This window comes from Canis aureus, chromosome 8, assembly GCF_053574225.1.
Source record: "Canis aureus isolate CA01 chromosome 8, VMU_Caureus_v.1.0, whole genome shotgun sequence".
NCBI lineage: Eukaryota > Metazoa > Chordata > Mammalia > Carnivora > Canidae > Canis > Canis aureus.
In genome coordinates, this window is record NC_135618.1 from 55119632 (window position 1) to 55263810 (window position 144179).

Here is a 144179-nt window from a genome sequence, read left to right on the forward strand (position 1 = left end):
ACTCATAACGAACAAGCATTTCAACAGAGAGGTGAAGAACGCAATTAGACTTTTAAACTACATTTGATGGTGGCGATCTTTGGTGCCCCCAAGTGGTCATAAGTAATGTGACATCTTCAACAGGGAGTCCTGTCCTGAGGGGAAATAAAAGACTGCCAGAAAAATTTTATCAGAACACGGTGGTTAAAAAAGAGGTTATCTGGGGGCAAGAGAGAGACCAGAAAAGAATGGCTCCTTCATTAGAACAGAGCCAGACTGTGAGTTCCTGCCCAGCCCCATGGCCTAGGACACATTACCGCTTGGAGAAAGTGGGAATAATAATCCCTGATTGTGAAAATTAAAGCATCGTTGTATTGTGATATCTTTAAAATTTTACATATAGAGTATCTGTCTATATTCTTCTGTAACTTGTTTTTTTTCACTTAACACTGTGGCTTTAAAGCATTTTGTAGAGATAAGTGTGGTACACAGATAATTTCTGCTTAATTTCCAAGGCTAGTCAACACCAAAAAGATACAGGTTGGCAAGGGGAGAAAGAGGAATATGGCTTAAAGAGGGCATCATGTAATAAATTTATTATATTTTGTTACATTTTCCACTTTTCTCTTAATTCCAACTGTATACTATATAATCAACTGCTGTTCCAGAAATAAAACGTTTTAAACATAAAAATATAAATTTTGCTTCTTAAAAGTGCATACACCTTGAATAATAAAACATACAAATAAATAACAGAAATCAGTGACATATCTCATGCACTTGTTCTAAAATAATTTAAAATGTATGATACACTTTTCTTCCAGCCTCAAGGAAAGATATCTGCATTCCGTACTACTGTACAACTAAAGAAGAAAATTATACAGAAATCACTATGAATGGTGCATGAACAATACCAAAGTATTTTGTGTACAGTGACAGGACATGCAGCTTTTAAGACAACTACAGAAATTCCAGTGTAAAACTAAAGAGTTTGCTAAAGAAACTATTTTTATAATGGGGCTTGAATTTGATTTTAACCAGTGGTGAGAGGCACAATTGGTGAGCAAACCGATAGGGAACACAAATACATGTTTGAAAGGCCTACAAAGATAATGTGAGCTTCAGAAAACATAGGAACTGCCTTCCCATTTGGTACTATACCGTGCCACTTAGAATAGCACCTAGGCAACTTCACACCTCATTTTCACCACAATAGGCCACTCTGCTTCAAGGAGGATTTCCAACTTGGATTTTTACTTAGATTTCATTCCTTGAAATGTTGAAAATACCAGGTAAATTGTTTCTTTTTTTTTTTTTGTAGGCAGCATAATGCTCAACAGGATGAAACCACCTGAGAAGCACAGCAGACTACTTTGAAGATGTTTAAAGTGCATTCAGCTCACCACAGATTAAAACTAAATTTCATTTGCCTCCATAGGTAACATACACTGCCAAATTTTTGGATATTATTTTTTTTTTAATTACTTGAAAAAACAGAGGGTTACCAAAACAAAGACTCCCAAATAAAATGCTTCACATTTGTTTTTAAACTAAAAGTCAACTCCTAAAACGACACTGTGGATAAGTAGAGAATGAGCTAACTAGGAAATTAGGTGGCAGCCTCGAGTTTGCTATTGTAATTACTATGGAGACATTCTATCAAAATCAGGAACAGGTTTTCCAAGGCCATGAAGGTTTTACTTCAGCATTTTCTAACTCAGAGTGACTTCCCAACTCCCCTGTGGGTCTGGCCCTGTGGTGGTAGCCAGAAAAAAGGCTCTGTGAAGGATGCACACCCTACAGGGGACTCTTGACTGCTCCAGCAAACTGAAGAGCACCAGATCCCACGAGACTGGCAAGTGTTCCAAGCACCCAAATAGGGCCTCAAATCAGAAAGGCTCCCTTATTTCAAACAGAATATTAGTATCAGTAGTTCTCAATCTTTTACTTCCTCTCCAATGAAACAGGAGTCTGAGTCACTCCTGAGTGCTTCACATGGCAGTGATTCTCACCATAGGGACAGTGTAGCACAGTGGCTCTCAATTCTGACTGAAATTAGAAACCCCCAAGAGCTTTAAAATATATGGCAATTCCTGGGACCTGCCCCTACACTAATTAGATCAAAAGCTTGGGAGTGGGACCCAGGCATTTTTAAAAGTTCTCTAGATGATTCTAGTGAATGCTGAGTATCAGAATCTCAGACAAGTCATTCAGAAGAGGCCTAACAGAATCCTGTGGAGAGTATGTGTATGAGACTTGGAAAAGCCTCCTAAGCCTGCAGTGGATCTCCTTTCCCTCCAAAATTGGGAAATAACAGTTTTAAATGCATGTGAAATAGATCTATAACCTAATCCACTGTAGAATGCTACCATAAATTCCATGAGCTTAGTCTTAATTGTGACCAGTGATTGGGAAGCTCCAAAGCTTTCCAAAACACCTTTAAGTCTCTACAAAAGCATTTTAAAATTGTTAGCACTATTAGAAGCCACATTCTCTTCTTGTGACCACGATAGAACCCTAGAAGATATAAAAAATTAAAATCTATAAAAAATGGCAGGTTATTTTTAGAACAAAATACTTTAGGAAAGTCTTCAGGCTAAATACAGTATATAAACCCGTGTGTGTTCAACATATCCAATTCCACTCCTGCTTGCAAAATACTTATTTTACATACAATCTTGCCAACAATCAAAAAAAAAAAAAATCAGCAAAGAGAAACATGTGCAAAGCAAAACAAGAAAACACATTCATGCTTTTCGGTACTGATGATTAAGCCACATGTAAAAAATTACAAATTCAAAAATAGAGCTCCATAATCCAAGAATTGCCTTTTTAAAAATTTACATTTAGCGTATTTTTTATTAGTTGTTTGCATAGGTTGTAAGAACATGCTTTCTGGGTTAGACGGAGGCCATGCAAAATTATTTTCATTACTTGGGGGAAAAAATGACTGGTCATGCTCAAATTGCAGCTGCAAAACAAACACTATGAAAGTTGATTAAAAGGCAGTGTGAGGGATCCCTGGGTGGCGCAGCGGTTTGGCGCCTGCCTTTGGTCCAGGGCGCGATCCTGGAGACCCAGGATCGAATCCCACATCGGGCTCCTGGTGCATGGAGCCTGCTTCTCCCTCTGCCCGTGTATCTACCTCTCTCTCTTTCTCTCTGTGTGACTATCATAAATAAATAAAAAAATTAAAAAAAAAAAAAAGGCAGTGTGAAATACTAAGTGTTCATTTAAAGAAAGCATAGGATTTCCCTCCCAAAAATGTAGTGAAGTTTAACAATAATGTACCCTTTATGAAAGTAAAGATGACCAGTCTGCACAGTAACAGCTACTTTATGTTTATGATATAGGCACTGATTTGTCAGCAAATTTTGCTCTTACTTCCAAATAATACAAGTTCAACACACCTCACAGAATATGTTTTATTGAAACTGTGCTTATGATTTCTGTAACTATCTCAAAAATCCAACCCAGAAACACTAATTATCTTGACATTCAATAATTCTGATAACCTATGTAGGAAACAACAACTTTAGCTGTTGGGTAATTTGTCAGAATGAAATGTAACATCATATGTCAATCTATTTTTAAAAACACATTTATTTGAAATAAGTGAGCTCTGTTCACAGCTCTTCTCTGTTCCATTTTTCCTCAAGGCTGCCACTGCTGCTTCCTTTACATACTGTCCCTAGTTTTTTCCATGATAGTTTCTTTAGAGGGATGGCAATTTGTCCCCCGCCCCCCCATCCCCATATCTGTTTCATACAAACATGGATGACCAAATTCTAATGGAAAGTGACTTTGTAATGGATTTTCAACCCCTAAGTAGCAGAGACAGCTCAGTCTGAAAAAGTAGATGTAAGAGTAAAATGTCTCCAAAGATGAAGAAGGGCACTTTTGGTTTCCGGAACAGGAGAGACTTGCTCAAGAGGACCACAGGCCTTGGCCAGTTCACCAGAATCCACTTGCTCTCTTTGTTCGGGGGTCGGGGACCGTCACTCCATTTGGGGTATCACAAGCATCCCTTGGCTCATCAGCTGCGCTCCCAGGGCTCCTCGGCTACAGCAAATTCCTGATGCTTTCTGCTCGCCTTTACGAGCAAAGCAGGCCCTCAACGAACGTTTGCAGAATGAATGAATGAATCAATGAATGAATCAATGAATGAATCAATGAATGAGGAAAGAATGATTACAAGGGTTGAGGGCAGCCTCATATCAAATTACAATATTTTACCAGACCACAAATATTCCCACGTCCGTTTCTATTGGTCCAGCAAGGTATTCTTTTCAGTTAGGCTGCTTTTAGGATGGGAAACCATAAGGGCTGGGAGGTGATCTTGAGATGAAGTGAGCTTAACGGTTTCTTTGTGCTTCCACATTATATAAGGGATTACAGAGGCAAGGTGCAGGGCTGTCTGAAGGAATGACATAATCTCAGTGCACTGGATGTTCACAGGAAAATAAATCAAAAATAAAAAGTTTTTTAAAAGCAAAAAACAATACAGAACAGCACTACTGTCAGGGATTATTCTGTGCCTACCAGGAAATGACTGCTCTACTCAGACCCACCTAGTTGTCAACCAGAAACCCAGGCCCACCATCCTTAGCAGATAATTTTTAACCTCAAAGCATAGATATGCTCAATGTGCCAAACATCACTGGGAAAATAAAAAACAAAGCAAACACCAAGTCCCTACCAAACAACTAACTTGCCTACCAAACAACTGAATTGAACCAAGTAATAATTTTCCAATAAGATCTTCCACACCTCAAAGAGCATCTCCAAACTTTTGGGCAAATATCCTTTTCTGTGGCTTAAAGGTTGTACCTGTAGCTAGGGATGTAATTTTTATTATTTACCAAGCCCAGAAATGAAACAGCTTAAAGATGCCTAGACAATGCCACACTTCCTGATTTTTTTCATTTATATCCAAAAAAGGGGACTAAACTCCATAGACATATAGTTTACAGATGCTTAAATTTTATTTCTAGATCCCATGGAAAATTAAAGACATTTGGAGAATTGTTTTTTGCTTAAAACACTAGATATAATGGAAAATCCATTCCTGGAGGACTCGAGAATAAAAATATTTGCCACTATGAAAATTAAACTACAATCTACTAATGCTTAACTGATAGTAGCCCTAGAGAAAGGTGTTATTAAAATCCTTTTTGTAGTCAAACTCAATTCCAAGGCTATTGCAGAGCTTCAGATAGAGTTCACAGGATATTCACTTATTTCAAAGAAAGACAAGAAGCTCCAATCAGACAAACATTCGATTCCTGGTACTGACGATCCCATACTTGGTGTATCTTTTCCAGGAAATAAAAGTGACACTGAAAAACTAGCAGTGGCCAAACACTGATGGGGCTGTCAGTGTCCCCGCAGAGGCAGGAACAACACTGATGGCAACCGGTCTTACACAGTCACACTACAGCAGAGGAGAGGAATGCTGCTTTGGGAAACCAGACGCCTGTGCAGTGAATCAGGGACACCTAGTGAAGGGGTGAGTATAGGACCAAGCGCACAGGGCAACAGGCTCACGTTCAATGAACTTCATGGAGCACTATGGTAGCTTTCACAAGGCTGAGGAGCTAAGTCTTAAATATTGCAAGGGTCTAAAATTCTAGCTATCCTCAACATAAATGGCTTCCAGACTTGCAAGTTACCTGCTAATGCTCAAAATAGCAGCAAAATAAAGTTAGAAACCTATGGGAAATACTTCCCAAGAGGTACGGGGGGGGGGGGGGGGGGGGAGAGAAAAAAAAAGGCAGTGCAGAATTCATAACTATTCATGTGCATGTGTTCTAACTACTTCACACACAGCAATACTGAAAAGGAAGGTTATAAATGGATCTGTGCACCAAGAGTTCAGGAAGAATTGGAAGGCTTTAATTTTTTTTTTAAAAAGTTAATATTTAAAAGCATATAAACTTAGCATGCTATACTTCATGGCAAAGTGACAAATGCAATTCAAAGAGAATCAGGACCATGACTCTCGACATTTTAAAAAAATATAAAAATGGGGGAAAAAAAGGCTATAAATAGCCAGGATACCTCTAGAAAGCTTGAAAAACTACATATCTTGCTTATCTGTGAGATTCTGTGAGGTTCCCTTGTTTTCTAAACAAGAAATGTAATTTGCACTGACAATGCCAGATGGAACATGCCCCACTCCTACTTTTGAGTTCTGGTTAAGAGATGAAATCTTAAGCACAAAGAAAAAAATGACTTACTGAAAAGCAATCTACAACTTTGACTGACAGGCAGGCAGGATCAGAAGTGCACACGTAATACTGTGTCACACATTGCTTCAACACGCCATCAACTAACTGACTTTTGGCATTAGGCAACTTCTTTCTTCTCCAAGTTACAAGAAACACAGGCATGTGCACGCAAGGCAGCATGGAGCTTTCAGCTTCTAACACAGAAAAAGGCAACACCAGAGAAGGAAAATGGTACAGATTCATGCATCCAGTTCAGAATCCATTTTTTTCCAGGAATCTTTCAAATGTGTTAACTGCTCTACTGCATTTCAAAATCCCAAAGGCCTTAGTGTAGCAAATTTAGAAGAAAAACAAAATGAACTAGTGACTGGCTCTCTGGCTGTCCAAATGTGCCACCTCTTAGGACATATCCTAAGAATCAAGACAGCTTATGATACATACATCTGTGCAGACATGAAGGTATGAAAGACTTCTTTCCTACCTCTAGAAATTTCTATCTGTGGCAGTCAGAGAAATGACAGTCACCCCACAGGCCACCTCCTTCATTAACCCTTTTACTGATGCGCATCCACTCTAGACTAGCTGAGTATATACCTGAGAAACATTAGTGTTAAAATATTGCCCTTTACAGAGACTGGTAGATGGGGCCAAAGTGCAGAAAGCAAAGTCTTCTCTCGGTTTGTTGGTTTCACTGTTAGTGTCACAGTTTTTAGAGCTCCTGGTGCCACACGACAATCAGCTGTGAGGACAAATCCTGCTCAGATGAAACCCAAGTCAAATAACCCAATCCTTCTACAGCACACACTAATGACAGCTTAACTGGTTCACAGATTTCCAAACCCTAGTGTCCAACAAAAGTCATTAGAGTTCTCTAGAAAGAAGTATGTACAATTGCTAAAGGGACCGCCCAGGGTCTCATCTACATTATTCCAGTTAGCTTGTATCAATGCTTTGCCTATGGCTGTTATTTGGTTCAATGGCAGAATAAGGCGACGCTTTTAACAATCTGCAGTTGAATTCTACACACACATACACTCGCGCACGCACACACACGCACACCAGGCACATGACCCAAAACATACAAAACAAAAGCATAGAGGGCTTTGGTGGGAGGGAAAGGGTTCTAAATAAATAAACATCTTTACAGATAAAACACTTGGATTGCAGAAACATCACTGAGGTTTTTGAGAAGGCCGTGCAGAGGTTTGCATGCTAGAAGATAACTTTTTTGAGGATTTCTCAGCAGACTGCCTGCCACCAGGAGACGAGGGCACTCCAGAATCTAGCTGGGAAGACTTGGATTTACGAGCAGACAGCAGGGAATGTTTAGCAGAAGTAGGGTCCTTAGAGACAAATTGCTCTTTTCCAACTGTACTTGCATTTGGCTGCTGGGCACCTGGAGACTGGTAGCCTTTCTCTGCCTTGTCGTCCATGCCACTCTTACCAGCCAGCTTGACAGAGCTCCCAGCAACCTTCTTGGAGAGCAAGGTTGTTTTGCCAAGGTCAGTTGACCGCCGGGTTTCCTTCTGTCTCAAGGCTGACTTGAAGAAAGACAGCCCCTTGTCCTCCGACTTGCTGTCCCTCTTGAGACCAGCCTTCATGCTCGTGCTGGGGGAACGCAGGCTGGCCATGGAGGAGCTCCTGACATGCTTTCCATCCCCGCGGCCCTCCCCTGCCCTGGCCTGGCTCACCCGGGGGGAGTTGGGTTTAGAGCTAGAGGTAACGCTGGCTCTATCCGAAGCAAGGCTTTGCCTGGAGCCCTCTCTACTCAAGCTCCGGTCTGAAGTCCTGCTCTTCCCAGGAGGGAAGGGGCCCCTTGCAGCAGGGCCCGAAGCTTTTTTGGCAGATGTAGAGGAAGCGGTGTAGGTGAGGGAGGAAGAAGACTTTTGCCGCTGGGGCGAAGGAGATGACACGGAGTCCTGGGGTTTGGGGGAGGACTCCTTTCTGGACTGGCCAGGGGCAGGGGAGGAATGCCGTCCACTGGCCCTGGAAGAAGAATCTGCTTTGCTTCGGGAGCGGGAGGGCTTTACAGAAACTTTTACAGGAACAGGAGAAGAAGGGGATGTACTTGAAAGAGATGATTCCTGGCTTGCCAAGACTGGTCTCCCCTTCCGCAAGCTTCTATCTGGTTCAGAAGCGCCTTTGGAACTGGGGGATCTCTTGGCTGTGCTGTCTGGTTTCTTTGTGAGGGAGCCCGGGTGGCTTGTGGGTTTCACCTCTTTGACTGGAGAGCTGTCTACAGAATCACTCTGATCCACATAAGCAATCTGGTTATTGTTATCAAATGGATCGGAGATGGGGGGCACACGATCCCCTTGTGCTGAGTTTTTGCTCTGTGTGTCTACAACACTGGAGTTCAATTTGCGGGTGTCTGATTCATCTCTGAACACACCTTCCATGACAGCCAGAGGGGCCCGACCCACAGCCTTGTGCTCACGTCGGCTGTGACTATCACTTGGTTCCTGGTAACTGCTGGAAAGGTTCCGCAAGCTGCCAAAGCAGGAGATGGAGACTTTGTCATCCACTGCCTCCCCAATCTTCTCCAAGGTGGAGGCAGAGGTGTGGATCGGAGAGTCCCCTGAGAACCGGGAGGGAGAATTGGAGCGCATCTGCAGCTTAGCGGACAGGGACCAAGAAGGTCTAATGCAATTGTCATTAACGGCCAAGGGGCTGGTGACAGAAGATCTGGATGACAAGCTCTGACGCTGGACACTTCTCACGAATGGCCGAGTGGAGAAACCGCCTGAATGTAGCAGAGAAAATAGCATTAAGTTAAACTGAAAACATGTCCCAGCAACACCTTAAGATAACTGAAGAAGGGAGGAAGGCAAGCCTGGAATGACAGGAGCGTGACCTTCAGAGCCAGCACATCTGGAGTCAAGGAGCAGCCACATGACTTCAACTTTTCTGGACCCAGTTCCCCTATCTATAAAATAGGGACATTCTAACTCAGGGATCGGCAAACGGTCCCTTTACCTTCTTGCTGTACATCAGGAATTGAGAGACTTAAGGGCCCAGACAGTTAATACTCTAGGCTTCGTGGACCAACCACTCAACTCTGTCACTGCAGCATGAAGTGACACCACAGAAGACATACACAAACGGGTGTATGTGGTTGTGTTCTAATAAAACCTTATTTACAAATAAAGGTGGGGGCCAAATTTGGCCCATAGGCTGTCATTTGCTGACCCTTGCTCTAATTTACAGGGCTGCTCTAAGAACTAAATAAAGTCCTAAAAGTCCTGTGCCCACCTGGCACTTCACAGACGCTCAGTAAATGTGAGCTACTGATCTGGCTTCTTCAACTAAGAACCAGCAGGGCCCACGGAAGTCAAGTAGTGGGCTCGAGATTACACAAAATCAGAGGCAGAGTTAATACCAGAACCACAAACTCTTGTCCTTGACTCAATGCCACATACAGGTTGGCCTGTAATTACGGCCTATAACAGCAGACTGGTGGAAAGAACCAGAGATGATACACTCTTATCCTGAGTGATTTCAAACTTCTGAAGAAAAAGTTCATAATTAGAACTATACACTTCTATTTTGAGTAGCTTAAAACTTCCTTCCAAAGAAAATATTCTAAATTCAATTCCATACATACTTGGCCCTGTAGCTGTGGTATTTATAAAACTGTCCAGATAAGATCCTCAGAGACAGACTCTATTCTGTGGGCACCACCCAGTACCACTGTGATGATGATGCTTAAGAGGATCCTGATTTCACCAACTACTCTGTCTAAAAACAGACCAAGGGCAAACCAGCTTACTGTTAACACAACAGTGAATTCTAAATTTAAAGGCTGCATTGAGAAAAACCTCTACTTAAACAAGCAAAGATTCACTGGCCAGTTTTCCATAAAATGCCAGGAGCTTAGCAATTCCAGCTAAGTACTCTTGTTAACTTACAAATGCAGAGGCAAAAAGCCAGAAGCGAGAGCAGGCGTGGAGCTGCAAGGACACAGACCTCCAGGGCCAGGCGGCCCCTTCCAGGCTCCTGCTGTTTCCCTCCACTTCGAGTTCTTACAATCAACCGTCACCAGACGCAGATTACAGCAACTGACATGTTAGCCGCAGAAGGAGACTTGTTGGGAGATGAGTCACCGTCCTCGTTAGAGAAGCTGAGCTCACTCTCACCTACTCCCTGCCTCACTGCCTGGACTGCCTGATCCTTCCAGCACCACCTGGGGTTCCTGTCAGAACCATGGGTTCTGCTGCTATTACTCATGTGGTAAGGAAAGGTAAAAAACACAACAAAAACACAGTTCTATTTGTATCATATTTCCCAAGTTTTTGCCATGTGACAATCTTCAGAATTCTTAAAAACTATCTTTATGCAGAGGCAAGAGTTTTTGTTGTAGGTGCTTCTGTACTCAAAAGAACACGATACAAATTCCTCTAAAGGAAACCACGGTGGAAAGGGGAGACGAGTCAGGAAGCCCCAAAGCAGAGTGGAGTCAACACAGTGACTCCTCCTTGCCAGGTGGCCCTGAGCAAATCACCACCTTGCAGAGTCCCCTTACAGATTTTAGTGACTCTGAAAAGCACTTTCAAAGAAACGAATACACATTTTTGCACAGAGTTAAAGCCCCAGCCTCCACACTAGACCTTAGAAACGGAAAATAATGAAGTAGGAGAAAGTCTTCCTAGAGGTCACAGAGGAAAAGCGAATGACCCCGTTTATAGAAAATGGCACTTATGATTGTAATGCACAGCTACGCAGCTCTTTTACCTTCTCCTGCAGTCTTCTTGGGGCTTAGTTTCTAAGTACGAGGGACCCTGTGCCATGTCTGTGAGACACCATTTTGGAAATGTGTTACATAACCCATACCCACCATCATCTTCACTCCTCTCCCCGGCCATCTCCACCGACTCAGACAATGAGGCCAGGGAGGTGCGTCTGGAGGAAGCTGCGGAGGTCACACTGGCTTGCTTGCTCCCCGGGAGCCGGCTCACCCAATGTTCACACAAGGAGGAACTCGTGGAGCCTGTAGGAAAAGGAAGCAGGCACTGAGGTCAGGCCAGAATCCTGGGCCAGCTGCTTGGCACACACTCTCAGGAAAGTGCTGCTACCAAGCTGGGAGGTGGCCAATGTCAGTATAACTCACTCCTAGACCCCACGCTGTGCCTGCTTGAATATCCCATTCAGATGAGAAGGAGGGCAGACTCTCACACATGTTTATAGTAACAAAATCCAAGTATAGGCATGGACACTTCATAATGCAAAGTGCAAGTCTTAAAGTGATGACAACAGAATCATTCATACTAGTTGTACAAATATTTTTTAAGTACCTACTGCCGGGCACTGCTCTAAGCACACACAGGAAAAATTCTGACACAGAGCAAACAAAAGCAGCAGTGCTCCGTTATCTTCTTAGTCTCACTGCTTTGTGGAATCATTAAGTCATTTTCACAATATTAATATACAAAATACATGCACACACCCAGGCTATCTGCCAACCTGTAAGTCCATTCCAGGGATGCCCTGAAATATATTCTGGAGCAACAGAAAATGCTCTTGAAATGGAGAACACGACTCAAGTAGACCTCAAGAGGGTGCAGTTTCCAAGCATATCTCAGGCTCTGGAAAGCACTGGGGGAAAGCACAGAGCACTGGAGTGCTCACTGTCTTAACGGAGTGAGTGGCTATAGAAAGGCAGGTATACTGAGTGGGGCTTGACTCCAGCAGAGGGTCACTCTGCTTCAGCAGTGCTTCCTTTTCAGTAGCTTCAAACCCACTCCTCGCAAGCTTCTAGGGGATCCAGGGTAAATACTCTCTTATGTGATCCCACATTACCATATCCCTGTCCTCAGCCACAGTCTCTTAAATTCTGCATTAAGAAGCATGCATCGCCTTGTCTGGACTATCTGTGGCTACATCGAGACTAGACCCTATCCAGCTACCCAGCCCATCTAATAGGACTATAGCCTTCAACCCTTGTAACAAAACAGTCCGACTTCACAGGGGAAAAAAAAAAAAACATTTCTAATGGTGCCATACCTTTTCTAAAAGGCTCTAACATACACTGACCTAATCTGATGCACAGAATGGCCCCATAAGGCAGGTATTATTAGTACTCCAACATTATAGATGATTAAATATGTGGCTTGGATGGGCCGTGCTCCCAGATGATCCAACCAAAACATGGCAAAGCCAAGTTTCATTCCTTCTTGCTTTTAGAATAGCATGCTATACTGCTTTTTTTCATTCACTCATTCCACAAGCAAACATGGCAACCTCATTTTGAGACAGGCTCTCCCGGCTTCCATGGGAACTCTGCTGGTTTGTGGATTCCACTCCTATTTCCTTGACTGCAATCATTTTGGTTTCTAGATTAAATGCAAATATGAGAATTTATCTGATCAACCCAAAAGAGTAATGAGACCTTGTGGAGAAGTTCTCTGGACCATTAATTATAATCTTCTGTTCTAGAAAAAACTGCCAAAGAAGAAGTTGGTCTTACCTGCCACTGAGCTATTGGCTGACCATGATGGAATAGCTGTCCGCCTCTGGTAGAAAAGGATGTATGCTGTCTGTGTGCAAACCTCATCTTCTGATAGCTGTTGCACATCACTGTCATCAAAGCAGTACCAGAGGCCATCCACAGAGTTCTTACAGTACGCTGCCAAAAAAGAGTCTGTCATGAGGACCAGGGACGGTGGGCACCAGCCACTCCACTCTGTCCAAACCAGTGCTTTGGCTTATATAATTAATTCAAGAGCTTTTTAAGGTTGTACATAATAATGCACAAAGTGATTTAAAAAAAAAAATCCAAATGGCCTATCATGCTCAGGCAAAATTTTTTGAGAAATTCTAAACTATTCCAAATGGACAAAATTCTATTTAATCTTAGAAAACACAATATACTCATTTATTTAAACCAGTGGGTCTCAACCTGGGACAATTTTGCCCCTGTAGGGACATCTAGCAATGAATGGAGACATTTTTGATTGTCACACTAGAGGGTAGGGTGCTACTGGCATTGAGTGGGTAATCAAGGATGCTGCTAAACATTCTACAATGTGCAGGACAGTCCCCATGGCAAGAATTATCCAGCCAAGCTGTCAAGAGTGCTGAGGCTGGGAAACCCTGATTTAAGTATGTTGTCACATTTTAGCATTTATTAGAGATAGAAAATAGAACTAGAAATGATGATACTAATACTAAAAGCAGCTACTATTTGTTTAGCATATATTATGTGCCAAACCTCTCAGTTAATCCTATGAGATTTGCTCTACTATTATTCCCATTTTACAGAGGCTCAAAAAGATTAACCAGTTTCCCCAAAGTCAAGCAGCTGGTGAAGGGCAGGGCCCAGCTCAATTCAGGTGTATCTGGTCTCTGAGCTAACACTTAAACTACCCCACCCTGCTTCCCTGAAGGGTAGCACAAAAAATGCATCCATGAAAGTTCCCTGGCAAACTAACATTTGAGCTCATAAATGCATGCATGTTTCTCTTCAGTTCAAATTCTAAGCCCTGAGAAAGAAAGACCACTCAAGTACCAGCAAAAGCAGACAAGAACTCAGTGTTCCTGGAAACCACATGATCTTGTAAGGATATTTCAAAGGGTGTGATAAGCTTGATCCAGAGGGATACAATTCTTATCACACTTTCTAAAAATACCCATTTATTGGAGTAAGAATAAATGAGTGCTAGAATATTTAGCTGAACACTCCAGGGACAGGGCATATAGGGTTCTGAGAGGCACCCAGGCAAGGAGGGCTACACCAGATAGGTCCCCAAAAAGAGCAGAATAAGAATCTTTTGATCATGGGGAGGGAAATCACGTACAGCTATGGACCCCTAAGACCAGAAGGGGAGAGAAGCAGCAATAGAGGCACCTGATTAAACAGCAACTTGTCATTGGTGTCAGGCCAGGTGTGAAACAGAAATGACCCGGCTGGTGAGGTGGCTGCTATTCTGGAGTGGGACATCCCTAAAAGAAGGAGACAGAGCAGCCCAGCACTAGCATCAATCTATTCCTCTTCAGGGTGGTCTATTCTCAGTCACATCATGGCAACTAAGGCAGCACAGTAAATCATTAATGGTTTAACAGTGTTTTTACAAAATAATTCTATTTGCTTTTCTTCCTGGCAGTAGCTTCTCAAATGTTTTCTAGACAAGTGTTATTTAAATGGTGGTTCGCAGACTGGTCCTGGTCCACAGCAAGATAAGCACCCAAACTGAGATAAGCATTTAAAAACTTTTATAGCAATCTGACACTGTTATGATATTTTTACAAAGGTACTGACTCATTAAAAATTGGAAATTAGGGCAGCCCCGGTGGCACAGCGGTTTAGCGCCGCCTGCAGCCCGGGGTGTGATTCTGGAGACCCAGGATCGAGTCCCACGTCGGGCTCCCTGCATGGAGCCTGCTTCTCTCTCTGCCTGTGTCTCTGCCTCTCTTTCGCTCTCTCTGAATAAGTAAATAAACAAATCTTTAAAAAAAAAAAATTGGAAATTAAAAAAAAAAAAAATAGGCAGGCTCTTCATCATAGAAGTTTGAATTAGAATCCGTACACAAGTTAGCCATAGGGCAGCCCGGGTGGCGCAGCGGTTTAGCACTGCCTTAGGCCCAGGGTGTGATCCTGGAGACCTGGGATCGAGTCCCACGTCAGGTTCCCAGCATGGAGCCTGCTTCTCCCTCTGCCTGTGTCTCTGCCTTTCTCTCTCTCTCTGTGCCTCTCATGAGTAAATAAATAAAATCCTAAAAAAGATTAAAAAAAACAAAACAAAACCACAAGTTAGACATACACGTAACCATGTGATTAACAGCCTGAACTAGTGCAAAATAAAATTCCAAATGAAAACTTAAAAACTCATCTTTAATTCAACAAGTGAAGGCATTTAAAATGTTGTCTAAACTAAAACCCTACACTTTTATATATCAGAAAAGCAGTGGTATGGCCTAGGCATCAAAAAGGGGAAATAATGCAGACAGTGCCTAAGCTCTTCCTAGGGAATAACAGGTCCTGAATGGCAGGCCCAAGCACTTCTAGATCACCGGTGTAGTCACCAAGTTCATATAAAGTCACCTGCTGTAGGTCACAGAGCATGGATGAGGTGTCTAGCTTCTAGCCCATGCTCCTATCTCCAAACTACCTGTAGGTTTTCTGGCATTTTCCCAAGTCCATTCTATACAAAGAGTAACATGATAGGTTAGAATCCAGTACTGTCCTATTTTTCTCAATACTCTCTTGCTAGAAAGTGCATTATTTTCCCAAGAAACAATATCAAAGGAAGACACATTCTTTACCAAAGCTGAAGCTAGGTGAATACTACCCAGGCAAAGGTGCTACTATACCTGCTACCCAGTGAAATTAAACAATCTCTAAATCCTTTCCATCTGAAGAGTCTAAGAGTATATAATTCTATGACTCAGTATCCAAGAAAAGACATGACTGGTAATGCCACAAAGGCAAATATCCAATCAGATACATGACATTTATTATACAAGTGGGCCCCATAAAATATAAACACAAAATCTACAAGACATAAAGTCTTATCAGATTTTAAATTTGATTTAAACCAAAATATAGGGATCCCTGGGTGGCGCAGCAGTTTACCGCCTGCCTTTGGCCCGGTGCGCGATCCTGGAAACCTGGGATCGAATCCCACGTCAGGCTCCCGGTGCATGGAGCCTGCTTCTCTCTCTGCCTGTGTCTCTGCCTCTCTCTCTCACTGTGTGCCTATCATAAATAAATAAAAATTAAAAAAAAATAATAAATAAACCAAAATATAAAGTAAACTGTATCTAAAAGTTTAATTAACATTTAACTTTTGTCTTCTATGGACTTCAACTTCTCTCATTTTTCTCCCTGAGTGTGCTTCCCAGGGCAGGCAGAGGCAAAACAAACCATTCCAGTATGAGATAATACTTGGAATTGGTATAATTCCTCTCACAAATAACTGTTGCCTACAGCATCTAAGTACTGCAAGAACTAAAAGGGTTTCAAGAATAAAAGATTACTGTATGCAGTCATTGGTGGAGGGGTTCAGGAGCCCAACATGCTTCTTCAGCCTGCTGAGCGGGGGTTTTGGAGCTAGCTGCTAATGGAAGTGTCTCACAGAATTTGAAATACTAACTGGTGAAGCCCAACCTCCTCCACCTCCCCTGACCTTTATGAGTCAATGGCACCCTGAATTTTGTTGCGTGAAGCACTGAGTTCAGGAAGAAAGGAAGTCCCTGGAAGTACCTATGTGAAATGCGTTGAGTCTGAAGGAAGCAAAAATCCAAGTCCTGGCCACTCACCCATACAGATTGCCAAATTAACAGCAGTGCTCTGTGGACTCCCCCACACACATAAATGTCCAAGGAAGAGTCCCCACACCTGCCTGCTCCCCTGAGGTTCACACATGTCTTTAAGCCAGTAATTCCAGCTCTGAGACTCAGTCTCAAGGAAATACAAAACTGGAATATAAACTAAAAGATATGCATCAGTGTTACAGTTAAAGTTAAACACCAGGGCAGCCCGGGTGGCTCAGTGGTTTAGCGCCGCCTTCAGCCCAGGGCATGATCCCGGAGACTAAGGGATCGAGTCCCACATCAAGCTCCCTGCATGAAGCCTGCTTCTTCCTCTGCCTGTGTCTCTGCCTCTCTCTCTCTTTCTCTCTCTCCCCCTCCCTCTCTCTCTCTCTGTCTCTCTTGAATAAATAAAATCTTAAAAAAAAAAAAAAAAAAAGTTAAACACCAGAGACAATAGACATGTTCAACAATGGGGAACACCTATATAAAACTAGAGTTCCACCAACAGAATGTTCTGTGGTCATGAAAAACAGTGTTTATAAAAATTAAGCACCAACATCCAAATACTTCTATTATAATGGTAAGCATGAAGACTGGGATACAGGGAATGCATGGAGGACTTGCACTTCATTGCGCTTCTGATTCTGATACTTTTACTGTCTATCTCCCTGTCAGCCCATACAGTCCTGAAGTGCAAACAGCAGGTTACCATCCCCATGGCTTCTCCTGTGCCTCCGATACACTCTGACCATGCTCCCACAGGCCCTTCCTCTACTGCCCAAACACATTTCCACCACAGAACGTATTACACGTTACTGATCTTACATATTATCTGGTCCCCTACTTGAGTACACTCCTGGAAGACAGAGGTTGAGGCCTATTTGTTTCTGATGTGCCTCTGACAGCCCAGGGCAAGCTAAGTAGGACATGTTCCATGAATGTTCACCTAAATAGAACCTACCAGTACAATCATGACTGTGTAAATTAATGGCCAAAACTTCTAAAAAAAACACCAGAAGAAATGTTACCTACATACAATGGTATATTATTCAGCCTTAAAAAAAAAAAAAAAAGGAATTCTGACACATGCTAGAACATGGGTGAATCTTACAGACATGCTATGTGAACTAAGCCAGACACAAAAGGACAGATACTACATGGTTCCACTTATAGAAGATTCCAGGTGTAATCAGATTCGTAGAAACAGGAAGACTAGTGGTGACCAGGAGATTGGGGAGAAGAGGAGAAAAGGAAGTTGCTGTTTAATGTTTCAGTTTGGGAAGAAGAAAAACGTTCTGGAGAAGGATGGTGGTGAGGGCCTCAGAACAACATGAACGTACTTAATGCCATTGAACTCCACACTTCAAACTTGGTTCAAATGGTAAATTTTGGTATGTTTGTTAATCACAATGTTTTTTAAAAAGTTACCAATCATTATTTTTGAGTGATGAGCCTAAGGATGATGGTACTGTTCTCTCTCTCTTGTCTACAAATTTTAGATAATGAACATAATAACTTTTAAAAATGAAAAATAAATTTAGCCCTAAAACAAAGAGAAAACTCTTTGAAGTCACTTTAAAGACAGTATAAAACTGGTTCATATAATCACTCAAGGGAGAAGCTGGAATTTCAAGGAGGTAGAATGAAACCTCAAGAGTGGAGTGCAGGGGAGGTAACCAAAGTGAGCCCTCAATGGCCCAGACAGTGCTGTCTGCATGCACCCCTCCTCAGTCAGTTCAGACAGCTACTGGATGATCCAACTCAAGAAAAGAAGGAAGAATTTTCATTTTTTGTTCGTGGACAGAGATCCTGAGGATGAGAACTGCTCTCAAAGTTGGCACAGTGCCTACTAGAAGAGAAAGGGAGATTTTAAAGCAAAAATAACCCTGTCACAAGCAAAACATGTGTGAAGGAAGGGTCAGCATAGACACCCGGCCCCTCGCACTGCAGACCTGTGTAGTGCCCCCCTTGCATGGTGCCATGATGATTGCACACAGCATACAGGTCATAGACGTAGTCCTCAGGGTCCCTCCCGAGTCCATAGGGCCGTCTCCACGGAGACCAATGGGATGGCAAGCTCCAGCTGCTCTGACTTCTCTTAACCACATGAGGTGTCATGTCCAGGCCAGTCAAGGGGAACTTGACCATGTTCTGAAGTTTCATACGCCTGTCTCCTTCCTGTTGCAAGAAGAAAAACAAGTTCTGATGATATTTTCATGCAAGTGGATGGCAGATCAGTTGTGTGTGGAATGTGGACCCTATCAGCAAGAGTGGTTTTAGTTACCGATCTGAGGTTTCCCAAGATACATACAAAATAGGGAAACACATTAAAAGCTTTAACTATCTGGAGGAACAGGTTATAACAGCACTAAAAATAGAACAAGCAATGACCTACATGTAAGGGGTGATGAACTTCTTTCAGTCTCCTTATCTGATAGAGGAGTTTTAGGTTTTTGACATACAAAATTGTCAGTATCAGGCAGTTCATCCTAATACCTCTGTCACAGAGGCATGAAAAGTAATGGAGTAATCATGTATGTGAGAGATGAAGCACACTGCTGGCATAGAGTAGCCACTGGATAAGCACTGCACTCCTTTCCTCTCCATCTCTTCCAACAAGCATGTTAATGCTTAAACTGACTTAATATATTTATTTAGCTGATAATCTTGGGTAATCTGTATTTTCCATTAAGGCCACCGGGAAATCCTGAAATCCGTCAGCTCAATAGCTGTCTTCTGAATGCTTCCTGTGTCTGAGGAAGCTTTAAGAAATTAACCAGGCATGGATAAACACCCACCTCAAGAGCTGTGAATCTATTAAAAGAAGGAAAATGTTTATAAAAGAAAGGCAGGATGAGCCCTGGACTGTCATGAAGGTCAGACTAAAGAATCTGGACCTTACTTTGCAGTCAAGCGCTAAGGCTTGAGGGAGGGGACGTCATTAGGGCTGTGTAAGCAGTGTGCAGGGCATGACACTAAGGAAGGAGCAGCTTAGGTTAAGAAATCAAGTAGAAGACAATGCAACTGCAACCAGCTGGAAAGTATCACAAATCTGAAGTGGCACACTGGCAGCAATAATGAGGAGAAGGGGGCACACTCAGGAGGCACTGCAGAGGCACAACTGAACTGAAGAGATAATTGGCTATAGGGGAGGGTCCAGAGAGAAGTCAAAAGTGACTGCCTTCAAAAAAAAACAGAAAGCAAAGGAAGTTAGTGTGCGTGTGTCGAAGGGGCCAGAGAAGGCTGAAGGCAGGGCTCTGAACCTCACCAACTCTCTACCTGCAGATCCCAAGGGATGCATGCAGTTGGGATACTCCACCATTATAGGAGCCAGACCCCCAAACCTTTGAGTGAAAGCCCAGCCCTAGGGATCCTGGGCGTGTCATCCCAGATACCTCCACTTCATCAGCAAGTCCTAAACATCTGCTCAATCTATTCGGGTCTTATCTACTGCCACAGCTTCATACAAGCCATCAGCATCCTCCCTTGGATGGTTGCCATGGCTCCCTTCAGATCTCCCTAGCTTCATTTGTGCAGCCTCACATTTTCCATACAGCAGCCAGAATGGTCTCTTCAAATAAAAAATTTGGTCATGTTGCTTCTCTGCTTGTAATCCTTTATCAGAATCCCACTCTGCCCAAAAGGTTCTGCTTGGACAGCCAGTCCCTAAGCAGCCCTTCTACCTTAACTCACACCTTCCCCACCCTCCAGAAGTCTAGCCAAACTGGCCTGCTCAGTCTTTGGCACATGCTATCTCCTTGCACACATCGTTCCCTCTGCCACTGTGTACATGGCCCTGCGTCCAACTCACCTGGGAGATGCCCAATCCTAATCTTTCAGATACAAACCTAAAAGCCAGGCCTCAGACTTCTTAAACATTTACCTCCTATTTACCTCTCTTACAATGGGGTCTGCCCAGGACATTCCTAACTTTAGGGAATAGACAGCCTTTTTGGGAAAAACTGACTCAAGAGTAATACAACTCAAAGCAGATTTTCTTTGTATACATTTATGACTCATCTTCCCAACTACATGACAGCTCCTGGGGAGCAGGATGACACCCATTATTACTTTAGGTACAAAGAGAATTCTACCCACCCCCAGAAAGGAGCTCTACATTTGTATGTTTGTTTTTTTAAATCCCAAAGTACACTTAGCAAAATTTAAAGCATAACATTTGTAAATCTAAAACACAACATTTATAAATCTAAAGCAAGTCCTCAAGAACACAGTAAAATATCTGCAGGATGAACTAAAATGTTTAGAATTTAAAGGGTCACAGAATGTTCACATTTTGCTCTGGGTAAGATCAAAACATGTCCCCAAACACTGAGACAGATGTGTCTGTAACAACATGAACAGGACCACCAGACCAAAGAGGGACAGCCAAAGAATCCCTATGCAGTCCACTGGTAGGGGCGTAAGAAACTTGGTCATAGCTTTTCTTGCCATGACGGAGGGTTTACCTACCTGTCGAAATCTCTTTAGATGTATAATAAGCACATCAGGCAGAGTCCAGAGGCTTAACGTAATGCTCCCCTGCTGCAGCTGCTTACAGTGTGGGCAACGCCAGGCATCATCTGGGGCAAGCTGAAAACAAGGAGCATGAAATGACTTCCATTAAGCTCCACTTAAGGCAAGACTTTTTATAGGAGACCGCGGCACTCATTTCTTGCTCAGGGCATGGTACAACTCAGAATCTCTCTGGAAACCACATTTGATGGGGGAGTCAATGGAAAAACACAATCACAAGAGGCACTTGGCCAGAGCTGAATAAATTCTCCCTCAAAAAGGGATGACTAACAGGCCAATATTATACAGAAGATGTTCAATGTTACAGAAGAACCTCAAATTCCACAAACTCCTGAACTGAACCTGTTGCCTTTCCATCAATATACTTCCTCTTCCTCTTCTTCTATGTCCTACATTTGCAACCACCTCTGCCACCCACTAAAAGCAGCACCAGCGGCAGGAGCAGAGGGCGGGTATTGCAAACCCTCAAACCCTTCCCTCTTCCTCCTGCCCCACATCTACCCAAAGTAATTGTCTCTGCCATGTCTCACACCTGTCTCCTCTACTCCATTCCCACTAACATGGCCTTCACTCAAAGTCCTCACCCAGGCTCTTACCTGGACTTCTGCGAGTCTCCTAACTGATCTCTCTCTCTCCCAAGCACTGAACGACTCCAATCAATCCTCCCTACTCCTGCTATCAATAAGGTCTTTCTGAACATTAATCTGAGGCTTCAGGTCCACATGTCACCTCTTCAGGATGGGGACATATTCAGTTAGAGGTGCCCATGAGGCATGTCTGGTGAGAGATTTAAATCTCCTCTGGAGTTTAGAAGAGGTATCAGATCTGGGACCATGAACATGATGAAGTAAGGAAACCATGGTATGGATGACAATCAATGCCCACTGAGATGGAACAGACAGAAGTCAAGAACAGAATCTTGAGGAATGCCTCTTTCAAAAAGAAATACTAAAGCTGAGAAACCACCAGAGTCTGAGGATGCATAGTCAGAAAAACAGGCAAACCAGAAGCATTCCCTTTTATTCACACCAAGGAGAGACAATGGCAAGATCCTAGAGAGGTCAAATGCAGACGGAGCAAAGGCCACAGAAGCGAGCAAACCAGGGGCCACCGAGAATTTCAGAGAGCAGTGTCAGAAGTGCAAGTGAGATGGTGGGAAGGAAGGAGCTGAAACCCCTAAAGGGGAATGAGGCAGAAAGGAGGAGGAGAAAGGCAGGCATGGCTCATTGGAAAGGAAAGCAGAACTGAGGGGATTTTTTTTTCATACAGGGAGATCCAATCATGTTTGTAAGAAATATGGGGAGAAAAACAAGTTTGGGTGGGTGGAAATGACTCAGACACTTAGACTGGCAGGGACCTACACTGTTACCCTACACTGTTACGCTGCACCTCTGGGTGACATATTTATAGTCTCCCTATGTGGCCATGCAGCCCAAGGCTTGTGGTAAAGGGCCAGGTTGTTATTTGTTTTAATTTCCAATACAGATACTTTTATAAGATACAATGAGAATGTCCTGACAATGTCTAACAGCTATAGCAGTTTTTAAAACATCTCTCATTTCTGTATTATCACACTGTAAAGTGCTACAAAGAGCTCCTAGACCTGCAGACCATACTTGGAGCAACACTGGTCTAGCTAACTGCCTAGCAAACAAAAGGCGGCTGTCTCAGTAGGCAGCTATTTCGTTTTCAGAAGGTCTGTCAGAGTTCTTCCTCATATTAAGACAAATTCATTCTCCCTGTAATTTTCAATCCTTAAGTTCTGCTTTTTAGATAGAATTAAGTCCAATCCCTCATCCACAGACAGTCCTTAAAGTGCCTAAAAATAGCTATCAGATCTCTACTTAAGGCCTCCTCTGTCAATTCAGCATGTTATGGTTTCCAGATGCACCATCCCCTAGCCACTGTCTCATGCCCCGGTTTGTCAGTCTCTTAACCATGAACACTTAGGTAATGAAAAGAGCAGTGCTATCACCATCTGAATTCTGGACCTGTTTTAAAGCATCCTTAAGGCAGCAGCTGATAGTGGCTGACACATGACACTGCAGATCAATACTGAGCTTGCAGATAACTAAACTCAAAGTTAACCATCTTATGGTCTGCGGCTAAATCCCTAACTCCCTAAATCCCTCCTCCATACCTCTACTACCCAAGTAATACTCATTCATTCATTCTAATATGTACTTACTGAATGCTTTCTCTGTGCCAGGCACTGCTTATAGATGCTAGGGTTATTTTATAACCAGGACAGACTGTCACAACTCTCTCCCTTATCCCTGTGTTCCAGCCACATTGGCCTCACTCCTGTTTCTCAACCACAGTAGGTTCCTTCCTTGATTTACTTATTTATCCCCACTAGACTATAATCAGCCCAAAAGCAGAAACACTGCCTGGCTTGGTCCCTGTTATATCTGCAGTACCATGGGTAGCACCGAGCACATAGTATATACTCAGTGAACATTTACTGAATAAATGAATCCCTACTAAAATATATCTTGCCAGCTTGAACTCATCCTTCTAAATCAGTGAGATGTTTTGTGGAATACAAATATTGTCATCTAGTAGATCTGCTCAGTTTTAAGCTTTGTAACATTCTCAAACATCCCCTCCTCAACCAAAAAAAAAAGCCCAAAATAGGACAAGGTACCACACAGAGTCTGCCATCAACCTGTTTTAAAGTCAACTAACTATTTTATAATTAGGCCCCAAACTGGGAAAAAAAAAAAGATCTTATGAAAAACTATTATTAAAGGAACTAGCTATGAACAGCTTGGGGGAAAAGGACTCTATTAAAAGTATTTTCAAATATTTAAAGGGTAGACAAGTGGAAGACAATTAAGACTTGTACTCAAAAAAAAAAAAAAAAAAAAAAGACTAGTCCTCAAGAATCCTTAACGAACTCAGGAGAGAGAACACCTGTTGGTTGTAGTAGCCTCGGGCATATTTCACGAAGGGCAGCCTCAGTGACCATTAGAGATATCCAGAGATGAAATGGTGTGTCTCGAATAGAGACTAATGCCTCATAACTAAGGTATTCAAACAGTGGCTGGACAATCACCTATTTGGAATCTGATAGAAGAACTCAACCATTAGAAAAAAGGAGTTTTAAAGTCCCCTCCAACCCTGAAATTGCAGGGTTCACTACATACAAGTGTGCGCAGTAACAATTAGTGGTCAAAATTATGATCCTAAACATCAACTCAAGATTAGCTGAACACCCAGGTGCTCTAGTCAAGGCTGCTCAAGGTGTATGAACTTGGAAAGTTTTAAAAACTACACAGGCCTTGATCCCATCCACAAAGACTTATTCATCCATGTATCTGTCCATTCTTCCATTCAAATACTTACGGAGTCCCTACTATCTGCAAAGCACTGTGCTAAGTGGTCCAAACCATGCTGTCTGATAGAATTTTCTATGTATACCTGCACTGAGCACTCCAAATGTGACTAAAGCAGCTAAGGAACTGAACTTTTAATTTTAATTAATTTAATTAATTTAAGTTTAAATTTAAATAGGTCCTGGTACTTATGTTCTTAGTACCAAAAAATTAAGAATCACTACTCTGGTTACTAAGGCAAATGATTTAAAATCTCCAAATCGAAACAACAACAAAAAAAGTGTTGTTAAAAAGAAAAGAAAAAAATTACAAAGGTTTACTTCTAGAGCATTTCAATCAAGGTTTTCTAATAATCTAAATGACTTTATGTTAAAATCCTAAAAAGGACAGCACTTAGGTGCCCATTATGTGTGCAGAACTTACAGGAGTATAGTATGTCTGGGGACTTTTCTGGGGCATAATTTGCTTCTCTGGTATCATCCTACCACAGTTCCCTCCCTGCTACCCTCACCACCCAAGAAGTGCTGCCGGGCTCTTACCCGCTCCTCTTTGGTGTAGAGCTGGAAACACTGGGATAAAGTGCAAGTCTGAGGCTGATGATGACGCTCCCTCTGCAGACGGACACTTTCTGCATCAGGAATATACTCATCTTCAGTATTTACAAATAAGCTGCAATGGGGGGAAGGCAGGTATTCATCAGAGAATGTCTTGCAAAACTGACCCAAAAACTGCAGCTTTACAATGTGACTATAAATTTATAAACCAAAAAGAACCAATGTGTAATGACACCAACAGGTTATTCAGCTGGTCATGCAACTATTCTGTGTTCCAAAATATGCTTGAAAAGTTCCGTATCTGTAAAGTTATTTTCAAGAAATAACTTTATTATTTCTTTCATGGGCTTGGCCATGAACTGTTAATTCATAGATCCTTGTCCTTTGTATATAAGGGTATATGCATTTGGTGTAATTTACTAGAGTTAATAGGCCTACAATAAAAATCAAAGGGGTGCCTGGGTGGCTCAGTTGGTTAAGTATCCAACTCTTGATTTCAGTTTAGGTCATGATCTCAAGTCATGAGATCAAGCCCTCCACCCAGTGTGGAGCCTGCTTAAGATTCTCTCTCTCTCCCTCTCTCCCAGTTTCCTCTCTAAAAAAAAGTAATTGGCCCTGTACAAGGATAAATAAATAGCTCTGATAGCAGCAAACAAATGTTTTGAGGTGTTTGAGAGCCGGACAACAGAAAGTATAGGAAAGAAATAACCAGTTAAATAAAAGATTAGCAACTCATTTGGATACTTAAAGACAGATTTGTTTCAGCTAATCTGAAAGATCAAAGGGATGCTATTAAAATGATAATTAAAACAATGATTCTATAAGCACTAAATAAAAAAATACTCACAAGTCTTTTGTTTCCTTGTCCCATTCTACCACTAACTTCACATGTGCAGTGCCACCTGGTCCACAAGATTTTAATGCCCTAGAGGATGGAGAGGGAAGTGACATATTATGTTGTAAATAAATTTTACTTACATGATTACCTGCAATTTGATATCATAACAGGATTACTGAAAATCTTCATCATTGTTCCTCATCAGGAAAGGTTTCTGGAGAGACTGTAATGATCTCATATTTAGAATAACTAGGTTACAATTGGACAAAAAAATCCTTAAATTAAAATGTCCGGTATAGAAATAGATTAGAAAAAATCAGCCACATGTTATAAGGCTGTGCACAATCACTTTTAGATGTTCTTTATGACCTTTCCAACTTTTTGTCTCATTTCTCACCAACCCAAATAGAAACCGGATGATAGTTCCTCTGGGAACAAAGTCTGCTCCTGCATTTCTCCTCTCCTGTAAACCATGCCTGGCCCTTGGACTGTGCCCACGCCAATCTAAACTGACCTTCCTGTAAGGTTCCATCTCTGTCCTTTATAAAGCCCTCCCCCTAAGCTCCCTGTCTTATTGCCATCTTCTGAGAAACTCTTCAGCATTACTAGTGAATATTAATTACCCATCTAGAATTTGTTATGCTTTGCAGTATTCTGGATAACCTAATCTCTTAACTCTTGTCTCGGGTAGCCCTGGTGGCTCAGTGGTTTAGTGCTGTCTTCAGCCCAGGGCCTGATCCTGGAGACCCAGGATCGAGTCCCACATCAGACTCCCTCCATGGAGCCTGCTTCTCCCTCTGCCTGTGTTTCTGCCTCTCTCTCTGTGTCTCTCATGAATAAATAAATAAAATCTTAAAACAAAAAACAAAAAACTCATCTCTAAAACCAAACTTAAACTGCTTTCAAACAGAACCAGGTTATATGTGTATGTATGTATATATATATTTTGGAATCCTAAAATGAAGAAACTATAATATTTGTTACAAATTATAATAAAAACAATGTGAGCTTTTGTATTTATGTATCCATATATGTATTGTGTATATATACACACACATTTGTATTGTTTTATTAATACAGCAGGGTGTCAGAAGCATGTAGAAAGCACAGAGGTAGCAGAGTGAAGTGACTGTCTACTGAGGGACAGGAGGGACAGAATGATCAACAAATGACACCACATGTGCAAAGGCACACACAAAGCTGTGCCACACATTCCAACAATCCTCATGCTCTGATGCTGCTGAAGGTTTAGAGAAGAAGAGCGGGACCTGACAAATGGGAAGCAAGCAGGGTTCAAACTGTGTAGAGCTTCATAGACCGTGGAAGTCTGGGTTTTATCTTTTAGGCCACAGGTTACCATTTAAGATTTCCAGGAGGAAAGTTGCATGATGAGAACTCTACTTTGGAAAACTTCCATCTTGATTAAATATGGAAGTGTAATTTATCTGTAGTCCTGGGAAATGCATTAATTTGCTTTCCTGACAGGGGTACTCCAGGCTTTTCTGATTTTAAAAAAAAGATCGTAATATCATATTCAAATATGAATGAAAAGTAAAATAAGTACATCTAAACAAGCCTAAGGAGCCTACCACACTTAGGTGAAAATTATACCAGACATCACTAGAAAATACACAGGAGCATAAATAAAATTCTGGAAGGTGAGTTACTGATTTTTACCTTTCTACTGTTGGGTGGCACAGCGGCTGCTCCTCCTGGGGCAGCAAGTATGTTATCCCCACAACACTGACAACACGCAAACTGAATGGACACACCTGCAATCAAACAATAAAGGAAAATGTGGCTGAGTTTCTCTTCAAGGCCATGTGCGCCACAGTGGCTTTTCCAAAACAGATTAGAAGGACAGCAAATGGTTTTGCAAAACTTCTGATGTTCTGTTACGTTGCTGAGCCACTATTATACACTTTAAAGATGATTTACCTAAGTGCAACTCACATATCAAATATGTTATACAGGACAAGTAATATGCTGCTTTAGGCTGAACATTAACTTAATATAAGTCTTAAGTTATCTTAAGGATATCTTAATATAGTAATCCTAATTTTGAAAATACACAGCTAATCATGTGCTAATCTTTAACAATAAATATGTATTACAAAGAAATACCTAGCAGTTCAAGGAAATTCTTGCAATGGCCAGAAAATGAGGAATTAAGTCCTTAGTCTTGAAAATCTGAACACAGCTGATTTTATCAAACAGCTTTCCACCAGGGCTCCTCAACATCCCAAATCCATGCCTAGTCTTCTCTAAGCACAGGGGTCCAAAATTCAAATTTCATCACAGTGACTGTTCCTTCACTGGGTATGCACCCATGCTATGCTAGAGTGTCAAAACGCTTACCCACCTGAATGCAAACTGTGGGCCTCAAGAAATACTTCATCTTCTCCAAGATTTCCTTCTGCAGAAGGTCCCATGCTATTGTCTTCTCTAAGTGCAGAACAAAAGGCAGTCCAAACCTAACACAGATAAATATTGCAATCACCTTAAAAGTACGGCCATCCCTTTAATGCTGTAATTTTTTATTTATGATTTCTTAAAATGGAACAACTACATTATTGGGTTTAGGATGGTTCTCAAAATAGGAAATTTAATAGTTATTTTCATAAGTGGATGAAAAAGTCAGAAGAGAAGCTTAGATTGCTAAATGAAATTTAATAGTTCATGTGCTAAAATGGCGACTGGGGATACTACATAGCAAGAGGACAGGATCAATGAATACAGTGAGGAAAGAAGACAGAAGTGGACATAGTCTAGCAAACAGTATGGGTCTACAAAGAACGGGTTGGGTGCTAGAGGAATAGACAGGGCTGGAAGGTCTGACATGCAAGACAGCATTACCCTGGTAGTCTGACAAGGAAGGCACTGGCAAGCAAGTCACAGTAAAAGTCAGCTGCCAGCCTAGGGTAGAAGCCATGAGGCTCCTGCCTATGCTAGGCCCCCAGGAGTTAGAGAATCAGAGGCAGGGCCACAGTTCTCTGCTCTGGCTGTACACGAAGATTACCAAGGCAGCTTTAAAACACCAAGATGTCCAAGGGCACCTGGGCGGCTCAGTGGTTGAGTGCCTGCCTTTGGCTCAGGGCATGATCCCGGGGGCCCAGAATTGAGTCCCGCATTGGGTTCCCCACAGGAAGCCTGCTTCTCCCTCTGCTTATGTGTCTGCCTCTCTCTTTCTGTGTCTCTCATGAATAAATAAATACAATCTTAAAACAACAACAAAAACCATGACGCCCAAGTGCAGCCCTCCAAGATTCTGTTGTAATCACAGTGGTATGTGGCGGGAGCACTGAGATTTGCTGAGGAACCCCACCATCAGAAGTGGTTGTGATATGCAGCCAGGCTGTTCAGACCTACTCTTTGTGCCTTACATGTGTCCTACCCACTCTCCGTGCAGCCAACTCCCTCCCGCCCTGCCTCTAGGCTATCTCCCCTTCACCACATCAAGACCCTGCGGAGGGATTCTTCTCCAGGAAGCACCCTATTGATTTGTTCCTTGGGCTATCTGGGCCATGGTGCTATAAGTACCCTCTATCTTCCTGCCTCTACCAGTAGACAGAGTTATCTGATAGCAGGAACTGTGATTTATTTATCACAGTAACCCAAAGAGCCAATGCCTAGAAATCAATAAATGCTTAATGAATGAATGAACAAGCCAAGAGTTTGAAACCCTGACTCAGGCTGAAACAGGGGCTCTCAGACCAGGAGAGCTGTTTCTAACAGCCTCCGTACACACAACAGTCCTCCATACACGGCAGGTCTTCCACACGTAGCAGCCCTCCACATATAGTACTGTGATGTGAAAGAAATTACAAGTGTGTATAAATCAGCCACTCCTGTTTTTCACACGGTCATGTCTTCACTTGTAAGAGAAGGGCATCACAAAAGGGACTCCACAAGTTTTTTAGTTTGTTTTTTTGTTTTTTGTTTTTTTAAAGATTTTATTTATTTATTTATTCATAGAGACAGAGAGAGAGGGAGGCAGAGACACAGGCAGAGGAAGAAGCAGGCTTCATACAGAGAGCCCAACATGGGACTCTCTCTCAACATGGGATCCAGGGTCTCCAGGATCACGCCCTGGACTGCAGGCGGCGCTAAACCGCTGCACCACCGGGGCTGCCCAGTTCTTTAGTTTTTATCAATGCGCTGAGCTGCCTTTCTTTCTGCCCCCTTTTAAACATGCCAAGCTCCTCTTAGTCTTAGGGTCTTTGTACTCATGTTGTCTCAGTACAGATCCTTTTCCCCAGAGGTTCCCATCACTCACACTGTCTCCTCAGCGGTATGCTACTTCCTCGGGTGGATTTCCCCATCCCCCTCTTTGGTGCAGCCTGGCTACACCCCTGACCAGCACACTCTATCACACCAGTAAAGACACTTGTATACGGCCAGTCTGTCTAAGCTCCACAAGAACACAGCCTGTCTCCTTCACAGCTCTATCCCCAGTGTTGGAATAGTGCCTGACACTGTAAACACCCAAGTATTGGTTAACAAATATCATAAATATACAAATCAACACATTTTGCACTTATGTTATTTAACCATTATTAAATGAGGAAGTTATCTCAAATCAACATTTGAAAAGGATAATAAAATGTTACCCTGACAAACAGGAGAAACAGAGTCCTTTGTCCCTGAAACATACCCATATCTCATGATTACTCAGGTTACATTACTATTGTGATAGGGCTGCTTTAAAACACAGTCTAAAAAAATAAAAAAATAAAAAAATAAAACACAGTCTAAAAGTCCCAACAATTCTTAGCAGGAAACAGACTTGAGAGAGATATGCGACTCCCAAATTTCTGACTTAAGCAGCTGAATGAATAGTGGTGCCATTTGCTGAGAGAGGAAATACTGGAAGACCAGATTTACAGGGAATGAGAGTCTGTTCAGTTTGGAACATAAGACTGAGGTGCATGTACCATCCAACAAGATATGTTAAGAATTAAAAAAAAAAAAAAAAAAAAAAAAAAAAAAAAGCTGTTAAGAAAGTAGCTGGATATAGGCCTGAAGGCCCCACGAGGAACCTGAACTAAAAAACTAAAAATAAATACATCCATCGAGCCTTTAACAACTAGATGAGCTTGAAAAGCCTTTCTAATTCAGATTCTATCATTCTAATTTTATATTCTCCCCTTCTCAACTCCTCAAATCAGGTCAACTTATACGTATACTTTTTCTAAATATCAGAATCAAAAATTAATAAAAGTAAGGGGTTTTCGTGCCCACATTTTTAAATGTTTGAAAATATTAGACTTTTACAGTTTCAGCACTTATTGGTAATCTGGTTTTTACCTCTTCCCTTGTTGCCCAGTGCAGGCTCGGTTACACACTAATAGAACAATCTTGTCGCCTCCTGCTCTTGTTGGGGGCAAGTCTGTTTTCCCTTGCTTTGCTAATGCTTGTGTAGAAGACAGTCGATGATGATCCAATCCAAATTTCAAGTGGTTTAGATTGTTGTTTAAGTGGATTCCTGGAAAAATAAAAAAATAAAAAACAACTTATTCAAGAATTCAAAATTCTTTTTGTCATTCATTACAAAAAATTTACCCAAAAGAGAAATTAAGAAGTTGCATCATGTAATTTAAACTATAATCAAAAAAGAAACCAAATGATCTACTTTGAGATAATGCATCTAGCCATTAAAACAACTTTTTCTGGGGATCCCTGGGTGGCTCAGCAGTTTAGCGCCTGCCGTTGGCCCAGGGTGCCATCCTGGAGTCCCGGGATCGAGTCCCACGTCGGGCTCTCAGCATGGAGCCTGCTTCTCCCTCTGCCTGTGTCTCTGCCTCTCTCTGTCTCTCTCTCTCTCTCTATCATAAATAAATAAATAAATGAATGAATGAATGAATAAATAAATAAATAAATAAATAAATAAATAAATAAATAAATCTTTTTTAAAAAACCACAACTTTTTTTTAATTTCATTTTCAAGTAGACTCCACATCCAGCGTGGAGCCCAAGTGGGGCCTAAACTCACAATCCTGAGATCAAGACCTAAGCTGAGATCAAGAGTCAGAGGCTTAACCAACTGAGCCACCTAGGCACCCACCATTGAAATAATTTAAGCATCATCGTTTCCTTTAAATTAGCTTTAGGTCTTGAAAACTGAAATTTAAAACTGTTCACTTGAGGGCACTGAGGTGGCTCAGTCAATTGAGCATATGACTCTTAATTTCAGTTTAGGTCATAATCTCGGGGTCCTGGGATCCACATTTGGTGGGGAGTCTGCTTGAGGATTCTCGGTCTGTCTCCCTCTGCCTCTTTCCCGTACTCACACACACACTCTCTCTCTCTCTCTCAAATAAATAAATCTTAAAAAAAAAAAAAAAACAACTCTTCACTTGAGTGAATATTGGATACAGTTTTAGAAGAGCAAGTTTGCAGAGATGATTCACCAAGACAAATTTAGGGTGAGACCATACAACCAGCAACTAAATAAATTAAAAAAAAATAAGACTAGTAAATGTGGAATGATCTTCAATATTCTAACTGTAGTTTTTTCTCCCTAAAGAGCCAGACTTTAGAAACAAAAGATAAACCACACTTACTAGATTCATAGTCATTATAGGGCATGTCACCCTTAATAAAACCAACCACACTGGATGGACCTACATTTAAAGTGAACAAAAATATATGATTGGTGGGCATGAAACAGGCTGTTGAAAATCAGGTCTTCAGAAATGCCTGAAAGCAGTGCTATCAATCAGAGCTACTACTCAGCAATTCAGCACCTAGTACAATGCCCTGTACTTAGTAGAAACTCAGTAAGTGCTTTATTAAACAATTGTTCATTTCGATAGAATACTATTCAGCCATAAAAAAAAGAACGAAATCTTGCCTTTTGCAACAACATGGATGGACCCTGAGGGCCTTATGCTAAGTGAAAGAATTCAGACAGAGAAAGACAAATACTGTATGATCTCACTTATATGTGGAATTTAAGAACAAAACCAAGCTCACATAGACAGAAAACAGATTAGTGGTTGCAGGAGGGTAGAGTGTCAGCAAAATCAATGAAAGGGGATCAAAAAGTTCGAACTTCCAGCTAATAAAATAAGTAATGAGATGTAATGCACAACATAGTGACTATAGTTATTAATAATACTGTATTGTATATTTGAATGTTGCTAAGAAAGCAGATCTTAAAAGTCCTTTAAACTCATACCAAAGTTTAAAGGAAATCATACTCCAACTTATAAATAGAAGATAGCCCTCCAGAAATATCAGGGAGGGAGACAGAACATGAGAGACTCCTAACTCTGGGAAACGAACTAGGGGTGGTGGAAGGGGAGGTGGATGGGGGGGGGAGGGTGACTGGGTGACGGGCACTGAGGGGGACACTTGATGGGATGAGCACTGGGTATTAGTCTATATGTTGGCAAATTGAACACCAATAAAAAATAAATTTATAAAAAAAAAGAAGATAGCCCTCCAGTACACCTAGGTGGCTCAGTCAGTTAAGCATCCAGCTTAATATAACTTAATATAACTTGCAGCTATATTCTCTTGGGGTCCATGATCTTGGGGTCCTGGGATGGAACCCCACATCAGGCTCCCTGCTCAGCAGGGAAGAAGAAGAAAAAGCCCTCCACTGCCACCATCACCACACACACACAAAAAATAAGCACAACACACAAATAAGAACAACAATAAGAAAAGAAGAATAAAATAAAAAGTGGCTTGTACAAAACCAAAAGTATTCATAGCAGTATTTTGGCAATAAACTAAAAATCCATCAATATGAGATTTGCCAAACCTATTAAGGACATCAGCATTACAGCAATTTAAAATGACCAGTATGTGATTAATATAAAAATAAATTTCAGAAGAACTCGAGTTTAAAAAAAAAAAAGTATATAGAAACTAGAAAAAAGAAAAAATGGAATCTTCATCAGGCTATTAGAGAGAAGAAAAAATTTTAAACTAAAACACCAAAAACAAATTACAAAAGGAAGAACAGATTTCACTTCACAGTCACTTTAAACTTTGGTATGAAAAAATAAAAATAAGAGGATTTTGAATTTGAGACAATGAACGACCTGACTTCACTTCCTAGCTCTTTTGCAGAAGGCTGGTAAGACCTGTTCTAAAGTGATGAGGGTCCCTAATGAGAAGAGGGGGTACCACTCAACTGCACAGAAATCAAGCTCTGTGTTCAAAAAGCACACCCACTTACTACCAGCTGCATGACTGGGATGGTTACTCAACTTCCCCAAGTCTTAGCTCCTTCATGTGTAAAGTGGGGAAGGCAGCAGCATCATAAATCTCAAGTAATTCATTTACAAGGCTTAGAACAGAGGCTAATACTTAGTAAGTGGTATGGTCAGTCTTCTGACAGGGGCATTCTCTGGTTGGTAGATGACAACCTTGGACCTCACCAAATTCACTTAAAAACAGAAACTTAGGGCAACCCGGGTGGTTCAGCAGTTTAGCGCTGCCTTTAGCCCAGGGCATGACCCTGGAGACCCGGGATCGAGTCCCACGTCGGGCTCCCTGAATGGAGCTTGCTTCTCCCTCTGCCTTTGTCTCTGCCTTTCTCATGAATAAATAAAATCCTAAAAAAAAAATAAAAAAAAAGAGCTCAAATTCTTTAAAAAAAAACAAAAACAGAAAGTGGTTTTTTTTTTTTTTTTTTTTTCCAAAAACAGAAAGTGTTAACTCTTCACACTAACAGGGGTGCACAAAGGGATTTGGGCAAATTTTCAGTTGAATGGACATTAATTGGGCTCTTATTGTGCATTAGGAACTATACTGAACTGCTGGGGTATAAAAGATAAAAGAAAACATAGCCCCAACCGCAAAGAATTTCACAGTGTAGTGGAAGGACAAGAGAAGTACACACAATGTGCTGCTGTCAGAGATTAGCAGAAGACATGATGGAACAAGAGGAAGGCAGCCAGCCTGACATGGGGGAAGTGAGGAAGAGCTTGCTGGAGAAGGTGATAATGGAGTTTTTTACTGTAATATAATTAAAAGTAGAAAACAATTTCAGCAAACAAAGCACGCACATGAAAATGCAACTGGAAAAAAAAAGAGCTGCTAGGTCAAAAAAAATTAAAGCTGAAATAACAAACTACCTAGAAAATAGTAATGTAAATATGAATATACCAGAGATAACTGAATCTTAGTCTGGCAGTGGAGAAAGCTGACCAACCCAACATAAAGAATTACCAAAAAGTTCAGAAACTGGGGCATCTCCGGAAGTAGGTGGTGGAGGAAAGGAGGAACTAAATTAAGGACTTACAAAATAAGGGCACCAAGATCATTCAAAGCAGAAAGAATGGTCTCTCCAGCTAGGAGAGTGCTAGGAGCTAGGAGTACTGACTATTTACATACAACAAAAAAATGCAGGTAGACCACCACCTCAAACCATATACAAAAATTAACTCAAAATGGTGCAAAGATCTAAATGTAAGAGTTAAAGCTTCAAAACTCTTAGAAGTAAACACAGGAGTAAGCTTCATGGTCCTGGATTAAAGGATGAAATCTCAGATATGACACCAAAAGCATAAGCAACAAAAAATCAGACTTCAAAACTAAGAACTTTAAAAAAATAATAATAAATAAAAAAATAAGAACTTTTGTGCATCAGAAGTCACTATCAAGAAAGTGAAAAGGCAATCTACAGAATAGAAGAAAATATTTGCAAGTCAGATATCTGATAAGGGTCTAGAATCCGTCTACCATATATAAAGAGTTCTTACAACTCAATAACAAGAAAAAATTTTTAAATTTAAAAATGGGGAAAAAATTTGAATAGATATTTCTCCATAGAGGATAAACAAATTTCCAACAAGCACATGAAAAAATGATCCATCATCATCCAAACACAATGCATGAATAAATGCAAATACAAGAACAATAACACATCACTTCACACCCACTAGGATGGCTATAATAAAAAAGATGGAAAATAATAAACGTTAGCAAGAATGTGGAAAAATTATAATCCACATATATTGGCGGGATAAAAAATTATTCACCTGTTGTAGAAAACAGTTTAACAATTCCTCAAAAGATTAAACACAGAATTACCATGACCTAGTGTTTCCACTCATAGATGTGTGTGTATCCCAAAAGAACTGAAAACAGGTATTCAAACAAACACAAATAGTCATAACAGCACTATTCCATAATGGGGAAATAACCCAAATGTCCATCAACAGATAAACTGATAAACCAAACATGGTGTATACATACAATGAAATACTATTCAGCCATAAAAAGGACTGCAGGACTAATACACACTACAACAGGGATGAACCCTGAAACATTATGCTAAGTGAAAGAAGCAAGTCAAAAGAGGCTATATATTATACAATTCTGTTCACATGAAAGTCTAGACTAGTCTACAGAGATGGAGAGTAGAAGAGTGGTTGTTTAGAACTGGGTGGGATGGGGAGACTACAGGGAGGTGTGTGTAGAGGAGACAAAGTAGGAGCTGAGAAAGGAACTGGAGAAATGAATTCTCAGCAGAGCAAACCAAACGTATAAAAGTACATGGCATTCGAGACATACAGAGTAACCGAGATGGGATATGTGGAGAAGGAGACAGAATATAGTAAAGAGACTGGAAAGAAAGGTAAAGACCAACCATGGCAGGACATACATTCTTCTAAGGTGCTGAGATATAATCTCAGACAAAGGGGGAAACACTGGCAATTCGACAAGCATGTAATACAATCAGAATATATATCCAAGTAAGTCTGGTGGCACCATTATTTCACCAAAAATAACTGAACAGAAGAAAGCTTACAGGTAAAGCTATTACTAGAGAAGTTACTAGAAAAGCCCAGTTGAGGCTGGTCTGAGCTGTATCAGTGGCAAGAGGACGAGGAGGAAAACTGTATAATGTTTAATAAGTTCTACATGAATTTTGAGGGAGAAGTGCTTGGGTTCACCTTGGGTGAAGAGAAGGATGGTGGCATCATGATTCCAGAGAAGAAACACAGAAGGATTGGGTCTAAGAAATGCTGGGTATTAAGATATGTTAAGTATTAAGATGATGCAGGACTTGTAAGCAGATTTCAACAGACAGTTAAAAGTCAGGGAATGGAAGCATAAGAAAAGACAGAATGAGTAGGGAGGTTTCAGTTCTAAAAATCATGGCAGTAGAAAGACATTGTTGAGCCTGGGTTCTCATTTCAGCAGTTCTTGAACTTTGGTGTACATTAGAATCACCTGTGAAAAACAGCATGCTGGGCCCCATCCCCGAGCCACTCGTTCAGTGGGCCTGGAGTGGGGTCCAGGAATCTGCATTTCTAATCAGTTCCTAGGTGCCTCTCATGCTTTAATAACTACTGGAGTAGAGAAAAAGAACAGAGGCCCCAGAACCATGAAGAACACTAAGGCCAGGAACAAAGTTGGAGTTGCCTAGCAACTTTCAAAATCAGAAATAGCCCCCAGGGATCCCTGGGTGGCGCCGCGGTTTGGCGCCTGCCTTTGGCCCAGGGCGCGATCCTGAAGATTCAGGATCGAATCCCACGTCGGGCTCCCGGTGCATGGAGCCTGCTTCTCCCTCTGCCTGTGTCTCTGCCTCTCTCTCTCACTGTGTGCCTATCATAAGTAAATAAAAAAAAAAAAAAATTAAAAAAAAAAAGAAATAGCCCCCAGATCCTCCAAGCACAGTAGAGAGAGAGATAGGCTAAGTTCCAAATCACAGCCCAAACCACAGGAAAAGGAACAGAGTCCTTACTCTCTTTTGCTGCCTTGATGCAAATTCCTTAAAAGCAAGGTATCAAAAAACATTCTATAGCAAAGAGTTAGAGTTTAGAAATTAAGCATCAGAGCAGATAACAAAATGCAAAAAAGAAAAAAAAAAGAAAAGAAAAAATGAAAAGAAAAAGAAAAAGAAAAAAAGCCATCATGCATCCTCCCAAATACTGTTAAAAGATGCTTAAGAAGCCACTTAAGGGAGGATTCAATCAGGTTTGAGCCTCAGACAGGGGCTGCTCCAACTGTGGGCAGGAAAGATTAGAAACTAAGGAAATATCCTTGCCTGAAACAGTGAGAACTGCCTTCTTCCAGAGAATGTTACCATAAAATTTATGCCATCACAAAAATAAGTATTATGTGTATTTTACCATAATTTTAAAAAACTATGCCATCATATAATAGACATCTCAAAGGGTAGACAGTTGTGAAACCTGAAAACCCTTATGGAAACAGATGCTCATTTACCTCTTTGACTGAGAATTCCTTCAGGCCTAAATATTTCTGGAGTCTCAAAGGCAAAAATGCAGTCGCTTTCATGGACTGTTTCCAGGTCGTCTGTGTCACAAAAGGAACGATGGAACCCATCATAGTACATTTCCGTTAACACAATCTAAAAATGGGAAAAATGTAAACAGTTGGATAACTGGAAAGTCAATACAAATTGATCTCCCGATTCTACCATGAACTCCAGCCCATCAAGGCTTACGGCGATGAGAGGGCTCTGAAACACATCACAGAGACCATACTATCCACTTTCAGTAAGAGAATCTTAGAAGCAGGATAACCTCTATACATGTATAATATACTCTCATTTCAGAATGCTATGGCACTGAATCCAGAGTTCCTCTAAGTTTTCGTGAAGAAGAGTCCCAGGAAATGATAAAGTCTAACCCCCTTGTCTCACAAGGGGAAGAAATTGAAGAGAGGTAGGAGACTTGCCAAAAAGTATCAGATTATTCAGTCTCTTGCAGCAAGAAGAGTCCACATCTGATTCCAAGACTTTCTCCTACATCATTAACTTTTCTTCATTTCAGGTTTAAAAAATGTCATACAACCATAGATTTTGTATTAGGAAAAAAAATGAAATAAATTCAAATATCTAAAAAAAAATTTTTTTTTAAATTCAAATATCAATAGGAACTACTTAAATATGTTATAGTCCTACTGTAATTATAAAGCTATTACAAAAAAAAATGAGCCACATATATTTGCACTAACATGGAAAGATCTCCTAGTAAGTAACATAAAGAGTAATGTGTGTAAATGATTCCATTTTTTATAAAATAACAAATGTAGTAAATGCACAGGATAAAATAGGAGTGAATACACAGCACACTATTAGAGTTAGTAACACTTAGTTCTAAGATACTTAAGACACTTCTACTTTCTAAGTCCTATTTCTGAAATGGTTGAATATTTCACAATAAAACAGAAAAACAAAAGATGGGAGAAAAAACAATGGAAACATTTAGATGCTCATTACATGCTCAGTACCACTGTCTAGAGATAAAGCACTGGATTGGGCATGAAGAGGTTCCAGTCTCAGCCTGCCACCAACCAGCCCTATGTTCTTGAACAAGCTACACGGTTTCTCTGGGCTTCCTTCAAATGAGGGGGTTGGAACGGACTCCTAAGATCTCCTCTTCTAACGCAAACACACTACAAATCTGTGAGGTGAAAGAGGCTGGTGGCACATTCCACAAATAGTCCAAGAAAAATATTCCGGGCACATTCTTCTTCTAATGATTATAATGACCACATTGTTTTTCTGCAGGTGAACATTCAAGTGTAATTTACTTTCTCTAGCAAGCTAAGGTCAAAAACAAACTTGTAATTCTATCAGCCATTTAAACCACATTGCAAAAAGAGCCAGAAAGCACTGGAAGCTTTAAACATACAACCAGATCTGCCCTCAACACAGCCCCTCAGCCTGCTTCCCTCTTTCAAAAGTCTTTCCTCCCATCCTGAAGGGAAAAAAAAGAATCCATAAACACTTAAGAGTAAGGAAGGACATGAACATTTTATTAACATGCCAGTACTTGCCTATGAAAATGTGAGACACTCACTATATTAGAGCAACACCACTGGTTGCATTTGTTTTACTGTAGTATCTTCCCAAATGAAGCCACATGAGGCCAAAGTACAAAATACTTCTATTAATCACATGATTCCATAGCAGCTTCCTGAAGCTATCTAGGGAAAAGTTATTCTACCACAGAATCATCTTTCTTAGTAAATCTAAAATAGGAAATGTTTTTCTAAATAAAATCATAATAGTGAATGGAGTAAAAACTGTGGCAAAAATGTCAAGTCACAAACAGGTCAAAAATACTTAGGGTCAAATCTTTAAATATGGGGATCCCTGGGTGGCTCAGTGGTTTAGCACCTGCCTTTGGCCCAGGGTGTGGTCCTGGAGTCCCAGGATCAAGTCCTACATCGGGCTCCCTGCGTGGAGCCTGCTTCTCCCTCTACCTGTGTCTCTGCCTCTCTCTCTCTGTGTGTCTCTCATGAATAAATAAAATCTTTTTTTAAAAAAATCTTTAAATATAACTACTTATCAAAAATTTACCCCAAAAAAGGCGGCAGAAGAGGTACAACGTTCCTTTCTCTCATCTAAACAAAGTGTGTCTCTAACCCAGCTTTAAGCAGAAAGTGAACCATACTGAGCATCTATATGTACTATACCAGCAAGTAGATATCCATTCTTATCACCATACTGGAAAGGGTCAACTTTTCTAAGCCTCTCTGACCTTCAAATACCAGAGGGATGCTCTACCTATTGCCCACAGAAAAATCCCTAAGAATGGCTTAAGAGAGGCTGAGTAATTATAAATGAAGCTACAAGGAAGGTCTTGGTGTAAAATCATAGCTTTCCTTTTAAATATATATATATACACAATTAAATGAAGCATGAAAAGTTTTAATGTACATTTTCATCCTTTGGGTCTTAATTTTTCTTTCCTCCACACAGACACAATTGGTTTTACATTTCTACCTAACCATACTTGGCAGGGGACTGTTAAAAAATTCCAGAAGAGAAAGCAACATTTTTGTTTTGTTTTGTTTTGTTTTGTTTTGTTTTAGAAAGCAACATTTTTATGGCTCATGTGTAACTGGCCTGAGCAGGCTTATTACCTGATCAGTGGGGATCTTTGTTTCCATAGACACTGCTTCCCGAAGCCTGGCGACAGTCCCAGACAGAGGCACAGCCACACCAATCCTCATGCAGTGAGAACATTTCCCCTGATACACTACGGTAACATAGAGAGGCCTGTGCAGATCAAAGTCAGATCTTCTCATTAGGCACTTATTTCAACTAAAATACAGAAGCAAAACAAACCTGATCTGAAATTAACAAAAAACAGAAGCTAACCCACATCTCTATCTGGAAGCCAAAGGGAAAAAAATCTCATCTGGACCTAAGTAGAACCAGAAAACAAAAACCAAGGCATCTTTGGAGAAGGCAGCCAAACAAAATATAATATATCAACACTTGACTCTGTGCATTATATGTTCTTTACAATTCTCAGAAATTTCAAAAAACAGCTCAAATAAAGCAACTAAAAGTGCAAAATAAAGTCTCTGGAAAATCTAGAAGACACTCAACAACCCTCCCCCTGCCCGACACTATCAATGGATGAGCAACTGAAGAGACTAAAACCACAGGGACTGAAAAGACTTACTTGTCCCGTATGCCTGCTCACCCTGCAAATTCAGACAGGGTGGATTTGTGTCTTATTTATCTTTGTGTCCTAATGCCCTTGGCAAACCTCAAGGTTTTAATAATGTCTGTATTCAATTTATCACTAATTCCATTACTTGTCTAAATAAGTAAGAAGGAAGGACTAACAGGAACCTACAGAGGAAAAGAATACACAGGAATGTACAGTGTTAATTTTATTAAATCTGTTCTTACCTTGTGTGGGGTAGAGGAATTGGCAAAGAAATGCAGAGGAACGGGTCAAAAGTGTTGCTCTGTTTCTGACAGTGAGGACATGTCAAAGAAGATCTTCAAAGACAAAAATGAAAGACATGCACAGTAGGATCATCTAGAGCAATGTCAAACAGAGCACATATGAGACAATTTGATATGCTCTTACCTGTACTGGGCTTGAAAAAGTTCTTGTACAAAAGTGCTACAGACAGGAAAAGATGGTCCCTCGGGCATCATATCAGTCTCTGATGGTGGCTAAAAAATGGAAAGTACAATTTCACAGATTAGAAGTACCAATTCTTGATGGAACCTGAAACAGTCACAAATGTCCCTGAAATCCTCTACAAACTGTGCATCCAGATGTTCCAGTGAAAAGGATGTGCTAATGGCATCGGAACACAGTGGCCAAGGCGGGGGTCACGAGGACTCATCTCACAGGCTGTCCCACAGACCATGCCTGTGCTGATCTCTCCACCCCCAATCCACCCAGTCAGGGAGTGCTCCCTGAGTGCTCCCACCTCCCTCCAGTGCAAAGTCTCCCTCTTTAGGACTCCCTCCCTCTCTCAAAGCCTCTTCCAGGAAATAACCCCAACCACTGTGCCCACTCAGTACTCAAGGCCCTGCCAGCTGCGCTGCTCGCTTTAGTGCCCAGCCACTCTACTGCATACTTAGTTAGCCTTTTCATGTCCATCCATCTGACAGTCACTGAACACTTGCTACCACGTGCAGAGAGCCCTGAAAAGGGCATTAGGACACAAAGATAAATAAGACACAATGCCTGACCTTGAGTACATCCCAATCTGGTGGGAGAGCCAGCCACAAGCACGTGGCCATATAATAGTAGAGTGTACAGGCACAGAAGGACCTTGAATCAGAATTACTTAACACCTTACCAAAATCAAAGAATGAAATTTTGAGGTACAGTGCAGAATTATCAAAAACTTTTAAAGTGGCAAGAGAATCGCAACTCTTTGGTCTTAATTATTTCCATTATATAAATCATTTTACCAATCGTATTAAGGCTGCATGAATAAAATTGAGGATGAATCACTGTTTCTTAGTAAGAATATTCTAGGGGTTCAGTTCCTACACTCAAATCCAATTGTAACAGCAAAGACACCCATTCATTTCCTTTATGAGTATGTATTCATTTCAGTGAGCTATAAGGCTATGGGTCTCAATGGAAAAGAAAAAATTTCTGCTTTAAAAACAGCTTAGTGAACTGGAATCACTTGACTGTCTGTAATCTAAAGCTAGTCATACATGCAAATATGTCCCCTCTCCCTAGACTCTTAAGTTCTTTAGACACAGCATTTCTCTTATGCTGCCAGCAAGCAGTAAACATGGGGAAAATCCTCTAAATATCGCTGAATTTTATACTCACCCAGAGCTTACTTGATTTCACTATATTAACCAAATGCAAACTGCAACAACTCCTCAGTGGAAGTTTAAGAGAAGAAACTATACTCACTCCATTCAATTAAGCCACCACGGAGCACCCTGTTCACTTGCTTCCTGGCTGCCCCAGCAGGGTGCGCACCCTCACCTTCACAGGAGGCTGGCCACTTTGCTTCACAGCATGATTGAGGTCTTCATGAACTCGGTCCAGAAGCCACAGCAGAAACTCCTGGGCGTCATGCTGGGAATTTCCCCGATATTGCAGTGCATTCTTTGACACAATACTCTACACAGGCAAATGAATCAGCATGAACAGTTGTGAGTTCCTGGCTTTAAAGATAAACGATTTATAATCTCAAAGAGGGATGCAAAACCTCAAGGGTGTTAGAGCACTTCCTAGAAAGACAGTAATATAAAAACAGATGTTTAATGTAAAAATGCCACTCCTGAGAAACAGGTACAGAAAACTTCAATGTACCTACCCAACAATCCTACTTTGAGGAATATATCTAAAAGAAACCATCAAAACAGCATGCCAAGACTTCTAAGAAAATATTCATTCATCAGGTTTTATAACAGCAAAAAACTGGTAATAACTTGAACATTTTAAAAATGAGAGCTCATTAAATAAATAACATAGTATTGAATTATAAACCCAAATATAAAATAAACACATCTACAATATATAAATGATTGAGTAAATAAACAAGGGGAAGAGATAAATCTTTATTATAGAATTCCAAATAATTAAGATCATTAGTTCCCTCACAGGAGTTAGACCTTAACCTCCTACCTTGAGTAGTGACTTGCTTCCAAAGACTAGAATATGGAAAGAAGGGTAGCCAGTGAAAGGTTCTCGGTGAGCTAGTTAACTAAGTCCATGGCTCTGAAGCATACGGCCTGGGTTCAAATTTCTATCTCACCACTTGTATTTGTCAGACCTGGGCCTACCCTCTTCCAAAGCAAAAGGGAGAATAGTGATTTAATGTGATGGTTATGTGAGAATGAATGCACAATATTTCACATGTATAATAAGCACTCAAATTTCAGCTCTGAGTATGGGATTTGGAAGCAGGGAGGAAGAAGGGGAGATGACTGCACAAAGGGAGGACAGTTAGGAGACAAAGCTGATAAGGCAAGAAATAATAAGGGTCCAAGCTAAGGCAGTGAGGACAGAAACATGAAGGCAGGCCTGAGAAATTTAGGAACTCAGGCAGTAGACTCAATAGGATTTGTGACCTAATGAATGGGGACAGTGAGAGAGGAGGCATTAATGTTCCCAAGGTGTCATATCTGGATGATGGGCTACTGATGGTACCCTTCATCGAGGCAAAATGAAAAAGGAAGATGTCTGGGAAGATGATGGTAAGTCCACTTTTGAATCCATTTAAAGTTCTGTGGAATCTCCAAGTAGAAATACCTGGTACACAACTGAAGAACCCAGTTCTGGGGCTCAGTGGAAGAGTGTGTGCTAAGGACAAAGATTTGGGAATCAATAGATGGGTGGTAATTGAAATCATAAGTATAGCTGAGATTGCTCAAACATGGTCATGAGAGATCAAGCCAGAGGACAGAACCCAGAGGACACTATTATTTGGGGGCTCTAAAAGGAGACTAAGAAAAGGCCACCAAAGACATGGCAAGAAAAGCAGGAGAACTGTCTGTAATCTAAAGCTAGTCATACATGCAAATATGTCCCCTCTCCCTAGTCTCAAGAGTCCAGAGAAGAGAGTTATGAAGGAGTGATCAACAGCATTAAGAATGATAAAATAGGACAAAGAACTAAAAACTGTCCACTGTATTTTCCAATTAAGATGGTTATAGGGGAATGCATGGCTGGCTCAGTCAGTGGAATGTGCAACTCCTGATCACAGGGTTGTGGGTCTGAGTCCCATGTTGAGTATTGAGATTACTTAAAAATGAAATATTAAGGGGTGCCTCAGTGGCTCCGTTGGTTAACCTCCAGGTCTTGGTTTTGGCTCAAGCCATGATCTCATGGGTAGAGGGATTGAGTCCTACATCAGACTCCAAACTCAACGCAGAGTGTGCCTGAAGATTATCTCCCTCTACCCCTCTCTGCACTCACTCTCACACACAGTTTCTCTCTAAAATAAATAAATAAATCTTTAAATATGTTTTTTTTAAAAAAGGGACAGATTTACAATTTGATTATGAAGAAGAACCATCATAATCTGATAATCAATTAGATGTGAATAACAAAAAGATGATTTACGAAGATTGATATTCAAGGAGAAAAAAATCAAAGGGACACAAATGAGAGAGAATATACTGAAGTGTCAACTGGCAAAATTTACTAACTGGATAAAGTGGGCAAAGGAGAGGAAGGACACTAATAACAAAGTTTCAGTGACTAGAAGGATAACACTTGAATGCTATCTCAGACAAAGGTAGGCAAAAGGTGAAATAAGTGTGGGGAGTCTTCACCATACTACAAAACTCCCAGAGTCAGACACCACCTAAATCACCAAATCCAGTGTTTTCTTTCTTGGTCCTCACCTTCCTCAATCTCCCTGTAGCATTTTATACTTGACACCTTACTTCATCTTGAAATAGTTTGGCTTCTGGCCTTATGCACTCATTTAAGGGAATCAAAGCCAGAGCCATTGGTGTGGACAGTGGGAAAATGTGAGCTAGAGAAGAAAGAGAAGATTTTCCAGTAAAGAAAAAAGACCAATAAAAGACATCAGCACTAGCAAAACCATTGATGGTATGGCCAATTCAGGATGGAAGAGAAGCACGTGACTGGTAATACTATATTAAGGGATACAGAGAAGAAATGAGAGATGAGGACACCAAGGTTTTTAGTATCTGATTTAGATGGATAATAAAATCAGGAACAGAGGAAGAGACTGGGGGACAGCAGAGCTTTGAACATGCTGAATTTGAGGTACCTAGAGGATCTCCAGTGAGGTGAAGTCTGATGCTCAGGAAAGAGATCTGAGCTGGAAAGTTAAATCAGAGCAGCACTCTCTTACCATATGAACAGAGAGGAAAAAACGCAGGCAGCATCTAATGAGAAAAGGAGGCAGGTAGATTCTTGAAGAATGCTGGCACAGAAGGGACAAGTCACAATAAAGAAGTTAAATAAGATAAAAGCAGCCAGGCGAGCCAGAGAGAAGGAACAGCGATGTAAACTACTGCAGAAAAGCCAAGACAGGGGCAGCCCCAGTGGCGCAGCGGTTTAGTGCAGCCTGCAGCCCAGGGCATGATCCTGGAGACCCTGGATCGAGTCCCACGTCAGGCCCCTGGATCGAGTCCCACGTCAGGCTCTCTGCATGGAGCCTGCTTCTACCTCTGCCTGTGTCTCTGCCTCTCTTTCTCTCTCTGTGTCTCTATGAATAAATAAATAAAATCTTTAAAAAGAAAAGAAAAGCCAAGACAGGCACTGAGACAGACCTTTGGAATGGCCAATTAAGAAGCTGATGGTGCAATTTCAGTGAAGCAGAATACTGACCAGAGAAGGTGAGAAGAAAAGGTAAGGAAATTGAATGATTCCAAGAAGACCACTCTTTATATGCAAGAGGCTCAGTTATAAAAGGAAGGAAGGAGGAAAGATGCTGTGCCTGGTAGGGGACTCCCAGGAAGACAAACTTACATACTGAGGGGAAGAACAGGAGATGCCTAAAGAAAGAGGATTCTTCAGTGAGAGGCAAAGGAGGGATTCAGAAAAGAAGTAGTGAAGTGCCTTAAACAGGAGGTGGGAGACAGCAGAGAAGGAGGTAAGGAGGAACACCTGGGTAGCTCAGTGGTTGAGCATCTCCTTTGGCTCAGGTCGTGATCCTGGGGTCCTGAGATCAAGTCCCACCTCAGGCTCCCCATAGGGAGCCTGCTTCTCCCTCTGCCTGTGTTTCTGCTTCTCTCTCTTTAAAAAAAAGAGAGAGAGAGAGAGGAGGAGGAGGAGGAGGTAAGGATAGTTATGGATTCAGAGGTTAGAGACAGGAAGGCAGGGAACCTTTGTTTTTGTCAGTTGTTTTGGGTTGTTCCTTTTGGGGAAGCACAGGACAGCTGCCAAGAGGAAGTCTGTGTGGCAAGGCTAACAACAAATCTCATGGCACATGGCTGGGGCACGCAAACTGCCTGAACATGGCATGGGTCTGGTTTAAAACCCTCTCTTGTGTTTACTTCCAGTGGCAGTGGGGAAGTTCTCAGCATACACAGGTTCTTAAGAGGTTAGCCAAAATCAAGCTCTTCACTATGTATCACGGCAGGTAATTCATGCACAGTGTTCATCAAATTTCAGAGTGGAGACTACACAATTCTTTATCAGGACTGCATTAAATCTGATTTATGATTCCTGCCACTATCACTTCAACTCATCTACCACTTATCCCCCGATTGCTGTGTACAAAGTGCTGTGCAGAGGCTGCTCAACCAGATTTTTGTTGGGCACGACTTAACAGGCAACAGGACTTCTACAACCTCTGTAACTAGGGCAAAAAATGCTCTAGGTCAACCCCACCCTAAATCACTATATCACAAAGTAAAGGACACTTTACAGGAAACCTCCCTGAACACACACAAACACAAAGGCTCTTTTTTTCAACCCCTTTACCTACTTCACAATGATGACCTCTTCCCACTGCAGAGACCCAGGGGACTATTTATTTTACTTCTTACCAAGACAAAACAAAACACACAATAATCTAATAACCATTGTTTAGTATATGTTACAGAAGAAAGAAAATAGTTGTAGTCAAGAAGGAAAAATAGCGGAAATCAAGAAACGTAGGCCCAATCTCTGGCTCTGCCACAAACCACTGGTTATCTCGGGGTGGTAAGTCAGGGAACTAGTGATTTCTGGTTTATAAAGGGAAGCAGTTGAGTTGGCCATCGATGACACCCCTGTATCCCAAATCTCCCCTAGACTCTTCCCCTAGAGTTCTAACAAGTGATCTGATTTTTCCTTTGGGCCTCATCTGATGTTGCTTTGGTTTGCCTTTTATAATTTTTTGCATAATTAAACCTTAGTTTATTTTTGTTTATGTCCTAAAATCAATCTTTCTGCAGTTTTAAAAAAAAGTTAACACTAGAATATGTCATCTATAAATAGGAGCATCGCTACAATCTGAGAAATTATTTACATTTGTCACTTCTATGAAAAATAGAATATGTGCCTTCTTAAAATTAACCTTGCGTATTTATGTCTATTTTATAGAATGTGAGTATAGTGCTTGTTTGGAAAAAGATGAACTAACCTATTAGTTTAAAAAAGGAGTTGGAAGCATGACCCAGAGAAGAAAAAGAATGAAGTCTATCCAATTGGCATGGTAAAATTAGACATGAGGTTCTTTTGTTCTAGGGTGCTACTCTAATATAGAAGCAACAGAATACTAAGCTCCAGAGTAAAGACAGAATCGTTCAAGATACACTTTACAACCCTAAGAAGAAGACAACAAAGCAATGGCTATTGATGATCTCCACCTAAGGTGAATGGACATGATGGTATTGATTTGATCAGGAGGTGGGTTATTCCTCTTTCGGGGAAAAGGTAGCTTGCCAGAACTCACCAAACCAAATTATCACCCATTCTCCTTGATTCTATGCCAGAAGAAATGTAGAATTTATTTCCAGTGATGCTGGGTAAAAAGCAGATCTTGAGAGGACAACAGTATTTACATTTAAAGAAAAAATTGAAATGTGAACAGCTGAGTTCATAGATAGCATCTAAAAGTGTAATTTGGCTTCTGGACTGTATTGGAAAGAATGGAGTAATAATACTTGTCTTGAGAAGTTTCATCTTTTGAATTTGACTTTATGGACAACTACTGAGTTGATGAAGAATACTTAACTAAAACATAAGGGATGAGATTGGGGATGAATACTGTAAGACCAGATATGATCCACGAAAAACAGTAATAGAGAATGAGTCCATTCAACAGTGTTCCATACCAGGGTATACAATGCAGCCATGTCAAAAAGGGTTCTCTGACTCCTTCATTCATTCTTTCCTCCTTGTCTTCACCTCTGTGAGGGAAGTCTTTTCACATAACACAAGTTAGGCTGAGAGGCCCTTGGTATTAGCCAGCTGTGGCAACAATGGGACCTTGAAAAAGACTGTAAGGCCTCCAGACTTTCACACATACTCGCCCTATGACAGGAATGCCCTCCACTCCCATCCCTCAAATACATTCCTTCACTCTCTCCTTCCTTGGTAGGATGGAGCTGGGAGCTCTGTAGAAGAGGAGAGAGATAGAAGAGAAAGAAGACAACAGGAAAGGAGCTTCAATCCAAGATGGAATGACAACTCAATGATAATAGTAGAGAGTGCCACATGGAACCTGTTTATGTATTTGAGTTTGGCCAGAGGGGAAAGGGAGTTAATTCCAGTACAGAAGGGCCTAACATGAGTAACTTGAGTCTAGGTGTCCCTTGTACCCAAGTTCTCATGATCCAAACTAAACACATTTGGGTAGCAAGGGATATTTGCATTGTTAGAAGAGTAGATTTGGCTATTAAACACACTTGCATGTACCACAAAGACTTGGCAACAGGGATTCATTGCTGCAATATAAACTAGGAAAAGTTTATACATCTTGTCTAAAAGAGAAAGCTATGAGTGTTGAGAAATAGTTACTGCTATTTCAAAAATTACAACTAAGCTGGAAACAGAGCTGGGATGAAAGGAAGAAATACAAAAAAAGAAATTAAAAAAAAATACAAAAAAAGGAAGAAATACAAAAAAAAACAAAAAACAAAAATACCGCATACCCCAAGCGGTTCAGCCACATGAACAATGAGCAAAGATTTCACAACAGATCATAAAGCTATACAGGTAGAAAATAAAGCAGCAAGAGAAGACCCCCCCGCCCCCCGCCATACACAAACAGTGGTTGGAAGTCTCCACTAGAAATGCAATAGAAACAGAAAAATTGGATTCCGAATACCTGGGTTCAAATCCTCTTTCCTCCACCTTTTACCTCATATGTGTTTTGAGAATACTTTTCTAAAAGAATTGCTGTGAAATTTTAATGAGATTTATTTTACAAACTATATAAAATGATTTTCACAACAAACAGTTTTATAAAAGCATTTTATAAACTCTAAAATTCTACACAGCTTCTATTATTCAAGTTTCAAAAATCAAGAAAAAAAGAAATGAATTATCCTATATAATCCTGGAAAATATCAAAGAAAAAGAAAAAAATATCTAAAGCACTGGCTTTAACACTTGGCTGTACATTAGAATCATCTAGGGAAATTAAAAAAAAAAAAAAAAACTGGGAGCAACTCAGAGATGCTGATTTAATTATTTACAGTGTGACCTGATCATTGTTAACCTTTTTCAAGTGTGGTTTAAAAAAAAAAGAAAGAAAATTCTATTTCTCATGTGAAGCCAAGACAGAAAGAGCACAGCCGCAGTGGAAAAGTTCTAAAGTTTCACTTCCAAAAGTACTAAAACTTATGGGAGGCTCTTCTGTCATAACTGTATTATACCATTTATTACACTGTATTTTATTCATATGACCAAAACACATAACCTCATATCTGCCTCCACCATTAGACAATGATCTGGAATGTCTTATTTAATATTATTTTCCCAACACCTAGCAAATTCAATACTTGAAACAAACAATAACAATTAATTATTGAGTGCTTATACTGTATCAGGCATTATACCAATTGTTTATAGGTATTATTTCCTATAAAATTAACCCTCAGAAATTCCCTATGTTGTTAAAATACTGTTATCATTATTTATAGACAAAGAAACTTGGGATCAGAAAAGTGAAAAACTTGCCCAAAGTTACCACTATTCTTCAAACTCCTCTGATTAAAACAGCCTTAAAACATTTTTGTTCATAATCCTTCAATAAATGATTTTTTTTTTCCTTACATGACTCAGAATCATACAGGGCTTGATCATTCTGAATGTCATTTCTTAATATGGACATAAAACATATGTTAGAGACTGAACTACAGCTGTACCAAGCCTGTGGCTTCTGGGAGCTTATTTGCTTTTAATAAATCCTTGTTAATCACTGTTTGTTTTGTCGTAATTTGCATTTTTCCTATGACTGAAATATGGCCCAGAAACAAAAAATGGAGTTTATCTGAGATGTTATTATTTGAGGAGTAAGAAGGAATTTGGACTATGTCAGAAGATCAAGTTGCAGTATGTGAAGGAGAACTATGTCTGCCTGAGTGTCCCACGATGCTGGAGAAAGCCAACAACAGAGACAACAATCTGGCTCTGAAGAACTACATCTGTCTCCCATAGCAAATGTAAAGGAAGGTGTTCTTTACCTTACTTACAATGCTCAAGCTGCTCTGCTGGTGGCACTGAATTCTGATCCTGTCCATCCTTCCCAGCATACCCTATGTGGTCAAGCCTAGGTGACTCCAAGGTTAAAGTCAACTCAGTCAACTCAGGTCATCAAAAGTGTTTATGTATCTAATCAACTAACTTAAGTAAGTCAAGAATATCTTCTTTTCGGTCTTTCTGTCTTTATCCAATACAGTCTAAGATTCTTCCTAACTACAATAAAATAAAAGCATTTTTAAAAGCTTTTTTTTAAAGGAGGAAGGAGGAATTTTTGACTAACAACACAGTCCAAAAAGCAAATGTCCAGTCCTGGTTTAGCTAAAAGGCTATCTTATGGGAATGTAATCATCTTTAACAGTTAAAAATCAAAACAAGAAATCTTGGAGCCCTCTCTACTTGCTAAGTGGGATGCTGCTTGATTCATGAATTATTTATCTAATATAGATCTTTAAATTTTTATAAAAGTCAAAACAGAAAAGCCAAAAGTCATTGAAATATCTAAGAAATTATTGTACATTCCTACCATGGAACTTTGCAAATGCTTACATTTTAGGAAACATGTAAAATTAATACATAATACATTAAGCTTTGGAAAGAAGATGCGAAACTACATGTGAACATAATTTCAAATTTCTAAAATACATTTTTAAAGACTTTTTTTTTGTCTTTTAGCCTTCTAAAATATACACCAAAACATTAACAGTCATTGCCTGAGTGGAAAGTTTTAGCTGATTTATCCCTTTCTTTCTTTATACATTTCCATATTTCCCACATTTTCTAAAGTGAATTTGTTGGTAACAATGAATAGGTGCCACTTAAGGAGATCTTATGACAGCACACCCTGGTATACTGGCTAGGGAACCCAAATCTTCTGCACGAAAGATGGCTGGCAAAACAAAGAAATGTACCTTATTTGTAGTTGAGGCTTTGGCCCCAAATACCAGTGAGTTGGACTGCACTACGCCGAGAAGGTCTTTTTTCTCTGCTAGACAGACCTAAGGAACTCAAACCAAAGTTTTATGCCTATAGTAATGCTAAGCCCAAATATATACAAAAATTTGGATCTTATCACTGGAGAAAAAAAAAGGGACAGTGGCTAGCATCAAAGAAAAACGGGAGAAAGAGAGAAAAAGACAATTTATGTCTACAGACACCCACCAAGGGACTTTAAAAAAAAAAAAAGATTTCATTTATTTATTTTAAAGAGAGAGAGAGAGAACAGGAGCAGGGCAAAGGGCAGAGGGAGAAGCAGACTCCCTGCTGAGCAGGGAGCCTGTCCTGGTCTTGAACCCAGGACCCTGAGATCATGACCTGAGCTGAAGGCAGCAGCTGCTTAACCCACCGAGCCCAAGTGCCCCTCACCAGGGGCCTTTTTAAGCCACCCTGGCTTGCCAAGTCAGACATAAAGGCTTAGTCTTAGGAAGAGAAAAAAGAGAACCCAGAGTCAGCTTCCTGATCAAACAGAAGCAGAGAAAGAACACAGGATTGGTTTATAAACTCAGCATGTGGCACTACTCACTGGAACAGGGGCCAAAGTTCTTGGTTGAGTGGCACTGCTCTTTGGGATGGAAGTGAAGTGACCTATATACACCCTTGGAGGTGGAATAGGGTGAGAAAGACAATCAGTGGGGGATGCATAAGGTCAAGTCTTTCAACTATCCCAAACCCAAATCTGTAATCTGTGTGTGATTATACACAAAGAGACAAAGTATGCATCTTCTTGATTCTGAATATATTGATGGTAAACAGATCTAAAACGTTTTTGACAAACAGCCAATTTTATAAAGGGATCCAAAATATTCTGGAAATAATCTTGCTTTGAAGCATTACTGTTACTGCATCTTGATACCTGAAACATCAACTAGTAGTAACCAAGAGGCATCATTCATAAGCAGATCCAAGAAGTTTCACTACAAATTATGAGTTCATATTGGCATAAACCTGGAGTGCCATAAGCCCAATAAATCTTAGCTGGCTAAAGATCTTTCAAGTCACGGCCTGCCATATTACTTCTCCACACCCAACACTGTGTGCCTGACAGTCAAGTTGGGCTGACTCCTGAGCCACACACAGGTATAGCCTCCAAATCAATCCTGGCCTCTTCCAGTTCTTTCAACCCTCACATGAAAATCAGATTGCATAAAAACCCACACAAGGTGCTCGTCCTGGTTCCAGGCTTTTCCTAGCAAAGTACAACTTAGAACCTTTCTGCCTCAGCCTGGTCTGGCCTGACCAATTCTAGTTGGTTCAGGCCTTGGTCATCTCCTGTAGAAGGTGAAAGCTAAATGGAAGAATGTGTGAATACAAAGAACAAAGAGAATCTGTGAAATTAATACATGGTAACTCCCTAAGTTGTCAAACTGTTACTATCATATAGGTATGCTTCCACTTTAAAGAATAGATGAAGCTATCCTACCACACTAGTAATCAAAGACATGCAAATTAAAATAAAATGCTATTTTCCATTTATGGACATAAAGACTTCTATTCTGCAGCAGCAGGGTACAAAAGACACTCTTACATACTGCTAATGTATCCAATCCTATAAAATAAGGTTAAGGACCTTCAAAACAGATAGCTACTGACCCAGGAATTTCAATTCTATATATCCTAAAGAAATAATCAAAAGTAACTATAGTTTTCTTACTGATTTTAAGAACTCATATATGTTATGAATAACAATAATTTTATGCTTATAAAAAGAAAAAGCTAAAGATATATATAAAAAATACTCATCACAACCCATCCTAAATAGGTTATCACGTATCTTCATACAACGATCTGAAGAGTTTTTGTGACAAAAATTAATAATACAATATGAAATGAAAATCACATAATGCAAAACTGTATATACAGTTTGATACCAGTTATATTAAAACACACCCAGAACGGAGAAAAAAACAAGAAAGTAATAACCCAATAATTTCTATACATTTTCAATTTTCCTCTATTTTTACATATTTTCTAAGTCTTCCACAATAACTTAGATAATATTCTTATCAAAATAGATTTTATCTCATAATGAACTTTAGCAAAAGAAATCAAACACAAAAGAATATATACTTAATGTAAATCAAAACCCCAACAAGGAGCGCATAACTGGCTCAGTCAGTGGTGCATGCAACTCTTAATCTCAAGGGTTGTGATTTCAAGGCCCATGTCAGGTGTAATTTCCATAAAAGAATGATGTCACTTAAAGAAAAAAAAAATGAGATACCACTTCACACCCGCTAGGATGGCTTTAAATTAAAGACAGAAAATAAACAAGTGTTGGTGAGGATGTGGAAAAACTGGAACTCTCAAGCACTGCTAAAGGGAATATAAAATGGTGCAGCCACTGTGCAAAAACAGTTGGGCAATTGCTCAAAAAGTTAAACACAGAGTCACACTATGACCCAGCAATTCCACTCCTAAGCACACACCCAAAAGAAACGAAAACATATGTCCACACAAAAATGTGTGCATGAATGTTCACAGCAACATTATTCATAAGAGCCAAAAAGTAGAAACAAACCAAATATTCATTAATGGGTGAATGGATAAACAAACTGTGGTATATTTATGTAATGGAGTATTTTTCAATCATAAAAAGGAATCAAGTATAATGATGAACCTTGAAAACACATGCTAAGTGAAAAGAAGCCAGGTGCAAAAAACCACGTTGCAGAACTCCATTTATATGAAAGGCAAATCTATAGAACAGAAAGTAGATTAGTAGACACCCAGGGCTGGGAGGTTGGGGGGAAATGAGGAGTGACTGAAATTAGGAATGGGGTTTCTTTGGGGGATAATAAAAATGTTTTAAAGTTGATTATGGTTATAGATGCACAATTCTGTGAATATACTAAAAACCACTGAGTTGTATGCTTTAAATGGGTGATTATATGATATGTAAGTTTTATCTCAATAAAGCTGGGTTGTTGTTTTTTTAATTTTAAGTAGGATCCATGCTCAACATGGGGCTCAAACTCTTGATACCGAGATCAAGAGTCACATGCTCTACTAAATGAGTCAGCCAAGCGCCCCAATAAAGGTGTTTTTAAAAAGAATACATACTTTATTATTTCACTCATAATAAAACTCAAGAACAGGCAAAGCCTGTTAGAGGTGTTAAAGGCCAGAAGAATGGTTCCTTTGGGGAGGAGGGAGAGGGTGGAGCTTGGTAGGGAGCTATCAAAGTAGTTTCTAGAGTGCTGGTAAAGTTCCAATTCTTGTGGATTATTATCCCTTTAAGATAATTCATCAAGCTGTACACTACTGATGTATGCATTTTTCTATATATATGCCGTATTTCATTAAAAAGTTAAAAAAAAATTAGTGGTGCCTAGGGAGCTCAGTTGGTTGAGGGTCTGCCTTTGGCTCAGGTCATGATCTCAGGGTCCTGAGATTGAGCCCTGCATCAGCGGGGAGTCTCCTTGTGCCCCTGCCCCTGCTCGTATTCTCATACACTCTCTCTCTCTCCTTCTCTCAAATAAATAAAGTCTTAAAAAAAAAAAAAGTTTAAAAAATTAGTTGACTTCAAAAAAGGAAAAACACTAAAGTTTCTTATTTTAGCCAGACTCTCAGGCCCTACCTCAGTTTATTTAGTCTTATTTAGAGCTGACTGTACGTACCGGGTTACTTAACTAGAAGCAGATTAAAAATTGCAAAAGATGGGAATGAAGAAGCAGGAAGTATAGATTCCCAGGATAAAGTAAAACACAATAAAGCAAAAGAAATTAAGGACCATGAAGGAAGATGGTAGGAAGTGAGAGAGAGAGAATTACAAAAAAGCAGAATTAAGAATTCAAACAATACAGCAATCCAAAACCATTCCTAACATCCCACAGGACTTACAGCTCCACTAGCCCCAAAGAAACCTCCATTGTACGGAGGAATACAAGAGATGATGCTCCTAATACTCTAAAAATCACCAAGGACAGAGTAAAGGATGTCCAGAATTCTCTCTCTAGGTAAGTACGTAATTACTTACTAGGTAATTCTCTAAGTAAGTACGTAAAATACTCTATCAAGTCATCTATCAAATAATAAGGTTAAAATTTAAAGACCTGATGTTCAAACAAGTAATTATGTAGAAAATAACTTACACAAAAGACTTATTCCCCCAAAGGGCCAGATGAACGGGTTAATATTATGTCATTCAAAAAGATCATAAAATGACAACACAATGGCACAGAATGCACCATCCCCCAAAGTACCCTCTAGGGACAGATACCTCAGTAGAGCCGGGTAACTCTGTAACACTGGAGATTTAAATACCACCCCTTCAAAAATAACCTATAATTCAAGGAGTCAAAGCCTAGAGCACACATGCATCAAAGGTAAGCTACAAAACAATTAGACTTGCAAGGCCAGAGAACATTCTGATGAACATCAGAGAACATTCTGATGTAGAACACATTTCTCTTTAACACTTAACTACAGTGGACTTTTATGAGATCCTCCATGTTTTCTTCCTACCAAGGTCCCTTTCCTTTGTCCCAGGCTTGCTCTTATAGGCTGGGGTGGTGGATGTGTGAGATGGCTGGTTGGTTTTTCCTCCTAAAATGTTCCCATCACTCAGGTGTAAAGAATCAATAGTTGTCAAACCTTGCAACCTGGGAAGCTGGTATCATACGGCAATAAAAAGGAAAATAAGGAAACTGAGGCTCAGTGACCAGCTCACCTAACCCAAAACTCATGGGTTCATATTTCCAAAAGTAAGGAGCAGACCTGCACCACGTTGCCCTCACCGTCCTTCTGGCACGATCCTCTAATGCTGACCGACAGCCTGAAGCCTGAGACATAATCAGGTATCATCAGGAAGCAGGTGTGGGCAGTTATAACAGCCTACTCAGCTGCCTGGCATCACAACAGAGCCTCAAAGGTAACAACCAGCAGGTCTCCAACCTAACCAACCCTTCCTCCCGCTGGATAGGTAACAAGCTGCCAACGCTCCTCTCCTCTCACCCACCTTCAGGGAAATGAAGTTACTCTCCTCTTTCCTTCCTTCCTGTCACTATTAAAATTCTGATATCATTAACTAGTAGCTATTTCCCATGAGCTACTGCTTTTAAAGGAGTATGTCTTTTCTTTAGCATCTCTAGTTTATTCTAACTTTCATGGAGATTTGCCAAGTTGTCACTACGCTATTAAAAAGGTTCTCCTGGGGTGCATGGGTGGCTCAGTGGGTTACGTGTCTGCCTTTGGCTTGGGTCATGATCCCAGGGTCCTGGGATAGAACCCAGAGCCCCGCTTTGGGCTCTTTCTGCTCGTTGAGGAGCCTGCTTCTCCCTCTCCCTCTGCCTGCCACTCCCCGTGCTTGTGCTCTTTGTCAAATAAATAAATTAAAAATTATTTTTTTAAATAAAAAGATAAAAAGGGACTCTTATTTTAGGGTAAGATTAAAGTACATTCCAAGTTAATGTATCTTTATAATTACTGGGAGCACCTCTGGTTAGAAAAGTTCTACTATTCTTCTCCACCTATAGAGAGCTCTGGATCTCAAATAACAGGCTTGTCTCCTTCCCTAGTTTAAACACAAGCCTTTCGGGACACCTGGGTGGTTCAGCGGTTGATGGGACACCTGGGTGGTTCAGCGGTTAAGCGTCTGCCTTTGGCTCAGAGCTTAATCCCGGGGGTCCCTGGATCGAGTCCCAACACCGGGCTTCCCGCATGAAGCCTGCTTTTCCCTCTGCCTATGTCTCTGCCTCTCTCTCTGTGTGTCTCTTATGAATAAATAAAATCTTTAAAATAAATAAACACAAGCCTTTCTCTGCCTTCCTCATTGTTCAAAGTACAGCATATACATAAGTTCTTGGCCCATTCATTCACTCATAAACCTGCATACAAAGGACAGGACCAATTGTTATGGGAAACTTAGAGAGTCACAGAATTAATCTTTTTTTTTTTAATTTTTATTTATTTATGATAGTCACAGAGAGAGAGAGAGAGAGAGGCAGAGACACAGGCAGAGGGAGAAGCAGGCTCCACGCACCGGGAGCCCGACGTGGGATTTGATCCCGGGTCTCCAGGATCACGCCCTTGGCCAAAGGCAGGCACCAAACCGCTGCGCCACCCAGGGATCCCAAATTTTTTTTTAATCTTTTTTTTTTTTAATTTTTATTTATTTATGATAGTCACAGAGAGAGAGAGAGAGAGGCAGAGACACAGGCAGAGGGGAGAGTCACAGAATTAAAAGTCTGTAGAAATGCCTGTTTCTTCATCTGTTAAGACAGAAAATAATTTATGTATCTACTTTACACTGTTATAAGAAATAAAATAATCCACTGTGCAGGGCATATGGTAAGCACCCATATGTTAGCTACGGGAAAAAAACAAGATGGAGAAAATTCCATACACCGTGCTACCATTTATCTAAATAAGAGAAAATATGAATACACACACACATATATACACACACAAAAGCTAGAGAAAATTAATGATTACATACACAATACACACACATATATATGCACACACACAAAGCAAGAGAAAATTAGTTTTTATATTAAACAATGAAAGAATAAATCATAAAATTTAGGGAGAAAGAGACCAGGGTGTCAGGATCAAAGACAAACTAGACTTCTTTGAATAGATCTTATGTTGGACACTTGACTTCAGGCCATGTATTTTATACATAATTATACAACAAAATTAAATTTTAAAAAGCAATGCTCAAAATCAAAAGCAAAAAGAAACAAATGAATTTAATAAGAATCCAGTTGGTGACAAAGTCACACTGAGAACTATTCCAAGTAATTTTAAGACATAGTAATTTGACTCTATAGGCTTAGTAAGCCATGTCCTATTGAGGGGGGAGGGAAGGGGACCATGAAAATAAATCAGATATTTTTCTTTTTTTTTTTTAATTTTTATTTATTTATGATAGTCACACACAGAGGGAGAGAGAGAGAGAGAGAGGCAGAGACACAGGCAGAGGGAGAAGCAGGCTCCATGCACCGGGAGCCCGACGTGGGATTCGATCCCGGGTCTCCAGGATCGCGCCCTGGGCCAAAGGCAGGCGCCAAACCGCTGCGCCACCCAGGGATCCCATCAGATATTTTTCAAATTCTCATAGATGGTGGAAGTATTGAGATTATTATCCCGAGACTTATGAGTGCATTGTGGGATAATGCAAATGAGAATTTACACCGATGCTAGAACAGGGTTCAGCATAGGAGAAAGGAGAAACAGATGCAAGATCAAGGAGTTAAATAAAAACCCTCAAATCCTGATTGGGAATTATCAATATGAATTCTTGATTTAGTATGTCTTTAAAAGAAGTTACATACTTCCTAGCTCTGTCTACTTAGAAGACATAGGGATCCCTGGGTGTCTTGGCGGCTAAAGCACCTGCCTTCAGCTCAGGGCGTGATCCTGGAGTCCTGGGATCGAGTCCCACAACAGACTCCCTGCATTGGAGCCTGCTTCTCCCTCTGCCTATGTCTCTGCCTCTCTCTGTGTGTCTCTCATGAACAAGTAAATAAAATCTTAAAAAAGAAAAAAAAAGAAAAGAAAGAAGACATAGACACCACATGCACCCCTAGTGCCCAGACTGTGACTTCTCAGTGCCATTTGCCAATAAAAGACAACCAGGGCTCCTTAAAGAAATGACTGATCCCAGATCTAGGGCAGAAAATGTGCAAGATGAGCCTGGAAAATCTTCCCTGGATTTGGTCTGACATCACAGACTACTAGTACCATGTCAAAAAGATTTAGGAGCTCACTTCTACTGGCCAAAAATGGCACAATTTGAGCATCAATAAGGTTAATAACTGTAATTGAGCCACATCAGATACACATTTAAATCTATGAGTTCGTACGGTTGCAAACAAAAAACTCACTGACCATATTTGGATATTAATAAATTACAGATACCTGGGTAGCTCAGCAGTTAAGCGTCTGCCTTAGGCTCAGGGTGTGATCCTGGAGTCCTGGGATCCTGTCCCACATCAGGCTCTCTGCAGGGAGCCTGCTTCTCTCTCTGCCTCTCTCTCTCTCTGTGTGTGTCTTTCTCATTAATTAATAAATCTTTTTAAAAAATTACTTTTAAAACGAAAAATTAGGGAGAAAGAAACTTCAAGCATTTATTTTGCCTTTCTTCTCTAAATTTACTTTGCAGTACATAAATTGATGAGGGCAAGAGTCTCTACAGAAGTGTTCTAATAAGAATGTCAAAGTTATAATATCACCATTTTCGACCCTTAATGAACTAATGGATCAAGGAATAATCATCAATGTCTACTACCATAGTAAGACATAGAACCAGACATTATAAGCTTCCTGATCAAAGTTTATAACACCACCAAAAAAAGAAAGGGGGAGGGATTTTTAAAAAAAAAAAGCCTTAATCTTATTAAGAACATTTTAATTGAAACTACAGGAATATAACAGGCAAAATCAGACTTTGGGAAGCTCTATGGCAATAACTCTTCAAACTGTGACCCACGGACAGGTGCCCATCCATCTATGAACTCCAGTATATGACTAGGTAAGTACAGAAATTGAAAGCAGGCATTTATTTAGAAACACTTAGAGCAAACTAACAGAAGTTTTATGTCTATAGAGTCTAAATTTTTTCAATGGGGCTGGTTTTATGTATGCTTTTTATTTCATTTTCTGGAAAAGCTTAAAGGCCGAGTTAAGAAATGTATACTGTGTTTTGCATATAAAAGAAGTAAAAGCAATTTTTGAGAAGAAATAATGTAATTACGGGTAAACTTTAAAATTAATTTGGCAACAATAAAAACTGTCCAGTGGAAGAGACAGAATTTAGAAATGAGGAAGGGTACTTGAAGGCCACAGTCTTAGAATGACTGCCTTCATTAACACCACTTGCTATTTATTGAATAATTACTATGTGTAAGTTTCAATACTAAACCCTTATTTATTTGTACCTTCTTTCTTAATTCTCATAAAAACCAGGCAAGGTTCTGCTTACTATCACTGAACCCAATATCCTAATTTCAAAAAGGGAATAATCCCTCTTTCACAGGGCTGTAGGGAAAATTTGATGAAAAAATTGTATGAATGTACAGTTGATCCTTGAACAATGTGGGAGTTAGGGAGTTAGGGGCACTGACCTCCATACAGTCAAAAATCCGTGTAACTTTGGACTCCTCAAAAACTTAATAGTGAGAACCACAAGTGATCACTTTTTATTGCAATATACAACTTACTGGACAGACTAACTGCTCACACAGAGATAATCAGCATCACTTGGCATTTTAAGTGGATGCTTGCAACACTCAAGCTCACCGCCAAGAGCAACAGGAGGGAGTCATGAAAATATTACAGTAGTACAGTATTTTAATATTTAATATTTTATGCAGTTATAATTTAATCCTGCTTCCTACACTTGTTTACATTTGACTGTAAATGTGCCATGTACAGTCTGTGTGTGCTTAAGTTTTGATAAATTTTAACTTTTTGTAATAGGTTTGTGTATATTTTATGGTAGTAAATATTAACATAAACTAGGATCTAATTTCATGCATTTGTGACATACATTAACTTCCACTTAATTTTTTTGTTATTTCTAGGCTATATGCAGTTCATCTGCCAGTTTAATTGCCACAAATCTCCAAAAAATTCACATATATATATATGTGTGTGTGTGTGTATATATATATATATATATATATATATGATTTTTTTTTCAATTCTGCAAACAGGAAGACCCGCACAGTTCAAACCAGTGTTGTTCAAGAATCAAATGGACTCTGCAAATGATCTGGCTCCACACAAATAAATGGTATTTTCATTATTATGATTATTGTTTCTTAAATCTCCTGAGAATCAGATAGCTCTCCCTTGCTTTTAAAGATCAGAATACCAGGGGCACCCAGCTGGTCAGTTAGAAGAACACATGACTCTTGATCTCAAGGTCATGAGTTCAAGCCCCAGGTTGGGTGTAGAGATTACTAAAAAATAAACAAACAAACTTTAGAAGGAAGAAAGAAAGAAGGATTGATTAGAATACCAAGAATTAAAGAATTTACTGAGCTGGTGATGCGCTTACAAAGATTTCTTACAATAGAAGCAACAAAGGCATTTCCTGACCAGTCCCATGAAATCTTCTAATGCGTGAACTGTTTGTTTGCGGACACATTGTTTGCTACCATCCAAGCTCAACAACCGGAGGGAAGAAGCAACAGATGTTCAGTGACTGGCCAATTCCTCTAGGAACTGCCACAGTCCATGGCATCAAACAATGATTTCTAAATGGAGAAAGACCACAGTCAGATGAAAGACAAGATATCTTGATGTGCTCAACTGCAAAAATGTTGTTTGTTAAACATAAAAGGTCATTTGAGGAACAGCCAACAAACGAATAATTAGCAGTGCAAACAAGAATATTTTTGAGGGAAAAAGCTACACAGGACAGAACTTTAAATTACTCAGCTTTCAATGATTTCTTTTCCACTATTATATATAAAAGGATTTTTGTGGAAACCATGAGGTCATTGTTTTGCAGAGTCTTTACTATAGGAAACAGCTGTGGAGAACTACACAAACAGTGAACACTGCCCTATTTAGTAGCCCCTTATTGTGACAAGTGCATAGACGGGGACAGGAAAAATCCATCAAACCACACTCTAATAACAAAACAAAAGAGGCAGAGTCAAACAAAAAACTTTAGGCCACACAAAGGGAGACATAAAACAACTAATTCAGGATAAGCATCTGTAAGTTAGGACAAACATCTCTATTATTATATCTATATCTTGACTTAAGAGCTAATTCCAAGAACAGCTCCTTTCTACATGGGTTACCAAAATCTCAAATGATTCACTTTACACAGTACCTGATATATGACAGACATACAACCAATGTAATTTTAAAAAGAGGAGGAGGAGTTGTTCTCCTAGACACTTATGCTCAAATACTACATGACCTATCTGAAACTGAACTTACCCACCCACCTCCAGAATTGTTTTCCATTCTGTGCTTCCAGACTTGAACAGTGCCATCCCAAGACACCCTGTTTGAATACCTGCAAGTTATGTTCATTTCCTCCTTCTTTTTTTTTTAAATTTTTTTTTTTTTTTAATTTATTTATGATAGAGAGAGAGAGAGAGGCAGAGACACAGGCAGAGGGAGAAGCAGGCTCCATGCACCGGGAGCCCGACGTGGGACTCGATCCCGGGTCTCCAGGATCGCGCCCTGGGCCAAAGGCAGGCGCCAAACCGCGGCGCCACCCAGGGATCCCCTCATTTCCTCCTTCTTATTCATTCTTCACACACCCATAAAGCTGCCAAACACTGTCAACTCTGCTTCAAATATACATTTTATATATGCTCAAAGGTCAGAGGAAAGGAACAAAAGACAAGGAAAAGGAAATAAATTAACTGAATCCACGCCAATCCACTATAGGTTATGTGACTCCCTTTACAATACCACCCAAGACTCTACTTAAACTTGTCCAGTGATAAAAAAGACAATTATGTGAGATAGTTCACATAACATGCAGCTGAATCTAACTCTACACAGCTAGTTGTAGATTGCACCATAGTTCCTCTATCAAGACTCTTTCTTAAATATCTCATGACCCCTGACTCCACATTTCAATTTAAATGCATGATCTTTTCTGCCCCTTGTGCTCCACAATCCACTTCCCCTCTCCAACTGCTCTATTTCTATCAGATAATCCCCATTATTTTCTCCATCCCTCAGGTCTGAAACCTTAGTGTCTACTATTCCATCCCTTGGACTCTCCCTGAAAACGTCGTGATGTGCTCCAAAATGTCCCTTGGACTCACTCTTTCCTCCTCCTTTTCCTCGATTTATACCTATGATTGCCCTCTTCCTGCATTTACTTTCTCCTCCATCTGATTCATTTGTGCTTACCATCAAATCAACTTTTCAAAAACATTTTTTTCATCAAATTAGTGTCTGCACAGCTCAAGAAGCCTATTTTTTTTTTCAAGAAGTCTATATTGAAACACTACTGATTGCTGCCTCAAGGCTAAGCTGTTGTGACAGACTTTCAAGGCCACCCACAATCTGCCTCCTCTCAGCTCATTCATCTGTACTTATTTCCCCTTCTCTCCAAATCAGCGGTTCTCAACTGAGGCAGTTTTGCTCCCCAGCAGACATCAGGCAATGTTTGTAGACATTTCTGATTGTCATGACCAGGGTTAGGAAAGGGATACTACCAGCATCTAGTGGGTAGAGAACAGGGATACCGCTAACCATCCTGATATGCCAGGACAGTCCCCGACAAAACAAACAAAACTGACCCTGTGAAAGAAAATAATTTTAAGTTTAAAAAATGATGAACAAGGGCAGTCACTGATAGGAGGAAGCACATGTCAGGGCAAGTAGGCCCTAGCATGCACTGTGGATGAGTCAGACAATCCTGTCCTCTACAGCTCTTTGCTGGGCAAGCTGGTAAGGTGTAGCCACATTTTAAATGCACCTTCCCTTTGACTCAACAGAGCCACTGCTAAGACTCAGTCTTTAGGAAATGAGACTCAATATTTGTTGAAGGACTGGCTATCATGATTAAAAACTTTATACAACCTAAATGTCCATCATTGGGCTTCTATACAACTGTTAAGAAGAATGAAATGGGCTTGGATATATCAACAACAAAAACAAACAACAGAAAAACAAAACAAAACAAAACAAAACAAAGAAAGCCATGCTACTCCCCCCCGGAGAAGAGCAAGTTCCCTACAGAACTATATGCAGAGCATGAACCCATCAGTGTAAAAGATGCATGCATGTTCATATATGTATTTAAGTGGTCTGAAAGGATTATTTTTAAGGCAGACTTCCAAAAGCACCTAACTGTGAGAAGCAATGGCATATACATAAAGCTAGCTCAGTTGACCTTATGTTCACTAAGATTCAGCACCACAGTCTTAGAGGAAAAAAACACTACACGTTTCAGGACAGCCCCCCCCACACACACACACCTCTTTACGTTTTATGCTGAGAACTGCCATTTCAAAAGTTGCAAAGATAAGGCAACCATAGGCACAGGACTCAGTGTGTGCCTCAGCAATAAGGGGGTGACAAAGAGTGAAGTCAGAACTCTGGTTTTGCTCCCTCGGTCTCTAGCCAGCAAGTGAACCTCAGTTCCTTCACCTAGAAAAGCTAAGGTCACATTTGCCCCACATCTCCTTCTTAGTCTAAAATGTGAGGACTCTGGGGATCCCTGGGTGGCTCAGCGGTTTAGCGCCTGCCTTTGGCCCAGGGCACAATCCCGGAGTCCTGATCGAGTCCCATGTCCGGCTCCCGGCATGGAGCCTGCTTCTCCCTCCTCCTGTGTCTCTGCCTCTCTCTCTCTCTCTATGTCTCATAAATAAATAAAAAAATCTTTTTTAAAAATAAAATAAAATGTGAGGACTCTGTTATCTCCTTTCTCTGGAGAGATGTGGAACTTCACTAAAACAAAAGTGACAACGTTTGACAGACACGGGAACTGACCAGGAAGAGACATACTGTCTATTCTATAGTGGGCCACAAAGCTAAAGGTGACCTTTACAACTTTTTTTTAGTTTTCAAGTGAATTCAAGGAGCATCTTGAAATCTGAGTACTCCCTGGGAACCACCGTGAAATATCAATATATTCAACATCTTCTCACAAACCAGGAAAACTTAGACCATAGGTCTGCAACATAAAATCAGAGCCCCCAACAGGAGTATGAAAAAGTAAGGTGTGAAAGGTAGCCAGTATAACCTTGACTGCTAGCTTGTCTACCACTACTCATTTATACATTTATTCCCTTTGTAACTTGAGAACTTTCACCTAGTAAGCACCACCAGGTACCACAGTTCAAGGGGAAAAAATATGGAAGAGAAATTTCTTTTTTTTTTTTTTAAGATTTTATTTTATTCATGACAGGGAGGGGAGAGAGAGAGAGAGAGAGAGAGAGAGAGAGAGAGAGAGGCAGAGACATACACTGAGGGAGCAGTCTCCATGCAGGGAGCCCGAATGTGGGACTCAATCCCAGGACCCCAGGATCACACCCTGAGCCTAAGGAAGACACTCAACCGCTGAGCCACCCAGACATCCCAGAAGACAAATTTCTATTCATCAATTATTTTTTGTTTTACTGCAAATTTGGAAGGATTCCTCATAGCTCTTTTATCAGATCACTCTGTTCTAGTTGTTCTTTGGGAGCACAGTTTGAAAACCGCTGCTGCTATAAGATGTATCTTTGTTACTTGAGAGATTACCATTCATCTTTTTACTGACTGCAAAAGAGCAGAGCACTAGAAATCAGCATCAATAGGAACCTGCTAGTATCCTATTGGTTAGACAATAAACTCATTTCCTCTAAAACAGCATATTGAGTATTTGAGTTTCAGAATGAATTCTTTTCTCCCATTGTTTTACTAAGACAGTGATCCAAGGATCCTGCCAATGAAGTCCAAATTTTCTTCTAATGCTGCTGGCAAACACACTAAGAGGACAAAAAGTAACAAAGCAACCTTCTAAAGGCTGAGTTAGTAAGAAAAACACCCAAAGGAGACTCCAAACATTCCTCCAATGAGATGTTTCTCAATCTTAGCCTTACCCACATTTTGGGCTAGATAACCCCTCAATGAGGGAAGCAGAGCCCAAAGTACCCTCACCCCAGTTCAGTCAACCAAGTATGTCTCCAGAGAGGCCAAATGTACCCAGGAATGAAGGGCTTGGGGAAAGCAAAAGAGCCCTGGCTGAGAACCCTGTTCTACGAGGAGAAAAATACCTGCTTAAAAAAGTGACGGGGGGGGGGGGGGGGAGATCCCTGGGTGGCTCAGCAGTTTGGTGCCTGCCTTCAGCCCAGGGCGTGATCCTGGAGTCCCGGATCAAGTCCCACATCGCGTTCCTTGCATGGAGCCTGCTTCTCCCTCTGCCTGAGTCCCTGCCCCTCTCTCTCTGTCTCTCTCTCTCTCTCTCTCTCTGTGTCTCTCATGAATAAATGAATAAAATCTTTAAAAGAGAGAGAGAGAAAGAGAGAGAAAAGTGACAGAAATTTCTTAAAGTATACCAAGACTGGGCCAGTCAATCAATTTCATTCTGGGAAATGAAAGTCCTACCTTAACAACCATCTAGCTCACCAAAACCAAAAATCCGTTTACCTGGCAAGCTCCTAAAGCTCAAATAAATCAATGTGGTTAGAAATCAAGAAAGAATTCTTGATTGGAAAACTTACAAAGAAAATCATTAGTGACTTAAGGAAATTTTAAGACGATAAAAGCACAAAGACATACTAAGTGCTTTTTCGAGACCTCAAGGCAAACTCTCAAGATGGCAAATTGGTTTTATCTTCTCTGCCAACTCCAATCAACTGGTAGTGGCTGCCTGGAGCTCAGAATAGAGCAGGATTCTGAGGCTGAATGTGAGCTCAAGGAAAGAGTATTTGTAGCAAACATCAACATGTGCAGGTAAGGAGCCATGGTAACATGGATGCCTAGCATCTACCTTCTTGGTGTTCCACTCAACTTCCTTTGTGCTCAAAATAACGCCAATCAAATTTGGGGGGGGGGCAGTAATCCTCCACAGTGCCAACAGGCTTACCTAATTCTGGGGGGGAGGGGGGAGAAGAAAAGAAGAAGAAAGAAGAAAGAAGGAAGAAGGAAGAAGAAGAAGAAAGAAGAAGGAAGAAGAAGAAAGAAGAAAAAAGAAAAGAAAAGAAAAAAAAGAAAAGAAAAGAAAGAAGAAGAAAGAAGAAAGAAGAAAGAAAGAAAGAAAGAAGAAGAAGAAGAAGAAGAAGAAGAAGAAGAAGAAGAAGAAGAAGAATTAGAATTAGAAGAAGAAGAAATAATCGGATTCTATCATTCTACTGCTTAAAAATCAGCCCTGGATTCTCAGCTTCCCGAGGAAAATGTCCAAACCAGCACAGCCTGCAAAGCCACTCACAATCCACTTACAACACACTTCTCCCAAACTTTCTGTACCTCCATCGCTTTCCATGGTGTAACCAGCCACCAAATGTCTCATGGTTCCCCCAAAACCACATGCCCTTTCATGCCACCCCTACCCCTTCTCTGCCTAATTTCTGTTCATCCTGCAGACCACAGCTCTGTGATACTTTACTTGTTCCCTGAACCTACAACATCACAGCATCACCTGGGAGCTTGCTAGAAATGCAGAATCTCAGACCCCACCCCAGTTCTGCCAAATCCACATCAGCTTTGTAACTAGATGCCCACGTGAATTATGTGCACATTAAAGAGTAAGAAGTGATGTCTTGGGAAATGTACCAGGCCTCACTAGACTCAGTTCTTCACAGGCACGTACAGTGTCTTCCCAAAATCAAAAGTGCCTCACACTCTAGCAGGCTGCCTCTGAGGCAAATCCCTCCTTACTTACCTCCTCCATTAAGGCAAGAAAACCTAAATATCCACCTTCCAGCCTCCATGGCAGCCAGAGATGGCCAACTGACATGGTTGTAAGTCAATGAAATGTAGCAGAAGCCTGCTGGGGAGCTGCTTCTAGAAGGACTTTTATTTTCCCAGTGACTTCCTGCCTTGACAAACAGTAAGGATAAAAAGCCAAAAATGTAACAGGGACAAAATAGCCAATGACAACAGAGTGGAAACAGAAATGATCTGAGTCCCCGTTGGGCCCTTCAAGCCACTGTACCACATTAGTACATTTACCTCCAGGCTTACTGTGGGAGCCAATTCAACATCTTTACTGCTTAAGACATCATCATTAGGGCTTCCTCTTTCTTGTGCTAAATGCATTCCTATCTGATAGAGTAAACTCTCAATAAATGGGAAGCGAATGAGTGAATGCAATGTGGAATCTACTAGAGATTCAGAAGATTATATATTTTAAAAACAGGATCTCTAAGAATCTGTTCAACTTTGCCAAAGCATGCTTATAAATTAGCCTCCACATTTCTAGAATTATTGACCCATTTCTGTTCACAGCTTTTTAATGGATCCAAAAAAAAAAAAAAAAAGACAACCTCTTAAAATGCAATGCAATGGAAATGTTCACATACAAAAAGGCTGCAGAAATTGATTTTTACATTTTGGAAGGAGTAGAAAACCAAACTTAAAACACTGGGCTATGACCTTGAAAAGTTTGCAATTGCTGTAGCTACTTACAACTAGAAGTAAAGAGGGAAAAAGAGAAGAAAAAAAGACCTAAAATAACTGGTTGGTTGCCATTCTCTCCCACTTTCTCATTTTGAGATCTCTGACATGGATCTCATTTTTTTCCAGTCCCTATCCCAGTCAAATATTTTCATTTAAATTCCCAAGATCAAACAGCAATCATTTTTTTATTTTTGAGAAAAACAGAACATTAATAAATATAAATAAAATGTATTAAAAAGAGGATGAGTGTGCTCTGACAGTATTATTGTTCCTCAACCAGGAGGGTCCTCAACAAAGTGCTAAATCCTCAGATTACCATTTTGTATTTTAGTAAAATCATTTATTTTTACTTAAATTTATTTTTATTTTATTTTTTTTTTTTACTTAAATTTTAGAAAGAAACTTCACAGCATCAATGGAAAGGCATTTGCCACAAATAGAAGACGAATGAAAAACAAACACAATGAAAACACCACCTTATTAAATCCTAGCTACTCCCAACTGCTGAGGCCTTTTAACTTAAAGCTTGGGGGGGGGGGGGGGTTTGGTTTGTTTTGTTTGTTTGTTTGTTTTAAGGAAAAGTTAAAAAAGGAAAGGTTGGGGGAGTGAGTGTGAGGTGTTTAAGTCAGGCTATCACCAACCTGAGACCTTTTCTTGGGCATAATCAGGACAGACAGAACAGAGAAGGAATTAACTTTCTCACTGTGTGATTTCATTCTATTTAACATCATATCCATGTCCCACTTCAAAGTATCCCTCATACAATCTCAAATCATCTTCCCCTTTTTTGCTCAGAACAAGAGCCCATTTCCTTAGTGCAGCCTAAACAGCCCTACACAATGCAGCCCAGCCCAGGATCATCTGAGAGCTCACTACACCTCCCACAGCACCAGCAGACAAGGACCCGCGAGGGCCATTTCTAACCCACTGCCTGTTTTTGTATGGCCTGTGAGCTAAGAACGGTTTGTAGAGATAAATATTGGTAATCAATTTGATGACAGGGAACATTAAATTTTGAACTCCAATTAAACTAAAGGTTATCCCTTCCAAAAAAAAAAAAAAAAAAAGAATCCCATTCTTCTCATTAGACCTGTATTACAAAGTTTTATATTCATATTTTTATCAATGAAAAATGTGTGGAAATTATATTAACTACCTACATAACAGCCTCAAGTATGCAACCTGACCTTTTACTATATGGCCCTTTCCGAAGAAAAGAGTCTGTGGATCCCAGAGCTACAATGTTCCTCAAGTGGGCTTTAAGGCTCACTGGGCTCTTAGGCTTTCACTTTTCTTACACCTGGGAAGTGATTCCTCCTGACCTCCTCAAGGCTGGCTCTCCCTGGTTACTCCAGTCTCAGTTCAAATGTCCCCTCTTCCAAAAGGTCAGCCTTCCCCTGCCCCCTCCTCATTCAAAGTAGCTGCCAGCACATCAAATCAGGTCACCCACCAGTTTTACTCTCTTCCAACCATTATCGGATATCACCTTCTTTACCTTACTGAAATCTTAATAATAAAAACAATAAACGGGGCAAATGCACATGGTGCTATGCACCATGGAAACGATTTACCTACCAGGCTGAACCCTTTAAAAGTGCCAACCTGGGGCAGCCCAGGTGGCCCAGCGATTTAGCACCTGCCTTCGGCCCAGGGCCTGATCCTGGAGACCAGGGATCGAGTCCCATGTGGGGCTCCCTGCATGGAGCCTGCTTCTCCCTCTGCCTGTGCCTCTGCCTCTCTCTGTGTGTCTCTCATAAATAAATAAAAAAGTCAAAAACGGTCACAAATGGGTAATCTCCTAGAGTTCAAGGTAACATATCCACCTGTCTGCCGCTCACAACCACCTATGATGTGGGTACCGGATGAGGAAAGTGGCAGAGAGAGATTGAGTAAGCTGCCCCAGGTCACACTGCCTGTAAGTGGCAGGACGAGGATCTGAAGCCAGGCTCAACACTCCCATACCCAAGAATGTAAGTTCCACGCAGGCAGCCGGTCTTACTCCTCCGCCATATCCCTCCAGGGCCCATCAGCGGGCCAGGCGTGTAGTAAGCCCTTCCACAAACACACGATGGATGGATGGATGGATGGATGGATGGATGGATGGATGAATGAACGAACGGGTGCTCCTCCCTCAGGGTCAGGGGAATGGTCCTAGACTCGGAGCGCACACCTCTTCGGCCCGTGCGCTCGTTAGCGCCCGCCGCGCCGACGCACGACCTGGGGACCCCAGCGGCGCGGGGCGCGGGGCGCGGGGCGCGGGGCCCGGCCCGGCGGGGCTCACCTTGAAGTCGCGGCTGTGCTGCGGGGTGTACTCCAGGGTCCAGAGGGCCCGCACCAGGTGCGCCAGCTGCTCGGTGACCTCGCCCTGGCCCTGCGTGCCGCGGCCCACAGGCTGCTCGGGGTCAGGCGAGGGCTCGGGCCGCCCCGCCCGGTACTGGCCGAGCGCCAGGTACTCGGCGAAGAGCTCGGTGTTGCTGAGACACTGCAGCGTGGCGTTCATGAAGCACGTGTTGCCGTGGTTCCGGAGCCCCGCCACCCCGGGCACCGGCTCGGCGGCGCTGGCGGGCGGCGCGGGCGCGGCGGGCGGCGGCGGGCACGGCGGCGGCGTGGGCGCGGCGGCCGGCCCGGGCGGGAAGCAGCTGCGGAGGCCGCCGCGGTCCGGGGCGGCGCCCTCGGAGCTGAGGTGCGAGAGCGTGGACAGCGTCTTGAGGACGCGGCTCATGAAGCTGCCCACCGAGCGCGCCGACGAGGGCGAGGCGGGCGCGGCCGGCCCGGGCCCCGCGGGCCCCGCCGCGCCGCCGCTGCCGCTGCCGCTGCCCGCGCGGCCGCTCCGGAACAGCCGCTTGCTGAAGGAGCGCTTCTCCTTCCCGCCCGCCGCCGCCGCCGCCGCCGCCGCCCCCGGCGGCCCGGGCCCGGGCGCCGTTACCTTGGACATGGCGGCGACCGCCGACGCTCATCACCGAGCCCTCCCGCCCGGCCCGCGGCCCCGCCACGGCCGCCGCCGCATCCCGCCGCACCGCGCCTCGCCGGGCCGGGGGGCTCGCCGCCCCACACACCTCAGAGCGCCGCCGAGCGAGCGAGCCAGCAAGCTAGCGGCGGCCGGCTGGGCGGGCGGGCGCGCGCGCGCGCGGTCCGCCCAGCTGGGCCGCTCACGTGACCCGCCCCTCGGCGCCGCCCGCCGGGCGCTGAAGCCGCCGCGGCTGCCATGTTGACTGTGGGAATGGACGTGCCCCTCCAGCCAGACGAGACGGCTCTCGGGCCCGGGGCGGTCCCGCTCTGTGAAGTCCGAGAGAGGCCATGTCTAGTGTGGGCATGCTCCTGGCGAGGTGGACAGCGCTGGGCTCGTGCCCGGGGATGGACCCCGGGGGTGGGTCTCTCCGTCTTCTGATCTGAAGGCGGAGGCCTGGAGAAAGTGCGGAAATCAGGTTGCCGCCCCTTACCAGCCCCGGGAAGCAGTGATGGACCGTGGCCCTGACCCAGTCCTGCCTGAGCAAGCCGGCCCTGCCCCGCTCCCGGCGGACCCGGACAGCCTGCGCGCATACCGGGACGCCATCACAGAACCTGGCACGTCCCAACAGGCTTGTCTTCCAGGTGGCACCTTGGGCTTGCAGTGAAACAGTATGATCCGAATCACCTTGCTCCTCAGACTTACCTTTAAATCCCCGCTAAGCTCTACCATCATTCATTCGTTCAACAGTTTCTCCTGCATGCCAACCACAGCTAGGAGCTGGGAATATGACAAAGTATGGAATTAACACGGTTTTGCCTGCCCTCTTGGCCTTTTTTCCACTGGCGAATGCTGATAATAGCTGCTATGTTTCAAGCATTGTGCTAAGCATGCAATGTTTCCCGTAATTTTCAGTTCAGTGTCTTTGAGATTGCTACGATGTATCCATTTCAAACCCAAGTTTGTTTCAAAGCCCCTAGACTTGACCTCTAAACGAAAGGTCACAGACCCACAAATGTCACAGGGACCAAGATAGGTCATATCAGTGAGTTAAAGGATCATGGTGTTTTAGTCATCATTTTGACCAGTTAATACTTCAGGTGACTTGACTCTCAGTGTTTCGGAGAATGTAAGGAATGATGGGGACCACGGCAAACTGCAAATCAACTTCTTTCTAAAGCCACTGATTATGCTATATGTTGGCAAATTGAACTCCAATAAAAATAAAATAAAATAAATAAAATAAAATAAAATAAAATAAAGCCACTGAGCTCCATCCAATTATTCCAAGCAAAAAAATGAGGGCTCAGATCATCTGACTTTTTATTTTATTGTTTTGTTTTGTTTTGTTTTGTTTCATCTGACTTTTTAAAGAGAAGTTGGGAATCCTGTTTTTAAATGTTGGTTCAACTAAAAAAAAAAAAAAAAAAGTACATCTTTGGGCTACCTTCAGCTCAAAATCATTTGGTTTATGACCTCTCTGTAGATTCTCCTTTGCTAACCTTTAACCTGAGTCTTGGTTAGAGAGAAATCAGAAGGGAGAGCCCTTCAACTTTTTAAAACATAAGTCCCACCTTATACCACATTTCACAGTAAATAGCTTTTGCCAGAGCTTTCCATCCCAAGTAAACAGGGTCTTTATGGTGATACCCCAACCCCAGGGTGCTCTGCACTAGCCTTCAAATCACCTACATTCCTACCTCCTACTCAAAATATCTATTCTTCACTTCATCTTGAGCTTGTCTGGACACCACGAAGAAAGCCGTCTGATCATTCATACTTCAGTGTGGATGCAATGGCCTTCAACCTTTGCAGACATATTTGAGGGGTTTTTTTCATATATGAAAATCATGGGTGACGGAAGGACAAAAGAAAGGAATAGCTTTTAGTGGAATTTCAAGCACTTTGACAACACTTTATCGTGATTCACAGCCATTGTGTTAAAAGTTTGCTTCCTTGCTTGTTTGCTTGTCTTTAGGTGATGGGAAGGGTCTTGGGGCTGTGGTCTCCCTAAATATCAAATGGACTTAAAAGTTAGCCTTTAGGGACACCTGAGTGGCTCAGCGGTTGAGCGCCTGCCTTCGGCCCAGGGTGTGATCCTGGAGTCCAGGGATCGAGTCCCACATCGGGCTCTTGGCATGGAGCCTGCTTCTCTCTGCCTGTGTCTCTGTCTCTGTCTCTCTCTCTCTCTGTCTCTCACGAATAAATAAATAAAAATCTTTTTTTAAAAAAGTTAGCTTTTAAATAGTTATCCCATGCTGCTTCATTTTTTTTTCTCCATTTTGGACCTACATGTTCGTTAGCACCTTTCTGCTTGCTCAAAATCTGCAAAAGACTATCAGTACTTAAGGCAGAGACTAGATCTGTTTTGTTGACTATAGACGCCCAGCATTGGACCAGGGGTCTAATAAATGTTTGGTTGAATGAATAACTGCACTAGAAAGAAATGGAGCATAGCAAAAGCTTTTCACTACCCATGTTTTATGCCCTGAATCCATCTCCAATTTCAGCCACCTCTATAAACTGTGTAAGCCATTGCATTGTGAGAGTCCCCCACTTCAAATGCCTGCTGTGTACCTCTTTGCTTTTCTGCCTCAGGGTTTTCTCCAAAGCCCTCACCAGAGGGGAGTTTGAATTAACAACTCCTTCTCCCCCAACGGGGGTAACCTTCAACCAGTAGGAAATACCAGCCACTGGGTAAACCCCCAGGCCTTGCATCCTTTGGAGAAACAACTCTTTCAGATGCACCTAATGGAGTTCTTCAGTGTTTCCCGAGGAATGGAGCCCCATTTGCCCTCTATAACCTGTTGAATAATGCACCCTTTTCTGAACTACTCTACTTCCCCGTCCTCCTCTTCCTACTCTACTTCCTCACTCCTGCTTTCAGGATCACTTCCCAAATATATTACCTTCATCCAAGTCTTTGTCTGAGTCTCTGGTCTACGGACCACACAAACTAAGACACAGAGCCACTTTAATTAGGGCTAGGTATTTAACCCAAGACAGATCTGGAATTGGTCAAGATCAGGTTTTCTCCTATCTGCTGGAAATAATCTTTCATCTTATCTACCAAGAGGACTTGTCCATGTGACTGTCCTGCTGACTGCTTTCCAGAACATAATTCTTTCCTTTTACAGTCATTCATGGCTGACAGACAGCAGGTGCTAACAAATCCTACTTTTTAAAATTTATTAAACTGAAAGTCAAAAACCAGTGGGAAGTTTTATCATGCTGCTTCTCTTTATACTAGAGTCTTAGCCTGAATATGACCCTAATGCCCAAGCCCTCCTCTCCAGTCCAAGCAAGCCACATGGAATCCAATTTCATCATGCTCTTCAAAGAAATTAGGGCTGAGCCCATCACCAGATGTGACTTCCTTGACTTGACACAGGGGCAAGCTCAGGCTCACCCTGATTGAACATTGCCCCACTGCAACTCCAGTCCTCAGCACTATGGAACATCTTGGTCTTAACCTCCACACCTTCAGGCAATTTGATCTAGACACGTGGGCCTTTGCTCAAGCTGTTTCCTCTATCCCAAATGCCTTTCCTTGAGCCTTTTCACTAGCTAACCTCTCCTTGTCCCTTCTGCGGGCTCTCTCAGCACCTCTTAGTCCTGACACTAATGTTACCACAGTAGAAGTCTGCTTACAACCTGTCACCTGCCCTGAAGTATAGGCTTCCATACAGCAGAGGCTCCTCTTATTTATTATTGGATACCTAGTAAGGTAGCCATTGTTACAGCATATTGATTATTTGGCAGCAATATATCTAAACAGCATGGGACCACCTTAGAGGAACGCATGACCCCCTTCCCAATCAAGCCCCTCCCACCACTCCAGGTTTATCGGTCCCCATAGGGCCCCAAAGCCAACCTACCCCAGCTTGGCCAGAAGAGGATTGGAAAAGAATTCCTAATTGGAGCACACAGATGGTTTTTTTTAAAGACCTATTGCAAACAACATTCTGTAGTAAATCTTCCACCATCCCTCTCTACCCCTTACCCATGCAAGGGAAACACAAATTAGAAGGAGTGGTGAAGTGAATAATCATCATGATCCAATCTTGGTCCATTCCTGCAACTATCTCCTTAAATTGACACCTCTGGTCAAAGGTATCCTCATTTCATATTTTGATACCTATTGTCATGCTGACCTCCAGAAAGGCTTTATCCTGCCAGCAATGAATGGGAAGTGTGCATTTTCCAATCCCAAGACAGTTTTGAGTTTTTCAGTTGGTAGGAATGAAGTTGAACATCATGTGCTGTTTCTTCAGCTATCTAGCATCTAAACAGACTTTGGAAAGGATCCTGAATTAGACAGGACAGCTCAAGCTCCCACTGTGAAAAATGAGCAGGAACTGGGGAACAGATATTCCCCTTCCAACCCCAGGATGCCAGAGCCCAGGAAGGTGACCGAAGCAAGGGCAATCAGATGCTCCCATCTGGGCCTTGGCTCTGGAAGTATTGATACAAGGTTAACTGGACACAACACAGCAAATTAGTGAATCTAGGGGCTCTATATTCAGCACAGGTGAAGTAGTGGTGGCAGTGCCAGCAATGGTGGCAGTGAGGGTCCAGCTGGCTGCTCTAGTGGCAAGTTCTTACCGGTATCTGCCTTCCTGGGTTTCTGCCCAAGCCTGTTTCTCTGGCTCTGTTTGTTGTGTGAGCTAGCCTGATAGGCTTCCTATAAATTCCTTACTGCTGAAACTAACTCGTGTCAGTTTCTGTTGTTTGCAATCAAGAAAATACCTTTTTTTTTTTTTTAAACAGTTTGTATTTTTACTGGTGTGATTTACTGTCCACATCATTTGCCCATTTTTTCTTTGATTCTTTACTTTTATAAATGTCTGCTAATAAAAGCACTTTGTATACGAATTACATTACTCATTGGTGTATACCATTTGATTATTTACATTTCACTGTACTTACAATGTTTTGATATTAAGTAGAAAATTTTAGTTATTTTATATGGTCAGGTTGATTAGTTTTTCATAAAGGTTTCTGATTTTTTTAAATGAACATGATCAAGAAAATAGCCCTTCCCCACTCCAGAATCATAAGAATACTTACTCTATTTCCATTTAGTGCTATTATGTTTCCTTTTTTTTTTCTTTTGCCTATTTTTAATGTTGCCTTCATCTGGAATTTGTTTTTGTGTGAGAAATGAAGTCGGGTTCTTGCCTTTTATCGACCTACATGGCTAGCCAGCTGTCTCAGCACCATTAAAAAAAAATTACCTAACTTCTTCCCACTGCTTTATAATGTCACTTTTTATCGCATATAGACTCCATATTCAGGGTGCCTGGGTGGCTCAGTCAGTTAAGTGTCTGCCTTCAACTGAGGTCATGATCCCAGGGTCTTGGGATCAAGCCCCACATTGGGCTCCCTGTTCAGTGGGGAGCCTGCTTCTCCCTTGCTGCTCTGCTTGTGCTCTCTCTGTCTGTCTCTGTCAAATAAATTAAATATTTTTAAAAATAAAAATAAGCTCCACATACATTTAGAGTTCTTAAAAATTCTGTTCTATCTCATTAATGTGTCTTTATATTCCCTGATAATATAAGTTTAGAATATATTGCAATGTTTGGTAGGCCAATATCTATTAGTATTTGATTAGTTGGCTCCTTTTTCTCTCAAATGAATTTAATCATTTGGGGGAATTAATTTATACAGATTAATTTAAGGAAAATTCACATCATCACAATATTTTCTTATCTGAGAGTAAAGTATGGCCTTTAAAGGTTACATGGGATCCCTGGGTGGCGCAGTGGTTTAGCGCCTGCCTTTGGCCCAGGGCGCGATCCTGGAGACCCGGGATCGAATCCCATGTCGGGCTCCTGGTGCATGGAGCCTGCTTCTCCCTCTGCCTGTGTCTCTGCCTCTCTCTCTCTCCCTTGTGACTATCATAAATAAATAAAAATTTAAAAAAAAATAAATAAAGATTACATAAGGACTTTTTAAATTATTTATTTATTTATTTATTTATTTATTTATTTATTTATGAGAGAGAGCACACATAGGGGGAGAGGCAGAGAAAGAAGGTGAAGCAGACTCCCCACTGAGCAGGTAGCTCCAATCTGGGACTCAGTCTCAGGATCCTGGGATCATGACCTGAGCCAAAGATAGATGGTTAACCAACTGAGCCACCTGGGCACCTCTACCCAAGGACTTTTAATGTCTCTCAAAACACAGCAATTTCCTTCCATAGGTCTCTGTAACATCAATGAGTTTATTCTTCTCTGCTGCTATTATGAATAGGATATTTTTATGCCATTGTATTTTCTGTTGTTTGCCCCTAGGACAAAATTATTTTTGTAACCAGCCACCTTGATATATTTTAGTTCTTTCTCATAATTTTCCGTTGATTGTCTTGGGTTTTTCAGGAACTCATATCAATGCATGAGGTAATAACTTGGCCTCTTCCTTTATAATATTTGTACCTTGTCATTATATTTTTCTTATCTAATTGCCCATCCAGAATTCTATTAAGTAATATTAATGAGAGTGGGAAAGCCTGCATCATTCCTGACATTAACAGCAATGCTTCCAGTGCTTCACCATTAAGCATGATGCTTGCTTTTGGTTTGAGATATATATTATTTATTGCATTAAAGTGGTGTCCATTTATTCCTCCTTCAGAAAGGGTTATTATCAGAAATGGATCTTGAATTTTATCAAATGCCCTCTGGGCATCGACGGTAATGAGCATATGCCTTTTTAATTTTTATTTATTTATTTATTTATTTATTTATTTATTTATTTATTTATTTTACCTTTGATCTGTATACCTATTATAGGTTTTGGGTAACAAATAACATAAACTATTTTTAGCTAACTTAAGCAGAAAAGGAGCTTATTGGAAGGGTGGGTATAGAGCAGCTCACAGAACTGTCAGAAAAGCCTCAGAATCAAACTTGGAAAATCAGAGAAGGTACACAGCCAAGCACGTGTTTCGGATAATGCTGCTTAAGATGGCACCATCGGTGAAGTTGCCACCAAGACTGGCACCATCATTTAACAGTGGCAGCCACACTGCTGAACTTTTGGTTCTGCCGTAGCCACTCTGAATAATCTTGAATAATTTCTGATTGTCTTTGAGCTTTTGCTGTCACACCTTCAAAATCTTAAGCCAAAGTGGAGGCACTCATTGTGGTTGAGCTAGATCCTAGTTCTGGTCATAAGCTGCTAGGTTGTAGGGACAGAACCATATCTTCCTACAGCTTCTCTCATGGGAGATAGAACTACCTCTCATCTATCTTGAGACTCTCTCTGAAAGGAGGACCACTGAATGCTAGGCAGCCGAAATGATAAATGTCCACTGTAACCCATTCATGTGGTACACCATATTGATAGCATCAAGCTTATTGCTTTGTCTGCTTGCAAACGTTTCATATAGAATTTTATAACTATTTTTATAAGAAAGCTAGCTTGCAGGCTGTGTGTGTGCTCGGTATTCTTGTCAGGTTCCAGTTTTACTAGCTTTTTGTTTTTAATTTTTTTTTAAGATTTTATTTATTTACTTGAGAGAGAGAGAAAGCACAAGCACGGAGAGCTGCAGGCAGAGAGAAAAGTAGAAGCAGATCCCCACTGAGCAGGGAGCCCAAATGGGGTTCCATTCCAGGACCCCAGAATTGTGACCTGAGCTGAAGGCAGACGCGTAACTGACTGAGCCACCCAGGAGCTCCACCAGCTTTTTAAAAAACAACTGTGAAGTGTCCCTATTTTCTTTAGATCTGGAACAGTTTAAATGATGTGTTTTCAAAGGTTATAAAATTCACCCAATTTACTCTTGTAGAGCTGGCAGTTTTTTGAAATACTTCATAATTTTCATCCATTAAAATTGATTGGTCTGTCTAAATTTTCTTTCTCCTCTTGAATTAATTTCTGCCATTTTATCTCATTAGAAAATCACCCATGTTTTCCAGTTTGCTAGACAAATCTTACAAAGAATTATCTTAAGGTTTTATTTTAATTTTTAACTCAAGGACACGGATGTAAGCTAAATCTACTCCTCAATTTGCACCTCTGTTGTCATCGGTGTGGTGATGGCTTCCCCTGTTCCCCTGTTCCTGATATTTTCCCTGCTTCCAATCATGACAAATTGTGAGGTGTAACACTCCAGAGCTCCCTGAAGGCTTAGGCTAAAGATACTCTTTCTGAGCCTTGCCCCTCATCCCATCCTTGCTTGACTTCTTCCTTTTCTATGACCTGCTCCTCTTACCTCTTAGGAGTTTCTTCTAAGAGCTCTTCCTTTTTAAAAAAAATTATTATTTTTTTTATTGGAGTTCAATTTGCCAACATATAGCATATCACCCAGTGCTAAAAGCTCTTCCTGATTGAATCACTTCACATGAATTCTCTTTTTTCTTTTTTAATTTTTATTTATTTATGATAGTCACACAGAGAGAGAGAGAGAGGCAGAGACATAGGCAGAGGGAGAAGTAGGCTCCATGCACCAGGAGCCCGACGTGGGACTCGATCCCGGGTCTCCAGGATCACACCCTGGGCCAAAGGCAGGCACCAAACTGCTGCGCCACCCAGGGATCCCCTTCACATGAATTCTCATCTGAGTCTGGCACTGGGGAACTGGCCTAGGACAAAGATGATTTAACTTATTCCCAGCCCAGGAAGACTGGTAAAGAAATGCTGTAAAACACTGTCCTCAGAGATACAAATGAGATCCTGTGAATTAGAGAAGTTGAAGTTAATAATTCAGTTGGGAGGAGGTAGGAAGGACTTCATTTAGAAAGTGTTAGTCAATCTGGGTTTTCAAGGATGACTAGGAGTTGGCCAGCTAGGAAATATAGTGTGGGGTGGGATGTTGCAAGAAGAGGTAAAATGGGCAAAAATTTCTAGTTACAAATAACATGCGGTTCCTATGCTTTAGGGATTCAAAATGTAGTGAGTGAACATGGGAAGCCAAACAGGTCTCAGAGAAATTATAATGCAAGGAATATATAAGGACTAGAATACACAGGATACTGTTGTTCTTGCCTCAGAGAATGAGCTGGGTTTGGAAGAGTGAAAATTAGTTTTCTAGACAGAGAAGGGAGTAAGGGAAACTGAAAAAGAATCGCATGTGTAATGATGCAGGGACATGAAAAGGTCTGGATGTCAAGGAGGCTCAAGTTCAAAGTAGCTCTACAGACTCAGAAATACAGGATAAGAAAAATATGTCCTTCCCATTCATTTCCTTTTAAAAGACAAAGTCTCAGCATGGGGCTAGACTGCTTTGTAAACTGCTCCAACACTTGCTAATCTTTCACTCTCTTCTTAAACACCAATGGAGCAGGCTCCCATTCAGAGCCTTCAGTAGACAACACTATTGGGATAGTTTGTAGCTTACATCCCACTGCTCTTTGAAAACCTTGCCACTCCCCAGTGAGAGGTAGAGTCTATGCCCCCTACTTTTGGAAACTCAGTAGGCTTTTAGGGCTGTGTTGACTAGCAGAAGTGACTATGTAACTTCTGAGGCCAGATCATAAAACAGACATATCTTTCATTTGTCTCCCTTGCTCTGTCTTAGGATGCTTACCCTGGGAACTCATGCTGTAAGGAAGCCCAGGCCACATCGAGAGGCTCATCTAGAACCAAGCCCAGAGTCCTGAGCCTCAGGCCCTGGCTGAGCTCCTGCTGACAACCAGCACCAACCTGCCAGCCATGTGAGTGAGCTACCCTAGAAGTGGGTCAATCCATCCAGTGATGCCCATACGTCAAATAGTGTATGATGCAGTCTTCCCTGCCAAGCCCTGTCCTGGTTGCAGACTCATGGGCAAAATAAATTATTGTGTTGTTTTAACCCATTGTGTTGTGGGGTAGTTTGTTACTTACAACTGGATAACCAAGCAAGTATCTAGATAGATTTTAATTACATTGTTTTGTTTTTCTTTTCTTTTTTTTTAATATTTTTTTAAATTTTTATTTATTTATGATAGTCACAGATAGAGAGAGAGAGGCAGAGACACAGGCAGAGGGAGAAGCAGGCTCCATGCACCGGGAGCCCGATGTGGGATTCGATCCCGGGTCTCCAGGATCGCGCCCTGGGCCAAAGGCAGGTGCCAAACCACTGCGCCACCCAGGGATCCCCTGTTTTGTTTTTCTATATTCATTTTTACAGTTGCCCTCTATTTATAGTAACACTGATAATCCTCTTACTACAGTGATATGATAAAATACATTTATTCATTGACTGTGGACTTGGTGACTCACTTCCAAAGAACAAAGTGTGGGAAGGGAAAAATAATAACTTTGCAATGGAGAGACCTAGCAGCCACTAACTTAACCAAGTGATCAAGTTAACATCACCCACAGACAAGTCAGGTTGATATAAAGTAACCCCTTGTCATAACCAGAGTTCTCCAGAGAAACAGAACTAATAGGGCATGTGTGTGTATATACATACAGAGAGAGAAAGAGAGAGAGAGAGAGAGAGCAAGAGATGGCATGGGGCAGAGATGAATGGGGGAAAGACAGAAAGAGGGATATATTATAAGGAATTGGCTCACATAATTATGGGGGTTGACAAGTCCCAAGATTTGCAGTCATCAAGCTGGAAATCTAAGAGCACCAATGATCTACTTCTAGTCCAAAGGCCAGCAGGAAAAGCCAATGCTTCAGTTCAAGTCTAAAAGCAGGAAAGAAGAAAAAATAATGACCTAGTTCATTCAGTCAGGCAGAAAGAATTCCCTCTTAACTGGTGGAGGGTTGACCTTTTTGTTTTATTCAGGCCTTCAACTGATTGGATGAGGCCCACCCAAATTGGGGAGAGCAATTTGTTTCACTCAGGCTAACAATTTAAATGTTACTTTCATCAAAAAATACCCAGAATGATGTTTGATCAAATATTTGGTTGCCCCATGATCCTGTCAAGTTGACATATAAAATTAAACATCAAACCCCAGTATACAATGTGATGAAGAAGACATTTCACCTCTATGGTATTCTTCACCAAAACCCATAACTCTGGTAGAATCAAAAGGAAACACTTAATATAAAACCAAATTTAGGGGCATTCTACAAAATTACTGACCAGTACTCTTCAAAAAGCCAGAGTCAGGAAAATCAAAGACTCAGAAACTGTCAAAGACCAAAGGAGACTAACAAGATATGATGCCTAAATGTAATGAGGTATTTGGGATTGGATCCTGGAACATGAAAAAGATTTTCATGGAAAGGCTGATGAAATCCAAGTAAAAGCTGGACTTGAGCTACACCAATGCTAATTTCCTAGTTTTAATTGTACCATGGTTGCATGAGCTGTCAACCTTGGGGGCCACCGAGTAATTTTATATAGGAACTTTATCCTCTCTTTGCAACCCTCTGTACATCTAAAATTATTCCAACATTTAAAAAAGTGTATTAAAACATATTTTAGTTTAAAAATGAGGGTAGATTTAAAAAATAATATTGAATAATCAATATTTTTTGTAAGGAAGACTCGAGAATGGTAGAAGAAATAAGAATCCCTTTGTGGGAGAGTTTGCATCTGGGCGTCTTGAAAGACAACTGATGCACTTGCTTGGTACAAGGGGCTCCTACAGGGGCTCTCAGCTTCCAGAACAGGCACTTCCAAATGGAGGGGGAGTCTGACCCTTACTCACATTAACAGAGGCCAAAGACCAGAAATCCTTCCAGGAATTGTAAAACCATCATAGACAGTAGTCAGGAATAGGGAATGGAGACTCTGGACGAGTTGTAGACACCTGAGTGACACCAGAATGCCATGGAAAAGAAAAAAAAAAAATAAAACCTCTAACTTGTTTGCCCAAATCAGAGAATTGTGTGGTTCATTCCAATGTAAACACTCAACAAATATTGGAATGGGGCACCTGGGTGGCTCAGTCAGGTAAGCATCCAACTCTTGATTTCAGCTCAGGTTATGATCTCAGGGTTGTGGGATCGATCCCCGAGTGGGCTCTGCACTCAGCACAGGGTCTGCTTGGGATTTTTTTCTCTCTTCCTCTGCCCCTCCCCCCACTCACATACATGGGCTCTCTCTCAAATAAATAAATGCAATATTTTTAAAAATATTGGAGTGCTCTCTATGTGGTAAACACCTGTTCAAGATCTGGGGATGCAGCAGTGAAAATACAAAATGCTTTCTACTCCAGATGGAAAATAAGCAAATAAACAAATATATTATGTAATCTCAGCTGTTGATAATCATTTTGAAGGGAACTAAAACTCAGGAAGGAAATGGGGAGTAAGGGGAGAGACTCTTTAACATAAAACCTTGAAAGCCTCTCTGTGGAAGGACATTAGAACAGAGAAGTGAACTAAGGACAAATCTGGGGAAGACTGTCCCAGATGGAAGGAAGGGATAGTGCAAAAACTCTGAGTTGAGGATGAGTTTGGCATGTTCAAAGAAAAGCAGGAGGTCAGGGTGGCTTCAACAAATTGAGCAAAGCAGAAACTGGCCAAAGATGCGGTTGAGGTGATAAGCAAGAGGTCAGATAATGTAGGATCTTGTGGCCATGAGGAGGAGTGCTAAAGATTTAAATTTGCACAAAAATGGAGAAGGTACTATTGGTTATAATTCTGTGTGATGCAATGGGTGATGAGTAATTGTTCAATTGCTTCAAAGCTTTGGGAATTTGAGGATAGAGGGATTTCTTGAAAAATGTGCAGATTAAACATATAAATTTTCCTCTGCTCTATACCAAAACATTTCTCACATGAGAGTCAAAGAATAAAACATGTAAATCCACAAAAGAGATAAGTGAAAAAAGTGAATACACTTGATGAAAGAGTGTATGAATTAAGTTTCCATTGGTAGAAGAGAAGCCACTCTGTCTTTTGGGTAGGAAGGGGAATGTTGAGACTTACTCCACTATTGGAAGGCTGGGAAATGCAGGGCAAGCAAACCACTGTCACCAATCTCAGCCTGCGGCAGCCAAGTGAGTGAATCCCAGGAGCAACCTGGAGCCCTGTGCTTCCTTAAGGGCAAGGCCAGGGTAAGGGTAAGGCAAGCGAGGCAGTCTCCTTGGACACAAACTTTAAGAGAGCACCAAAACACTATGTATCAGGGTTCTCCAGAGAAAAAAACCAATGGAATAGACATAGATATAGATATAGATATAGATATACATATAGATATAGATAGATATAGATGATATAGATATAAAGATATATAGATAAAGTATAGATATGAAAGGAGATTTATTTTAGGAATTGGCTCATGTGGTCATGGAGGCTGAGAAATCCCACAATCTGCTATCTGCAAGCTAGAGAATCAGAAAAGCTGGTGATATAACTCAGTCCAAAGGCCTCAGAATCATAGGGCCAATGGTGTGACTTCCAGTGTGAGTCTGAAAGACTAAGAACCAAGGGTGCCAATGTCCAGGGCCAGGAGAAGATGAATGTCCTAGCTCAAGTTAAAAAATAAATAAATAGGGATCCCTGGGTGGCGCAGCGGTTTGGCGCCTGCCTTTGGCCCAGGGCGCGATCCTGGAGACCCGGGATCGAATCCCACATCGGGCTCCCGGTGCATGGAGCCTGCTTCTCCCTCTGCCTGTGTCTCTGCCCCTCTCTCTCTCTGTAACTATCATAAATAAATAAAAATTAAAAAATAAATAAATAAAAGTCTTCCTTCTTCTGCATTTTCTATTTATTTTTTTAATTTTTATTTATTTATGATAGTTACAGAGAGAGAGAGGGGCAGAGACACAGGCAGAGGGAGAAGCAGGCTCCATGCACCGGGAGCCCGATGTGGGATTCGATCCCGGGTCTCCAGGATCGCGCCCTGGGCCAAAGGCAGGCGCCAAACCGCTGCGCCACCCAGGGATCCCTGCATTTTCTATTTATTTTCTTTTCTTTTCTCTCTCTCTCTCTTTACAATTTTATTTATTTATTTGACACACATACACAGAGAGAGAGAGAGAGAGAGAGAGAGAGAACAAGCGGGGGGGAGGGGCAGAGGGAGAAGCAGGATCCCTCAACACAGGGCTCAATTCCAGTACCCCAGGATCAATGACCTAAGAGGAAGGCAGACACTTAACTGAATGAGCCACCCAGGCACCCCCTCTTCTGCATTTTCATTCTCTTGGGGCCCTCAGTGGATTGGATGATGCGCAGCTGCATTGGTGAGGGTGATCATCTTTATTTAGTCCACTGATTGAAATCTCTTCCAGAAACACCCTCATAGACACATCCAGAAAATAATGTTTTACCAGCTATCTGGGCATTCTGGAGCCCATAAACCAACCCAATTCACTTATCCAAATAAAGAACATTTTAATGCAATATTTAGGGAAAAAAACTAACAGGAAAAATTCCATGATCAATAAAATGTCAAAATTGTAAATAAAAATAGACACTGATCCTGCTCTTGGATGACCCTGCCTCACTTACCCTAAATCCCAGCTCTGCTCAAGAGCTCTGGGAGCCTAGATGTCTTCTCATCTCCCCACAGCATTAAAAGACGTGACTTGTAGTAGCACGCCTGGAAGCTAATGAGAACTTCAGGTCCTGCTGCTTGCTCCTGTGTCTGCCCACAACTGAAACCTGAAAATAACAACGTATCTTTTATCTTCCAAATTCTTTATGGGTACCTCACATTAGCAAACACTAAGAAAAGATTCTTAGAAGTGTAATTCTAGGCTTCCTTCCTGTGATGCCAGGGAAACTACAGAAGAGGGAGGTAAGGCTGTCAAGTTAGTTATGGCTAATCCAGCAGAGAGATGTCAAGAAATTTCAAAAAGCTGGAATCAGATAAAGATAGTAACAGAACTGAGAAATATCATATCAAATATTTTCAGAGAGGAAGAAAACAACAAGGAACAATTTGTAGCAACTTGAATGGGCTACAAATAACAAATAACAGTGTTATGGGCTGGATTTCATCCCAGCACAAAATTAATATGTTAAAGTCCTAAGCCTCAGTTTGTCAGAATGTGACTGTATTTGGAGGTAGTCTTTTTTTTTTTTCTTTTTTAAAGATTTTATTTATTTATTTATTTGGTAGAGGGAGAGAGATCACAAGCATGGTGAGCTACAGGCTGAGAGGGATAAGCAGGCTCCCTGCTGAGCTAGATCCCAGGACCTTGAAATCAGGACCTGAGCTGAAGGCAGATGCTTAACCCTTAACTGACTGAGCCACCCAGGTATCCCTGGAGGTAGTCTTTATTATTTTTTTTAAGATTTATTTATTTATTCATGAGAGACACAAAGAGAGAGGCAGAGACACAGGCAGAGGGAGAAGCAGGCTCCATGCAGGGAGCCCAACGTGGGACTCGATCCTGGGTTTCCAGGATCAGGCCCTGGGCTGAAGGGGGCGCTAAACCACTGAGCCACCTGGGCTGCCCTGGAGGTAGTCTTTAAAGAGGTGATTCAGGGGGCGCCTGGGTGGCTCAGTTGGTTATATATCTGATTTTTGATTTGGGCTCAGGTCAAGATCTCACAGTTCTAGGCTCCAGCTGAGGACATCATGCTCCCTGTTCAGCAGGGAGTCTGCTTTAGGATTCACTCTCCCTCTGCCCTGCTCCCCACCCCCATCCCAGCTTGATCTTTCAAATAAATATATCTTTAAAAATATATTTTTTATTCATTTTTTTCATGAGAAACACAGAGAGAATGTCAGAGACATAGGCAGAGAAAGAAGCAGGCTCTCTGTGGGGAGCCCAATGTGGAACTCAATCCCAGGACCCTAGGATCACAACCTGAATCAAAGGCAGGTGCTCAACCATTGAGACACCCAGGAGCCCCAAATAAATACATCTTTAAAAAATAAAATAAAATAAATAAAGAAGTGGACCAGTTTAAATGAAGTCATTTACAGTGGGCCTTAATCCCAAAGGTTGATGTCCTTATACAAAGAGATTAGGACGTAAATGCACACAGAGAAGGAAGATCACCTGGAGACACAGGGGAAAGATGACCATTTACACTCAAGGAGAGAGGATTCAGAGGAAACCAACACTGCTAACATTTTGATCTTGAACTTTGAGCCTCCAAAACTGTGAGAACACAAATTTCTGTTGTTTAAACCATCAGTCTCATTAGTTATTGCAGTCCCAGCAAACTAACATAGTCAGAAATTAGGGGCGTTAGCTCCAGCAAAAGATGATGTAAGGCATGGGGCTCAACATAGGGAACCCACTCAAAAGTCTATACAGTTGACCCTTGAACAATGTACAGTTGAACTGCTTGGGTCCACTTATATGTGGATTTCTTCTTTCTTTCTTTCTTTCTTTCTTTCTTTCTTTCTTTCTTTCTTTCTTCGAATGCACTGCAGTACTGTAAAGCGTATTTTCTCTTATACTTTTTTTTAAAGATTTATTTATTTATTCATGAGAGACACAGAGAGAGAGAGAGAGAGGCAGAGACACAGGCAGAGGGAGAAGCAGGCTCCATGCAGGGAGCCCAACGTGGGACTCGATCCCAGGTCTCCAGGATCAGGCCCTGGGCTGAAGGCGGCGTTAAACCGCTGAGCCACCCAGGCTGCCCTTCCCTTATGCTTTTCTTAATAACATTTCCTTTTCTCTAGCTTGCTGTATTATAAGAATATGGTATATGATGCATATACATACAAAATATGTGCTTATTGACTGTTTTTTATTATTGGTAAGGCTTCCAGTCAACAGTAGGCTATTAGTAGTTACTCTCTTTTTCTGTTTGTTTGAACTTTAAGGAGTGGCCATTTATTGAATTTATTTAATTGCTCTTGATGGACAGAACTTTAGGTAAAGAATGGAGCCTCTATATTTACCTGTCAAAGGAATCTGTCAGTAGATACCTTTGTGAGGAGTCAAAAGTTACATGTAGATTTTCAACTTGTGGGAGTTAGAGCCCTTAACCCCTGCATTGTTCAGCTGTTCTGAACTATTCTGAAACCTTGTAAACCAAGTAAAAGATTACCACCTAAAGACTGAGACACCATCTCCAACCTAGCCCATTTTTGCCATTTGGTCCCAGACTGATGTAGATGACAGTAGGTGGGAAATTTGTGTTTTTTCTAGAGAAATAGACAGGGCTCTGATCAAAGTCTCTACACAGTGACACTTGGGGTCTGACACAAATGGCTGGTTTCCTTCTGAACATCTTACATTGAAGCCTTCTGAGTTGAAAAGTCATGCCTCATATCCATAGCTTTTTAATACCTCACTTTTAAAGATGAATGGTCAGCTCAGAATCATCAGACACTCGAGGAAACCCCTCAACTTTGAAAAACAGACAAAGCAAGCAATCAGAAAAAGAAAAAGAAGCTTGAAGGACATTGAGACAAAGCAGAGAGATGAAGAAAATTTATCAAAAATTATGTGTAGCACGTTTGAAGGGATAAGAAAGTATATTGCATCTGTAAAACAATGACATGATTTTTAAATAAATAAATAAATAAATAAATAAATAATATATATATATATATATATATATATATATATATATGGCTTTTGGAAATTAAAGTTGCAGTAGAAGAAATTTGAAATTTAAAAAGTTGGAAGATAAAGTTGCAGAAACCTCCTAAAAAGTAGATTTTTAAAAAGCTAATGAAATTAGAGAATTAATTCATTGATACTCAATAATCAACTGGCCAGGAGTTCTAAAGAAAGCATGAATTTCCACCAGGAAGTAATAGAAGAAAATGTCCAGGACTTAAGAACATAAGCATTTAGATTAAAAGTACCCAGCATGGGGCAGCCCAGGTGGCTCAGCGGTTTAGCACCACCTTCAGCCCAGGGCCTGATCCTGGAGACTCAGGATCGAGTCCCATGTCGGGTTCCCTGCATGGAGCCTGCTTCTCCCTCTGCCTCTCTCTGTCTCTGTCTCTGTCTTTCTTTCTCTCTCTGTCTCTCATAAATAAATAAATAAATCTTAAAAAAAAAAAAAAAAACTTTGTTAAGAAAAAGGCACCCAGCACAATGTATGTGAAAAAAATCCCCACCAAGGCATGTAATTGGGAAATTTTAGAACACCAAGAACAAAAATATCTTAGAAACTTTCATGCCAGAAAAAACAGGATGCAGTGTCACAAGAAAAGAAAGAAAGAAAGAAGAAAGAAAGAAAGAAAGAAAGAAAGAAAGAAAGAAAGAAAGAAAGAAAGAAAGAAAAGGAGGGAAGGAAGAGAGGAAAAAAGAAAAGAAGTGGAAATCAGAATATTATTAGACTTTTAGAAGCAGCACAAGAAGCCAAACATGATGAAGTAATGCCTTCAAAATAATGAGGGATAATTATTACCAACGTAGAATTTTATTCCCAGAAAAAAAAATTATGCCAATTAAGAGCAAGGATGGAATAAAGTTGTTTCTATCCAGTGTTTTATTTTTTTTATTTATTTTTTATTTTTTATTCATGAGAGACACACAGAGAAGAAGAGACACAGGCAGAGACACGGGCAGAGGGAGAAGCAGGCTCCATGCAGGGAGACCGATGCAGGACTTAGTCCCAGGTCTCCAGGATCATGCCCTGGGCCGAAGGTAACACTAAACTGCTGAGCCACCTGGGCTGCCCTCTATCCAGTGTTTTAAAAGATGTACTTCCCATGACTTCTTTGTCAGGAAACTATTCGAAAATATAGTCCACCAAAATGAAAGATTAAACCGTAAGAACTGATTAGGCAACCTGGACACCGGGAGAGATGAAAGAAAATTTCAGAATGCTTAGAGGAAGAAAGTCTTACTCAATTCAGACTGAATAAGATTGCAGAAAGCGCTAGGAAAGAAGTATCTAACGGTAGAAAAAAGGGAAACCATGTGTCTGACCACAAGAAAAAACAAAACATTTTCTTTTTTAGTGAGGTTTTGCAATTCTGTTGGAGAGTTTAGGAAAAGTCAGAGATGGTGACACAGAAAACTAAGCAAACAAAAACAAGAAGCCACAACAACTCCAAGGAAAACACAAAAGTTGACCAAGAGAGGAAATGTAATCATAGCACACCACACAGATCAGTATGAAATAATATTTACACAACCAAAATAACATAAAACACTAAATTAAATAAAAACTGTGTCTTAACCATATTGGGAGGGTACAAGGAGTATGTGGTGCTATGAAAGCATAAATCTTTTTCTGCATTGTGGCTGTCACTGTTAGCTGCCCACCTAATATTTATTCTCCTCTGGATTTACCAGTAGAACTCTGATTTTGTTTGGGAAGCGAGGCATCCAGCTTAAAAGTTCCATTTTCACCTCCCCTGAACCAAGGAGTAACTAGACCCAGTTCTAAGGGCTGAAATGGAACAGGAATCTGTAGAGATTCCCGGGAAACTTTTTCTTTCCTGATCTAAGCACTTTCCTGATCCCTTCTGTCTTGTCACTTGCTCCTTCTTCCCCCCAGGAAAGCAGATTCCAGATCTGGGGATGTGGGAACCATTGTGTGACTCTGACATGCTATAGATGATGAAGCCAAAGAAAACAGGGGACTGACATCCTTGAGCAGTTGCACTAGCTTCTGGACACTAGTAACACATGAGCAGAAAATGAAACTAAACACAAAACGATTTGTAACAACACCCAAAACCATCATATATCTGGGAATAAATCTGACAAGAAACATAAGACCTTTACACTGAATACCACCAAATATTGCTGAAAGAAATTTTAAAAATCTAAATAAATGAAATACTAATAAATAAATGTTCAAGGTTAGAACATTAATATTACATTATTATATTCACAAAACTTCCAAAGAGTTGCAGCACTAGTACTAGAGTTCCTTAAACCCTTCACCCAGCTTCTACCTTTGAGGACATCTCAAATAACTGAGGTACAATATCAAAACCAGGAAACTGATATTAGCATAGCATAATGGCTAGACTACAGACCTTATTTGGTTTTCATCACTTTTTTTTAAAGATTTTATTTATTCATTCATAGAGACACACAGAGAGAGGCAGAGACACAGGCAGAGGGAGAAGCAGGCTCCACGCAGGGAGCCCGACGCGGGACTCGATCCCACGTCTCCAGGATCAGACCCCGGGCTGCAGGCGGCGCTAAACCGCTACGCCACCGGGGCTGCCCTCATCACTTTTAATATATACTTATTTGTTCATATGAGAGGGGGGAGTTCTATGTGGTTTGATCCCAGGTAAATTCATGTAATTGCACACCATCAAGATATAGAATTGGATACACAAGATACACAAAGGAACTCCTCCCTGCTACCCCTCTATATTCCCACTCGTCCTCTCATATCCCCATCCCCATCCCTTAGCAACCATCAATCTAGTCTCCATTTCCTCTCATAGTTTTGTCAATTTGAAAATGTTAAATAAATGGAATCAAGTAGTATGTGATATTTTGAAATTAGCTTTTTTTTTTTTTTTTAATTAAAAAATGTTGGGAGCACCTGGGTGGCTAAGTCGGTAAAGCCGCCAACTCTTGATTTCAGCCCAGGTACACTGATCTCAGGGTCATGAGTCAGGCCCCATGTTGGGCTCCCTGCTGGATGTGGAGTTTACTTAATTTTTTTTTTCTTTTAAATTTGAGTATAGTTGACACGCAATGTTACACGAAATTAACTTTTCCCCCTAAGCACAATGCCCTTGAGATCCAGCCAAGTTGTTACATTTACCAATATTCATTCATTTTTATTGCTGAGTAGCATTTCATTGTATGTATGTATCAGAGTTTGTTTAACCCTTCAGCTACTGAAAACCTTTGAGATTATTCTCAGTTTTTGGTTTTACTAATAAAGCTGATATAAACATTCACTTCTTTGGAAAAAATGCCTTAGGATGCAATTACTAGGCTTTACAGTAAGTGCATGTGTGGTTTTATAAGAAGCTGCCAAACTATTTTCCAGAGTACCAGTTTACATTTCCACCAGTCATGTATAAGAGATCCAGTTTCTCTGCATCCTTGTCAATAAATATTCTTTTTAAATATATGCATTAGGGTTATAAATTTCTACCTGAGCATTGCTTTAGTTGCATCCTCTAGACTCCTTTGTTTAAGCCATGTTAATCAGGGTTTCTGATACTCAGAACAGAATGAAATCTTAATTAGTTGTGCCCCACACAACTCCAGTGGGGCACCATTGACATCATGGTCTAGAGTTTTGAAAACAAAATTTGAAAGCTTCTCTTTGGGTATCTTGAATTCAGGTAGGGGGAATATTCCTGACTGGGATAGTCTGGAGAATACCTGCTATCTCTTCAAATATATTTTTTAACTTTAGAGATGTTTTTCAATTTTTGATTACTTGCAACATATTTTAATAACAACTTTCTGGCTAAATGGGATAAGGAAAAATATCTATAGACCAAGAAGTATACTATATTAATAATGAGGTGAGACTTTTCTGAGATAAGTGGCTATTAAGCATGATATTCATTTTTTTCTGTATTGCTTAATATCTTTACAATATTATCAAATAAATTTAAGTATATGTCAATTTTTAAAAAGATTTTAATTATTTATTCATGAGAGACACAGGGAGAGAGGCAGAGACATAGGTAGAGGGAGAAGCCGGCTCCCTGTGGTGAGCCCATTATGGGACTTGATCCCAGGACCCCAGGATCATGACCTGAGCCAAAGGCAGATCCTCAACCACTGAGCTACCCAGGTGCCCCTATTCCAATTATTTTAAGAAAAGAGATATCTAAGAACACATTAACAGCCATTGAAAAAGCAAGCTCCCTCTTGAAAATCTAAATGAATTATTTGCGAAGAGATACATGACAACATTGTGATTATCAATCAATTGTTAAGTAAGCTATTGATCAAATTATGAAGCAACAGATCATCAATTTCTTTCTTTTCTTTTTTTTTTTTTTTTTAGTGGGGCTTGGAGCCCATCATGGGGCCTGAACCCACAACCCTAAGATCAAGACCTAACGGTCTCTTGCTGGCTCATTCAACCCTCCAGCCTGCAGTTATCTGGGCATTTCTCCTGCCTGAGACAACCCTGCTCTCCCCAGACATCCCCTTCCAGAGCCATGGGAGCCAACAATAACCCAAATTAGAACTGATTCTATTATTTTACTCACTCATTTATTCCGAAAATACATATTGGGCTTCTACTAAGTGTCAGGCACTATTCTATACACTGGAGATAAAAAAATAAATAAATCAAGCAAAAATACCTGCTCTCAGGAGCTTACATTCTAGTGGAGACAAACACAAACAAATAACATATACATCGGAACCAATGAAAATTGATGCTATGGAGAAAAACAAAGCAGGAAAAGGGGAACATAATTACCCCTGCAATTTAAATCAAGTGATGATCAAAGTCTTGCCAGGAAGGTGAATTTTGGGCAAAGACCTGAAGGAGGTGAAATAGTGAGCCAGGCAAAAATTAGGAAAAAGGATGTTCTAGGCAGAGGGAATCATAGTGCAAAGACCTTGAGACAGGAACATGCCTGGTTGTGTTTGAGAAACAGCAAGGAGAGCAGCATGGGGTGAATTAATGAGAAGCAAGAATGGGATATGAGGGTTAGAGTGGTAACTGGTTTAGGGGCACTCAATCATGTAGGGCCCCAGGACAGACCACATGGTAGGGCATAAAACAATTCCTAGTATATTTAAAAGATTGAAATTATACAATATACGTTCTCTGACCACAGTTGAGTGAAATCAGAAATCAGTAACAGAAGAAATGTGGGAAATTAACCAATATGTGCAAATTAAGTAAGATACTCATAACTACACAAAGGTTAAAGAATAAACCCCAAGGGAAATTAGAAAATACTTTGAAATTTTTAAAAAAGCAAAGAAAATACTTTGTGATGAGTGAAAATGAAGATACAACACATAAAAATTTATGGGATGTAGCTCAAGGAGTTTTTAGAAAGAAATTTATAGCTGCAAATAACTATATTAAGAAAGAAGAGAGGTGCCTGAGAGGCTCAATTAGGCGTCTGACTCTTGATTTCAGCTCAGGTCTCAATCTCTCAGGGTCATGACTTTGAGCCCCACATTGGGCTCTATGCTGGATGTGGAGCCTCCTTAAAAATTAAAAATTAAGAAAATATAAATTTTTTTTAAAAAGAAAGAAGAAAGTTCTCAAGTCAATAATCTAATTATCCACCCTAAGACACAAGAAAAGGAATAGCAAATTGTATTATGTAGGACCATATGGGATTTGGCTTCTATAACCTCTGAGTATCTTTTGGAATGATGGTTACTTTTATGTGTCAACTTGTTTGGGGTAAGGGATGCCCACACATCTAGTAAAACATTATTTCTGAGTACTTACTTCTGTGAAAGTGTTTCTGGAAGAGATTAGCATTTGAATTGGAATGAATAAAGATCATTCTCACCAATGTGGGCAGGCATCATCCAATCTATTGAGAACCAGAATAGAAGAAAAAGGCAGAGAAAGGGCACATTTTCTCTTTCCTCTTGAGCTGGAACGTCCATCTTCTCTGCCTGCTTGTTTGAGCTCCCATGCTATAAACAAGTGTCATTTTGCAGCCTATTTAGTGCTCTGTTTTTCACATTTTCATGCTTTTTGTTGGTGATGTTGCTGTTTAAATCAGCACCCCCGTGTAGTGCTGACATGTTACCCAGTATTTGTAATCACCAAAAAGCTGTGATACACCTTTCAGAGAAAATATATGTGTTAGATAAGTTTCATTTATGCATGAGTTACAGTGCCATTGGCCATGAGTTCAATGTTGATGTTTCAATCATATATATTAAATGAGGTATCTTTATTTTAAAAAATTTTTAATGTTTATTTTATTATTTTTTTTTAGAGAGAGCATGCAAGTGCTTATGAGCAGGGGGAGGGGCAGAGGGAGAAGGAGAGAGAGAATCCTACTCAGAGAGGAGACCCGTCATGGGGCTCTATCCCACAACCCTGAGATCATGACTGAGCCCAAATCAAGAGTCAGATGCTCGACTGACTGAGCCACCCAGACGGCCCTACGTATGGTATCTTTAAACAGAAACACACATTTAAAATAATTATGTATTGATCAATTGATGACTATGTTATGATCAGAAACTTGCAAGAATCTAACTCTGTATTTGGCATAGAAGTGATAGTTCAGTATCTGCTAATTCAATGTTAGAGGCAATTTTATAGAGCATAACTATCACAGGGATGAACATCAAGAATTGACTATACATTTCTAGTTTTATTTTTTTATTTTTTTAAAGATTTTATTTATTTATTCATGAGAGAGAGAGAGAGAGAGACAGGCTCCATGCAGGGAGCCTGACGTGGGACTCAATCCCAAGACTCCAGGATCATGCCCTGGGCCGAAGGCAGACACCAAATGGCTGAGCCACCCAGGGACCCCTACGTTTCTAGTTTTAAAGGCAATCTATGACATCTCTTATCCATACCAACGAAATAACCTGGTTGAAGGAGGTCACTTTCACTATTTCATTCTTCTTACTGTATCTATCTTGAAGCTGCAAGTGATATTTAGTAGAGCAACTCCCAGTGGAGACCTCCTGCATAAAGGGAGAGCCCACAAGTGCTGCTGTCCACGGTGCTGATCACACAGAGGCAGCTTCCTGCAAGACTTTTTATCTGTTAGCCAAATGCTGGCTAAACTCACTCCAAGGGAAGATTTTCATTGGCTGGCTTGGGAAGTATGCCCTTCCCTGAACCAAATGTGGCCAGAGACAGAAATGTTATGATTGGTGTTGAGGTTAGGGTTCCCACTAGCGTCACATAGGCTAAGGCAGGAATTGATGTTTCCCCAAAAGAAAATACAGGATCTGTTGCCAGTAGAAGGTGGAAAGGATTCCACATTGGCAAGAGAAACAGATTGCATCAAGAACTCCACTGTGATACTCATCTTCTGTGTGCTTTCAACACACCTCCCCCATCATTATAGGTAATCAGTGTATGTCTCTTGATCTTTAAAGAATCTGATTAATGAAAGAATGTTTTTTTACACTAAGAAAATGATGCTAACTTTTGTCAGAAGCAGGAAGAAAGTTAAGGGTTTCTTTGGAGAAAGAAATTGTCCTAGAAAATGGATGTAACCATATTTGCATTTCTTTAATATTGCATCAATTGATGTTATTGCCCCTAGCTAAGGTTACACACAGAAATATTATCTTGATCATTGGAAACTAGAGTCTGATTAATAAATAAGAATGTTCCTTTATTACGCCACCACTCCTCATTAGCCCACCAAGCTGTAGAAGTCCCAGAATCCTACCATCATGTACATATATATGTAACAATCCTACCATGGTATACATATGAGCCTGGAAGTTTACATACTACTGTTCCTACACCTGATTCACATCATGCTGTAGGTTCTGTGGAGATAATTTGGTGAACTTTAGGGCTTACTGAGATAGCTAAACAGGTCTGGGATCAAGGAAAGTCTATTTTCCTGTTAGAATTCTAATTCTCTTTTTCCCTTTCCATAGCATAAAGTTCTCACTAGTGTCATCTAGCATAGGAAAATGTACCCCAGAAGATTTGTAGATTCTTCATCTGAGACTGAATATAGAATACACTCACTTTGAAAAACAAAAATGGCAGGGCACCTGGGTGGCTCAGTTGGTTGAGCATCTGATTCTTGATTTTTGGCTCAGGTCATGATCTTAGGGTTGTGAGATCAACCTCAACCCTCAGTGTTGTGACACTCTGCAGGTTGTGCAGAGTGTCAGGCTCTGCACTTAGCAGGGAGTCTGCTTCTCACCTTCTCCCTCTGCCCGTCCCCTACTCACATGCTCACTCTGTCTCTAAAATAAATCTTTAAAAAAGAAAAAGAAATAAAAATGGCATCACTCCACTCAAATGGGAAATAGGACTTTTATCCTTTATATTATTTAGGAGTCTTTTAGCTTCTAGTGAAAGAAATTGAATTCAAAATGTCATAAGCACAATAGCAAATTTATTAGCCCAAATGACTAAAATGTCTGGGACATAGACCCAGCTTAAGGTAGTGCTGGGTCCAGAGACTTATTATTGTTAGGACTGGAACCCTTTCCATCTCTTAGCTTTGTTTTCCTTTGTGTTGACTTCATTTCCAAGCCCCATGTGATACTCCCCACAGCTCTTGAATCACATAGTCCTTTCTGCTAGTAGCCCTGCCACCAAAAGAGCCCTGGTGGCTCAGCGGTTTAGTGCCACCTTCAGCCCAGGGTGTGATTCTGGAGACCCGGGATCGAGTCCCACATCGGGCTTCCGGCATGGAGCCTGCTTCTCCCTCTGCCTGTGTCTCCACCTCTCTCTCTCTCTCTCTCTCTCTCTGTCTCATAAATAAAATAAAATAAAATAAATCTCAGAAAACAACCTGGGTAGGCCTGACTTTCGTTGGATTTAATTGGGGCCCATACCTACTCCTGAACAAAACACTAAGACCTGAGTGATAAGATAAGCTGATTAGATAGACCTAGAGCCAGAAGTGGGATCAATCCAACTCAAATCAAACCACATGGACTGAAAAAGGGTGATGAATGGTTCTCCAAAGGAAACTCAGAGATGTCTCCAGAAAGAGATGGAATAGATGCTGATGGAAAAAGAAAATAAAAGAAAACATGACCGCTATACTACTGCTTTTGGCAAAAAGTCTATGTACTTAGGGGATAGGGTAAGTCTCATCTCATATTGATTTTTCCTAAGTGGCCTAGAAGTGCTACTATTGACAACAAAGGGATGTGTTGGTTCCTTTTAAGGTTCCTCTCTCACTCACTCTCACCACATTCTCAGAGAGATGCCCATCCACCTACAGTGGTAGACTTCTATGGCCATATTCGTTTATGCATTACTATCCTCATGGTGCTTGTTGAATGCACCAGGGATGAAGACACCTGACTCAAAGAAGCTAGTTATTGCCAAGCTGATGGCCAATCGAATTCTTTCTGGGGACCCACTAAGGCTGAGAGGGGTTTTAATTTTGCTTACATTAATTTGAGTTGGTTTCTGTTACTTGAACCCAAATGACATCACCAATATTTATTCCAGTCACAGCATTGAGAAAAGAACAGCTAATGTTGAATGCAAGTGATTTTACTGTTCTCTGAACCGGCCCCTGGTGGTTGCATTTCCTAGGGTCTGAGCTCTTCTATCAGCAGCTTGTTGCTGAACCTGTCATTAGTCCCAATAGCCTTGAAATGCAGAGTCTCTCAAGGTTTCTTTTTGAGTGAGGCTGTATCAGTTTTCAATTTCCACAGCAAATGCATAACTCAGGTGTCTGGAATCGGGGGTGGGGGGGGAGGAGCTGGTTAGGCAATTCTGCTTATCTTTATTGGTCTTGCTATACAGAAAAATAACATAGAAGGAATTATTTGGATGGATAGGAAGTACTGGGAATGTGAGAAACATTGAGCTTTTAGATAGGGTAGCCAGGGAAGTTCTAACTGATAGAATAACAATAGAGCATAGACTGAAGGAGGCAAGGGGGTGATTTTCATGATTATCTGGGTGCATGTGTGCACACGTGTGCGTATGCATGTGTGGATGTGTGGATGTGTGTGTGTGTGTGTGTGTGTGAAGAGTTGGTGCTGGTAGAGTGAACAGCAGTAACAAATCCTGAGGCAGGAGTATGTCATCATATCCAAGGAACAACACAGAGGCCAATGAGAAAGAAGCAGAATGAAAAAAAAAAAAAAAAAAAGAGAAGCAGAATGAGTCAGAGTGGTAGGAGATGAGGAAGGGTGATAACAGGGGTCAGACCAGAGAACCTTGTAGATGACCCTAGGGCTTTGGCTTTTGCTCTGGATGAAGTAAAACAAAACAAAACAAAACAAAACAAACAAACAAAAAAAACAACTATCGAATAGGTTTAAACAGAAAGACATGCTCTGACTCTAATTTAATAGTATCCCTCGGCTAGTACTTTGACCATAGGCTGTAGAGGGGTTAATTCGGAGAATATGGCAACGATGCTGGTGAGATATGGTGACAGCCCAGCAACAGAGACATCACCTAGAAAATTAGAAATGCAGATTCTCAAGCCCCACCCCACACCTACCGAGGTAGAATCTGCATTTTGACATGATGCACAGTGATTGTATGCATATTAGTCTGAGAAGTTCTGTGTGAGAACAGGCCACTTCCTCTCTCTGGGCCTGTTCCCTACTGGAAGGGGCTGTGACCGAGAGGTATCTCCATGGTTCCTTCCAGTTGCAATTTTCTAAGCTCCTTTCCTACAGCTATCCGTGTGAGTCGCTATAAAAAGGCAACTGAGGGCAGCCCGGGTGGCTCAGCGGTTTAGCGCCGCCTTCAGCCCAGAGCGTGATCCTGGAGAACCGGGATAAAGTCCCACGTCGGGCTCCCTGCATGGAGCCTGCTTCTCCCTCTGCCTCTGCCTCCCTCTCTTTCTCTGTCTCTCATGAATAGATAATAAAATCTTAAAAAAAAAAAAAAAAAGGCAACTGAGGAGACCAAAGGATAAGCAGCCTGGTTGCAAGGCCCCTGCTGCCCACAGCCAGGCGCAGGTGGGCCCTGGAGCGGCTTCATGACCCAGGTCTGGAGGCAGCCCGGCGGCGTCAGAGGCTGCCTGGGATTTCTCCTGGCGCTGGGGCGCAGGGTCGCCCAACTGGAGCAGTGCGGGGCAGTAACAGGGCGGCAGGAGGCGCTGTGAAGTGCCGGTGGAAGGCGCGGGAATGCAGGGCGCTGGGTGGCCCCGGCGGGGCGCAGTGCCGGACGCACCGCGGCGCAGAGCGGCCTCAGGCTACAGCAGGGGGCGCTGCGGAGTCGCGGCCGGCGCGTCCCGGGCCCCCGGCGGAGCACACCTGGGCAGGTGGGGGAGGCCCGGGGGGCGGGGCTCCAGGGGCGGGGCCCAGGTCCGGCCCACAAGAGCCGGAGGCGGCGGCGGCGGCGGCGGGATGCTCTCGCTGGCCGGGCGGCAGGACGCAGCGCACGGGGATCGCGCGCACGGGACCGAGCCAGGTGAGCCTAGCCCGGCCGGGTCGCACGGGTGGGGGGCGCCAGGCACCCGGGCGGCCGCGGGGCCGTGGCTTCTCGGGCGGCGTCGGCGCGGTGGGTGGCGGAGCGGGCATCAGCCCGGGCTGCCTCCGGAGTGGGATGCTGGGGCGCCTCCCCAGTCCGTGCGGGGTGCGGGTCCAGCCAGCTGCCCGGGACGCGGAGCTGGGCGACAGGCGGGTCTGGGCGACTTGGGAACAGGGTCGGGGCAGCGCCTCGCCTGGTCTCTCCGCCCAGCACCTGTGCAGCCCCCGTCCTGGGCCTCGGTGACGCTCGACCACGGCTGTTCCCCTTTCCCTCCGGAATGCCTTCTCGGGGGTGACTGACTGTGGTTGCAGAAAGAAGCAAACACTTGAGTCGCGCTGGATTCCGCACGCTGGCTTCTGCCCCAGCACGGCTGCGGTCGCCCTGTGCCGGGTGGGCCGCGGCGGCGGAGTCGGGGGCGGGGGTGGGGGGGGGGGGGAGGGAGGCTCAGTCCCGCGCCCAGAGCCTGATGCTTGGAAGCCAGGTGAGGTCGGGGGTAAGCCCGCGGGGCGCAGGGGGGAGTCGCTGTCCTGAGCAGCCCTGCAATTTGAAAAAAGTCCTTTGAATCTTGCTGTGTGGCTTGGGGCCGATCACTCTGCACCTCAGTTTCCTCCCCTGTGAAATGGGCACAGTACTAGTACCTCATATAATTAGAGTGAGCGTTAAACAAGGTAATGTGTAAAAAAGAGCTGCGTAGGGCGGCTGGGAGTAGAAAGGGCTCAATAAACGATAGCCGCTATTGCTATTATTGTCATTATTACTATCTGAGGAGTAGCACAGCTAGTAGTTGAGTGTGGACTCCTGAGTTCAAATCCCAGCTCAGCCACTTTCTAGTGTGACCTTGGACAAACTACTTAACTTCTCAGGGTCTCCCTTTCTTTCTTCCTTTCTCTTTCTTCTCTTTCTTTCTTTCTTTTTCTTTCTTTCTTTCTTTCTTTCTTTCTTTCTTTCTTTCTTCTTTCTTTCTTTTTCTTCTTCTTCTTCTTTTTCTTTCTTCCTTCTTTTTCTTTCTTCATGAGAGACACAGAGAAAGACAGAGACACAGGCAGAGGGAGAAGCAGGCTCCTCGCAGGAGCCCAACATGGGACTCGATCCTGGAACTCTGGGATCACGTCCTGAGCCAAAGGCAGACACTCAACCACTGAACCACCTGGGCGTCCCTCTTTCTTTCTTTCTTTCTTTCTTTCTTTCTTTTTCTTTCTTTCTTTCAAGATTTTATTTATTTATTTTTGAAAGACACAGAGAAAGAGGCCAAGACATAGGCCAAGGGAGAAGCAGGCTACCTGCAGGGAGCCTGATATGGGACTCTATCCTAGGACCCTGGGATCATGACCTGAACCAAAGGCAGATGCTCAGCCACTGAGCCACCCAGGTGTCCCATCAGGGTCTCCATTTCATTTGTATAATGGGGGGAATGAGGATGCCTAGCTCAGAAGTCTATTGTGGAAATGAAATGAGTTAATACCTGTAAAGTACTTTATTTTTTTATATATATTTAAAAACATTTTATTTATTTATTCATGAGAAACAGAGAGATAGAGAGAGGGGCAGAGACACAGGCAGAGGGAGAAACAGGCTCCATGCAGGGAGCCTGACGTGGACTCGATCCGGGGTCTCCAGGATCACACCCCGGGCTGAAGGGGGTGCTAAACCGCTGAGCCACCAGGGCTGCCCTGTAAAGTACTTTAAAGAGTGAGAGCTCTGTGTCAGCAGTGGTTCTTCCTCAAAGGCATCATGTTTAATCAAGCAGCACAACCTAGTAGTAACCACAACCTTGCTTTGCTTTGAAGTTGACACACTTGTTTGTGTGAACATTTATCTGTTTTGTGATGAGCAAGACGGTTTAGCTTCTTTCACTTGTGTCTTCAGTGACATCCGTGGCTGATCCAGTGGGGCCGAGGTCAGTCCTGGAGAAGGAGCTGATGGGGCACAGGGACCCCAGGGATTGTGTTCAGTGAGGAGTTAGAGACAGGAGTGTCCAGAATCTGTGATTCTGAACATTACCCAGAGGAGAAAACCTTCCCTGGGTTGCAGTTTTATTTGACAGGAAATTGAACCTGGACCCAGGGTGGGTTTTTTTTTTTAATATTTAAAAAAATATTTTATTTATTTATTTGAGAGAGAACACAAGTGGGGAGAGGACAGAGGGACAAGTAGACTTCACTCTGAGTGTGGAGTCCCAGGTGAGGTTCTGTCCCAGGGCCCGAAACTCAGGACCTGAGCCGAAGTAAGAGGTTTAAGCGACGGAGCAACCCAAGTGTGTCCCTGGACCCAGGTTTTTGAAACAAACAAACAAACAAACAAACAAACTTGTTAACTTTTTTTGCTTTTGGATTGTACTGAGAGAAGAGGTAGGGATGAGAAATATTTTCAATGACAAAACAAAATAAGTTACATTCTTCTTGCCAAGCAGCTAACAGCATAATTTTGAGAGTTGAGGTTCCCTCCATCCCAGTAAGGTCATATGCACCTGGGAGGGGGTGCTGTCAGAGGGAGGTGGCCGACTCTGGACATCTCACTGGCCCCTCCACCCCCAGCACTCTTATTTCCTTTACATCATAAACTTGAAACCCATTAACATCATAACCTTGAAAGCCTCCCACCTTTGCCCCAGCTCCCCAATTTGGAAAATACCCCCAATTTGGACAATTTGGGGTCAGAGTGGAAAAAAAGTAACTCCTGAAGTCCAGAATCCTGCCTGAAGAACTTGATGGGGCCAACTAAAGTTCTTGTCCCAGACATAGGCCTTCTGGGACATGGGGACCACCCTGTCTATCCTACTCCAGATTAAGGTATTCTCTACTTTGCCTCTGTCACTAATGGTAACATAGGAGGCAGAGTTTCCATATACCTCCCCTCCCCCCTTACCAGGGCTCAATACTGTTGGGGGGTGGTTACATTGACTCTCCAGAGTTTGGAAATTAAATAGCTCAGGATCCCTTCTCTTTCCTTCTTCCTTGGGGAAGGGACAGCACCCAGCACACCAGGCCTCTGAAAAGCATACACCACAGTGGTGAAGGTTAAAAGATTCCAATCTGGCCAGCCCTGGTGGCTCAGTGGTTTAGCGCCGCCTTGGGCTGGGGTTGTGATCCTGGAGACCTGAGATCGAGTCCCATGTTAGGCTCCCTGCATGGAGCCTGCTTCTCCCTCTACCTGTGTATCTGCCTCTCTCTCTTTCTCTCTCTCTCTCTGTGTCTCTATGAATAAATAAAATCTTAAAAAAAAAAAAAAGATTCCAATCCAGTTCCTCCACTTACTAGCGGTGTGGTCTTGCATGAACTACTCCACCTCTCTGAGCTCATTCTCCTCCTCTATAATATGAAGTTAATAGTAATGGTTGTTGAAACACAAAATGAAGTAGATGTAGATTATATATATATATAGACTGTATATATTTATGAGACTAGTGAGAGTTTATATATTATAACCATGACTCTCTCTATATATATATATATATATATACAATATATATAATATACAATATACACATATTAGTTCATTTCTTTTTTTAAAAAAGATTTTATTTATTCATGAGAGACACAGAGAGAGGCAAAGACATAGGCAGAGGGAGAAGCAGGATCCCCGCAGGGAACCTGATGTTGGACTCAATCCCAGGACCCCGGGATCACACCCTGAGCCGAAGGCAGATGCTCAACCACTGAGCCACCCGAGGGTCCCCTATTAGTTCATCTCTAGAAAGAATGTTGTTCCATGTTGTAAAGTGTCTGTGATTGAAATGCATCGTGTACACTGATGAATGTGGTCATTTGCTTTCCAACATTTTCCCCAAAGCTGTTATTTAATCAAAGTGTATTCCCTTAGTTAGTGATATCTTAGAATCATCGAGATATGGCACAGCGCCTGGCAAATATTAAGTGGCCCATAGTTGTGGACTGTTGTTTAAAAGGTGCTCTAGAAACACTGAATGCTTGACTGTAAAGAGAAGTTAAACAGAAATGAAACAGAAACTCTACTTGCACGAAAAGCAGAGGGGGAAAAGCCTAGAAAACATGGCAAGAGTGACCAAACAGGATCTAAGTTGGCTACCAAGAAATTCTCTTGGTAGATTATATTTGCTGGAAAAGATTTGCAGGGCACTTGCTCAGTGCCAGACACTGAGCTAGGTGCCAGGGTGGGCAAGTGTGATAGGAATGCTGCCCCAAGGGAGCAGGCTGAAGGAAGCCATAAGGTACAGGCCTCCTGCTCTAAATATGGGGGAGCGTGGTAAGAGTGGTATAGAGGCCGATGTGCAGAGGGCTCCTGCTCCAGGCACCCAGAGGAAAGGCTCCTCAAAGCTGTCCAGTGATTCACAGGTGAAACCGCACCCTGCGCCCCCACACGGCTGGGCATGGGGGCTGCAAGAAGGGGAGACAGCCCTTTGGCAGCTGCCAAGGCCAAAACACCAAATATCCCGCAAAAGGGGCGGGGACCTCAGAATGCGGACTATCCAGCCCCCAGAGGGAAAAAGGCGGGTGGCCTCTGAGGGCACATGGGCTGGTGTCTCCCAGAGTCTGGCCTCCAGGAAAAGGCCAGCTGGTCGGTGGGGGGGGTGTGAGCTCACCTGCTTTGCCTCTCCACCCCTCCAGTTTGCTTGCCCCTCTGTGTCCCCTCCTCGCCATGGCTCCTGGAGAGAAGATCAAAGCCAAAATCAAGAAGAATCTGCCGGTGAGGGGGCCCCAGGCGCCTACGATCAAAGAGCTAATGCGGTGGTACTGCCTGAACACCAACACGCACGGCTGTCGCCGCATCGTGGTGTCCCGCGGCCGCCTGCGTCGCCTGCTCTGGATTCTGTTCACGCTCACCGCCGTGGCCCTTATCTTCTGGCAGTGTGCGCTCCTCGTGGCCTCCTTCTACACCGTCTCTGTCTCCATCAAAGTCCACTTCCAGAAGCTGGATTTTCCTGCTGTCACCATCTGCAACATCAACCCTTACAAGTAAGAGGCAGGAGCAGGGCTAGGCTGTGGGGGCCGGGCAGAGGCCCAAGGCCCTCTCCACGGTGGCCCGTGCCAGCCCCCACACCTGCTTGTGACAAACCTGAATTCGATGCCAATCTTGGTAAACTCTCTCTCCCAGGTGTTAAATCTGTACCAAGTTTCCTGTCTATCAGCCGTTTCTGAGGTTGGACTAGCTCAGGACAGATAGGAGGGGGAGGCGGAGGGTCAGTTGCACTTGGAGGTTGGGCCTGGGATGCGCTAGCCGCCCCCCCCCCCCCGCAGCCCGGGCACGTGTGCATGCACACACACAGGCACGGGCATGCTCAGCCCAGCTTAGCCATTTCCCCTGAGCTCTGTAGGCTTATATCCTCACTCTCCCCGAAATGTGAGCTGGAGGCTGACTCAGAAGTGACACCCAGCTGACTTCCGGAAGAATCTCAGCTGCCCCAAACCCTCATCTCAGTGAACCCAGCCCCACTAATTGAGATCACTGGGCTCTGGGCAGGATCAGCCCTCCGTGCTGCCCTATTGTCTGCCAAGGGCCTGTTCTAAATGGGTCACTGGAGTCCTGCTTGGGATTATTGAAAACTGATCTGTGAGGCAGGTCAGAATCCAGCCGAATTCGTCTGAGCAGGTGTGGGTGTGGGGATTAGGGAGGAGCAGGGGAGGAAGATAATCAAAGGAAACCAACTGGTCAAAATCAGAATCAGGTCTAAGACTCATTCTCCGCCTGAGTCCTTTGACTCATTCTTCATCTCAGAGTCTTTCTGTCCCTCCCTCCCTCTCTTCATCCATCGCTTGTTCCACAACAATTTACTCAGCACCTACAAGTCATCAGGCAGTGTGCTAGAGTCTGGGGCATAGGACCAAACAACCCAACAGTCTTTGTCCTAGTAGAACTGAGTTACAGTGGAGAAGTGAAATATTATTATTATTTTTTTAAGAATTTATTTATTCATTCATGAGAGACACACAGAGACAGGCAGAGACACAAGGAAAGGGAGAAGCAGACTCCCCGCAGAGAGCCCGATGCGGGACTTGATCCGGGCACTCCAGATCACGCCCTGAGCCAAAGGCAGACACCCAACTGCTGTGCCACCCAGGCGTCCCAAGAAGTGAAATATTAACAAATATAATTGCACTGATAAAAATCAATAGTGAATATTTATACACACACAGACACAGGATAAACGCATTGAATCTTGGTAATGATCCCATTTCACAGATGAGAAAACTGAGACACGAAAGGCTGAGATGATTTTTCTGGGGTCACAAATCCAGAACCGGGATGGGGAACTGGACCCCAGGTAGTTTGGCTCTGGAATGTATACACTCAGCCACTGTGCTGTGTCACCTGGTCACAGAGCAAGGGGCAGAGAGAGGAGAGAGGGGGGCAGATAGGAGGAAGATCAGGACTACTTGTATTATGAAAAGTTAAAGATGGTGTTATGCTTCATACAGTCACCTGTATTATTCTTTTGTGTTCTTAGGGGTTGTCAAGGTGACAGTTAAACATCTTCCCTCCCAGCACTGATTCAAAGGGAATCAGCGGGCAAGGACAAGTGTGCTTGGTGGAGACGGAGCCTGTGCCCGGGACAGACTTCCAGTTAGCAGCTATTGTCTGCACTGTAATTGTCCTCACTGTGGCTGGTTTATGGGAGGCACCTGACAGTCACCACTCCAGAAATGCTGGTTGGGGCAAACTCACCAACACACCCCGAGAGCAAGCAGATGGTAGTGGCAGAAATGAAGCCATGAGAAGTCACACAAGGGTCACACAGGAGCCTGTCACCGTTTATTTAAGCCAATAGTCACTTTGGATGGGGCTTAGTCTCCTTGGCCAAGCAGGCAGGGGAGAAGTGGGCCCAAGGCTGAACGCCCTGACGGAAAGCAGAGGGGGAGAAGGGCCAGCTTCCCCTTCCCCTGACTCCTTCCCACCTTGGCAGGTACAGTGTGGTGCGGGACCTTCTAGCTGACTTGGAACAGGAGACCAGAGTGGCCTTAAAGACTCTGTATGGCTTTCCGGAGAATACGTCTCGAAAACGTCGAGAGGCAGAGTCCTGGAGCTCGGCTTGGGAGGGCACAAGGCCCAAATTCCTCCGACTGGTCCCACTGATGGTTTTCAGTCAGGATGAGACCAGCCAGGCCAGGGACTTCCTCACAGGGCGGAAGCGGAAATTCAGCGGGCGCATCATTCACAAGGCATCGGATGCCATGCACGTCCACGCATCTAAGGAGGTGGTGGGATTCCAACTGGTGAGATGCACGTCCTCACAGCTGGGGGCGTGGGATGGGCTGCAGAGGGTAGGTCCAGGAAAGTTTCTGCTTTGCCATTGGCCTTCTGGTCCTACCCAAAGAAATACACCCAGTTAAGGGTGAATTTTCTACAGGTAACTAAAACTGACTTGGGTAATACTCAGCAGGAAAAAAAAATGTCTTAGAAAGGGACCAGAAGCTCACAGAGACCTCTCAAAGGACAGAAATTAGGGAAGATTGGGGATCTAGGTGGAAAGAAATGGTGGAAAGTCATTTCACATATGGCTGCTGAATTAAATAAACTTCAACTATTTTCAGGCTTTTTACTATTCCATCCATAAAGGTGATTCAAATCCCGTCTTGGTCAAGCTTTGATCATCTAAAAGCTAACGGAGGGTGAGGCATCATGGTGGACAGTCTCATTAGACTGTATCCAACAGAGGAAAGGACGTTCCACCAAAGCAAAATTAGGATGCAGACCCTGAAGGGATAAAATAGATAAGAAATAGCAGAAATACCTGATGTCCCCTTCAGCACTTGCCTTTGTGAGGTGCTAGAGCCTGGCTTTTCATCTCTCCTTCCTGGTCCCATTTGAGGGGCTCTGAAGAAGCAGCCATTCACCAAAATCGAATTCCATTAGTGTCCTGGGCAAAGTCATTCAATCACCCTACCTCTCCATGCCCCAGACACTTCTGTAGGATGAGATACCACTTCTATGTCTTATACCCAGCTTGCTAATTGTGGGACCTCAGAGCACCAATTACAAATTCTGAAAAAATGACCTTTTCTTAATCGTTGAGACCTTTCCTGGCTGTTTTCATGAGATACCTGCTCCGTAATCCTCAAGAGCAAAATCAATCCTTCAATGTCCGTTTGAGAGTTTCCAAACTGTGTGATGAGAACGTCTGGCACATACGACAGTCTCCCTATAAGGCTCTCATTATTATATATTTTAAATGCTAGTCCTCCCAACTACTCTGTGAGGTTGGGAAGGATGGGCATTCTAGCCAACATTTGGTAGGTGAGATAATGGAGCCATAATGCTTTGCCCAAGATCCTGCAGAGAAATCATGTTGGAGTCTGGGCAAGCATCCAGATTTCTAGACTGCTGAGCCAATAGGAAATGGCTAGAGGTGTGTAGTAAGTCAGTAGCCATAATCAACCATAACTGGATATTTGGAGATGCTAAAGAAACTGGTTTTTCTTCTTAACTGGTGAACAGTCATAGGGAGTTGTGACAGTGAGACTCTGTCCTACTCTCAGCCCCTTCTTGGTCCTTGAGGCTGATCTCTCTCAGCCCCTGGAAGTAAGAGGAAGCCCATCCTTGCTTCAGATGTCTCTACTGTCCCCCCTGAGTGTCTGGTCTAGAGTCCCAGTTCCTCTTCCTTACCGTCCTTCTGAAAGCCAGTGGTAGTGCCAATGGCTTCAGCCTGCTGTCTTGTCTTATTCACAGTGTTCAAATGACACATCCCACTGTACCCTCTACACCTTCAGCTCGGGGGTCAATGCCATCCAGGAGTGGTACAAGTTGCACTACATGAACATCATGGCACAGGTCCCCCTGGAGAAGAAAATCAACATGAGCTACTCTGCTGAGGAGCTGCTGGTCACTTGCCTCTTTGATGGGGTGTCTTGTGATGCCAGGTGAGGAGGGGATTGTGCTGTCTTAGCTCCCTAGGACTGAGGGGCTTGGAGCTCCAAGCCCCTTGCCTGTTGCAGCTCAGTTGGTGGGCTTGTGAGCAAAAGATGCTCTTCTCATTGACCCTGCCCTTTGGAAAACAGCTTACATGGGAACTAGGCTCTAGAGTCAGTGAGGAAGATAGAGATGGCATAGAGTCAAAGTATCCATAGAATAAATTATTCATAAAAACAGTGTTGATGGTAGTCTATAACCTTGCATGCTACCATCATGCACACTATGATGGAGAACCACTGACCTAGCACAGAGGAAGGAATGAAGGAAGGAAGGGAAGGTGGGAAAGAGAGGAAGAAAGGTCTATGTACAGATAGGTGATCCCTCAAACCTTTCTGCCTTTAAGTAAGTTAACCCTCAGAGCCCTGGTGGTGACTGAGCAGTGAAGGGACATTCTAGAGTGTTCTGCCTCTCCAAAAGGCTTATTTCATTATTTTTAAACACTATATATAAGTAGGGATATTGGTCCTTATGAAGCTGAGTGATTGGAATCATGTCTGCCTGAGGGTTGGGTTCTAAAGTCAGTATAAGGACACATGTGATGCATTCCTTCTCAGGGGATCATTTCCTTGTATTGGGATGGAAAACTATCATATGCTGGCCAAGAAATTCACAAGTAGAAGAATTTGGGGCAGACATATGGCAGAAGGAGTGCCATGTTGGGAGGAGACAGATGAGAGGATTAAGAGAGGGAACAAAGCAGAGAATAGGCCTTCATCAACGTGTGTCAGCCTGGGTGAGGAAGGGCTTTGTGGTTTATCAAACGAGAGGTGGAGAAAGTAAGTCATGTCTAATGTCTATTGTCCATAAAAGAGACTTAGCCCCATAAACACTGCCCATCCAGCCATCAGGCTCAGGGGCACGAGGGGAGTTGCTACCAAAGTTCCTTCTGACCCATATTCTTCCTCATAGGAACTTCACGCTTTTCCACCATCCAATGTATGGGAATTGCTACACGTTCAACAACAGAGAGAATGAGACTATCCTCAGCACATCCATGGGGGGCAGTGAATATGGTAAGGAAGCCCGCACCAACAGGGAGCATGCTGGCAGCAGGACAGTTGGGGTGCTCCAGCCTTCCAGAAATGCGGGATCTCTCCACCTGGCCAGCAACCAGGGACACCACTTCCCCTTTGACTGCAGTGTTTCCATCAGCATTCGTGTTAGCTCCTTTTTTTGGTGCCTGTTTTCCTTGTTGACATCTCCTCTTTACTTTTGGGAGAGAACAACAGTGACATCACTGGAAAATCACTCTGCTTTATGCTTGTAGCTGGAATGAGTAACGCAGGGCAGGCAGCTTTCAGGTGGACTTGAACCCAGAAGTTCAAGGAAGGCAAACATACCTTTATCTTGGTTAAGATAACACATTCTGGAGCCCGAACCCTGCTCTGCCACTCACTGTGTGACCCCATGCAAGTTACTGCACTTCATCTACAAAGTGGGAATCATAATCATATGTCTGCTCTAAGGTTACTGAGGGGACTTAATATATGTATTGTGCTTAGAGTAAGTCCTGGCACACACTGTATCGGTCTGCTCAGGCTGTGTAACAAAATATCACAGACTGAGTAGCCTAAAAAACTGATATTTCTGTTCTGTTCTGGAGGTGAGGGGCCCAGGGTCAAGATGCTGGTGAATTTGGTTCTTGGTGAGACCTTTCTTCCTGGCTTGCAGATGGCTGCCTTCCTGCCGTGTCCTCACCTGGGCTTTCCTCTGTGGGAGGCAGAGAGAGTGAAAGAAAGAGAGAATGAGCTCTGGTATCTCCTATTCTCCTAAGGACACCAGTCCTATGGGATCGAGGCTCACCTCATGACTTCACTTAACCTTAATTACCTCTCTAAAGGCCCTGTCTCCAATACTGTCACATTATGGGGTAGGATTTCAATATATGAATTTAGAGGGAGGGAAACATAATTCGGTCCTCAACACACATGAAACACATCATAAGTGCTAGTAGTTACTACTACTACCACCACCACCACTAATAATACCATTATGAGGGGATCCCTGGGTGGCTCGGCGGTTTGGGGCCTGCCTTCGGCCCAGGGCATGATCCTGGAGTCCCGGGATTGAGTCCCACATCGGGCTCCCTGCATGGAGTCTGCTTCTCTGCCTGTGTCTCTGCCTCTCTCTCTGTGTGAGAGTGAATGAATGAATAAAAATCTTAAAAAAAAAATACCATTATGACCTCCAGTACTCCTACTACCGCTGTTCAGCTACTGGAAGGCAGGAACAGATGGGCCTGGCTTACCCACAAGAGGAATTTTTGCAGTCCTCTGCAAATTGAACACGATTTGATATGCAGATGAGGTTCTGCTACATATGTGCTGTGTGACCTTGAGCAAATCACTTGCCTGCTCTGTGCTCTGGTTCCTTTATTTGCAAATGGAAGAAGTCAGAATGAACTCTCAAAGTTTTCTTCTTTCAATCCATATTGGCCCTGCTCATTTGCTCATTCACCAAACATTTATTGAGTACCTGCTGCATGCCAGGTCCTCTTTCAGGTGTCAGAGATACTGAGGTCAACAGATGCCATCTCTGCTTCCAGGGAGCTTGAATTCAGTGGGGGAGGGACAGATAACAAACGAATGAACAAACACGTAGACATTTTCTGCTTATAATTCCTAATGAGGGCTATGAGGAAAGTCAGGTAGTGAAGGGGAAGGGGGTGCTGGAGTCAGGATGGGGGTTTTCTTTCAAATGAAGTGTCTTTGAGAACAGTTAGTTAGGGGTGAGAAGATCCAAAGTAAGGTCCACAGAAGAGCATTTGGGGCACTTAACAAGTACAAAAATCCTGGAAGGAAATGAATTCAATGTGCTGTAGAAACAGAAAGATGTCCAGGGTGCCTGGAGCTTCTTAAGAGCTCAGGGAGGGGAATGAGGAGGGGAAATGCAGGCAGGGCTGCATCATCGTAGATGTGACAGCCATAGTCAGGTTGATGGATTTTATTCCACAGAATTCCCATGTATCCAATGAGATGCCACTGAAAGGCTTTAGGCAAGGGAGTGACCTGATCTGATTTCCAATTTTATTATACTTCTTATTTTTAAAAAAGATTTATTTATTTATTTATTTGAGAGAGAGAGAGACAGAGGGGCGGAGGGAGAGAGTCTCAAGCAGATGCCATGCTGAGTTCAGACCCCGATGCAGGGCTCTATCTCATGACCTTGAGATCACGACCTGAGCCAAAACCAAGAGTCAGATGCTCAACCGACTGTGCCACCCAGGTGCCCCTGAGCTCCAATTTTCAAAGGTCCTTCTGGCTGCTGGATGCAGAACACCCTGCAGGGGTAGGAGCTGGAGTGTGGAGAGGAGTTAGACCAGTGATCAAATACAGCATTAGTGCTTTTCTATAAGGGTTTTAGCAGCCACAGCACTGCATGTCCCTTTGGATGCTCTGCAGAGCTCCGCATCTCAAAAGAACATGTGGAGATGCATGTCTGGGGCAAGGTAGCAGTTATTGCTCAGCAGAACTGTGGCCGTGATGCAATTTTGGGGCACACGGCAGTGAGCAAGTCAGGCACCATCGCCCCAACCCCTTCTCCACGAAGCTCTCAGTCTAGCCCTGTCCATCTTTTACTTGTTGGAAATGCCCATGTCTTGGTTTTGAGATTCCCAAAGCAGCGGAAGAGGTAGGCTACCACCAGGGAGTGTTTAACGAGCCTTTGACCACAGTAGCCATGTATCCTCCCAGGGCTGCAGGTCATCTTGTACATAAACGAAGAGGAATACAACCCCTTCCTGGTGTCCTCCACTGGGGCTAAGGTGATTGTCCATCGGCAGGACGAATATCCCTTCATCGAGGACGTGGGAACAGAGATCGAGACTGCCATGGCCACCTCCATAGGGATGCACCTGGTAAGAGAATATTCTGATTCCTGTAGGGGTGGCTAGGAGAACAGCTCTTTTTTTTTTTTTTTCAAGGATAAACAATAAGGTACAGCTTATGGAAAAGTGTGTTGGTTTCAAAAGGAAGCATCGTCCTGTGTCCTAATAGTCCCTGCAATGGTCATTCCAGCAGTTATGCTAAAGGCTGTCTCTGTATCTTCTCTATGGACAAGCGAGGACACAGGATGGCATTTTGGGAAAGAATTGAAGTAACCTCGCTTGTTGCAAAGACAGACACTAACTAGCACTTATGGAACCTGTGCATCAGACACTAACTATATTTGTCACTAATGGAAATAGAGCAGATTTTTTTAAAAATATAATCTTTTTTAGGATCTTATTTATTTATTCATGAGCGACACACAGAGAGAGACAGAGAGGCACAGGCAGAGGGAGAAGCAGGCTCCACACAGGGAGCCCGACATGGGACTCGATCCCAGGACTCCGGGATCATGCCCTGGGCTGAAGGCAATGCTCAACCACTGAGCCACCCAGGTGTCCTTTTTTTTTTTTTTTTTTGGAAATAGAGCCGATTAACACCTTTCTTTCTGGGCCGCCTGAAAGATCTCCGAAGCATATAAACCACTCCTTAATGGCTAATGGGAAGTCACTGGGCCATCGGAACTCTATTTAGCCAATCATACCTCCACCAATTTCACCTCATTTATCAAGAACTATTCTCCCTCAACTCTTTGACCTTCTCTGACCTCACTGGGTGCCAAAAACACTCATACCTGTCAACAGAAGCACATCTCTGCAGATATCCACTCCCTGAGTCAACTATGCCCAATGGAAGCAGAAGGGCAAGGTGAGGAGGAGTGTGCCCCCAGCCACTCCGCTACTTAGGCAATCTTCTTGTTTGCAGGACTGAGGTCTTTTTATGCCAGTAACTCTCCACCTTTTGTCTTCATTCCTTGCATATCTGTCCTCCAGAGCAGTGGTTTCCAAACCTGACTCATCATCGGACTAAGATCCATTGAATCAGAATCTCTGAGAGATGTGTCCAATATCCGTGTTTTTACCAAACTCTGGTGATTATTCCAAGAGGCAGAAAACTCAGGAACCTCAGCTTTAGAAAGTTGAGTGGTTCAACAGGAGAGGAGAAGCAGTGTGTCTTCCTAAGCAAAAGCAAAGCTAGAATGACAAAAGCTTTATTTTTAAAATTTTTAAAAAGATTTTAGTTATGTATTTGAGAGAGAACAACCAGTGGATTGGGGTAGAGGAAAAGAGAGAGAGAGGGAGAGAGAAAGAGAGAGAGAGAGAGAGAAGCAGACTCCCTGCTGAGCAGGAAGCCTGATGTGGGACTTGATCCCAAGACCTGGAGATCACGACCTGAGCAGACACTCAACCAACAAAGCCACCCAGGCACCCCTAGAATGACAAAAACTTTAGCACAGCCATAAAAGATGGCTTCGTTTGGGGTTATAAAGTGATATAGTGAGCACTGGGAGTATATCCATCCATTATTTATCCATTCAACAAGCATTATCTGAGCACCTTTACATGCTGGACACTGGGACCATATCAAAGTGTAAGACTCTGTCGCTGTCCGGTCGGAGCTTAGAATCTGCCAAAAAATTGCACAAATGATTAATTGTAATCATCATCAGTGCTAGCAAGGAGAAATGCAGGATGCACAAGAACGTATCAGGGGGATGGCTCACCTACTTTTTTTAATGGGGGGAAGTGGGGAGTTCAAGGAGTGCTTTCCTAAGGAGGCAATATTTAAGTTGAAACAGCCTAGATGATGAACTGACACGGTGCCATTCCAGAGGAAATCTGTGGCTCCAGTGCCCCATCAAACGGACAATCCTGGACAAGAGAAACAACCAGGATGGTTCCCTGGAACCCAGGTGCTCTCGGGAGACATGTTCCAAAGTGCGACATTTGTTGCAACACGGGAAGTGTCCTGTACCAACTTGGACTGTGTGGATACGGATTGCTCCTCCCCCCCACAGATAACCTTGAGCCCCAAGCTACGAGACCATGACTTGGAAAAACTTTAGGGTATCGCTTAAGGCTCGAAGTAATTGATCCTTCTAGTCCCCAGAATTGCAAAACTCCCAAATAGGAATAGTGAATGTTTTCACCCAACATTTCCCGTGCAGTTTTATTTGCAGCCTGAATGATGATTCGGGACTTGCAGTACATCCTATATCCTTTAAAAACTTTTATGACCTCTCTTTTTGCCCTCTCCATCCCTTCAACCCCTCACAGTGTCTGCAGGCCTGGAGGTGAGGATCCAAGATGTTGGACAAGTGCAAGAACTCAGGACTTCTACCCTTCTACCCTCTGATTTCCTTCTCTGAGCTTAGAAATACCCACCATCTTGTTAAGAAAGAAAATGTTTTCTTTAACAGTGGTGGGTAAACAAAGACATGGGTAGGTTTTCTGCTACACCTAACTTAAGACATATAGAACCAAAGCGACAGAGCAGGGTCAGTCAGCTCTCTTTTTGATTTATGAGCATTTGGAACAACAAAAGGTAATCTTAGGGATTATAAGAGGTCAGCGTGGGGTCACTAAGAATAAGTCCAAACAAACTAGACTTCCTTCCTTTCTTCTTTATTTGTTATTTGTTTATTTTTTTTCTAGACAGACATGTGAAGCTGGTAGACACAATCAATTGGTTAAAACATTTTCCTTCATTCAGTGAGGGACTGTGTGTCCAAAGCACTGGAAATTCAGAAATGAATACAACAGAACACCTGCCTTTAAATATCTTATCTTTAAGACACACAGCTTTGCAACACAGTTCCCAGCCCCATGGGAACAGAGACATTCTCTGTCTTGTTTCCAGGCTCAGTTCTTAGGACATAGTAGATGCTCAGCAAATAACGTTGGATGGACAGATGGATGTATGGATGGATGGACAGATGGTTGGGAGCCCAGAGAGCAGCTGTTGGTGAAGGCTTCCTAGTGATAGAGTGTTGAAAGACAAGTGTCAGGCAAATAGTTTTGTCCAAACGAAGGGCAAAGCAATTACAAAGGGGTCACAGGAAGGATTTTAAACCAAGCAGTAAAACTTTCTGAGAAATCGCTGTCTGGGGCCCGCCTGGGTGGCGCAATGATTGAGTATCTGCCTTTGGCTCAGGTCATGATCTCAGGGTCCTGGAATCAAATCCACATCAGACTCCCCACAGGGGGCCTGTTTCTTCTGCTGCTTACATCTCTGCCTCTCTCTCTCTCTCTGTGTCTCTCATGAATAAATAAATAAAATCTTAAAAAAAAAAAAAGGAAAGAAAGAAATCTCTTTGGCTGAAGCATAGTCATGATAAAGTAGCCAAGATGAATAATCAAGATACTTGAGGCAGCATATTTACAGTAACCCCAGAAAGAAATGATGAGGCTCCTAGCTGAAGCCATGGCTGGGGGGATGAGCATAAGTGAATGGATTTGAGAGATACTCCAGCATGGAAGCAACAGGGCTTGACATCCAAGGTCAATGAGGAAAGCCTTCACTGAAAGGGAAATTAGATTGATATTTAGGTTTTGGCTTGGGATAGTGGGGTGGACAGAGGTGCCAGGCTCAGAATTAGGGAATGCAAGAGGAGGGATAAGTTTGTGGGGGAAGATGACCACTTCAGTTTGGGACATACCTAAGCTGTTGTGCCTTTGGGAAATCCAGGTGAGAAGGTCCAGAGATGCTATGAACCTGGAGCTCAGGAGAAAAACAGAGGTGGGGGTGGAGGGGTGGGCATCTAGCATAATTTTAGACTTGGAAGTAAATGCCATCACCCAAGACCTGAGACAGAATGCAAATATGTAAGGGCTGAGCAGGAGGAAAATGGAGAAATAGAGGCAGAGAATGAGAAGAAGAAGCCAGGAAGAATTTGGTGTCAGATAAATCAAAGAAGAGGATTTCAAAGAAGATGTGAGCCAAAAGTGCCAAACGCAGCTGAGAGGTCAATCAAGATAAAGGACAAAAGGTGCTCTCTGGGTTTGGCACCAGGAGATCACCAGTATTCTTTGCCAGAGCAGTTTTCGGTGGAAGGAGTGGAACAGAAACCAAAGTATGTTGAGCTGGTCATGAATGGGAGATGAGGAAGTAGACAAGGGTAGACAACTCACCCAGGGTGGTGTGGAGCCAGATCTTGGAGAGAGGGGAGACTTCATTGTCATTGCAAACCCTATTGTGCATTTTTAAATCTATAAACACAAGCACGCCTCTTTTCGCAAGCATATGCATAACAGGGATTAAGTGCCCAGGTTTGTACTTTGGTTGTATAATCTCAATGTCTCAGTTACCTCATCTGTGAAATGGGGATGATAATAATGATGTGACTTTATGGGCCGATGAGAATTCAATGAGTAGACTCATGTGAAGCACTTGGAACAGTGCTTCGTATGTAGTAAGTGTTCCAAAAATATTGGCTGCTACTGTACTTTTTATTTTTAGGAAAAGAGATGTGAAGGAAAGGAAAATTAAGTTTGAAGCTAAAAGAGAGGTTAGGAAAATTTTTCTTGGCATTGGTGACACCTTCCTCCCTTCCTCCTTTCTGAGACATTGATCTCTTCCGTACATAAAAAGCATAAAGAGTACTAGTTATTTGCCATATGTATTACAAATATCTTTCCCGGTTTATGCTTTCCTTTCGTTTTCTTTATGCTACTGTTTTACATGCAAATACTTCAGATGTTTACATAGTCGAAATCTTTGTTTTCTTCTTTAGTCATTATGCTTATTGAGGATTTTCCTTCCTTGAGATCAGATACTGAGCTGAGTTACCTTCCAGTTATTTCATTATTTCAATTAATACTTTAATTCACTAGAATGTTTTTTCTGCAGGATGTGAAGTTGAGATAGAATTCTCTACTTCCTCCAAAGAGTTAACAGTAGTCCTCACTTCATATACTGAGGAATTCTTTTGTTCCTCCATTGATTCAAAGTACCAACTTTGCCATACACAAATAAATTTTATAATTTATTACAATATAAAAACAGAACAAAAGCAAAAGGAGAGTTAAACCACCCATAATTCCATCTAGGGCATCATTCTGCTGCCTGGGCTTTTCCCTGGCACAGTTCATACCTTTAAATAGGTGAGCTGAGGGGCGCCTGGGTGGCCCAGTCAGGTAAGCATCTGACTTTGGCTCAGGTCATGATCTCAGGGTCCTGGCATCCAGCCCCTGGGGGAAGCTTAGAGGGTGGCATTGAGTTGAAGTGCCCTCCATGGAAGCCACTGTTAGCATCTTTGTACACCAGGGCCCAGCCAGCCGTGGCATGTTCTGGACACCCTGAATCTGTTAGCCACCCCGCTATTGGAGGAATGGAGGAAGTCTGTTTATTCTGTACTGATGCAGAAAGATACTTACTCTTTATTGTTAGCAAGAAGGGGAGATTGCAGGGCAAAGGCAGTGTATGAGTACGGATATGTCTGTCTGCCTGTCTCTCTGTGTATCTGGGATCAGATCTGCTCCTCTCCTAGGGAAGAGAGGAGACCACGTGGTTACTTTTCCCTTTGCTTCTGTTTAAATGTTTTAAAATGGGCTCTGTTCATTGCCCTCAAGGTCCCTGCAGTTAATTGGGGGAGACTAATGGAGAGCAGATGGATTACAATACAAACAGAAGGAGATTACAGCTACTTGAGTTGGCTACATTTTCTACCTGGGTCAAACTTCTTGATTCCACCCTCCCCCCAACCCTCATCCCCTTTCTGTCTATCTGGCCACTCTTCAAGGAAAAAAAAAGATTTTCTTCCTCTCACAAATCTGCCATCGATTTCCCCTTTTCTCCCACTCTCAGGAAAAACAAAAAACAAAACAAAACAATACAACGCCCCCACCCCCAAGGAAACTGGCTATAAACTGGTCACAATTTATATTCAGTTATCATATCCCTTACGAGACATTATACTTTTTTAAAATTTATTTTTATATTTTTTAAAGGTTTTATTTATGTATTCATGGAGAGACAGAGACATAGACAAAGAGAGAGGCAGAGACATCGACAGAGGGAGAAGCAGGTGGCTTCTCCCTGTGGGGAGCCTTATGTGGGCCTCAATCCCAGGACCCTAGGATCACGCCCTGAGCCAAAGGCAGATGCTCAACCACTGAGCCACTCAGGTGCCCCATTCTTTTTTTTTTTTTTTTTTTTAATTGGCTTGTCTGGATTGTTTATTTGCAGTAACAAATAGTAACCAGAGCCAAAAGTAGCCAATGAAACATTATTTCAGAAGGTTTTTTGAACTATGAGTTATGATTCTCTCACCTCCTCTGATCAGGGTATCATCATTCTACTCTATTGGGCATTCCTTGGCCCTCTCCAAGAAAGTCAATTTTCCCAAGTCAACTTCTGGGACCAGCATACAAGAGGGTAGGAAATGGGTCCTTCCCTGGAAGGAGGATCTCATGAAGCACACAGCCACTGCTTATCTTTTTTCCCCTCCTGCCCTCTCCCAGTGGATTCTCCAAAGGCTTACTACCATTTCAAAATCCAAATCCAGATTTCGCAGCATGGAGTCTGCCGTGATTTGGTCTTGGCCTTCCTCTCTGGCTCCATCTTTCTCGTGCTGCCTTCCAGCCACCCTGCACGCCAGCCTTTGCTGCTTCTTTTGCCTTCCCCCCTTCCTCCACGTCTGAGCAAATCCAGCTCTTTCTTGCCATTCCTTGTTGAGCCAACATGTCCCTTTCTCAAAGACACCTGCCCTGATCACTCTTGGAAAGACCGTACCCCTCCCCCCAAGCCCTCCAGTCCCTCTTCCCAGTTTCACTGATCACTGGCCCTAATTATCCACTTATCGGATGCATTTCTTTGCCTCTTGATTGTCCATCTACCCCACTAGAAAGTAAGCATGAGAGCAGGGAGCTTGTCCATACCGATCATTGTTGAGTCCCCAGTGCCTAGAAGAGTACCAGGCATCTGGTAGGTGCTCAGTAAATATTTGCTAAATGACGAAGTGCTCAGCTACCAGGGGTGTCCCCATCTGGATCCTGGGACAAGATAGGGCTGAATGTGTGCTGCTGTGATTTCAGACGGAGTCCTTCAAGCTGAGCGAACCCTACAGCCAGTGCACGGAGGATGGGAGTGACGTGCCAATCAGTAATATCTACAACGCTGCATACTCCCTCCAGGTATGGGCGGAGGGGGCCCTCAGCCCTGGGCTGTGGCCTGGACCCAGGAGACGGCTATCTGGAGGCTGGGGTGTGTCTGGGACCAGGAACTCTGGTGATGATTCCTGGGGTTCATCCAAGGACCTCAAGAACAAATAATGCCAGCGGTTTGTAATCTTCTGCAGCCTGTCTGTAACGAGAGCTGAATTGATTGAGGTTTGGGTGGAACACAATGTACAGCCGAGACAGGCCTGCTTCCCTAAATAGGCCTTGGCAAGTGAGGGACGGGAGAGAAACAGTCTGGGAGGGGCATGCGCTGAGCGGTCGGGACCCTGGCTTCTGGGCCTCTTCCTGCCCCTCGCTAGCTGATGTCCTTGGGCCAGTGATGTCATCCTCAGCAATCACGGGGAGGATTGGATCAGGGGCTGCCAACTGGCAGCTCCCCAGCTCCTTCCAGCCTGCACACCTAGTTTTTCTGGCCCAGGTGGCCATTTAAAAGTCAGAGACTTTCATATAAAAACCTAGATTTCCAGCCTCTCTTAAAAAAACAAGGTCTGGCAACATGGGGGCCCATATGCCTGCAGTATAAACAGTGGGTGGAGTTGCCCCATTAAAAGACGCGTGTGTTCTCATTCACTGTAGTCCCCACCAGCCCCTAATGCACTACCTGTATCACTGACCCCTGAAAGCATTTGAGTGTTCAACCCTTGAGGGCCATCCCCTTATGCCTTCTCTTACATTCTGGGAGTCTGCAGTTCCCCTCCTACTGGGATGCTCAGAGTTCATGAAAATCACCCCAGCAGAGTAAAAAGAGCAGGTGTTCCTACGCCCTGAGTCCTCTATAGCTTACACCAGAGCTGAGCTGGAAGGTGGTAGGGATGCTAAGTGAGAAGAGATTGCTGGTCAAAGAATGTCCACTTGTAATAAACATACAATCAAACTGAATTCAAGACCAAGAGAAAAGAAAAAAGGTCAGTTCGTTGGAAAGACACGCCTGGTTAATATTTAGTGAGAGGCTACCATGTTCAAACACCTTACAGATATCAACTCACTTCCTGCTCACAACCACCTCATGAAGTAGGTACTGTTAGACTTATTTCAATGGTGAAGAAACCCGAACATCAGAGAAGTTAAGGAAGTCCCTGAGGTCACACAGCTGGGGCATGGCAAACCGGGATTTGGAGCCCTTGTCATGAGTTTTCATGCTATATAAGCTTTGTGGATATATTTTTTTAAGATTTTACTTATTTACTTATTTGTGAGACACACAGAGAGAGGCAGAGACGTAGGCAGAGGGAGAAACAGGCTCCCTGCAGGGAGCCTGATGTGGACCTCGATCCCAGGATCCCGGGATCACAACTTTTTTTTTTTTTTTTTTTTTTTTTTTTTCCGGGATCACAACTTGAGCCAAAGGCAGACGCTCAACCACTGAGCCACCCAGGTGCCCAAGCTTTGTGAATATTGTGGCGGCTTATGATGCCCAAGGATCCAGTGTAGAGGGACTGGACCTGAGAACAGAAGAGTTGGGGACCATGTTTCTCTCTGTTTCTTGGCATCTGCTCCAATGTCCCCTCCTCCCATGTCAGCACTCAATGCAATTGGGAAAGGATCGCCCCGGGTCCAGCCCCAGCACAGCCTGTTCTCCACAACTCAGCCGAAATTCTCCATAACTTTTCTACCTTGGTCCCTTTGGTGTCAAGGCCACCCCTGGCCCAATCAGCTGTGCCACGAGGGACCCATCTATGCTGTCTGCCAAGGCTGTGGGAAGCTGATCCTCTGGATGCGGGTTGTGTAGAGAGGGGAGCTCTTTGGCGTCCACGTGCAAGGAGGTTAAGGGAATCCTTGGGCTTCGTCTTTCAGATCTGCCTTCACTCGTGCTTCCAGACAAAGATGGTGGAGAAATGTGGGTGTGCCCAGTACAGCCAGCCCCTGCCTCCGGCAGCCAACTACTGCAACTATCAGCAGCACCCCAACTGGAGTAAGTAAGACCCAGCCAGGGGCGAGCATCAGCTCAGCCACAGCACCAGCCTGTGCTGTGGCCTTTTGCAGGAGGGAGGTGGTGGTAGAGAAATGTGAAGCAGAGTTTCACTCCTGTCCTCAAGCCTGGCTTGAATTCTACTTTCTGATTTGAGGACCTAATGCTGAACCCCAGCCTGTGCTAAGAGGTTGACCACCTCTGTCAACTCCAGGAAGTAGAACTGTTGACAGTACCCTTTTCACAGATCGGATAACTGAGGTTCAGAACGGTTAAGCAACTTGTCCAAAGTCACACAGCCAGGGAGTAACAGAGCTAGACTCCAAGCTAGTGCTGCCGACTCCCCGATGGATGTCCTTGACCTCCACAGCATTGTGTCTCCCAACATGGCAAAGCAGCATTTGTTTCCAGAGAGCCAGTGTTTGTAGAAAATGGGAGGAGAAATCATTTAAAAGAGACCCGGGGGGGCACCATTGATGACTCCCAGGAAGGGCGCTGTGGCCCTGCAGCTCACACCACCCTCTGCCTTGTCCCTCAGTGTACTGCTACTACGAGCTACACCAGGCATTTGTCCGAGAAGAGCTGGGCTGCCAGTCGGTGTGCCGGGAAGCCTGCAGGTGAGTGGGCCTGGGAGGATGGGACACACCGGGCTGGGCCAGGTCGGGCGGCCCACGCTCACTCTGTGCCCTTCCTCCCTTAGCTTCAAGGAGTGGACACTGACCACCAGTCTGGCACAGTGGCCATCTGTGGTTTCCGAGGTAAGTTCTCCTGGCCTGTCTCTGCCCTCACATCCTCAGCTCTACCTGTGTCCTCCAGCCTCAGGGGAGATGCACAGGGGAGGCCAGGTGGGGGGCTGAGGTCCACAGAGGAGGCCCACAGCCTGGCCCCGGCCTCGCTAGGCATCCCCAGGTCATGCCTTCTTTCTCCATTGCAGAAATGGTTGCTGCCTGTTCTCACTTGGGACCAAGGCCAGCAAATAAAGAAAAAACTCAACAAGTAAGTGGACCTTCGCCTTGTTTCTTCTGCCTCGGCTGGCTGTGGGCCCCAGCCTCCTCACCTGCTTCCTCACTGCCATACCCTCTCTTTTTCATGTATTCCTTTCTTTATTCAACAAATATTGATTGAGCTCGTGTCGGGAGCCAGGCCCTGATTTAGGTCTGGGGTTCTCAAACGTTTTGACCATAACCTGCAGTATGAAAATGGTTTTCTATTGATTATATAAATGAGATAAAAAGTCTCATGTAACAGCCCTTCCTTATGATGTACAAAGCATTTAGGCCAATCTTCAGATGCTGCAAACCAGTAGAGCCAAATCAACTGTTTACATCCATTCCAATGATCCTGACACCATTCTAAATGATTAGTGCCTGTATCAGTTGACAAAGACTTTGAACATCCCTGTGGCTGAGATCTGATATTTCCTATCCTGTTTTGCTTTGTAAAAAGTACTGGTCATGGCCTAGGAAGTTGGTTTCATGGCTTCCTGATACATCTTGACCAAGTTGGAAAAAAATACTCCTCTGAGCCCCGCAGCTTCTGATCTCACTTAAATTGTCCACATCAAAATTCACTTCCAAGGGAGCTTTAGCCAAAATCAGCCAGGCCAGAGTTCAGGGACCCCCGGATGGAGACAAAGGTGTAAGAGAGGATGAGGGACTTGCCATGGGACCTCACATCTCTCTGGGCCATTCCCATCTCCACAGAGCCCAGCACTGGGCCTCGCCCAGTGGAGGTCAGACTAGCCTCCAGTATTTATTGAATATCCCCTAGGTGCCAGGTGCTGTGTGCAGTGCTGGGGGTACCATGATGACTGAGCAGACATGATCCCTGCCCCCAATGTGCTTATGGTCTAGTCATTAAAATAGACTTTGGCCAAGCAATTGCAAACTATTAAACCAAGCATCGCATGCAAGGCAGTGACCCCTAGACCAAATGCAGCTCCACAAAAGGGATCCGTTACTTCTGGCTTTCCTTAAAAGATCAGAAGTTCTGGAAATAGCAAACCTCTGTTCTTGCATAGCACGAAAGAGCTGAGTAATAGCTGCCCCTTTGACATAGGCATGGGCTTTCCAGCTTGCCGCAGTTCTATCAGGAGGCAATTTAGTACCATGGCTTACAGCATAGACTTTGAAGCCAGATTTATCCAAGTCTGAATTGCAGTACATTCTTGGATAAGTTACTTAACCGACTGGGGTCTTGGTTTCCAGATCTATAAAATGGGGATGATTAAAACATAGCTACATAGGGTTGTTTTGAATATTAAACGAGGTAATTCACATAAGGCACTTGGAATGGTTGGTGGTGGGGATACCTGGGTGGTTTAGCGGTTTAGCACCTGCCTTCAGCCCAGAGCGTGATCCTGGAGTCCTAGGATCGAGTTCCACGTCAGGCTCCTTGCACAGAGCCTGCTTCTCCCTCTGCCTGTGTCTCTGCCTCTCTCTCTCTCTCTGTGTCTATCATGAATAAAAAAAATCTTAAAAAAAAAAAAAAGGAATGGTTGGTGGCAACACAGGAAGTGTCCAATAAATGCTGGCTGTTATTATGGTCATTATCATTTCCTTATACCCAGCCTACCTCACTCATTTACATTACCTGCATGTCTCCTGTACGTATTTGAGATTGCAATCAAATAATCGCAATGTCAGGGCTTAATAAAGAATAGGGAGCTAGGGGAGTATATAGCAGGGTGGGCTGACTTAGTCTGGAGAGTGGGAAATGGTTTTGAGGGGAATGAGTGACCTGAAAAACCAGACCCAGGCTGGGGATGTGGTCTAGGGTACACACAGAGCCCCATGGGCTGGGTTCCAGGACCCCCAGGAAGCTCAGGGCTTGGGCTGTGCTGGGGGTTGGGCAGAAGCGCTGGCCATTTAGTAGAACCCAAAGGTGCCTGACTCACCTTGGCCCCGCCTGTTGGAATTTCTGCAGGACAGACTTGGCCAAACTCTTAATATTCTACAAAGACCTGAACCAGAGATCCATCATGGAGAGCCCTGCCAACAGCGTGAGTATATTCCTTCTGGCACCTGTCCAGGGTCTGCAAATGTGCCCATCCGACAAGCCTCAGGGAGCAGAGTCAGATGCTGGCGATCCAACCTGAGCCGGTAGGGCCGCCGTAGGCCAGCCAGGCCTGGGATCAGAGTAGGCAGGGGAAGAAGGAACAGGAAGCCCACCCACTGCTTCCTCCAAACCCATTCAGGGCCAAGACTTGCCAGGGACTCCCTTGGGAATCGGGGTCCCTACATGAGACCAACTCGGGAGGAGGGGCCCTCTTAATGATGTGGCTTGACTTCCCTTGCAGATCGAGATGCTTCTGTCCAACTTTGGTGGCCAGCTGGGCTTGTGGATGAGCTGCTCTGTTGTCTGTGTCATTGAGATCATCGAGGTCTTCTTCATTGACTCCCTCTCTATCATCACCCGCCGCCAGTGGCAGAAGGCCAAGGAGTGGTGGGCCCGGAGACATGCTCCCCCCAGCCCTCAGGGCCAAGACAACCCGGGCCTTGATATAGACGATGACCTGCCCACTTTCACCTCCGCATTGCGCCTGCCGCCAGCCCCTGGGACCCAGGTGCCTGGCACACCACCTCCCAGATACAATACCTTGCGTTTGGAGAGGGCCTTCTCCGACCAGCTCACAGATACCCAGGAACCAGCTGAGTCTTGAGGCCGGGAGGTGAAGAGAGATGTAGCTAGGACCCCCAGCCACGGTCTGAGATCTTAGACCCTGTCTCCTGCACATGGAGGGGGACCCTTGGCACCTCCTCTAGGCTCTTCAGAGACATTGACTAAAAGTCTGCTTTGAACAACAACACAGGGCTTCAGTGTGTGCAGGGGGATCCATTGGACCCTGCCCAGCAACCCTCACAGCTGTCCAGGGTGAGAAAGATTTGGCAGCCCAAACCCCTCGCACATCTGCTCCAGAGAGAGATGGGGGCCAAGGAAATGGTGCTCGCCCGGACAAAGGCCAGAAGTGAAGCCTGACAGAGCTATCACCAGATCCTGAGAGAGAAAGACTCCCCCAAAGCCCCAAGCCTGGAGTTTCACCCACTCCTCCAGCCTGGGTGGGGACATAGGGGGATGACCCGAAGTATCAAGGGCGGACAACCATTGCCTAGTGCCAAAGCCAGAAGAGGCACCAGCCCTGAAGCTGGAGCTGTCTGTGAATCAGCTGTTCTCAGTTTGTGACATTGGGGCCAGGTCTCCTCTGTGCCCTCAGGCAAGGAGCTGGCCCAAGGTCCTCAGAGGGTGTACGGGGCAGAGTGCAATGGGGGATGCCTGGGGGTGTGATGGGAGGTCCTCACTCTGGGAGCAGAGGTGGGGCCATGTCCTCGGCAGTCAAGCCAGTGCTCCGGGCCCCTTACCCAAGCACAGGGACACCCCGGCTAAGAGGTGGCCCAAGGCACAAAGGATCATCTGATAACTCACCTCAGCCTCTCTTCCCCTTCAGGCAGGCCCTTCCTCCCCCACCAGTGGCCTGCCCCTCCCCAAAAAGCCAACCACCGCTGTCCACCACTTCCATACTCACACCTTCCAACATGATAATACCTAACATGTATTGAGCACACAGGTGTTCAATATTAGCTCAGCAACAGTGTGCTGGGTGCTGTTCTAAGCACCTACAGAGATGAGTGTTGGGGACAGCAAACTGCGACCCGAGGTCCAGATCCTGTTTTTGCTCAAGACCTAGGAATGTTTTTTTATTTCACTTTTCAGTGGTTAAAAAGACCAGAAGACTCTTCTGTGACTCGTGGAAATTACATACGATTCAATTTTTCAGTGTCCATAAATAAAGTTTTATTGGCACCCAGCCATGCCCACTTATTTACATTATTACCTGCACCTGTGTTTGTGCCACAGCGGCCGCCAGCCAAGTAGTTGCAACAGAGACCCAAGGTTTGGGAAACCTAACATATTTATACTCTGGTCCTTCACAGAGAATGATCTCCCAGTCCTTGGATTGGCCCCTTAGGTAGGTCTGATTATCCCATTGTATGCATGAAGAAACTGAGGCACAGAGGGGCTAGTTTACTCACCCCAGGGGACAGGGGGTAGGAAGTTGCACAGCTGGGATTTGAACCCAGACAGTCCGACTCCAGAGCTGTGCACCTTGTCACTCCATCACTTTGCATCCAATCAGTATCTGTGCCTTTTAAAGGTGAGGCTTGTGTCAGTGCAGGTGGGAAGAGTGGAGGCTCAACATCTGGCTATGGGGCAGAAGGAAGTCCTTCACCCAGTGTGCAGAGGCCTGCATTTCAGGACTGCCCCCAGCACAAGGATGGTTGCTAGTGGAGACAGGTGTCTTTGCAAAATAGCGGGGGCTGTGGGCCCCTTTCTGGGCCCAGGGACACCTGGTCTAACCTGACTCTAGGCCAGTGGCTGCAACAGCCGTCTCAGCCCGATTCCACGGGACCTCCCTGAGTGGGACGCTGGAAGAAGCCCTGGCAGCCAGCAGGGAGGAGGTCACCGTGACCCCAGGCTGGCTAGAGCGCGCCTGAGGAGTGGGCTCAGAGGCCAGGGCCGAGGCAGGCAAGCATCGGGTTACAGAGAGCGCAAGCTTGGCTCCTGTCCATCCTGGGCCGGGGTGGCTGCAGCCAGTGCTGACAGGGTATTGCGGGGCACGCCTGCCCAGGCATTGCCACGGGCTTCCTCCTCCTCCTCCTCCTGCTCCTCCTCGGTCTAGGCGGGAGCAGTGGGGGCTGAGTCCTCAGATTCGCAGAACTGACCGGGCTCCGCATGATGTCACAGGCAGGAACACTTCCAGCAGGCCGGTGTTGCTGCTGGCTCTGTCAAAGGCGAGATCAGGAGCATGTGGAGTCAACAGCCACCCACTCCTCCCCCCCTCTGGGGAGCACATGCTCACACCCTGGGCTCCAGCCATCTCCTTCCCTCCTGGGAACACACCCAGGGCTTGTGTCCCTGCTAAGCGGCCCTCTCTTCCTCCACTCATCGATGCAGGCCAGACACTAATGTCACCATCGCTATAAAGTCTCCCTAAACCCTCTCTTGCCCCAGAAGTCAGAGTTCCCTCTCTTATAGAAGTTTCATCCCCTGGTAGAATTTGTATCCATGTAACTGTCTCTCTTCACTAAACAATGACCACTCTGAAGGCAGGATGGCTTATCTCTTCGCCCTGAGATGGGGACAGGACTCAGTCTAGTGATGGCATTTAAGAAAAGCTTATGGAGCTAATAAAAACAATAACGATCATAACCATGGCTAATAGTTGTCGAGCGCCTGTTGTTTGCCAGGAATTCTGCTGAGCGCTTGACATCCAGTGTGGGTAATCTTGCAAATAGGGAAACTACTTGCAGAACAGTTGCAGCATTCTCCTCCCGGCCCCACCACCAGTGCTGACAACCAGGAGCACCGTCTTTCAGGTGGAAGCTTTTTCTCAGAGGTTGCCAAGTTCCCTGCCCCGGAGAAAGCCCCTCATGCCAGTCCTCTCTGCCTTCCCTTCCATCCAGCCTGCTCAGCCAAAGGGCCCTTTGGGCCAGGACAGAGGTGAGGGTGGGAGAGAACCACTTCATCCCCAGACCCCATGGCCGGGAGTTACAGACTCCAAGGGACAATGACTTCATTTGTAGATCATAGGAAGATTTGTTCTTGACATGCTATGGTCCTCAAGCTGTCACTTCACTGCTCCTCTGGTCTCCCCTCCAAGTGTGCCACAGCCCACAACCCACAGAACATCTCCCTGGTGACAGAGACAACTTGCCCTCAACAACCCGCACCCCAGAGGGGAGAGCAGAATAAGACCCCAACGTCTGCTGGGGTGACAAACTCAGGAGACAGGCTTGGGCCAGACGGAGATGTGTGGTCTTCGTCAAGGGAATGGATTAGGTCACCGTGGGGGACAAACAGGTCAAAAATGGAAGCAGCTGAGACCCCTAGGTGGCTCAGTGGTTGAGTGTTTGGCTTCGGCTCAGGTCATGATCCCGGGGTCCTGGGATCAAGTCCCACAGCAGGCACCCCTCAGGGAGCCTGCTTTTCTCCCTCTGCCTGTGTCTCTGCCTCTCTCTCAGTGTCTCTCATGGACAAATAAATACAATCTTAAAAAAAAAAAAAAAAGGGAAGTAGCTATAGCATGAGAAGGTGTCCAGACAGAAGATGAGGCATCACAAGGCCCCCCTCCCTCCTCACAGATCCCTATTTCCCAGTCCTCTTTCCTCCCTCATCCCCACTCCAGGCCACACCAGAAGAACGTCAACCAGGGGCAGCACTTCCTGCTTAGAAGCCTCTGGTGGCTCCTCGTCACCTTGGCTGCACTTCTCAAGTCACAGGACTCAGCCTGTGGTGCCAACTCAAGGTGGCACACAGACTTAATGGCCATGCCACGTGCTGTCCTCTCTCTCTCTCCACTCATCCTCCCAGGCCAGGTATAAATCTCCTGTCCCTATAAAGTCTGCCCAGACCCCCTCCCCTGGCCCTGAAGTGTTAAATACCACTGACTGATGGAATGGGGAAACCCTTCTACTTTCCCAGGTGCAGAGACATCAAGCTCCCCTTTCGTGCTCCTGCGCCTCTTACACCCTGGCCTGCGACAGCTGCAGTGGAGCCTGCAGCCCGACGGTACTAAGCACCGCTGTTTCCACTGCCTCTTTCTGTTCCTGTTACCTGCTCACTTACTGTAAGCAATACTGGGGTCTCCTGCGGTTACTTGTTCAACAAGCACTTCTTCATTCAACAACTGTTTGCAGAGCACCGCATTAGTTTCCCATGGATGCTCTAATGAACCACCACAAAGTCAGTGGCTTAAAACCACAGACATTTGTTCCTGTGGAGGCCGAGAAAAATTAAGACCATTGCCTTTGTCAACAGGGGCCCAGGACCCATGATTGGGTCCTGCAAAGGATCCTCTGAAAAAGGGGGGAATGTGGGACCCAGGAAATCTAACAAAAATCCCCTACCCCTGGACAAGCAGAGCAGGACTAACTCCATTTTGTGCTACACCCGCCATCTCATGTAAAACCGCCCACATGACCTGCCTGTTGTTTAAGGCGCTCCCTCACCCTAGTTTAGCTATTAAGCACACCCTTATCAGAAACCAGCACACTTAGGAATGCGGGACCTCTGACCTTTAACCAGCCAAGGAATGAAAACCCCTCTTTTACCCGCCAAACCTGCACACCAATTCTAACCAGAATAATAGGCCAGTTCGAATGGTCACTATAGGGTGAATCGTGATTCAATTGGCCACCTGCGTGCGGACCAACATGACTGTGCAACTTTCTGCGTGTGTTACAATCTCACTGGCCGCGGGCCCCTATGACACTGCTGTGCTTCTTAGTCTCAGGGTCCAAGTCCCTGCTCTGCTGCATGGAGTATATGTGCACCCAAGCTCGAGCTTGTAAATAAACCCTCGTGTGTTTGCTTCGGTGTCGGCTCCTTGGTGGTTTCTTGGATTTGCAATCTTGGGCACAACAGTTCCCTCACAGTTCTGGAAGCCAGAATTTTGAAAAGAGTCTTATGGGCTAAAATCAATGTGTGAGCAGGCCTTGCAGTCCCTTTGGATGCTCTAGGGAAGAACGAGTTTCTTTGCCTTTTCCGGCTCCCAAAACTTCATTCCTTGGCTTCTCCTGGCCCCTTCTTCCACCTTCAAAGCTGGCCGACTAGCATCTTGCTTCGATTGTCACACTGACTTCTTTGGATGCACCCAAAGCTCCTCTGCCTCCTTTTTATAAGGACACTGGTGATCACATCCAGGGTGCACCCAGGTAACCCAGGATAATCTCCCCATCCTGAAATCCTTAACATAATCCCATCTGCAAAGTCTTCATTAGTGCCCTAGAAGGGAACTTTCACAGGTTCCAGAGATCAGGATGTGGATGTTTTGGGGATGAGCACTGATGGATGTAGGGGCTGGGGATGCATCTGTGAGTCGAGCAGAAAAAATTCCCTGCCCTCGTGGAATCTGCTCACTCCTGGGGGAGAGACAGATACAAAAACGATGAAGAAAAGAAGTAAATAAATCACATAGCACGTCAGAAAGCAAGAAGTGCGATGGAAGAAAGAAAATGTGGGGTGGGGCAAGGGGGGACTGGGAATTTACAGGGGGCCACTCGTGGTGTTATTAGGGGAGAACTTCTTGCAAATGCATCATCTGAACAGCTTGAAGGAGAACAATGTTGCAGGCAGAGGGAAAAGAGTAATAAAAGAGTATCCTCTCAAAAGACTTAAGCAATTATTTCATTAATTATTATTATATTATTTATCTACATTTATGTATTACTAGAATATATATTTATATCTTCTATGTGTGTTTCTATATTATTTATATAATTATCCTATTTAATGTAATTATTAATCCTTAGTAAAATATCACTCAGCCTTGAAAAGAAATGAAGTTACCAGTATTTTCCATAATACAGACGAAGCTCGAAACCAGTATTTTCTATAATACAGACAAAGCTTGAAACCACATGTTGTATGATTCCATTTCTATGAATGGAAATCAGTGAATGCACAGGGACAAACTGGATTCAGAGTTGCCAGGGTTAGGGGAAGGGTAGAAATGGCATGGCTGTTTAATGCATATGGGGTCAGTCTCCTTCGGGGATGATGAAAATGTTTCAAAACTAGATAGAGGTGAACCTACAAAATGTCACCGAATTGTATACTTTAAATGGGTTTTAACTTTATGTTATATGAATTTTGCCTCAATAAAAGAGTCGAAAAATAAATCTACTTAAAGAAGAACAGTGAAGTGAAACTATGAAGAAAAGCAAGAGGCACCGACTGCGGGACAGCAGGAACTCCTGGGGGGCGGGAGTACCCCAGGCAAGTGCAGAACTGGCTAGCAACGATCAATTTCTCATCTTAAATGGCAGTGCAAACACGGCTGTGTGCTTTCCTCTTTTTTTTTTTTTTTAAGATTTTATTTATTTATTCATGAGAGAGACAGAGAGAGAGAGAGAGGCAGAGACACATGCAGAGGGAGAAGCAGGCTCCATGTAGGGAACCCGACGTGGGACTCGATCCCGGGTCTCCAGGATCACCCCTGGGCTGAAGGCGGCGCTAACCCACTGAGCCATCCAGGCGTCTCCCCCTTTTTTTTCTCCTTTTACCCAAACATGGTATTTTACTCCTTTATAGTGCATGATTTTGCACAATTTTTTAAAATCTCAGAAAAGGGAGAAAATGACGAGTGAGTTATAAGATAGGTATGGCGTGGACGTTAACAGCATCCTAGAAACAACACAGTGTTCCAGGAAATGCCCTGAAGAGTCAAATATCACACCGGCTCCATCCTTTCCCTCCTCCACGGAGACAGCCCCACAGAGACAGCCAGGCATCCTTCAGGATGGGTACCCTGGGAAGTTCCCCGGCCAGGCCTGGTCTCCCCATGAAGCCACTGCACCCCCCAGCCAGCTCAGGAATCATTTCAGCTTCTCTCCCAGGGCAGGACCAGCCCAGGGTGGAGAAGGAGCCTGGATCAGCAAGATTCCTGAGACATGTGCTTTAATTGCAGGCTACAGGCTGAAGGAGTCTCATTGTGCCCAGCTGGAAACTGGACAGAGCAGGAGAAGGTGAAACAGAGCTGATTGTTCCAATGTTCCCTCACCCTCCTCCAGGAACACTCCTGGAGGAATCTTCCCAGCTGTCTGTTCCCATCTCTCTGGCCAGACCTGCAGGTGTTTGTTGATGAATAGTTGTGTGATAGCTGCTTGTGGACTGACTGTGTGTCCTCAGGAATCTGGTGGTTGTCTTTTTTTCCTTTTAAATAACATTATTCGAAATACAAATTTGCATTTGTATTTATACAAGAGTGATACATGTTGCATTAGAAACCTTGTCTGCAGGGATCCCTGGGTGGCTCAGCGGTTTAGCGCCTGCCTTTGGCCCAGGGTGTGATCCTGGATCCCGGGATCTAGTCTCACATCAGGCTCCCTGCATGGAACGTGCTTCTCCCTCTCCCTGTGTCTCTGCCTCTCTCTCTCTCTCTCTCTGTCTCTCGTGAATAAAAAAATAAAGTCTTTTAAAAGAAGAAAAAGAAACCTTGTCTGTAGGTGCCAAAAACCTAACTCACGTTGGACTGAGAAGGAAAGAGCTACATTTCAGCTACATTTCAGCTCCAATAACCAGAAATGTATTCCTAGCTTCAGGTCTGGCTGGATCCAGAGACTGAAATAATACGATCAGAACTCTCACCCCTCGCCTCTCCGTTGTGCTATACTCTGTAATAATTCCATTCTCAAACACACCCCCTCACAGAGGGCTAAAGGATGCTGGAAGCCCCAGATGTGTATCCCATCTCTCAGCACCCCCAAAAGAAAGAAAGCCTCTCTCTTACAACTATTTAAAAAAAGAGTTATCTCATGGGCTCACATTGGACACACTTGGGTGAGCGTCTCTTCTTCTTTTGGCCAATCACTGTGGCCAAAGGGATGAAACACTGTGACTGGCCAGATCTGGACCATATGCTTATTTCTGCATTGGAGGAACGGCCTCCTCTCCTAAAAAGCGGCATTGACAGGGGGTTAAGGAGTGATTTAACTCCAGGATCCCCACCAGGGAACTGCTATGACAAGAAGGAAGAATGTATGCTGGTTTAGTACAAACAAGAGACCTGCTTCACATTGCAGAAAATCGGAAAATTCAGAAAAGCACACAGAAGAAAATAAAGACCAGCCCTTATACCACATTGACAGGCTTCCTCGATGGATCTTCTGGATTCTCTTTTCATACATGAGGGAACTCGATCAAGCTCAGAGGGCGCTCCGACCCAGCAACATGACAGCGATCCTAGCAAGAATATGAGCAAGAGAAGAATAGCAAAGAGGACTTTGGTGAGACAGTGAGACTAGCTACCCATGGTTCCTTGCCAACCTCCCACAGCAAGTCAGTACCAAGTCCCTACCAACCTCAGAACAAATTGCTGCCTCCTCGAATACCTCCAGTCACCCACCCATCCATTGTCAATTCATTCATCCATTTATCCATCCATCCTACCACCCACCCATCCAACAAGCTCCAAAGCCAGACTACCTGGTCCTGGGGACTTGGTTCAAATCCAGATCCCAACAATTTCCAGCTGGGTGGCTTTGGGCAAGTACAGGACCAGTCCATGCCTCAGTCTCCTCATTTGTAAAGAGAGGCTAATAACAATTTCTACCGTCTAACATTATTTTGAGGATAAAATGAGATAAGGCAGATAGTAAGTGCTTAGCTGAGGGCCAGGCTCACGAAAGATCCTCGGTAGGGTTTTCTAGTGTTAGGTTTCTGTGGTTGCTTTTTACACTAGGGATCTACCCCAATCGGACATTCTCCAGGCTGCCTATAGGTAGGCAGGCTAAGGTTGACCTGGGCTAAGGTCAGCCAACCACTGCCAGCTACAATTTTTCTTTCTTTGCTGCCCGAGGGGCAGTTTCTGGCTTCAAAGAATGGTGAGGACCACAGGAAAATGTCCTCGGGGACTTAGTGATAAAAGAAACTGCTGTGGGCAGCCTGGGTGGCTCAGCGGTTTAGTGCTGCCTTCAGCCCAGGGCCTGATCCTGGAGACCTGGGATCGAGTCCCATGTCGGGCTCCCTGCATGGAGCCTGCTTCTCCCTCTGCCTATGTCTCTGCCTCTCTCTCTCTGTGTCTCTCATGAATAAATAAATAAAATCTTTAAAGAAAAGAAACTACCATATCTTGTTCCTTTTTAGAAAGAGGGGGAGAGCTGGTGTGCATTTGCAAGGGCGGGGGGGGGGGGGCAGGAGGGGCAAAGGGAGAGGGGGAGAGGGAGAGAGAACCTTTAGCAGGCTCCAAGCCCAGCCATGAGCAGGGCTTGGTCTCAGGACCCTGAAATCATGACCAGAGCAGAAATCAAGAGTTGGACACTTAACTGACTGAGTCACCCAGGCATCCCAGAAGCTGCTCTAGCTTTAATGGGAAAAAAAAAAAAGCAGTTCAGGCTTTGCAACTCCCGAGGGTTCTGAGGCAGTTGTCCAGTCCTGGCATCTGGTATTACTGACTTAAACTTCCTGGCTTACAGCCGGACACCTGTGAATTCACCAAACTGGACCATTGGAAAACCCCTCTGTAATGTAGACCTGGGGAGAGGGACAGACAAGTGTCAGCAACCCCCTTCATATACTTGGTGGACAGTTTATGGAGATGGACAGACTTACAGAATACCTCAGGAACCTCAGGAACCAAGAGAGTGTCCTCATTATTTCCTCCCCCTTGGGCAGAGAGAGGGGAAGATTTGGGAAGTCACTAGCTGGTTCTCCAGATGGAAAACTGTATTTGGATTTCTGGGCCAAGATTTGAGATCTTGAAATAATGTCCTAGGTCCTCACAAGTGATGGATGCAGCTCAGGAAATAGTAGGATGCTGTGGTTGCCCTGAGCCAGCCAGCTGGCTCTAGAGACTTTACCCTGAGTCTGAATAAAGAGAAAAAGAACAGGATCAGGGCTTGGCAAGGGCCCCGAGTCAAGGGTCATTTCATGGCCATCGGAGGGCCCAGCCCACAGTCAGGGTCAGGAGTCAATCTGTGGTCAGGATCAGGGTTCAACCCACATTAGGGCCAGGCCCAGTTAGTGACCAGGCTTTGCTTATCAGGTTTTGGTGGAGGCTGCTCCCTTGCTGGCAGGCATTTCTGGAGGTGCTCTTGATGTTCTCCTGGACCCTCTCTGCTACTTCCATGCCATTCCTTATTGCCCCCCTCCTTTGAGGCCCTAGGCACTTGATATACCACCCTCATACATCCTTGCCTATGTCACCTCTGACATCCACCCACCCCCTAGCAAACCTATATTGCTTTGACTCATTCACATGTAAAGAGATGGGGTTCTTCTTGCCCAGCTTATGTAGATCAGACTCATCAAGTGATTCTGAATGTCACATGCTCAGTTCTGAGCCAAGCACGGTGGCCAGAAGATGAAGCTCAACATTAGGCTGGAGGCCCAATGGAACTCACTATCCTGAACCTTGGGAACAAGCACCCCTTGAGGGCAGCTTTCCACTGGCCTCCCAATTAAGGGCTTTAGAACCCAGCTCCACAGTAGGTTTGGAGGAGCCCTAAAATGTGCTGCGCATCTCTCGGGGAGATAAGCCTTCCAGGAATGCACTTTCCAACTAGCTTCTCACATCAGGGAGTTGGAAACTATGTCCTTAGCAGTGGTGGAGGAGCAAAGGGAAAGCAGTCTACTTACCTCTGAGGACAAAGCTTTCCCTGAGGGAAGCTCTCCACTGGGCTTCTCACTGGTCCCTACCCCAAATCACGGGGATCCCCAAAGAATGGTGGCTGCACAAACAAGCATAGATCCTCACTTTGAGCAGCTAGAATTTGAACTGTGAAGAAACCACTCAATCTGGAGACCTCCCAACTCCATGAATACCTCCATTCCAATTGCTTCCATCTCCATTCCTCTAGAGCCACCCACCCCCAAGGCCACACCATGAACTTCCCCCCCATCTGTCCACTCTTCCTACTCTACTCCCTCCACCCCAGCTTCTTGACCCAATCCAAATCTCCAGACACCCTCAGCCTTCCCTAGACTCCCAGCTCATCAGGCCTTGCTCCTCACTTTCTTTCCACTCTAGACCCTCTGCTCTCAAACATTTCAACCACCATCATCTTACTCTTTCCAACCTCCCAACCCTGTTCAGTTTCAATAAGAGTTCTTTCTTCGGGCTTGCGAGCTCACCACTGGGGACAGTCATGTCACTGTGTCAATCTGTCAATCGTACCTAGGGAGGGCAATGGGAGTTACTTAGCATAACGCTTCTAAGTCTTTGATGTGCACACAGTTCACTTACAGATCAAATTTAAAACACAACTGCTGATTTCTTAGGTCTGGAGTGAGGCTTGCAGTTATCAGCAGCTTCCAGGTGAGGCCACTGCGGATGGTCCCAAAAGTTCACTTGGGGCAGCCAGGTTTTAGAACAATTCTTTTTACTCTGCTGTTCCTCCTACTTCCCTCTGGGGAAGAACCTCCCGGGGCACTTGTTAAGTATAAAGATTATCAGGTCTCTCCTCAGGAATTTCTGATTAAGTAGGTATGAATTGAAGACCTAGTGACTTCATGATTTTAACACATTCCAAGTGCCTCTTATCTCCTGGGGTGATTGAGAAAGACTGCTGTCTCATGGTCATTTGGGTTGAATGATTCATTTCAGTTTCCAGGACTTCTGTCCTCCACAAGCTCTACACCTTCCCCACCGCCCTAACCTTCAGCAGGTGAGCTGGCCCTTACTTCCCAGTGAAAACCCAGACGGGTTGGCATAAACTCTTCTGCCACTAAGCTTTAGTTACACCCCCTCTTCTCTTCGTTCTTTTCTCTCCAGTCTTGGACAAAGAGGCATCTTGTCTACCTTAGCCCATCCCACCGGCCTGCCTCAGCCACCTTGCTCTATCCACAGCTCCCCTTCTTGCTTCTCGGCCGTTCTCCTGACCCCTTCTCTGCCTGTGAAAATGCTCTTGTCCTGAAATCCCTCTCTATTCATACCCAACCTTCCTCCTTCCTTTACCACTTTGTGTGTGGGGTGGGGGTGGGGATGGTTATATCTATATATATCCTACAATGCTATCATTTAAAAAGTGATATTTTAGGGATCCCTGGGTGGCGCAGCGGTTTGGCGCCTGCCTTTGGCCCAGGGCCCGATCCTGGAGACCTGGGATCGAATCCCACGTCGGGCTCCCGGTGCATGGAGCCTGCTTCTCCCTCTGCCTATGTCTCTGCCCCTCTCTCTCTCTCTCTCTGTGACTATCATAAATAAATAAACATTTAAAAAAAATAAATAAAAATAAAAAGTGATATTTTAGTGATGCCTGGGTGGCTCAGTGGTTGATCCTGGGGTCCTGGGATCAAGTCTGCATCGGCCTCCCGCAGGGAGCCTGCTTCTCCCTCTGCCTGTGTTTCTGCCTCTCTGCGTCTCTCATAAATAAACAATATCTTTTAAAAGATGATATTTTGTCAGGAAACATTTTTTAAAACATTTTAAAGAGAATTTTTTTAAAAAGAGAGAATTTTTATTTTAAAATCATTTTAGGGGGCATCTGGGTGAATTAGTTGGATGGGTGTCTGCCCTTGGCTCAGCTCATGATCCTGGGGTCCTGAGGTCCTGGGATCAAGGCCTGTGTTGGGCTCCCTGCTCAGTGAGGAGCTTGCTTTACCCTCTCCCTCTGCCTCTGCCCCCTGCTCATGCTCTCTCTCTCTTTCTTTCTCTCTCCCTCTCAAATAAACAAATAAAATCTTTTTTAAAAATCGTTTTAGATTTAGAAGTGAGTCACAAAAATAGTACAGAATTCCTATATACCCTTCATTCAGCTTTCCCTAATATCAGCGCCTTACAGAACCATGGCACATTTGTCAAAACCACAAGATGGACATGGGTACCATGCTATGAGCTAAACTACAAACTGTATTCTATTTCTCCAGTTTTCCCGCCAGTGTCCAAAACTAGTATATTTTTAGTTAGACAAGGCCAATCATTCCTTTAAAAATTAGGCAGTACAAATATAAAAAGAGAAAAAAAAAATCATGGTCACCAAAGCCACCATCTAGACACAACTACTGCTAATATTATATTCTTCCCCTGCTATGTTTTATCCATATAAATCTTTTTAAAAAATATTTTATTTATGTATTTATTTATTTATAAAGCAGGGAGAGGGGCACAGTGAGAGGGCAAGAGAACATCTCAAGCAGGCTCCATGCTGAGCACAGAGCCCGACATGAGGCTCAATCATACAACCCTGAGATCATGACCTGAGCTGAAATCAAGACTCGGACACTTAACTGACGGAGCCACTCAAGTGCCCCAAATCTTTATTCTTTTTTTGTAAAAATATACTCACCCTCCTCTTCAATGTATTTTTCCCACTAAATACTGTATTATAAATGGTCCTGCATGTTAGCAATAGTAGCTCCAGATCAGAATTTTTATTTAATTGAAATTTTTCTTTTAACTTTTTAATAGGTAATTAATTCTCATGGTTCAAAATTCAGAAGATAGAAGGAAGCATTTAGCAAAAATAAAGATACCCCATTTCCCACTCACCCAGTCCTTTCCTCTCCCAGATTATTATATAGATCACAAAATGTTGAAGGCTGAAAGCAAATTCCGGGATGAATATACCAATACTTTACTTAGACCTTTCTGGTTTGATACATAGGCTGTTTTCAATGGTTTATATTATAAACGATACTTTGGTTTTTTGTATGTTTTGGGTTTTTAAAAAAGATTTTATTTATTTACTCATGAGAGACAAAGAGAGAGAGGCAGAGACATAGGCAGAGGGAGAAGCAGGCTCCCTGCAGGGAGCTCGATGCGGGACTTGATCCTAGGACCCCAGGATCACAAACTGAGCTGAAGGCAGAGGCTCAACCACTGAGCCACCCAGGTCCCCTTATAAATGGGGTTGTTTGATTTAACAACCAAATAACTCTACCTTTGTCTAGTTGTCCAATGATTTCCTTAGGATAAATTCCTAGTGGAGTGGGCAGATTGAAAAGTCAACATATTGTGGGGTGGGGAGGTCTTTGATTTCAAATTGCCTTCTACAAAGATTATGCACCACTTCCCAACACCAAGGCCCAGCCAGGTTATCAGATGGGCCACAGCAGTGTTGCTTTAATCTGCATTTCTTTTGTAACCAGACAGGTTGAGTTATATCTATTGGGTATCTAGATACAGATAAATTTCTTGGAAGATGACCTCAGATGGCTGCCTCCACTTCTCTACTCTCTGGTGACCTCAAACTCCTTACAATCTGAGATTCAACTTCATCCCTCCCACACCACAATGTTCCAGCAAAGTGGGCCACAGAAGCATCCAACCAACTGGGCCCTTCTCAGCCTCATCCTGTTTAAGTTCCCATTGTCACTGAATGGCATAGACTGGCCCATCCTTTAAAAATAAATTGTGGTTGTTAGATTGAGCCTGTTTTGTTTTTTTAATCCAGCTTTGTTTATAGAATTCACATTTCTATGTATCTAATTCAAATTTTGACAAACGTATAGTCGTGAAATCACCACCATGATCATAATATAGAATACTTCCATCACTCCCAAAAGTTCCCTTGTGTTTCTTTCTAGTCAATTCCTCCCATCCCCAGTCCCTGGCAAGCAAAAATTTGTTTTTTACTACATAATTTTGCCTTTTCTTGAATTTATATATGAGTGTAATCAAATATTATTTGGGCTTTTGTTTCGGGATTTTTTTTCACTTAGAATAACGCTTTTAAGATTCATCACTTTTGGGGCATTTGGGTGGCTCAGTCGGTTAAGCGTGTGCCTTTGGCTCGGATCATGATCCCAGGGTCCTGGAATCGAGCCCTATATCGGGCTCCCTGCTCAGCTGGGAGCCTGCTTCTCCCTCTCCTCCTGCTTATGCTCTCTCTCTCTCTCTGTCAAATAAGTAAATTAAAAAAATCTTTTTTTAAAAAAAGATTCATCGGGATCCCTGGGTGGCGCAGAGGTTTAGCGCCTGCCTTTGGCCCAGGGCGCGATCCTGGAGACCCGGGATCGAATCCCACGTCAGGCTCCCGGTGCATGGAGCCTGCTTCTCCCTCTGCCTGTGTCTCTGCCTCTCTCTCTGTGTGACTATCATAAATAAATAAAAAAAAAAATATAAAAAAAAGAAGTGAATTTACTTATTAAAAAAAATAAAAAAGATTCATCAACAGTGTAGCACATATCAGTAGTTCATTCCTTTATATGTCATCCTATGGATACACCACCTTGTTTATCCGTTCCCAGGTTGATGGGCTTTTGGATTGTTTCTAATTTGGGGCTTATTTATTTATTTATTTTAGTAATCTCTACATCCAGCGTGAGGATCAAACCCACCACCCTGAGATCTTTGACTGAACCAGCCAGGATCCCCTGGGGCTATTATGTTCCTAAGAACATTCAAATACATGCTTTTCTGTGAACGTACGTTTTTCATTTCTCTCGAGCAAATTTCTAGGAGTGGAAGTGCTGGCACACTCTACTTATCTTTGTAAGAGGCTGCCAATCTGTTTTTCCAAAGTGACCGTCTGATATTACATTCCCACCAGTGGTGTATGCAAATTCCCATTGCACTACATCTTCACAGCACTTAGAATTGTCCGGTTTATAGCTTTAGCCATACTAGTAAAGTGATACCTCACTGTGGTTTGTTGTTGCTGTTGTTGTTGTTGTTGTTGTTGTTTTAAAGACTATTTACTTATTTGAGAGAGAGAGAGAGAGAGAGAGAAAGCAAGAGATAGAGCATGAGGGGAGGAAGAGGGGCAGTGGGAGAGGGAGAAGCAGGGAGCTGGATGCAGGGCCCGAACCCAGGATCCCGGGATCATGATCTGAACCAAAGGCAGACGCTTCCCTGACTGAGCCACCCACATGCCCCTCATTGTGGTTTTAATGTGCATTTCCCTAACAATGAATGAATTTGAGCATCTTTTCCACGTGCTTGTTTGTTACTCATGTACCTTCTTCAGTGGAAACTTTCAACTAAAAAAAAAAAAATTGGCAACACATGCCCAGGGTTTAAAAAAAAAAACTCAGAAAGTACATGAGGGAACAGTAAATCTCCTCCATGTCACTGATCATACTGTAAAGGTGACAGCTGAGGAAACGGGTAACTTTCCTCCAGTTACAAAGCTAAGGAGTGGTGGATCTGGGGTTTAAACCAAGACAGTCTGGCTCTAAGGCCACATCCTTATCCTTTTTTTACATAAATCATAGCATGTCCTGTTGTATTCTGCTTTTGACCTTTTTTCACTTCAAATATCTTGCATATTGTTCCACATTAGTACTTATTGATCTTCCTTATGTGTTTTAACAACCCCATATACTCCCCTGAAATAATGTGCCATTATCTATTTGGCAACTCCCCCACTGATGGACACTTAGGTTGTTTCCGACCCTTTGCTTCCACAAATTTGCTTCAGTGAATATCCTTGTACTCTGTGAGCATAGATAAGCATATCCATCCAATGGATTCCTAGAAGTGGAATTGCTAAGCCAAAGGGTGTGTGCCTTTACTCTTCTAGAGTGCCTGTTTTCCCACATCCTCTCTCGAGACAGAGTGAAACTTTCCTGTTCTTGCCAGGCTGGAAGATTTTTTCAAAATGGTGCCTCTTCATTGTTTTATTGCCCATTTCTTTATGAGTGAGGCTAAGGATATTTCCATGTCTTGAAAATCCAATCACAGTTCTTTTCCAACATTCAAAATTCTTCTTAAAACGCCTGGTGGTATCCCATCTACTTCCTGGTTTTGCTCTTCTTTCTCCAATTTTTCCTTCTTCCCCATCTTCTTTGCTGGCTTCCCTTCCACCCTTTTCCCTCTCCAAGTGGCAGTTCTCCATGGTTTTCTCTTTGCCTCTCTATTCATTTTACTTCACACTTCCGGACTATCTTGTTCTTGCTCCTTTGTAGCAGCGGTCATCGCCCCCTTATTTGCAGTTTTAATTCTATATCTTTATATGATTCTCTGGGACCTCCAGATCCACATTTTTGGTTGCCTTCTAGCCATTTCTACATCAACACTCTTCAAGCACCTCAAAAGTCTCTAAGCTCAGGGGCGCCTGGATGGCTCAGTCAGTTGAGCTTCCGACTCTTGATTTCAGCTCAGGTCATGATCTCAAAGTTGTGAGATCAAGCCCTGCATTGGGCTCCATGCTCAGGGGATGGCCCCCCTCCCCACCCTCACATGCACACACTCCCTCTCTTAAAAAAAAAAAAAAAAAGTTATGTTCAAAACTGAACTTGGTCCCTCTCCCTCCCTCCACAAATATGTTCATCTTCCCAAAACGGCAGCTGGCAGCACTTCTATCTACCCAGAAAGTCAGGCAATACCGCCTGGAAATCACTCTGCCCCACCCTGATCCAATCAGTCACCAAGCCCTAAATGATAGGCAGGCTTAAAAGGAGAGTTGCCTCAATGCATTGGACCAGAGCCATAACTTACACTTCTAAACCTGGGGACAGAGGTCTTCATCAGAGACTCTTTCAAACCTCCTTTGGCCTACATTCCTCTCTCCTTGGTCCCAGGATAGCCCTGTCATTTACCTTTTATTCCCTTGATATTTGAGCACCACCTTTGATTTTGGATATTTTACTCTGAGTAAGTAGAGTTGGCGAGTGCTCAGATTTTTACCTTCTCACGGCAGCCTTAGGCCAGGCCTTACCTACAGGGGAAGCAGGCCAGGGAAAACCCAGTTACTCTGCACCACAACTTGGCCCCAGAGAAGTCTGGGAAGGCGCAGGCCCAGGAAAAGGCCTTTCACCTTCTCCAGGCCGGCGCAAACCCCGGGCTCTAAGAGATAGCTGAAGCTATCCCTCCAGACTGGGGCAAAAGTTTTACTCCTCCTATCTTCCCCGAAATGCACTACAGATGATAAAAGCAAGCCTAGATGGTAATCGTTAACATTGATAAAACTTTTACTCTATGCCAGACTCTAGAGCCGACGTGCTATACTCAACAACAACTTTGTTTGAGCCCCACAGGGGCCTACGAAACCAGTCTTGTCCCCATTTTACAGAAAAGGAAATGGAGGCTCTGAGATCTTAAATAAGTTTCTTTGACTGCAAAGTCCGTAAGCTTGAACACTTCCTACACTCCAGGG

At 43.2% G+C, this 144179-nt stretch overlaps 2 protein-coding genes and 2 long non-coding RNA genes across 6 annotated transcripts; 3 read left to right on the forward strand and 1 right to left on the reverse strand.

Moving 5' to 3' along the window:
• Window positions 1-3390: 3390 nt before the first annotated feature.
• USP31 (ubiquitin specific peptidase 31) lies at window positions 3391-72046 on the reverse strand. 3 transcript variants are annotated; one of them, XR_013385082.1, is made up of 17 exons: window positions 71378-72046; window positions 42931-43068; window positions 41551-41639; window positions 41367-41459; window positions 40586-40721; window positions 37916-38060; window positions 31028-31205; window positions 28083-28194; window positions 27398-27492; window positions 25730-25807; window positions 24868-24997; window positions 20928-21047; window positions 18410-18635; window positions 12673-12831; window positions 12447-12538; window positions 11044-11196; window positions 8814-8952 (listed from the first exon to the last, which is right to left on the reverse strand). XR_013385082.1 is itself a non-coding variant. In XM_077906990.1 (16 exons), the coding sequence occupies exons 1-16, from the start codon at window positions 72029-72031 to the stop codon at window positions 7382-7384; spliced, it is 4077 nt and encodes a 1358-aa protein (XP_077763116.1). In that variant the 5' UTR covers window positions 72032-72046; the 3' UTR covers window positions 3391-7381. The 3 variants fall into 3 exon arrangements, 2 of the variants coding, with proteins under 2 accessions (XP_077763116.1, XP_077763117.1); XM_077906990.1 differs by lacking the exon at window positions 12447-12538 and having other exon boundaries at window positions 3391-8952; XM_077906991.1 differs by lacking the exons at window positions 12447-12538; window positions 71378-72046 and adding an exon at window positions 56154-56173 and having other exon boundaries at window positions 3391-8952.
• Window positions 56249-60560, forward strand: LOC144319161 (uncharacterized). Its single transcript, XR_013385083.1, has 3 exons — window positions 56249-56387; window positions 56630-56932; window positions 60431-60560. It is a non-coding gene; the product is annotated as an uncharacterized LOC144319161 (long non-coding RNA).
• Window positions 72047-72357: 311 nt separating the features above from the next.
• Window positions 72358-81839, forward strand: LOC144318133 (uncharacterized). The gene is made up of 2 exons (XR_013383972.1): window positions 72358-72687; window positions 81567-81839. It is a non-coding gene; the product is annotated as an uncharacterized LOC144318133 (long non-coding RNA).
• An 18857-nt stretch (window positions 81840-100696) lies between these two features.
• Window positions 100697-127450, forward strand: SCNN1G (sodium channel epithelial 1 subunit gamma). Its single transcript, XM_077906994.1, has 13 exons — window positions 100697-100789; window positions 105433-105780; window positions 107727-108036; window positions 109490-109680; window positions 110642-110745; window positions 113425-113588; window positions 120594-120692; window positions 122532-122649; window positions 123185-123263; window positions 123347-123404; window positions 123581-123642; window positions 125572-125647; window positions 125945-127450. The coding sequence occupies exons 2-13, from the start codon at window positions 105464-105466 to the stop codon at window positions 126305-126307; spliced, it is 1941 nt and encodes a 646-aa protein (XP_077763120.1). The 5' UTR covers window positions 100697-100789; window positions 105433-105463; the 3' UTR covers window positions 126308-127450.
• Window positions 127451-144179: the final 16729 nt, after the last annotated feature.

Bases quoted from the DNA above. Each gene is read 5' to 3' on its own strand.
- USP31 (XM_077906990.1), bottom strand. From the start codon at position 72,031: ATGTCCAAGGTAACGGCGCCCGGGCCCGGGCCGCCGGGGGCGGCGGCG. The intron at 43,069-71,377 runs GTGAGCCCCGCC...TTGCCTGTGTAG, and splicing joins AGCACAGCCGCGACTTCAAG to AGTATTGTGTCAAAGAATGC. The intron at 21,048-24,867 runs GTAAGAGCCCGG...CCTTGTTTTCAG, and splicing joins TCTACACCAAAGAGGAGCGG to CTTGCCCCAGATGATGCCTG.
- SCNN1G (XM_077906994.1), top strand. From the start codon at position 105,464: ATGGCTCCTGGAGAGAAGATCAAAGCCAAAATCAAGAAGAATCTGCCG. The intron at 113,589-120,593 runs GTAAGAGAATAT...CTGTGATTTCAG, and splicing joins CCTCCATAGGGATGCACCTG to ACGGAGTCCTTCAAGCTGAG. The intron at 123,264-123,346 runs GTGAGTGGGCCT...TTCCTCCCTTAG, and splicing joins GTGTGCCGGGAAGCCTGCAG to CTTCAAGGAGTGGACACTGA.